Source organism: Thamnophis elegans, chromosome 9 (assembly GCF_009769535.1).
Source record: "Thamnophis elegans isolate rThaEle1 chromosome 9, rThaEle1.pri, whole genome shotgun sequence".
NCBI classification, from domain to species: Eukaryota; Metazoa; Chordata; class Lepidosauria; order Squamata; family Colubridae; genus Thamnophis; species Thamnophis elegans.
In genome coordinates, this window is record NC_045549.1 from 53,397,183 (window position 1) to 53,541,361 (window position 144,179).

The 144,179-nt window shown below is 38.0% G+C and overlaps 2 protein-coding genes across 5 annotated transcripts; one reads left to right on the forward strand and one right to left on the reverse strand.

Moving 5' to 3' along the window:
• Positions 1-16,528: 16,528 nt before the first annotated feature.
• On the reverse strand, positions 16,529-37,656 carry CEP44 (centrosomal protein 44). Of its 3 annotated transcripts, none has more exons than XM_032224749.1 (11): positions 37,375-37,656; positions 28,221-28,344; positions 26,475-26,622; positions 25,896-26,042; positions 25,129-25,236; positions 22,637-22,789; positions 20,954-21,163; positions 19,614-19,689; positions 18,591-18,715; positions 18,436-18,473; positions 16,529-16,716 (listed from the first exon to the last, which is right to left on the reverse strand). In XM_032224749.1, exons 2-11 carry the CDS (start codon positions 28,307-28,309, stop codon positions 16,662-16,664), a joined length of 1,149 nt encoding a protein of 382 aa, XP_032080640.1. In that variant the 5' UTR covers positions 28,310-28,344; positions 37,375-37,656; the 3' UTR covers positions 16,529-16,661. The 3 variants fall into 3 exon arrangements, with proteins under 3 accessions (XP_032080640.1, XP_032080641.1, XP_032080642.1); XM_032224750.1 differs by lacking the exon at positions 37,375-37,656 and adding an exon at positions 27,575-27,852 and having other exon boundaries at positions 28,221-28,312; XM_032224751.1 differs by lacking the exon at positions 37,375-37,656 and having other exon boundaries at positions 26,475-26,545; positions 28,221-28,324.
• Positions 37,657-37,806: 150 nt separating this feature from the next.
• Positions 37,807-74,362, forward strand: FBXO8 (F-box protein 8). Of its 2 annotated transcripts, XM_032224403.1 has the most exons (7): positions 37,807-38,061; positions 39,429-39,521; positions 46,582-46,918; positions 57,551-57,677; positions 70,684-70,802; positions 71,241-71,437; positions 71,986-74,362. In XM_032224403.1, exons 2-7 carry the CDS (start codon positions 39,449-39,451, stop codon positions 72,171-72,173), a joined length of 1,041 nt encoding a protein of 346 aa, XP_032080294.1. In that variant the 5' UTR covers positions 37,807-38,061; positions 39,429-39,448; the 3' UTR covers positions 72,174-74,362. The 2 variants fall into 2 exon arrangements, with proteins under 2 accessions (XP_032080294.1, XP_032080295.1); XM_032224404.1 differs by lacking the exon at positions 39,429-39,521.
• Positions 74,363-144,179: the final 69,817 nt, after the last annotated feature.

Genomic DNA, 144,179 nt, shown 5'->3' on the forward strand with positions numbered 1-144,179 from the left:
CAGTGATGGGTTTCAAAAATTTTTTGAACCTACTCTGTGGGTGTGGCCTCTTTTGTGGGAGTGGCTTGCCAGCCATGTGACCTGGTGGGAGTGGCTTGTCAGCCATGTGTTCTCTCTCTCTCTCTCTCTCTCCTTCCTTTTGTCTCTCTATCCCTTTTTCCTTTTTTTCTTTCATCTCTCTCTCACTTTTTCTTTCTTTTTTCTTTTTTCTTTCTTTCTTCCTTTCTTTCTCTTTCTCTTTCTTTCTCTGTGTGAGTCTGTGTGTGTGTGTGTGTGTGTGTGTGTGGTGGGTTTCAAAAAAATTTGGAACCTCTTCTGTAGGTGTGGCCTGCTTTCTGGTGGAACCTCTTCTAACCGGTTCGGTAGATTTGACGAACCGGTTCTACCGAACTGGTGCGAACTGGTGGGAACCCACCTCTGGTATCATCTGATCACTGGATTGGTTCATCTCAATAAATGATTAGGAACAGGTCTATTAGTCAGCAGCACTTTATTTGAGCAATCCTTAATTTTTCCTGAAAAATTATAAGCTAATCTCATACCAATTCATGTTTACTACTATTTAAAACATGTTTATGATGCACTCCTTTTTGCATTATAAATTAATGCTCATAATGTAATTACTATTTCAATTTTAGGCATCAGATTGGTTACTAAATGGAAATCAGGTGATACTATAGCATACTACACAGTATCTAATTATTATCATCTCTAGGGAGGGACCAGCTCTAGCCCTTCTATGGTGGAAATTTGTACTAGAAATAGATAAAGACCTGGGAAACAAAGTAAAAGCCAAATACTACAGAAAATGAACAAACTTGCTATTTCTTGATTTGCCCACCCATGGGAAAAATAGAGCAACTTTAAATCAGCTTTATCACAGATCAGGCAATGAATGGAAAAACTTAACCTAAAATCAATAAAATTAGAGAACATACATGAAAATTACTTTTCCCTATCTGCATACTTGTGTTGATCTCATGGAAAGAAAATGGCTAATGATTATATCACTACTAGGATTAGATGTAGTAAGTAACACACTGTGAAGAACCTTAAAAGATTGCATAGGAGACACTAGTATAGTTCCATCCTGGAATGAAATATTGAAACACCAGAGTGATTCAAACCATTAGTGATAATTGCATCTACTCCCAATACTTAACAGGCAAATTGAATGATGCTCTTCTATTAGTATCTGGCTAGTCAGAATTCTTGCTCAAATGCCTTAGTAACAGAAACTATCCCAATAGCTAATTTGTGAGCTGATTTTTCCCTTTCTGCCCCCTGTGTTGTTTTTCTCTGTCTCATTTATATTTGTGCATATATTGTGCATACAGATGTCACAGAGTAATCTATAATCATAACTGCTTTCTTTACAACTCATCCCAAAATGGGGAAAAAATTAACAGCATTATTATATATTCATAATGTCTATAGGATGTTACTGTATACCAAAGATGTGGAATGAGTTTTAAACCTTATAGCCTTCTGTAAATAGAATAGATTACCGTTCCTTAAAAATTCATTTCTCTACAATACATTAATGAAAAGAAATGCTTTCTGGGATTCCTAAGTAGCAAGTATTCTGCAAACTAAATAGGCTGGCATGCATCCAGCTAACAAAATGAAAAGAAATTGAGTTTGCGGTGTCACTTACAGAACAATCTGATAGTATCTCAAATTAAGTATATATTTAACATATCACACAATGAAGCCTTGACCTTTCCCTAAAATTCAAATGCTGCCTAAAACACTATAGACAAAATACTCTGTTGAGTTATAGAGCTACATTCTTTGAAAACAACAAAAAAGGGAGATAATTACAGACAGAAGCAGAAGACAACAATGTCAAAGGGATGGTATCAATCCACAATTCTTAAAAGAAAACCAATATTCCACTAACCGTACTGCAGATACATAATATTGTTGTTGGACATAACAGCTTTAATGTCAGGGTTCCAAGTAACACCCCCAACAAAAGAACACTCTGAGGCCTGAAGTTCCTCAAAGTTCCATTTTATTAGAGATGTCATGTTGGCACATCTGGGAAAATCCTAATCTGAAAGCTTCCAGGTTTTCCCCACCCAAATGAAAGCCCACGTCCCTGCCCAGCATGCACATGTCCATCATATAGACCAATCAGTCATCATCCCAACTGGAGATGCCTTCTAGTCACACCCTTCCAGGTGGAGGGCAAGATGTCCTTGACTATCTGAGAAAGGAATTTTATTTTGACTCTATACCTCCCTTACTCCATATAATCCCCCCTTCCACAGCAGTAAATGTAGCAGGCCGGAAGGCCCCAATGCAAAATAATGGCTTCCAGGCCTGACATTTATATTTCTCCAGTGTCACCACTATCATTCCGTAATCCCACATGTTAGTTATGGAATTGACTCCATTTTGTTGTGGAAAAGAATGTCTATTTCTAAAATAATAAAAATAACATGATTATTAATACTTATATTAATGCTCAGTTACCAATGTTTGGATCTCTCCTTTTTTTCCATGGCACACTCTATTTAAAAGGGAAAACCTTTTTAAAAAAGGTTGCAATGGGCATTATCAGGTCTATGGAAATTTAGTATGCCCAAGTCAATCCATCCAGTCCTCCATCACCTGTCACACTATAGAACAGTGTTTCTCAACTTTGACAACATAGGCAATTCATGGCTGGCTGCGGAATTCTAGGAATTGAAGTCCACACATCTTAAAGTTGCCAAGGTTGAGAAACATTGGTTTAGAACACGGTTGTCAAACTCATTGTGTCACGTCATTGTGCACATTGACGTGTGCTCATTGCAAAATATCATTTGTTTCACATGATGTTTTGCAATGTATTGCCTATTTGCAGAGCTGGGGTGGGCATGGCCTGTGCCTGATGCATCCAGCCCAAGGGCCCTTCACTTTGACACCCTTGGTTTAGAAGATCATTTAGACCCAGAGTAGGATGTGGAAACCAGGTATCTATTCTAAACTGCAGCACTGTGCCTTCATCTACAACTTTACATTAGTTTGAAATAATTGGTTTAAATCAGCTCATGAATTATAGCAGACCTTAATGTTTTTTCTATCTTTCATGCTAAACTCCAACTAGTCTCTGAAGTACCCAGAAAATATGACACTTCAAATTATCAGTGTTTAATGTTTAATGTTTAATTATTTTAAAATGAGATAAGGATTCTTTTGATCTACTTTACGCCAAATGTTTCTTCTACAACTTGTCCATTTATCAATGTTTTTCAAAATCAAAACATATTGAAACAGACATTTATTCAGTTTTAATTCTGAGAGATACATATGGATGCTCTTTTCTTTTTTTCTTGCAGATTCTCTCCTTGTGGCTCTCTTCTTCATAATCTTATTTAGACCACATTTAAAATAATGTGGAAACTTAGACTCACAGTTTTCTTTCCAATCATACCTATCATTTTTATCCATTTATTTGATATTTGTACCATCATTGAATTACTTCAACAGGTCATGAATTACTCAGAACAGAGGCTGCTCTATGTATGCAAAGCAAGCTTAGAATTTCTTTCTACTACCAACTAATGTTGCCCATCTAGTTTTATTTGGAAACTATATTTACAAATCCTTTATTTTGCGCAACAGTAGTATCCTGCATACAATGCATTGATTTCTAATAAATTAAAAACTTTCTAGCAGAATCCTGAAGCTTATATCAGGTTTATAAACCACCTGATGTGGACAACTTGGTCTAACTGCAAAAGATGCACAATTTTCCAGTCAACTTGTCATTATTTTCATTTTAATTTTGCAGTACTGTGGAAAATGGCGTGGTAGAAAATTCAATACAGTCATTTTTAAGTGGGGAAAAAATAATCCTACAAGTATTGAATTTGATTCTTATGTTGAATGAGTTGAATAAGTCCAGAAAGTCACATGACATTCTAAGAACAATTTGAGTATTTCAAGAGTTAATTATAATATAAATCTGTTGGGAGAGAACCAAGCATCTTTTCCCAGCTGCCTTTCATAATTTAGAAGTGCAATATAAGTTTTGTAATTCCATGGAAATCTTCTTAAGGTCAATTGACCCTTTGCCGGAAGATTAACTTGATCCTGAAATTAAACTTCAGTTTGTGTGTACCCAAATCTACTAAACCTAGACACGTTGCTGCAACAATGAACAGCATTTTTTTCTCAGTTTCCACAAAGTTCAAATAAGCAACATGGGCTCACCAACATGGGCTCACCCAGCCTTGTTGTAGTCTACTAAAATTTGATTTCTAATAATCTCTTGTGCATTTCCCAAACTGACTTTTTACATGCATATTTTGACAATTATAAATATTCACTTTGCAATTCAGATTAAAATATCTCATTTAAAAATAATTTACCATGCAACATAAACAGTGGTAATTTTGTTTTTGTTTGTTTGAGAAAGAGCAAGGGTTAATCTAGCTTGGCGTCATGGAACTGCTTCTGAATTCATTGGATCTTGGCCCACATTTCCTACTGATTTAACTTTCTGTTAAGTCTATTCATCAACAATTTAATACATAAGACGAAATCACATGCTGGCCATTGCCTGTTACAAAAAGCTGAACTTTGTTCTTTCCTGCTCTGTGTTTATCTTCCAAGCACAGAATGGAGACGGCTTTTCTCTCTCTAAAATCACTCAGGAAAATGAAGTAACTTGTATTTCACAAACAGGAAACTTACTTATCTTAATTGAATCTCCTGAGTATTTGGGTGTAAATGTCAGCTGGACATGCAGATTAAATGAATTCCAGAGCGATAGTTAATTCAATGAGTTGCAACAACCTTTTTTTTAAAGTCTCGTGCCATTTAAAAATACATTAGGCCTATTTAGTTGGAATTAAACCCATCAACTGAACTGCATCAACCGAGCTCTGTTGGTTGACTTCCTACATAAGAACAAGCTTTAGCAGATACACTATATCTGCAAATATTAGCAAATATTACGACCAAAATATCAAAATGTGCACCGTTAAAGTAAATAACATACATGAAAAGTATGTTGCATGAAAAGTAAACTACAGCAAATATATGTCAGTATCTAATGCCAATACCCCTTTTCCTTTCTAAGCATAATTCCTGCTACATCCTGTTAAAGACCAAGCAGAGTGATACCCTATCCTTTGTGGCCAGCTGATTCCCAGTTACAGACTAAGGAGGATGCCAGATCATTGTCCTTGTCCAATTAGTACTTACAAGAAAAAATAAAATTAGTGATTTATTTCCCCCCACAAGAACTGGATTGAATTGGCTAGATTATAACCTCTACTATAAAGAGTTTTATTGTGGGAAGTATCTGTAAATGAGCCAAGGTGGCGCAGTGGTTAGAGTGCAGCACTGCAGGCTACTTCAGCTGACTGCAGTTCAGCAGTTCAGCTGTTCAAATCTCACCGGCTCAAGGTTGACTTGGCCTTCCATCCTTCCGAGGTGGGTAAAATGAGGACCCGGATTGTTGGGGGCATTAAGCTGACTCTGTAAACCGCTTAGAGAGGGCTGAAAGCCCTATGAAGTGGTATATAAGTCTAACTGCTATTGCTATTGCTAATATACTAATCAAATAAGCGTAAACATACAGTAACATAATGTTTAGCACAGGTTTTGTATATACTACATATTGGTTTGCGCATTTTACTACTTATTTTTATTCTGTGGATGTTTTATTATACATCATCCTAATTATGGCAAGATATAATCTAGTAAACAAATAATCAATGTCTATAAATGGCTGTGCATAACCGTATTTAAGCAAGAAAGGAAAGAGAATTCATGAACATATGTTTATTGACTGCTTGATTTTATTTATTAAATATTTTTATGCTACCTTTATTATTTTTATAAATAATTCAAGGCAGAAACATACCTAATATTCCTTCTTCCTCCTACAGTTTTTAAAGATGTATGCATGACTGCACTGTGATTTGAGTAACATACTTTTTTATAAGGAAATGGGATTATCCATAGCTAGCTAGAAATCATCGTTTCTCAAGATTTTGAAATATTTCTCAAGACTAGTTTGAGTATGAATAAATCTTTTGTCATCTCTTTAATTTATCATACTTAAGTAAGGAATACATTTTGAAAGTAACTGTGCCCTTTCTCTGACAGGCAATTATTCCATTAGAACCAATTAAAACTCTTACAATACGAGTCATATAATACGTTACGTAGCAATGATACTTTGAAACAAGCGTAGTATGACTGTTGCTTCTGTTGAAAATGTGCCAATGTGGGAGCTATACATTTTATAGCTCTGGCTGATCATAGGATACAAAACTGGGTTTCACTGACTCATTGAGTTTCATAAATACGGTTTTAAAACTTTTTTAACAGCAAAGGTTTTTAACAAACCTTTAGTCTGACATGATTGATTCCATTTTTTTACCTTTTTACTTTATATTTAATGACTATTATAAATAATTTCACCAGCAAATCTGCATAAAATTCACAACTGCATTCATTCAGTAAAATATTTTTTTGTCTTTTTCTTAAAGTGGTGTAGATAATATGCAAAACTTACATGATATGTTGGACTAAAGTTTGCACAATCTGTTTTGCAGAATAAAATAATATAACACTCTGGATCCACCTCCCACAAATCTAACAAAAAGGTAGACCACTCTAAAGATTTTTATTTTTCCTGTTCAATAGTGTCCATTTCTCAGAGATTGTCTGAACAAGTTCTGGCAGGGTTTTTTGGCAAGGTTTTTCAGAAGTGCTTTACCATTTCCGCTTTCTTAGAGCTGAAAGAATTTGAGTAGCCCAAGATCATTCAGCTGGCTTTTTGCCTAAGAAGGAGACTAAACTTATGGACTCCCAGTTTCTAGCCTGATGTCTTAACCATTATACTAAACTGGCTCTCTTAAAGGCTATATGAGTAATGTTTTCTCCTGTTAATTGAACTTGTCTTTGTGCTTTTAATATTAGAAGCTTTCTTATATAAAACCTGAGTATATATTGCTCAGGTCTATCTATGCTAATTACAAAAGTTCTCCATATTTCAGAAAAAGTGTCACTAATTATGCCTGCATTATTTATATATGTTAGAAGTATAACACTGAACTAAGGTAAATATCAAAGTGCAAAAATTATGCAAATAAAAAGTTCCAATGTAAATTATGGGAAATTGTTAGGAAAAATATCACCTGTGACAGATATTGCATACTCTTAAATTCACTCTTGCTTAAAGCAAAATGCCACCAAAGATTAACTTGGGACCCTTGGAATCTTGCACTACAATCTGTGACATTGTTCCATCTCCTATACTGCTATGGAGCATGTGTTACTCTTTACTAACAAATCTGTTAATTATCTCAGATACTGCTCCAGGGGGTGGAAAAAAAAGAATATTTTCAGTATTTCTTCTGGTGCTACAGCGCAGGTAATTTTGTATGGGCAAAAATGCAGGGTTTATCTTGCTTTTCAGGCTTTTCTAACATCTTGCCATTGTAGCGCATTGATTTCAGTTTGATCGTAGGAACTACTCAAACTACTGAATTTGCTAAGTGGAGAAAAGAAAAAGTTCACCTTTAACTTACTACCAAGGAATAAATTGAGCAAGAGCTTTGTATTTAAATGATGTCCGTTTCACTTATCTTGGCCTCCAGAGTCTAATACTTTTAGCTGTTGTTGACTTTACTTCATTGCCACCTAGTGGGAGGTTTAGTATGTGCAGTCAGCATTATTCTTTTTATTACAATAGTAAAAGCAAAGGTGTGTCTTCCACAAAAACTGAATTGCTGTTCCAACAGGAAACCATTCAATTGAGCATTCTATATACTTCAAATCATCTTCAACTCCTACCAACCTCATAAGTAGATCATGGCCTGTTCTTTTAAGTTTCCCAACAATTCACTTTTAACCATGTTGCTGTCTGTCATCTTCTCTTTCCTTCCACCTTTTCCAGCATTAGAACCTTTTCTAGAGAATTTGGAGTTTGCATAATGTGTTTGAATCAGAACAATTTGAGCCTGGTCATTTGTATCTCAAGTGAAATCTCTTGGTTTATTTGTTTAATAATACCTCCTTCCCTCCATCCATCCATTCATCATCCAATTTGTTTTCTTGGCTGTCCACAGTATCTTCCTCCAATACCAAAGTTCAAAAGTGTTGATACTCTTCCTATCCTGCTTCTTTAAAGTCCAACTTTCACTTCCATAGTGTGTCACAGGAAATACTGTGGCTTTGATCTTTGTAGATATACACACATCACAGAATATGATCATTCTATTAAAGGCCATAATTTTATTTTTATGCCATCCCAGCATTCTATATTGACTGGAGTTACCCATTTTATTGACCTGCTTTGGGCTGTTTCCGCTAAAAAAGATTATCCCCAAATAATTTTATACCTCTCCTAATTTTGAAATTTCTACAATTCCAATGTTATATGTCTCTAGTGCATAGATATTATTCATTCACTCAATCTGTTTTTTGTTATGATTACTGGGACAACAACAATATTACATGGGGGGGTGGAAAGAAAAATTAGAATTGATATGAAAATTTTAAAAAACTATAAAATGTATGTTAGGGCATTGAGTTTACATGGAATCAATATTAAAATCTAGAGCTTAAATATTTCTTCTAGATTTAAAAGAAATCATAATAAAGATAAATAGCACTATGGCTATTAATAGCTGGAATCACAAAATCAAAAGAGATATTTTGATTACGTCTGCACAGAACTAACATTGGAACAGTTTCAATTACAATTGGTTCACACAAATCGAAACAATTATATCTTCCTCCCCCCAAATTCTTTCTATGCATATCTATATATGTGACATTAAGTAATACACACACACACATACACACACACACACACACACACACACTATGTGGTTTACTCATCAGTCCACTTCCTCCTTATAATTATATATTTCTATATTATTTTATGACACAAACCATTTGGAAAAGAAATTTATCAGTATTTATACAGTGTCATAAACAGAGGGTGATATATAGGTATAAATAAACAGTACATATAGTAGGGAAGAGTGGTGCCTAATAATATTTTTTTCCATCAAGTTTTTTATTTTATAATACATAACAATTTCATTTTCAATGTGTGTTGTTTGGGTACAAATATTTTTATTATTATTTTTAGGAAATAGTAATCAAAATATTTGCAACAGTGTTAATTACATTAGTATTGATTTTTAATAATAATAATAATAATAACAACAACTGCTACTACTACTTAACCATTTTAACATATATCCTTTATTTCATTGATCCTTTCCTTATATTTCCCTGCTTCTAACTCCTGTTTTATCATAAAATAAATCCCAGATCAAAAAGTATTCAGTTTCTTTCTTTTCTTTCTTTTCCTTAATTGTAAGTTTAAGTTTCAGCCTATCCATTTCTGCACATTCTAATATTTTAATCATATTTTCATCTGTTGGGATCTCTTCACTTTTCCATTATTGTGCAAATACAATTCTAGCTGCAGTCAATACATGTAAAATCAGATATGCCGCCCCTTTATTGTACTTATCCAGTAAAATGCCCAACAAAAATATTTTGTTGTTTTACCATTTTTTTCCATCCATGTATGTATTTTTGTCCAGTATTTTTTTGCTTTTGGGCATGTCCACCACATATGATAGTATGAACCAAGTTTTATCAGAACACAGCATAATACCACAATTAGGTTTGCATATGATATGATAGACTTGCAGGACCAGTGCAACGTGCAACATGTTCATATTAGTATAATATAATATAATGTTACATACATACTATATACTGTAGGTGTATGGGAAAGTGTGTTAGCTATTACTTATTTGGGTTTAGTGATTCTGTTTCTTTCATTTATTGAGTTATTGAGATGTATTTTATATTTGGTGGTGAGTCTGCACCAAGGGAGGCTCATTCCATTTCATTGTTCACATGTTGTGCATTGACAATAAAGATTTGATTTGACTTGATTAAAGAGCATGACCAAAATATCTCCCAAACTAATTTAATCTTTCTTTGCTTTAAAATACAAGCATAAAATCATTCAATTTCTTTTCCTTTCTTAGTAAATCACAAATATGTTTACTCTCAGTTTTTAGATTTATGTTAGTCTTTTAGTGTCCATTTTGTTCAGCAATGCATTAACTGTTACACTAACAAGTGCTAATGTAGATCCTGCCTTCTCTCCAAAGAGCTATAAAACTTCAGTACTTTCAGGATTTAAGCACTGATATAAATCTTGAAACCAGATGCTTCTAAATTACTATTTTTTTAGTTTGCAAATGATGCTAGCTTTTTCCAATCCTAGCAAAAAATTGAGTATTGCACATTTATAATAAATGAATGAAAATGTAAATAAGATAAAATAAACTTATTTACATTAGGGAAAGCATTTCAAATTACTTGAAGAATCAAAATGGAAAAACAGATATAAAAAAGAACAGTATGGAAGAATGATAAAATGAAATCCAAAAAGCCCATCCTATTCACAAATGACCTAACATAAAAAACCCTAGTCAGAACTGCTTCTTCAAATAGAAATTTGTGACTGTCAGAAGTCTTCAAAATCTGTCAATTTTGATAATTCATGTTTTAATTTCTCTTCTTGATTTCAAATGTTCTCAACTCTCCAATATTGAAAAGTAAAGAAGAATATTTTGAGCACTGCCTCTGAAAAGTAGGCTAGAATGTAAAAGTTGCAACACTGAACTGTTCACATTCATTATGCTGACTTCATTTATCATATTATTACATAACTAGCTTGATAAACTCTGTCCCAGGAAAGTCACATACAACAATACTAACTAGTTAATTAAGAAGAAATTCACAGATATAATGAACACAAGCAAAGGCTTTTCTATTATCAATAAAGCACATATTGACCTTTTGATTTTCTTTAGGTTCATCAATTATCAAGTGCACTTCAGCAATATCTGCTTTTCCTCAGCATGTAGAATTCTAATCTATGTTAATCATTTCCCTGCAAAATATTAAGAATTAAGGATATTGTACAATACTTTGCACATCATATTAACTATCCTTTATTTAATATTTGGATTGACCTCTTCTAGTCTTTTGGTCTCTATATTGTTCACCAGGTTTTCTAGCATGGAGTAATTTATTGGAATCTAGTGATTCTTCTTCTATTGTTTGTTATAATTCTCCAGATTTTGTTTCACAATTCCTCTATCAATGAGATTCAGCACTTCAAAACAATTCCTGTTATTGTTTTGGAAAATTGTGGGAATGAGCTCAAGATCATAATATAGAAATAGATTGACTTGGAACTTGGACAGCAGTTCATAATCTGCTCCAATATTCAGTCTCTGGCCATGTCTTTATAACTGATCTATTTCTTTAAACTCATAATACAGCAAGCTTGATATCATCTGGTGATGTGAAACAACATATGCAAGATTAAATTATTTTAGAACACTTGATTTCCAAACTATGGAGAAGGAAACTGTGATGTAACAATAGGAAGTCTTTCACTAATTGGCTTGCATCATGCAACATATTGAAGCATAGTATTGGTTGTTTCATTTAGATTTAAGGATATTGATTGAGTCAGATATTATGACTTTTGAAAACTATGATAACAAGTTGTGCAAATTCAGTTATATTTTTATGATAAAATTATGACTCAGACTGAAATGTGATTTAAATAAACTAAGTTTCAACTGCTGAAATAAAATATAAAAGTAGTTTTGTCTTGCAATTCAAATCTTATTTGCCTTACAAAAATGATATACAGGTGAAACTCAAAAAAAATTAGAATATCGTGCAAAAGTTCATTTAGTTCAGTAATACAACTTAAAAGGTGAAACTAATATATGAGATAGACACATTACATGCAGAGCAAGATAGTTCAAGCTGTGATTTGTCATAATTGTGATGCTTATGGCTTACAGCTCATGAAAACCCCAAATCCAAATCTCAGAAAATTAGAATATTACATGCAATCAATAAAACAAGGATTGTACATAGAACAATATCGGACCTCTGAAAAGTATAAGCATGCATAGTACTCAGTACTTGGCCCCTTTTGCAGCAATTACTGCCTCAATGCGGTGTGGCATGGAAGCTATCAGCCTGTGGCACTTGTGAGGTGTTATGGAAGACAAGGATGCTTCAATAGCAGCCTTCAGCTCTTCTGCATTGTTCGGTCTCATGTCTCTCATCTTTCTCTTGGCAATGCCCCATAAATTCTCGATGGGGTTCAAGTCAGGCGATTTTGCTGGCCAATCAAGTACAGTAATCCCATGGTCATTGAACAGGTTTTAGTGCTTTTCGCAGTGTGGGCAGGTGCCAGGTTCTGCTGGAAAATGAAGTCAGCATCCCCATAAAGCTCGTCTGCAGAAGGAAGCATGAAGTACTCCAAAATCCCCTGGTGGATGGCTGTGTTGACCCTGGACTTAATGAAGCACAGTGGACCAACACCAGCAGATAACATGGCTCCCCAAATCAACACAGACTGTGGAAACGTCGCATTGGACTTCAAGCATCTTGCAGTGTGTGCCTCTCCATTCTTCCCCCATCCTCTGGGTCATTGGTTTCCAAGTGAGATGCAAAAGTTGCTCTCATCAGAAAAGAGGACTTTGGACCGCTGAGCAACAGACCAGGTCTGTTTTTCTTTAGCCCAGGTAAGACACTTCTGACATTGTTTGTTGTTCAGGAGCAGCTTGACAAGAGGAATATGACATTTGAAGCCCATGTCCAAGATCCGTCTGTGTGTGGTGGCTCTTGATGCACTGACTCCAGCCTCAGTCCACTCCTTGTGAAAGTCCCCCATACTTTTGAATGGCCTTTTCCACCAATCCTGGCTGCGGTCATCCCTGCTGTTTGTGCACCTTTTTCTTCCACACTTTCCCCTTCCACATAACTTTCTATTAATGTGCTTTGATACAGCACTTTGGGAACATCCAACTTCTTTTGCAATTACCTTTTGAGGCTTTCCCTCCTTATGGAGGGTGTCAATGATGGTTTTCTGCACAACTGTCAGGTCAACACTCTTTCCCATGATTGTGATTCCTACTAAACCAAACTGAGAGACAATTTAAAGGCTCAGGAACCCTTTGCAGGGGTTATGGCTTAGTTAGCTGATTAGAGTGGGACACTTTGAGCCTAGAATATTGCACCTTTTCACAATATTCTAATTTTCTGAGATTGTGGATTTGGGGTTTTCATGAGCTGTAAGCCATAATCATCACAATTATGACAAATCACGGCTTAAACTATCTTGCTTTGCATGTAATGAGTCTATCTCATATATGAGTTTCACCTTTTAAGTTGCATTACTAAAATAAATGGACTTTTGCACAATATTCTAATTTTTCGAGTTTCACCTGTACATAATCTGCCTCATAAAGCTGTTTGCTGATGACCTTTAACATCATTATGCAGAGGGAATGATTTATACATTTAAGAGATATAAGATTTATGAACATGTAGAGAAATAAAAACAGTAACATTCCAGACCGTGTCATATCCTAGGCAGAGATTTTTGGGGGAGAAATTTTGATATGCACTTATAACTGCTTAGAGAGGTTATAAAGCACTGTGAAGTGGTATCTAAGTCTAAGTGCTATTGGTATTAAACATATTGTGCAAGACTGCCCACAATGTGCTTTCTCTGGTTCCCTAAAAGATCTGCATGAAGCAATGCCACAGGCGATTTCCTGAATAGCTGAATTGGATATGAGGCAACTGCTATACCCCCATAGTTTTACTTATAATTATGTGGACTGTGTATATATACATACTTCTCTTCTGTCATGTTCTCATGATATGCTAAATAATAAAACTACTTTCATGTACTTCTTTCCATGAAATGGAATTCATTTTTATTGGAAATGGTATTCTCAAAATGCAGAATTAATTCATGTTATAAAAGTGTTTTTAAACCATATCTTGGGATCATTAAATTGTTCTGCATTTTGTAATACTTATTATTTTTAATCAGAGTTTTGAGCAAATTTATTAGAAATGGAAATTATATTTTATGTAATTATCGGATTGATCTCTGAAAAATTTATTGCTGTAAATTGTACAATTATTCTATAGGTTTTGGCTAAGATCATTCTGTTCTAATTTTAATTAGACAATGATCTGAAGAACATTCCTCACTTTTTATTTTTGAATGAGCTACCACTAACATTTGGAGGACTATTCAAAAATTGGAAATTCTATACTGTTTTATATGCTTGCTTTCCTCTTTTCTTTTTCTTGCAAGTAAAATGATTTAATTCTATAGATCTCATTTAACAGCCAATTGTTTAGAGTCCATTCAATGCTTTTATTAAACTTCTATGCCCCCCACCTCACCAAGGCAATTCTAGGCAGCTTCTTTTTTTGTAGCATATTCCCACAAGTGCAGGGTGTGAATTTTGGATCATTGAATGCCACTTTGCACGGTCAGCTGCATCTCCAGGGCACAGGTCTGAGGCTTGCATATCTAGGCAGCTTACAGGAATTCAATTTCACAACAGAATCCCTCAGCTCCTTATGACCTGTTCCAGAATGTCAGCCTCTGTCTCGCATGCTTGCTATCGGCTGCCATAGTAACGAAGAGGGTGGGGGCTCATGGTATTTGGGAGGGGAAATGCTGGTGGAGACGTCTCAGAAAAGGGAGTTTTGTTTTCATCATCTTTTGCGCATGCTGATGGCTCGTTTTTGGGTTTGGTCAAGGCCAACTGTCTCTGGATACCAGCTGAATGAGTCCACCTGAAGATGCGCCTCACATGACACCTTTTGGAGTTGGAGATTGGACATTTGATCAGGGAAACTAGGGGGAGGGATTTGGGTAAACTTTTGATATGTATAAGTTTGCACTTTTTTGCTTCAGATCTTGTTTCACTTTTGCTGTTTTCATTTCATATCCAGTAAAAGTATCATTTCTCTAATTAAATGGAATTGGGGGTTTTCTTTCTTGGATGTTGAATGAGGCATGCCTGACATAGAATTCTGAGAGCCATCCACCTGTATCATGTGGTTACATGACTTATTTTCAGTGTATTTTTTGCTAGTTTCTGGCATTTATTTCCAGAAAAAAAATACCCATTTGAAGAATTAGTATTCAGAGGTTAACTTAATGATGATATTATTCATTAATGACTTCTGCAAAAACTATAAATCAAACAGAGCCACTCGATGACCCATTTAATGACCTATGACTTAGGATCAAAATTTCAGGATCAATTACTGCCATAATTCTTACCATTGAAAATTTGGTTCGGGAAAAATATTTCATGATCTTCTCAATTTGTTCTTACTTCCAACAGAAATAAAAAGAATATTAGCAATTCTATTACACATAGTTGAATAAATATAAAGAATGATGTAATTCCTGAGTTGTTCAATAATATCCCAGTATTATGAAAAGCAATTTGAATTATTTAAAACAGTATTTCAAATAATTACTGAAAGTATTACTTAATATAGTAGAATATATTATTAATTTAGTGTGATTAGCTAAATAGAAATATATTTACTTAGAAAGGTTATGCTTCCAGTTTACTTTTACAAACTGGAATATGATTAACTTTTGAGAAATTTCCTTTTAAGAAACAGCTAAGACACAGTATAAGCTAGCTTAAAGAGATAACTCAATATGTTTAAGTTGGTTTAACACAGGGGATATATGTCTCCATCCCCCCGCTCCCAATTTACTGTACAAAACCTGTTTTCTCACATTTTCAGATCCCACCATTAAAAAACAATCAATGATAAATGTGATATTTAAAGAGCTTTCCATATGAACATATGGAAGTATGATTAATAAAATTAAAAACTTCTCAATGTAACATATGATTATGAAACAATTTAAAGACATTTATTCCTTTCCCCAATTCCTTGGATATTTCTCCCCCTAATAAATCACATTTACGACTGTTTTACATCAACTTTAATCTTCAAAGCATCATTTATATGGCTTCAAATCATAAAAATGTGTGTTTTTATATACCAACTCAATGGTCTCCATCTGTTTTGCTGATCTTAAAATGTGTCAGGTTGTCTAGCACTAAAATATTCAACACATTTGCTAGTCAAAATCTCAAAATCTTATTTATTTGAATAACTTTTTATCATATCTTTTATTTTATCACGCACGATGAAAGCTGAAATATTGCTGCTCTTATCACATATAAATATTAAAATATATCTGCATGTATTTAAGATATGTTGAAGACAGTGCGTGCGTGTTTGTGTGTGTCTGTGTGTAAAAGGCTTGCACACTTTACTGATGGCATATACATATTTTTCTTAGGTACAATATGCAAGTTCCAGCTAAAATATTTCCAACAAAATATAAAATATAATCACTGAACCTGTTCTTTTAAAATTATATATCATTTAACCTAATACCAGCAAAGTTTATTACAAAAATAGACTGTGAGTACATTAATGTTGCCACATATTATTTGTAATAAAATGATACATATCAATGGCGCGCGCGCACACACACACACACACACGTATGTATGTGTGTGTGTGTGTGTGTGTATGTATGTATATATATATATATATATATATATATATATATATATATATATATATATATATATACACAAAATCTATATTTAGAAAAAGAAAGAATTTAAATAATTTCAATCCGAAACAGAACAAAAAAAGATCCAAATAGTTCTAAAAAAGTTCATGGACACACATAATCAGTTTCAGTTTTCTGGTTGAGTAGATTACTCTGAAGAGGTGTTACGTGAAATCTTCAACAATTCTGAAGTTTCCTCAACCCTTAAGATATAAAATACATAAGCAAAGTTAAATGACTTTTCCAAAATGTAAAAACAGTAGCAATTTTGTGTTTAAATTGGTAAATTTATAGAAATATGATTGAACAGACATTCCATTATGTTAAATGAGTTTTTAATTTTCCACATCAATAACACTTCAAATATTTCTCAGTAGAAAGTTAAAAATTATGAGTTTTTTTAAATAGACTTGCCAACAAAATATCACTGCTTTTTCAAACCAGATTACTACTTAATCCAAGATTACTTTTTTCAGTAAAGCACTACTAGTAAAAAAAGTTTTGCAAATAAATATTTTAAACATTATATTAAAACATCTCATATTATCTTCCAAAATAAAAAATATCTCATTACTTTAATAATAAAGAACTTTCGTTTGATTTATTGCCTAATACAATTTTAACAAAATACTACGTCATGGAAGTATGGGAAATGTATGTACAGTACACTCATAATTTGACAAGGAAGGAGTTTCAGTTAATGTGGAATGTCCACTAAGTCTGAGTGGTGTGCACAATTGAAATTGAAATGAGATTTACTTTGAGCATTTTTATGCATTTATGCATTTGTAAAATAGGAAATAGAAGTTTTTTCATGCACATAATGAAATATTCTGTTCACATCATGATTGTCAGCCCCTGGGTTCCCAGCCAACCCGGGGCTGGCATTTGGGCAGGGAAGGAGAGCTGCCATACGGACGGGTGTACAAGCCTGATGACAACCATACTCGTCGAACGCCGGCATACCATCTAACTGAGTCGCGCAGAGGACATACATGCCTTGGGCCCCCTGCTGAGCTGCGGAGAGGGAAGGCACATCCATGAGCAGCCTGCCGCATCTACAGAGCCCTCAGATGGCCAGCTAAGCTGTGGGCTTTGCAAACAGATGATGCGCGACAGAACAGATGGGCGGTGGAGCACGCACAGGCGAGGAAGCCTGGCATGCCAGAAAAGAGCATGATGTGTCCGATGAAAAGCTCAGACGTTGCAAAGACCCAGAAAATTGGTGGCACATGAGGCATGGGAAGTATATGGAGCAGAGTCTAGGGGGTGGAAATGTGGGGCGGAGTAGAGAGCATTTAAGGGGTGAAGGGTTAAATCACAATAGCACTGACTTTGTTTTCTTCATTATTTATACCTACGGGACCGCCTCCTGCCACATACCTCCTAACGACCTATAAGATCACACAGATTGGGCCTCCTCCGGGTACCATCGACCGGGCAATGCTGGTCGGCGACTACTCGGAGGAGGTCTTTCTCTGTAGCTGCTCCGGCCCTGTGGAATTATCTCCCCGCAGAGATCCGGACCCTTCACACTCTCTCGACCTTCCGTAAGGCCACTAAAACCTGGCTGTTCCGGCAGGCCTGGGGCTGTTGACCCCAAAATATGGTCCAGCCCCACCTCGAATGGAGTGCATGGCCTGTTTTTAAATCTATCTTTTCTTTCCTCTATTCTTTTGTATTGTTAGCCACCCGGAGTCCCACGGGATTGGGCGGCATACAAATGCTATTAAACTTTGAAACATTTGTCTGGATTTCCAGCTTGCAAGATAAAAAGTGCTCAATTAACTTTGTCTTCTACTTTTCTTGTCTGATAAACGCCGGAATGTGACAGTTATTTAAGGTCCATTAAATTGTTTTCTGTATTCTGTATCTACATTTCAAATCTTATTTGCTAAAAAATAATACTGTATCTTACTTACATTTTGCTTATTCTTTCCATTTTTTGAATTGCTGTTTCCTACAATTTAAAAGCAAGAGTTTTAACTTTGTATACTTGCATTACCAAAGACAAATAAAATCACAAACTTTCTATAGCTCTGCCAGAATATATATGTATGTGTCAGTTTTAACTTACCTTTGAAACCTCTGACACAACATCATCATTAATAGCCAGGGCTTTGGGAGATGGATCTGCTGATACAGATGAACTATATCCAGATGACTGTTGAGGACTGTCTGGCAATTCTACTTTCTCTTTATCTGTGAATAAACTCACTTTTTAAAGATCAGCTTTGCCTTTACACATTTTAATCATATAGTCTGATTTACCAAATATATTCATAAAAGAAACTGGTAAGAAATTGTAAAGCAATATTCTCAGGTGAATTCAGATGTGAATATTATAATGTAAATTATTATAGTATCAATGCAACATGATAAATTACTTTACTCCCAACCTAAACCTTTTCTAGAGTTCAAAGATGTGAATCTGTAATTTGTCTGCCTATGTTAAGAAAGTGTTGTTTTTAAAAAACAACAAAATCCTATATGGAAATGCCAAACTTTTTATATTGAGAAAATAATCGTTAGTTCTGTGGAAAGGGAGAAAGCATATGAAACTTTCTGACTGATCTCAGAGGTCAGAAACAGCATCTGTATTTTATTATACTTCAAAACTTTCTAAATTTATAGGTTGATACTTCTACAGAAGCTTACTATGTAGCTTACTATCAAAATATAATGCTTTAGAAAAAAGGAAAATTCAATGTTCAATAAAAATACTAAACAATATAGTTGAAACCACAGAAACAGATTAAATTTGTTCCTGATTCAGACTCTATCTGAAAGAATGCAACAGAACATATTTGTCAGAAAATTTAATTTTTCTTCTCTGAAAATCTTATTAAAAATATTGAAATAACTAAAATCTAAACAGCAAGTTAACTTGCTAAATAACAATAAGACAGTATTTAAAAAGTGACTACACTATATGCCAAAATAACTAAAATTCAGTTTGACTAAATTTCCATGCAATATAACATATTTAAGGAGATAGCATTTTAGCGAGAGAGAGAGAGAGAGAGAGAGAGAGAGACCGACAGCGAGAGAGAGAGAGAGAAGGAGAACAAGACTGAGAAAAGTTGCAAGAAGTACTTACCAAAAGAAGATGGAGTTGTGTTTCTGCTAGAATAATCTTCTTCACTCACATTGTTTAATTCTGTAGATAAATCAGCCTGAAATTGAAAAATATTTTACTATTAATAACTCATGAATTATTCTGTAAAACAACTAGTTATTTTGAAATTTTCAGTCCTCTTTGTGCAATAACTAAGTTATATTTAAATCATTTTATACATAGTAGTAGCATACCCAATAGCCTTAACTATTATCATTAATTCAGGAATCAAATTTTAGGTATATAAATCAAAGCTTCCTATTTTACTGCAGTTTCACATCACAATACGTGAATTGGCATTATGTGATTAACATAACCTTCAAATCCTGAACTGAAACACTATCTAACCTGAGATAAAGTGATATTTTTGTAGATCATGTTTCAAATCGGAGTATATTAAAATAATAACTGCATTGCTTACTGCTTATCTCATAAAAAATTCAGTACTATACTATTGACATTTGATATTATAATATTCATGGATTAGATCTACTGCTTTTTTCCTATGGTACAAAAGAGCCATTGGGATAATTTTGATATGAATTCAAAAGCCTTGCATTAAAAAAACAAAGTAATTAAATCCCCAATGTACTTTCAAACACTAAGAGAGCCAGGTTAAGGTGGTAGACTATGAGCCAGGAGACACAGCTTCTAATTCTTCCTTAGGCACAGAACCCATCTGAGGGTCACTCTCTTTTAATGGTATCATACTCTTGTGACCAACCGACTGATAAACAAACTATCTCTTGCAAAACCAATCACTTCCTGAAACCATGCAGGGCAAACACTAAGAAAAGCAACAATGATCCTATCTTGAACACGAAAATAATGCCTCTTGTTATACATTCTCTGGTTCAAATTTACTATTTTAAAATAATGCTTTGACAAGCAGAAACCTTGATGTCATTTTAGCATAGCATTAGAAATGTATTAAAAATCAAATACATTACTTAAAATAGAGAAATTTCAAACAATACAGGAAAGGGATAATAGCCAACACAGCAGTATTCCAAACATTAACAACTATGTTCATTAATATGAAGTAATAATAAATGTACAAATAAGCAGCAGTTGGAATAGAGTTACTATTTTCATTAGTTTCTATAGGCTTTCCATTATAATTGAAAAAATAAAATTTTAGAAAGTTGTCTTTGAAAAAGAAAGAACATTCTTTAATTTTGATAATCTCATGCAGTATAAAATAGGGCGAGTTTGTGCTATATTAATTAATAGCTAAGACAGATAACCCTTAAAAATAAAAATGTAATATTAAATAGTAGATTACTGTATTTCTAACTTTTAACACAGAGGAAAGTACATACTGTTTTGGAATGAAGCAACAATTGTGTTTCAAGGAGGAGGACGCGGCTCAAAAGATTATTCCACTCATTCTCTTCTATAACAATTTTCCCTTGCAGTTTCTTCTCTAAAGTCTGTAATTTTTCATCCACACTGCTCAATGAATGAAACTTTTGCTGCAGTTCAGCAAGTTGACTTTTCAAGTCTTCTAATTCATTGTCCTGCTTTACAACCTGAAAATAACATAATTTTCATTCAGTATAGTCATAGCACAAGTTTAGATTTTTACTAATTACATGAAACATGTAAAGACCTCCCACATGAAATCAGAAAGCATAACCACAGTGCTGGTTCATTCACTAAAAACCCTGTGCAAAAGGAATCAAACCACAAAACCTATAAGTAACAAGAAAACTGGTGAAAGTTCTAATAATTCACATATAACCTGTTACCAGTTCAGATTTGATTGTAGATCTGCTCTGTAGAAGAAGGATAGTTAGCAAAACATTCAGTACCTAACATGCATTGCCTGAAAGACATAAATGATAGAAAATATTATCTTTTCATTGATCCCATGGCTGAGTTACATTTGAGTACAGCTGGACTTCCACAAGACAAAAGTGGAGCGAGGGAGAAAAGGTCATTATTTTTGTCATATTTCATGCTTTCCTGCACCATAAGATTGCTTATTGAACTATAGAACCAATTCTTTATATTTATTCATTGGACATAATCAATTTGTTCAGTTCTATATTGTAATGCGAAAACTTTTATCTAAATAGATTTATTCAAATTAATGTTTATTCAATTATGATTTGTCTCCTAGTACTACTACAAACATTGGTTATCAAATGTCACTTTAACAAGCAGAATTGGCCTAAGAAAATTAATGTACGGTGTGTGTGTGTGTGTGTGTGTGTGTGTGTGTGTGTGTGTGTGTATGTATGTATGTATATATTTATATTTATATTTTAAATTTACGGTCACAGACCAAAACACGAGTACTACAAAAGAGACATAAGAGAATTGATCATAGAATCATAGCAATCAGTCACCAAAAGCTTAACTAAGGGAAGTTACAGCGTTCTCCTCTAATGGTTACAGTTCTTAAGAAAAATTTGGAAACCTGAGAGGTGATGTATGAGGAGCCATCTCCAAGGCAATATACAAACAAATTACAGCCATTAGATCTAGAAGGGACGATTTCAAGAAGAAACAATAACTTAGATCTATCAACGTTATACATGGGGCAAACTAGAAGGACGTGCTCCACAGTTTCAACCTCGGCTCTGTCACAGGGGCATAGCCGCTCGTTAATCGAGAGCTTCTTAAAACAACCATCCAAAAGTGCTGATGGCAAGACATTAAAGCTAGCTAAGGAAAAAGCTCTTCTATACTTGGGAATGGTTAAAGTATAAAAATAGGAAGCCATCCTCAATCCATAATTATTAAGTTGGTTGAGAGTCAGGGAGGAGCAAGTTTTGTTGGCTCTGCCTCATAGATATTGTAAATCAATGTCCACAAGCCGTTGGACTACACTAAGTTGGGCGTCCTCTGTAAAATCTAGCAGATGTAGTTTCCTCAGCAGCTCTTTCTCCCAACGAGAAATATGGGAGTCCACAAACGCCAGGGAGAGGTAGCTGCCAGGAACTGCCAGAAAAAGCACACGAAACCACCATGGCCTAAGAAAATAAGAATGATCTTACCTTTACATCTATATTATCCAAGACATCAGTGTCACAGTCCAAAACTTCAACCTTATTTACAACACAATCTTTCACTTCCTGCAGTGTTTCACTGATGAAATCTTCAGGGATATGCTTGTTAGTCACACTTTTATGACGTTCTATTTGAGGTTTCTGTGCATGTAAAAGACCCCACCCAAAGTAATAGTAAAGGATGTATTAAACAAAATTGATTCAATTAAAAAGCATTTTGATTTAATGTATCTGTGGAATATATTTGCACTGATATTCACTACAAATACTTGCTTTCCTTATATTACATAGACAGGTAATCTCAAGCCTCAAGGGCAACATAGGCCATTTCCTCTTTTTGATTGAACATCAGTCCCATTTGTATAGTTGTGAGAATCAGTTTAAGTTTCAAGTTCATAAATTTATAAATCTTACAGAAAATGTGGTTCATTATTTCACAGAGTACTGTATATACTCGAGTATAAGCCTAGTTTTTCAGCCCACTTTTTGGGCTGAAAAAAGCCGCCTCGGCTTATACTCGAGTCAGTGAAAAATTTGCCCGAAATGGAGGAGAAAAAGGGGCGGGGCCATGCCGCTGGGTGACACTCGTGAATGGCCCAGTGCCCCTGTAGTTTCCCCTCCCTCTGTGTCAGTTTGCCGCGCAGCGCGCACTGCACCATCCCCCCTCCTCACGTTCTAATGTAATGCAGGGCTGTCTTACGATTCCCCTTCCTCCCCCTCCTGCCGCTCTGCAACGATGTCCCACCTCCTCCTTGTTATGGCAAGCAGCCACATAGCGATGTCCCACCTCCTCTGGTACAGTGATCCAATGATAGGAATCACTGTGCCGTGTGTCATAGGAGGCGGGACATCGCTCCCGCGGCTGCACGGGACATCATCATCACAGCGGGACATCAGCATCATGAGGTGAGTGAAGTATTTCATTGAATACACCGCTAGTTTACTGTTTTTCTTTGAAATAAATATTCAAAAACATTATTGATATCTATTTTTATTTTTGAAATTTACCGGTAGTTGCTGCATTTCCCACCCTAGGCTTATACTCGAGTCAATAACTTTTCCATTTTTTTGTGGTAAAATTAGGTGCCTCGGCTTATATTCGGGTCGGCCTATACTCGAGTATATACGGTATGTGGTTATGGGTATGATTTCTTAATATGTTTTCTTAAGAAAATTTATTTTTATTTTAAAAAACTCATTTATAATTGAGAAATTTACTACAACCAAATATTTTATCCTGCTCATATTAGGGATTAAAAAACAGCCAACAATCAATAAACTAATAAAATAGAGTCCATTTTTAAAATATAAATTGTAGTTTTTCTTTTTAATCTCTGTTTCTGCTGTATATTAATCAGAATAGAGTGGAATAGAAATGTCAATTCTCCTAGGCAGCATTCTTTGTATGAGTGTCCTCATTTAGTGAAAAATAATCCATTAGCAGATTGTTAATCTAAGATAAGAGATGACAGAATAGTCAGAATTATTGGTTTTTTTGGGGGGGGGAGGGAATAGATCAATAGATCTTCATTCTATCACCTCAATCATTGATTGATATAGTCTTTTCATAGACTGATTAAGATGCAAGGTAGAACAGATCTACAGCTCCCTGTTGAGATCCGGATCCTTACTACCCTCCCGGCCTTCCGCAAAGCCACCAAGTCCTGGCTGTTCCAGCAGGCTGTGGGGACCTGAGAAGCATCTACCACCACAGAAATTGTGAATGTTGGTTTTGTTTTTAATATGTTGTCTTTGTCTCATTCCCCCCTTTCCCTTGTCTTTTGTGAGCTGCCCGGAGTCCTCCGGGAGTGGGCGGCATACAAGACAAATAAATAAATAAATAAATAATTATGAATAGCCACTGATAATCCACAACTAATCATAATATATTATTTTGTCTGTTTTTTGAGCCATGCTGGAGCAGTGGTTAGAGTGCATTATTGCAGGCTACCTTCTGCTGACTGTCAGCTGCCTGCAATTTGGCAGTTCAAATCTCATCAGGCTCAAGGTTGATTCAGCCTTCTATCCATCTGAGATGGGTAAAATGAGCACCCAAATTGTTGGGGCAATATGCCTATTCTGTAAACTGCTTTAAAAGGCCTAAAGCACTGTAAAACAGTATAAAAGTCTAAGTGCTATTGCTATTGTTATCATTATTGTTTTTAATGCTTTTATTTGTAATTCTGGCCTGTGACTGTAATAAAAAATTATTGATTATATTATGAACATTTGAAAGTCATCTTACAGTATGAGGATGCAAAATTAAACAAAGAAATTATATAATCAGTTCAGTAAGGTAGCATAAAGCAGTTAACATACTCCCTGAACATTATTATTAACAACAAAGCTACTTATGCTGAAAATAGATAAAGCATCTAAAAATAGTATATGGGAACACCAAAATATCCATTAGGACAAATATTTAAAAATGAAATGAAAAATACTTAACTCTTATACTAAAGAATATTGAAAATTCCTACCTGCTGCAAATCCATAGTACTGTTAGCTACAGTAACAGACTGATTAGAAAAACTTGTGTGGGATAGAGATTTAATCAAATGGGTTCTCTTTTCTGTTTGGGTTTTTATCTATAAGATATAGAAATATCCAGAGTTATGGTAAGAACTGTATTTTATGCAAAACAGAGTATGTGTATTACATCAGTCTACTGAAATTCAGGATCTTAAAAGTACATGATGGAAGATACATAATTCATATCAATCATATCAATATACTAATGGGATAGCACTGGTCAGCAGATAATATGGTAAGAAGGACAACTATCTCTCCAAAAACTGTTCTGAGAAAAATAAGACATTCTGAGAATTTGGGGATAGGGAATTTTTTTAGGAAACTATAATATACACGTGGAAACTTTCACACACAAAGCTATTAGTCCAATAAACCTTTCTCATACATTTGAATAAAATTACAAATAATTCAGTAATTATTAAAACTATTGCAATTTTAACTGCAAGACAGATGTAGGAAAAGAAAGAATTTAAATGAAAGAATGAAATAAATAAAATTATAATGTTCCAAATATCAGAAAGGAAAAAACTCTGTGTTTAGTAAGTGGCATATAAATTAAAAGATAGGCAATGATTTAATTAATAAAATATTAATAAATGAAAATATGAGTTATTAAACAATACTTTAACAACTAGCTTTTTCTTTAAAATGCTAACATTTTTTAATATTAACTCATTTTTTTCTTTAAAATGCTAATAAAACTAATTTTCAATACCTTATTCATGTTACTGAATTCTTTGTGCCTTTTATAAATGTAACTAATAATATCACAAACAATCTGTATTTTTCTTTCTGCAAAGCCATATTGAAGGAACTGCTGTTTTGACAGGACTGGTTTGTACTGAAATTGATCACGAAGAAGCTGCAGAGAATAGATTTTAAAAAAGGAATTTATTTTCATAATACCAGTACTTGCATGTCTGCTCAGCTGCAGTTGGTATGGGGAAGCGCTTTTTCATAAAATTCCAGAGGCCTGCTTCTTTCTATGATCCTTTCTCTTGGTACCGAGGAATTGCTCTAACTCTCACTTTTTCTAAACAAAAAATGAGCACTTTTCTTTGAGCATAAAGAATAAATAACCAAATATTCTAGGTCACACTACTAAAACATCCTCTGCAGAGAGATGTTAGCTAGAGGACAGCATAGAGAAATTCAAAGTTAGTGATCTTATAAACACTATGCCATAATGCAGTAAAATTTAAACAATGTTTAAATTTCAAGATATAATGACACTTTTACTTCTTTATTACTATTAATGGTAACATTGCAACATTAGCATATTTAAAATATATACCTTATACATAGCATCAACAAAACGTGAATCATTCTTTGCTGTAAGTTCCAGCCCAGATTCCATTACAAGCTCTGCAATATATGTTGAGAATGATGTGAAACAGTAGCTAATGATTGGTAAAAATACAGATGGATCACCCTTTGCCAACCTGTAATGGTGGGAAAAAAATAAAGAACTGATAACTGATCATTCGAAACCTTTATATTGCCCTTTATCACATAAGTTTTATTTCTATATTTCTGAAACACTATCAGGAGACCATGGCTACATTTAATTAAGACTATTTTATATTCTGTTTTCAGAATCATTAATCTGCATTTTTGGGAATCATTACTTTTTAACATGTAAAAATAACAAAAATTGAAACAGAGTAGGTTCTTAAGTCTTTCCCAAAAGAGGACTGGATTTATTTTTAACTTTAGACAAAACATTCACTGCCTATGTAAAAATACTAAGTTTTATTAAAAGGATACAAAAAGTAATATTTATATGGAGAGAGATGTTGCAACAACAAATCACTTTGCACTTGATATCTGCTGTCATCTATTTTAAATACTGTATTCTGAATTTCATTGAAGTTTAGTATTTAATAAAATTGTGGGAAACCGTTTAAACAACAAAAATAATCACCAGTTTAAAATCATCTAGCAGTTAATGTAATATTAGCTAAATACTTATTGAAAAATAAATGCTATGGCATGGAAACAAATTATTTATTATGATTCATTTATAAGTGACTAGGATGACAAATCTGTTAGAACATTTTTTCCACTTTATAACAACACAGAGATCAAAGGAACAGACAAAAGTCCAACTCTCCTTAGACTCAATTTTAACACACTGCTTTTATTTCTCAATTATTTAATTTTATTTCTTATTTAATTTTCTAATTATAAGCCACCAGAGCAGACATAAAAAATGCTTAATGGTAAAATTATTTTTGTTAAAAGAATACAGACTTTCTTCTGTGCCGGAATGGGACAACTCGGTGCGGCAAACTTGGCATAGCCAGCTTGCCACCAAGTCTCTTCTGCCAACTCATTGCCTCTAATTCATCGTAGCATAACTCAACACGGCCAATTCATGCGAGGACAACTCACCAGGGCAGACACACCAGGTGAGTGAACAAGCAGGTGGGCAGAGTGCAGAGAAGCAGCGGTTGGGGGCTTCCATTTTTCATACAGCTCCAACTGTTCAGAGTTTGGCCTATTCAGGGGCAGCAGGGAGGTGGCAGACTGGATCCATCCCGTTTTCACATCCCTGCTACCACTGTGAAACATTTGGCAGTGGTGATGGTGGTGTTTAGGCTGTTTGGGATGGTGGTAATGGGCAGGGCGGGCAATTTTTCTTGCACAAAGCTTCCATTAAATCAGATTCTCTGGAAACCAATTAAAACAAAGAGCAATACAGATGATATAATAATTTATCATTTAACAATGAATGTATCCAAAAACTCATTTTCCTGTCCATAGAATGATGCAGCAAAACATCTTTCCATCATTTAGTTTTAGATCAATGCCACATAAATAATGTTACTTCTTTCATCCAGAAAATTCCAGAGAAAAATCTTAAACAAATCATGTTCCCATTCTAGTTTGTTTTGATCAGAAAAGACTGCTTTGCTACATTCAGATAATACTATACATTATTTAAAAACAATGAATAGAATGGTTGTTTGCTGAGCAATAGGCAATTCACCAACAAGCCACATTTATACCAAGAATTGACTAATATGCTTCCACTTACCCCATATAATCCACATCACTAGGATAATTTATAACTCGAAGTTTTTGTTCTATCTTATGCAAGTTTCCTTTCAGGTCTCCTGTAGCCATGGTATAATTATTCTTTTAATTATAATATATGTAGCCTAGAAAGCAGAATAATTTTGTTTTACAAACTTTATTTACTCATTCATTCATCTATCATCTATCAGGTTCAACTAACTCTAAGTACAAGACATTCATAAAATCAACATAATTAAAATAACAATAGAGAACAGAATTCTGGAAAACACTTTTCCATGACATGTGGGACATTAAAAAAAGGAAGATTCCCATTTCTTTTATTTCACAACTTCATAAACTTTCACATAAGGGACAATCAAATCAGACAGGATAGTTCTATCTAGAGAAGGTAGTTCTGAAGTCAAGCCATGTAGGGATTTAAAAATTAAAGGCATCACTTTTAATTTCACCCAGAAGTCTACTGAGAATCACTTCAGTGTCTCCAATACTGGAATTGAATAACTTTTAGCTATTTGAAGGCTATTTAATAGGGCATTAAATGGGCTTTGAGTTGTCTTCAAAGGCATCTCTTTGTAAAGTGAATACTCCCAGTAACTGACAAGGCAAGCCACTAATAAATAAACAGAGAGCAAACCCCACTCCCTGCTGACATTGATGATGTTACCTAGTTTGCTAACTAGTTTTAAGAAATTAAAAGACACTTGCTTCTGGGAAGGAAAGCTATGGCAAATCTAGACAGCATACTAAAAAGCAAAGACATCACCCTGCCAACAAAAGTGTGTATAGTCAAGGCTATGGTTTTTCCAGTTGCAACGTATGGCTGTGAAGGTGGGACCATAAGAAAGGCTGAGCGGCAAAGAATTGACGCCTTTGAACTGTGGTGCTGGAGAAGACTCCTGCAAGTCCCTTGGACTGCAAAGCGATCAAACTGGTCAGTCCTAGAGATCAACCCTGACTGCTCTTTAGAAGGCCTGATCCTGAAGATGAAGCTCAAATACTAATTAGAAGAAAGGACTCACTGGAGAAGAGCCTAATGCCAAAGAAGGAAGAAGAATGCCAAAGAAGAAAGAGACAACAGAGAAAGAGCATTGGTACCTACCTCATACGCTTCTTCTAATAGAGTGGAGATAGCATCCATGCATGGGTTGATACTGTCTGTGCTCTGATTGGACTGAGTCTGAATATTAATTAGCCAACGTACTATATAATCTGTCCTTGTGAGTGTTACCCCCCCCCCCCCCGTTTCCGGTGAGGTAAATGAAGACACAGACTCCACGTGTTGTCCCCAAAAAAACAGTATTTAGTGATACAGGTAAACAGAACAAAACCTTATGCAATCATCAACCACAAAAATACTCCAATGGCAGGTAAAAGAGGTCGCCTCCAAAAAAGGTAAGGGATGAGGCTGCATGCTATCTCCACCCTATTAGAAGAAGCGTATCAGGTAGTTACCAACCATCTTTCTCAATAAGGGTGCAGATAGCATCCATGCATGGGACATACCCAAGCTAGGTGTCCCTAAGGGAGGGAAGGTGACCGTTTCGGCAGTTGAGCCTCAGATCTTACCGCCTGCAACACCCTGCGGCCGAAAGTGGCCTCTGCCAATGCAAACTTGTCCAACTTATAGTTTCTGATAAATGGTGACGAGGATGCCCAAGCTGCCACCCTACAGATCTCGTCCAGAGAAGCCTAAGTGGCCGACGCTGCGGTGATGGCAGCATTCCGCATAGAGTGAGTGGTAATACTCCCTGGAACATCCAGCTCCTGGGCTGTGTAGGCTATCGCAATACAACGCCTCACCCATCTGCCAATCACTGTCGTGGAGACCTTTTTACCCAAGGACGAAGACTGAAAAGATACAAAAAGCGCCTCTGACCGTCTAATCTCAGATGTGCATGCGATATAAATTTTCAGTGCCCGACGGGACATCAAGATTGTGCTATTGCTTCTCGAGCTGGTGAGTCAGGGTGGGGCAGAAATTAGGGAGCACCACCTCCTAGGACCTATGGAACTGACCCCACCTTCGGCACAAAAGAAGGGTCAAGCCGAAGGACCACTCTATCATCGTGAAACTTGCACAGGTCCTCCCTAAAAGAGAGAGCGTATAGTTCCAAAATCCTCCTGGCGGAAGTTATCGCCACCAGGAAGGCAACTTTCCAAGTAAGTAATTCCATGGAAATTTCTTTTAAAGGCTTGAATGGCGGCTTGGTAAGGGCCCCAAGGAACCTGGTAAGATCCCAGGTTGGGTAACAGTGTACAGCCAGTGGCTGCAGGTTGGTAGCCCCCCTTAAGAACTTTTTTACCGTGGGGTACTGTGAAATAGCTTGGCCGCCCTCCCAAGTGAGAACAGTGCCCAAGGCCGCCACCTGCCGTCTGATGGTGTTGGGAGATAACCCTTTATCAAGGCTGTCCTGTAAAAATTCCAGGATCTGAGGGATGGAGGAGCCCTCTGGATTAATTTGTTTAAGCAGGCACCACTTACAAAAGATTCTCCAGGTGGCATCATAAATGCGCACAGTCGAGGGCCTCTTGGAGGCCTGTATAGTATCAATAACTCTGGCCGAGAACTGATCCCCCCTTAACCTGAGCCGCTCAACTGCCAGGTGGCCAGCTGGAGCCACTGGGGCTCCGGGTGCTTTAGAGCTCCCTGGCAGAGGACAATTCTGTCCACTGGAATCGTCCAGAGACTCTCCACCGACGTCTGAAGGTCGGCAAACCAAGGACGCCTCGGCCAGTGAGGGGCCAAGAATATGACCTCTGCTCTGTTCTCGATGATCCTGCGGACAACCCTGAGGAGGAGAGGCACTGGGGGAAAAGCATAAAGGGGACCCCTGGGCCACGGACAGCGAAGAGCATCTGTTCCCTCTTCTCCCGGTGTTCGAAATCTCATGAAAAACCTGGGGACCTGAGCATTGGTGGGGCTGGCGAACAGATCCGCCTTCAGGACTCCGAACTGGTGTGTTATCTCCTGAAAAAGAGTAGGATGTAATTGCCATTCGGCCTGGTCTACTGTAGCTCTACTGAGCCAGTCAGCCTGCACATTAGCCTTCCCTGAAATGTGCTTGGCCACGAGGGAAAGGAGATTATTCTCTGCCCACATCCCTAGGACATTAGCCTCTAGCATGAGATCCCGTGATCTGATGCCCCCTTGTCTGTTGATGTGGGCCTTGGCTGTGATGTTGTCTGTGAGGACCAGCACGTGCCGGCCTTCGATATACGGGTGAAATTCCTGTTGAGCCAATCTAATGACTCTGAGCTCTAGCCGGTTAATGCTCTTGCTTGCCTCGTCCTGCGTCCACCAACCCTGGGCCATATGAGCATCCACGTGTGCCCTCCAGCCACATAGACTGGCATCAGTGGTGATGGTGATTCGATGCCTGACCCTGAAATGACATCCTTTATCTGTGGCTGGGGTGTGCCACCAATTAAGGCACTGTCGGACCTCCCTGGTGAGGTGTACCCATTTCAAAGACATGCTGACCCTTTTCTTCTGTAAAGGCAGCAAGAATCATTGGAGTCCCTCATGTGGAGCCTGGCCCAGGGTACTATGGAAATGGTCAAGACCATCTTCCCGAGAAGTTTAGCAAAGGTCACCAATGAAACTTCCCGACTGCGAATCACCTCCGCTACCAGTTGTCTAACGCTGGTAGCCCACTCCTCAGATAGGAAAACCTGCCCAGCCCTGGAAGCTATCCAAGTTCCAAGATGGAGAAGTTTAAGTTTAAGTTTATTTATAGGCCGCCCAATCCCAGAGGACTCCGGGAGGCTTACAACAAGGGGAAAAAAAGAAAAAGAAAATAAGAAATAAAAATAGACAAGTTAAAAACAACACAGATACATTCGCTCCGGTCGGGGCTGGACCTCAGCAATGAGGTCAACAGCCCCAGGCCTGCCAGAATAGCCAGGTCTTGACAGCTTTTCTGAAGGCCATGAGAATGGGTGAGGTCCGGATTTCTGGGGGTAGTTCGTTCCAAAGGGTCGGAGCAGCCACAGAGAAGGCTCTCCTCCGGGGAGCCGCCAGCCAACATTGTCTGGCTGACGGCATCTGAAGGAGGCCCACCCTGTGGGATCTTACCGGCCGTTGGGAGGACTGTGGCAGTATGCTAGTCCTAAGCCATGCAGGGCTTTAAAGGTAATAACCAACACCTTGAATTGCGTCCGGAGACCAATAGGTAGCCAGTGCAGCTCGCGGAGGATAGGTGTAATATGGGTGTACCTAGGTACACCCAGTATCACTCGTGCGGCTGCATTCTGGACTAGTTGCAGTCTCCTAGTGGTAGGTGTGAAATGGCTTTTAGCCTCGTTAATGGAAAACCCATGGGCCTGCAACACCTGTGTCATGATGTGGAGGTCTGCTCTGGCCCTGTCTGGAGAAGTGGACTGTACCAATATGTCATCAAGGTATAGTTGAACTCTTGACAGGCACTGTACGTAAGTGCGCCGCCAAGGCCGCCAAAACCTTAGTAAAGACACGGGGAGCAGAAGAAAGGCCAAATGGCAAAGCCGTGTATTGGTAATGATAAGAACCATAACAAAAATGTAAAAACTGGCGATGCTCCTGCAGGATGGGTATATGCCTCCATGAGGTCAATAGAAGTAAGGTAATCATCCTCCCTCACATCCTCCAAGATGGTCTGCAAGGAGTGCATCTTAAAATTTATATGCAATAAACCTATTCAACTGCTAAGAGCCAAGGTGGCGCAGTGGTTAAATGCAGCACTGCAGGCTACTGCTAGATCAGCAGTTCAGCGGTTCAAATCTCACCGGCTCAGGGTTGACTCAGCCTTCCATCCTTCCGAGGTGGGTAAAATGAGGACCCAGATTGTTGGGGGCAATATGCTGACTCTCTGTAAACCGCTTAGAGAGGCCTGAAAGGCCTATGAAGTGGTATATAAGTCTACTGCTATTGCTATTGCTTCAAGTCAAGGATGGCCCTCCACCCTCCAGAGGCCTTGGGAATGACAAATAACAAGGAATAAAACCCCTGGCAGACCTAGTCGGTGGGTTCCCTCTGGATGGCTTCAATATCAAGGTGGTGTTGAATAGCCTCCGCCATCAATAACCGTTTTTGGGGGTTAGCAGAAATAGGGCACTGGAGGAAGGACCTGGGAGGGTGGGAGACAAACTCCAGGATCAGACCAAACCTGACCATGGCTCTAACCCAGGCATCAGAGGTCATGGCCTCCCACTGGTCGGTGAAGTGCCATAGCCGCCTCCCCCAATGGGAGCCCAATCCTGTGACTAGTTAGGATCTGTGGTAGTATCAGTTACCGCCTCCACGAAAGGGACGTTTGGACTGTCCCCTCCATTGGTGCCGATACTGCTACTGTCTAGGGCACTGGGAGAAGCTGCCCTGCTGGTGGAACCCTGACGAGGAATAATCATTATTCCTAAAGGACACCTCCCCCCCCGTACTCCTGTCTAAAGGGTTTTCTCCTGGGGTATGGGGCAGCTCGGGCGAACCCTTTCTTAGGGTTAGAGGGCAGGATCTTACGCTTGCCCTTTCCCTCGATCAATAGGGGTGTCAAGGAATCCCTGAAGAGTCCCCCCTTGGTACAGCTCTGATGCCATGTGCCACTTATGTCTCGTCAGATTGCCATTGTTGGAGCCACAGGAGTCTGCGTAAGGCCACTGACGAGGCCATGGCCCTGGAAGCAAACCGGGTTGCACTCAGCGTGGTGTCAGCTGAAAACTGGACTGCAGTGATAAGTTATTAAGGTCCTGGTGGGCCCTAGAATCCCTTTGGGGATATGTTCCTGCAGTTGCTGCAGCCAGAAAAGGCTTGAGCGCGAGAAAAAGGAGGCCACTGCCGAGGCCCGCACGGCCCCCACTGATGGCTGATGCCCCCACTGTAGGACCTGATCGGTGCACCTATCTTCAGGTTTGAGGATGTCTTCCTGGGTGCCTGGGAGAGTGGTGTTAGTATGCAGCTCCGCTACAGGAGCGTCGACAGTCGGCCAGGTGAGGTTCTTATCCCGTTGTTCTGCAACATTGTAGAACCATCTCTCGTTGGCTAAGGGCGCCGGGCCTGATGTTGGTGTGGTCCACTGGCGTCTCACCATGTCAACGAAGAGCTGAGAAGTGGGTATGATGTCTGCTTCCACCTTGAGTTCCTTGAACAGCGCGCTTTCCGAAGGGCCCTGTTTCGGGGCCGCCGGGGCCTTGGCCTGGCCCTCGAGATCTGAGGAGGCCTTGGCCTTAGCCAGCAGCGGTTTGAACAAAGTTAGAGGGAAAAAGCCCACACAGGGAGGCTTGTCCAGTACAGCGCCTTCTTCCTCGAAGGTCGTCATCCCTGATCTCTCCTTCCTCTGAAGCGGGGGAGCATCTGCGCACAGGTTCGCCGGAGACAGGCGTTCCATTGGCTCTGGGGTTGACCCTGGTCATGGAGTGGAATGAGAGACCCCTGATGTCACCCCTTGGTTCTTCTCCTGGAGCCCTGCCGCAATGCCTTGTTTAATGGCCTCAGTTATTATGTCCTGGAATCCAGTAGCCATAGACTGTAGCGGCAACGCGGTGGGCAAGACAGGGAACTGATCCTCCTGGCGGAGTCCCGCCATAGTGGGGGTGAAAATGGCCTCTGCTGGCCTGCTGCCCCAAAGGCTGGATGTATCAACTGAGAGCACAGGACTAAGTGGGCCGTGGTAGTGGCTGGGCCTGGCCAGCACTACAGGAGTCTTTTCAGACCGTTGCCGGGAAGATCCCGGGTACTCTCGGCTCTTGTTCTTGGAGGCCTTGGAGGAAGAGGAGCCTTTGGTCGATGCCTTGTCTCCCGATTGTGTTTGGGAAGAAGGTTGCCCAATGGGGGACATGGGGCTCTGTCCTACCGCAAGCAATCTGCCGGCTTGACTGGAGGGCCTGCTGGTCTCTGGGCCCAGGTCAGACATGCTGCTGTCTGCCATGCCGCCGCTAACTGAAATGCTGATTCAAAATGACAACCGCGACACGCGGTTTGCCCACTGCCCAAAATGGCACTCCTGTTCTTTTGCTGGATGTAATACGGGCCCGATGACAGGAGGAGGCTTCTTGCCGCTGCGTGGTTCAACCTGGCCGTCTGGGCCGCCCACGCCTCATCCAGAGTACTCGATGTCATGTCGCGACTTTCCAAGGCAGGAGACTCCCGTTCGGTTTGTCTACAGTGCGCTTGGCTCTCTGTAACAGTGCGACGCACACATGCGCTCTGTCGTCCCAAGCCCAGCGAATGAAAAACTTTTTGGCTGCAAAAGACAAGCCTCACAGGCAAGCTGCTAAGCGGCTGTCAGACAGGGCTCTTTGATGCTGACTGCCTCCTTTCTCCTCTGAAGTGTGCAGACAGCCCTGAGAGGTTGTTGAGAACGCAGGCCTGTGGGCCAGAGCCCCACAGCCAGACAGAGATGAACCCCCAGATCAATCTTGAAATCCTCACGATCCCTCAAATAGATTGTTTTCCCTTCTGACAACGATGATGCAACTCGTCAAACCGGTAAGGTGAGGTAATTAAACTGCTAATGCATTCAAGGGATAACACGACTGTCCCAGAGTGGACTGAGTTGGAAACTGGGTGGTAACACTCACAAGGGCGGATTATATAGTACATTGGCTAATTAATATTCAAACTCAGTCCAATCAGTGCACGGACAGTGTCAACCCATGGATGGATGCTATGTCCATTCTTATTGAGAATGAGGTGGCTGGATGGAATCACCAAAGCAGTAGGCATGAGCTTAAATGGACTCCAGAAGATAGCAGAGAACAGAAACGCCTGGAGGAACATTATCCATGGGGTTGCGGTGGGTCGGACATGACTTCACAACTAACAACAAAATTTGGTAATGAAATGTCTGCAAGAAAGCATCAAAATTCTGAGAGCACTAAGGACCCCACAAAATGAAAGTGTTCTAACTAGGGCTTCCACTTGTGCATCTTTCAAATCATGACTCCAAGAGTATTCCAAGTCACGGATCTGCTTCTTCAGGGTAAATGCCATTCTATCCAAAGTTAAGAGAGAGGTAGAAGTCCAACTGTATTACCCGCCTAGCCAAGGATGAAGAGGTAAAATAGGGAAATCAGAAAACCAGCCCAAAACAAAAGGTACTTTTCAGGAGGCAACTGGACTTTCTTGTTTTTTTCTTTAAAGATATTTCACTTCTTATCCAAGAAGCTTCTTGGATGAGAAGCAAAATATCTTCAAAGAAAAAACAAGTTTAGTTGCCTCCTGAAAAAACACCTTTGGGACAACCATGACCTGGATGACTGAGAATCTCTACAGACTTTCAACCCAAAACCAGTATACATCTTCTCCCAAAAGGGCTTATATAAACAGAGAAAAGTAGGCTGAATCCTATGGCATCCAACAAGACACAGCCAACCAGTCTGACCTCTTATTTCTCACTAAGTCTACCAGAATCAACCAGTTAGGAAAGAGCAGAAAGATTGCAACAGTGTTGTTGATTCCAGTTCTTACAGTATAGCATCATTGTCCATACCACTACTGCTGTAAAGACCAAATGGATAAGAGAAGCACTTCTTTTCTCCCTTTCCAAGTCCTGACAGTTAACCACCAGGAAAACCCTCCAGCTACAGCATTGCTGTTTTAAACCCATGCTGGGTTGACTGTTTTCACTGCTTATTTTAAAAAGAGGAAAGCTTTGCATTCAGTCTCTGGTAGAGGAAAAAAAGACCAAAGTTGGATAACCAAATTCCAAATAGTTTGGTTCCCACAAAATTTCATGGAAGAGATCCGACACTAGGCAGGAAAAGGAAAGAGAGAGCGGGAGAAGTTAAGACTGAATCCCAGGGGTCCCCAAACTTGGCAATTTTAAGACTTGTGGACTTCAACTCCCCACAATTCCCAGCTATGCTGGCTGAAGAATTCTAGGAGTTGAAGTCCACAAGTCTTAAAGTTGCCAAGTTTGGGGACTCCTACAGTGTTTCCACTTCTTTCCATTTATTTGCCTGGGAAAAGCAACCAAGCACTTTTCATTCTCCCAACACTTTAATTTGCTGGGTCTCTGGTGCTCCCTGAACTCGATTGTTTTCTTGCAGACGTTTCATTACCCAAACTAAGGTTTGGGTAATGAAACCCCACTCCCTATTAACACTGACGTAACCTAATTTGGGTAATGAAACGTCTGCAAGAAAACAGCACCAAAATTCAACTCTTTATCGGCACTTACATTTGTACTTAGGATGCGAAGGTGGCGAACTTCTGAAGGACTGGCCAAAGAGAGCGTTGGAAAGGGCCCAGGCAAGGTAGATTTTCCCCGTTGGCACTCAGTCCGGCCGCTTCGATCTAAAGGCGGCTTTGACCCGCCTTTCCCTGGCGCGACGGGCTGCGCTTTCGGCTCCACGCTGAGCGGCAGTTTAAGCGCTCCCGCGGGCAGCCAAAACTAGCTTTTGTTTCAGGTCCGCAGACTCCTTACTCCTTTATTCCAGCCCCTTTAAAAAAAATGCTCGCCCCAGATGAGGCGCCTCCGGGGGCGTCTCAAAAAAGAAAAACAACGTCGCTTTCGTGATTGCTTCAGTCCCACTAACCGAAAGTGTCGAGGTGGATCCACAAATAGCTTTCCCGCGCCGCAAGATCCGATGCGTCACTTCCGGGAAAAACAGATGCGGCGGCTGTTGCTCTAGTAGCCGCCAGGAGATCGAAAGTGAGTCTGCGGGAGAGAGAGAGCGAACGAGCGAGCGTGCGTGGAGGAGGTGACGGCTCATGTTTGTGCGCATGGAACCGGAAGCCCGCTGGGAAGCTGGTTTGCTCCAACGGCTGCCAGAAGCTGATGACGCCTCGTTCCCTCGCTTCGAAGGCTCGCACCCGACTGGAAACTGAGTCGTCGCGGCGGCGGTTGGGATCTCAGCTCGTACAGGTAATGTGGGTCAACATCCAGACGAGAAGTGGCTCTGGGGGCTTTTTGTAACCGCCGACCTCGGCTAGATGGAATTTGAGACCAACCCTCAACTACAGGTGGCACCGTCTGTTCCTTTTTCTTCACTCCTGTAGGGAATTAAAGAGCATTTGGAAACAGGTGCAAGATGCTGTTGGTGCCTCAGCGCTAGTATGAATGTGTCAGTACTCTGGCAGAGTATTTTCTTAATCGTGAGATGATGTTGGCTTTTAAAGTAGTTTCCACATTACAGTTTTCACCTACGATATATGTCATTCAACTATGTGGACTTTGGCAATTGCAGCTTGGAATGTAAGAGGCATAAAGGATGGGAAGTAAAATGGAGGAAGTAAAAGAAAAACAGATGCATGTTTGGAAACGATGATTAAAAAGAAAAATCAAGTGTATCATGAATCAGTGTATAAATATGTTCAAAGCAAGGCTGGCTTGCAAGGATAGAAAGCAATGGCAATAGAGATAACGAAGTTGGTATAAGCAATGTTTAGTTAAGTTTCCTTTTATTTCATGCTAATAATTTGCTTTGTTTTTTATTTTAGTTATAATACAATTTTCTATTTATAATGCTTTAAAGTACTTGTAAATCTATAGTGTAGATCGGGGGTGTCAAACTCAAGGCCCGCAGGCCGGATCCGGCCCATAGGGTGCTTAGATCTGGCCCATGGGGCTGCCCTGGAAATAGTGAAAGAGTGGTCCACGTGGCTCTCCTGAGCTCCATTTTCATTGGCAGAGTGCTCCAGCCACCAGAGTGATGTCGAGCTGGTCACACCTACCCTGGCTACCTGCGGTCAAACACAACCCTGATATGGCCCTTAATGAAATCAAGGGTGGCACCCCTGATGTAGACGTATAATTATAGGTAGAAATATGTTGTTCTACAGCAGTATTCTCTTTATTTTAATGTATGGAGAAATTGTCATAGCTGCAATTTATACTGTTTCAAATATAAAACAATTGTTTCATGTTTGAAATTTCCTATTTGAACTATTTTGGAATGTTTCAAACTTCAAAACATTTCCAAAACGATTAAAACATTTTAAATAAAACATAACATTTCATACTTTAAAAGGGCCATTTTCCATTCAAAATGTTCTCCATGACATTAGTGAAAAGCTATTTCTTAGTTCACTTAGCAATTGTGATACGTGCAAAGTATATTATCAATCAAGAAATTTCATTAACATATGGCTCCACTCTTTCTTGAACAAAGATTACTTCAGCACTATACACTCTGCATGAGAATATTAGATGTAGAATTCACAAATTGTGTAACATGAAAAATATTAAAGGCAAAGACTTATTTTCTGTTTCATTAATGCATTGTATTTTAGCTGTTGAAGTCAGATTCCTCATGCTGTTTCTCAGTTATGTTGGTAATGACTGGACTGCTGTTCTAACTTCATTTTCTGATACTAAAAGTGCTTGTAAGTAAAGAATAACTTATAAATTATCCTGGATGCTGACATTCATGGAGTTTCAGTTTTGCATTTCCTTTTATGTCCTTTGAGTTGATTACTATCTGTGTAATGGTTACTTTAGCATATCAATTCAAGGTTAAACTTCTTTCTGAATTCAGAGATTGTTTGAAAGATGCTCCTTGTTTTTCATGTCTGTTTTCACGTTCAATTTCTTCACAGATGTTTTTGTAATACTGTTTCTTGTCTCTCCTGATAGCCACTAAAACAATTTGCTAAGTTCCTTTTTTTTGCCTTTCTTGGCCTTGGCTTGTCTCCTCTTTGCTGTTTATAGTTTGCTTTGTCCTTGTCCAACTCCTCTTCCTCCTCTTCCTCCTCCTCTTCCTCCTCCTCCTCCTCTCTCTTTTCATTTTTAGCAAACTCTTTTCACATCTATCCTTCTTTAAATCCATTCCATAGTTCCGTGTTTCTTCTCTCAACAAAGTTCAGGATTTCCAAGTGATTTCTGATGTTTTCTTTGAAACCAGTTGCTATATAGCAGCGGTTTTCAACCTGTGGGTCACGACCCCTTTGGGGGTCAAATGACCTTTTCACAGGGGTCGCTCAGACCATTGGAACTCTAAATTTTAAACTCCACCTTGCGTTCCTTGAAACCCTCCGTGGATGGGCTTTGGAGTCATCACTAGCCGCGCAGAGTGTCACCCCGGCTCCACCCCATAGGAAACATAGGTGCACGCACACACCCCATATAATTACAGCCTCGGAGACTTCGTTAATGGCGGGAAAGTGTTCTCTGACAAAGTGCTGCCTTGTCTTTCACAGCCACCTAGTTTCCAATTGGGGGGGGGAATCCTCTGCATAGATCCCCCCAGTTGGAAACGTGGCGGCTGTGAAAGATGTGTGGGGTCCGGAGCCCATCCGTGCTGCCGAGGCACTGGACGGGATGCCGGCAGTGCTGGGAGCCGGACTGCACACGGAGAAGCTGGTGGCCAGGGTGCCCTGAAACAGCGCCAGCCAGCATGTCCTGCAAGAAGAGCCCCAGAGGCAAGAGCAGCAGCGCCGCACCATCCTCCGCCCTGACCATCGCCCAGCAATGCACTGCCGCTGCTGCTTCATCAGGCGGGGCCTCATTTCCAATGGGGGAGGAAATCCTCTGCATGGATCCCCCCAATTGGAAATTAGACAGCTATGAAAAATGTGAGGGGTCTGGAACCCATCCACGGGGGGAGGGGTCCCCCTAGCGTTCCTTGTCTTCCCGGATGGGCTCCGGAGTCATCCCCAGCTGCGCAGAGCCTTGCCATGGCTTCACACCATTGAATATATAGGCGTGTGGCGTGTGCACACCCCATAAATTACAGCCTCGGACACTTTCTCCCAGGGAAAAATGCAGCTGCCAGGTACTTTTAACCTGTGACTAAAGGTGACCACAGTATGTGTGTCTGTGTGTGTGAGTGAGAGAGACAGACAGACAGACACACACACACAGTGACAGAGATGGGAGAGGGTGGGAAGAGACACACACACAGACAGAGAGGGGCCCAGAGAGAGAGAGTGAGAGAAAGACAGACACACACACACACAGAGTGACAGAGATGGAGGGAGGGAGAGACAGACAGACAGAGAGAGACACGTACACACAGAGAGACAGTGAGTGATCAAGTGAGTGAGTGAGACACACACACACACACACACAGTGACAGATGGGGGAGGGAGGAAAGAGAGAAACACAGACAGACAAAAAGGCACAGAGAGAGTGACACACACACAGAGTGAGAAACAGACACAACACACAGAGTGACAGGGAGGGAGGGAGAAACAGACACACAGTGAGTGATTAAGTGAGTGAGTGAGAGACAGAGAGAGACAGAGAGAGAGACAGACACACAAACATAGTGTTTGAGTGAGTGACAGACAGACAGACACAGAGAGAGACACACACACAGAGTGAGTGATTAAGTGAGTGAGATACAGACAGACACAGAGAGAGAGTGAGACACACACACAGAATGGCAGAGATGGGCAGGGAAGGAGGGAGAAACAGACAAAGGGGGACACACACACACACACAGAGTGAGTGATTAAGTGAGTGAGTGAGAGACAGACACAGAGAGAGCGAGTGAGTGAGAGAGACACACACATACACAGACAGTGGCAGAGATGGGGAGGAAGGGAGGGAGAAACAGACACAGAAAAACACACACAGAGAGTGAGTGATTGAGTGAGAGACAGACACACAGACACACAGAGAGTGACAGAGATAGGGGAGGGAGGAGAGAGAGAGATACAGAGATAGAATGACAGAGAGACAGAGAGAAAAAGAAAGATATATTCTCAATATATATATATATATATATTAAGAAATATTTCACAATATATAATTACATATTTTTGTGATTAATCACTATGCTTTAATTATTATCAGATATTTACATTACAATTCATTACAGTAGCAAAATTACAGTTATAGAGTAGCAACAAAAATAACACAACATGAGGAACTGTATTAAAGGGTCACAGCATTAGGAAGGTTGAGAACCACTGCTATAATAGTATATTCAAGATGATATCATGAAACTGACTGCTTTTCTTTTTCTTCTTGAGCTTAACTTGAAGGTTGTTCACAAGCAGTTTGTGATTGGTTCCACAGTCAGCACCTTGCCATGTTTTTGATACTATAATTAAACTTCTGTACCTCCTTTAGCAAAAATATAGTCAGTTTGATTTTTGTATGGCCCATCTATGAGCGATATAGCGATACAACATGAGTTGTTTGAATATATTATAAATATGAGTCAGAAGAATAGGTGAAGGTATGATGAAATGGACTAAAAACTTTGCCTAAAATATACAGAGGGACCAATGGGAAAATGTAGAAATGGAAAAGGATTAAATTTTTATTATGTTCTAGCTGTCAACATTCTGACTGATGAACTCAACCAAAGCAAGCACGGCTGAGACGGTCCAATCTCTCTATGCAAAACTTTATTGAGTACATCATATTGGCAAAGATGAGGGCAAAACCAGATCTAACCATTTCCTGCACAAACGCATATAATTAAAGTTCATGTCTTTCCTTTCCCCTGTTAGACTAGGTTACATTGTCCAATGGAGACTTCTGATATTGTTGTGAGAAAGTTTTTTGATTCTGGTAAACAGCTCCCAAAACAACCTTGGTTCTCATGGCTGGCATTTTCATATCTGGAGCTTGAGTTCTACCTTTCCCCTGGCCCTCATAATTCATTGCCACGCTAAAAAGTGATAATAGTTGCAATAGTCTTGTGAAGCTTGACACTACCACTGTTGTTGCTTTTGTATCCAGAGAAATTGTCTTAGAGTACTTAGGTACTTAGAATCTTAGCTGGAAATGTGAACAACATGAATGAACTTTTTAATGGCTTTGATGGACATGTAAAAAAAGAAACCAAAACAATTTAAATTCAAATACATGCATTAATTCAGAAGATTTTTAAAGGTAAAAGTACAACTCAAACTATATACTTTTCTTTTGGGATTAATGAACAAGCAACTAGAAAATAAGTCATGGAACTTTGTTTTCTATAAATGACTCTAGTAAGACTATTATATATTCCATAGTGGAATTGTTGGACATTATCCATAGGACTTTAGTTACATCCTCTTTGATTAAAGAAAAGCAATATTTTTATCGTTGAGTGGATAACCCTTACATACGTTTTGGTTTATTAAAACAGAAAAAGTGCACTTATGAATTTTGGTGTTGATGAATAGAAAAAACTGGAGAGAGTGAGATGTTTTTGTAATCATAAGAGTTATAGAATTTTGTAATTGTATTTATATTCATATTTGCTACAAAATAAAGTAGCTTATTTCCATTTTTTTATTATTTCTGTGCTTTTTTTCTTTACGGCTCTTTTTGTTTGTTTGCATTAATTTTTATGCGTTTTGTAAAACTTTTAATATTTTTTTTAAATCAATTATTGGAGTGCATAAGTTTATGTCAGTTTCCTTCTCCATTTCAGTTTCCTAAGCCATACAATGCAATTAAATTTTAGTCCTTCATGTTTCTAATTTTGACATTCCAGTCTTCAATCACAAGCAGCACTTGCTTGCATGTTCTGTCATTTTCAAATTGGACTTTATCATAAAACCCATCAACCTTCTCTTTTTCTGCATCAGTGTTTGCAACATAATCTTGAATATCTAATTAGTATTATTTGGTTATTGATTATATTTTAGCCAAGTATTGTTCTTGCTATGCCATTATAAAAGCAACACCTTTTTTTTGTTTTTCATGTCCTGAAATAATAAAACAGTATGATATTCTGAATGAAAATGTCCCATCCCAGGCCATCTCAATTCACTGATTGCTGTGATAGTAATTTGTAGTCATTTCATTTCATCTTTCATTGTGCTGAGCTTTTGTGTGTACATCCTTCTTATGTTCTATGTTCCTTTTGGAATTCTGTCTTTGCAGCTTTGGATTTTTCTGATGGCAACATCAGCTGTTAGACATCCCAAAGTATAATCTTTATTGTCATTGTACTTAAATACAACGAAATTGATTAAGGCTTAAATCTAACCGTGTCATAAACACCATTAGAACTCAGCTTTTCCTTAGTAGTAAATTGAATGCCATCTTACCTGAAGGACCCATTATCCGGCACTATATCATCAATCAATTTGTATTTTTTAGTCAGGTTTTCTCTGTAAAAATATAAGAGCTGTTTAACATTGCATTCTGTCATTAATGTTTTTATGATTGTGATGAAAGTGGTACTCTGCCTCTGACATCTTCCTATATCTCTGCTGCTCATCCACTACAGGGGCCTGTTTGCTTTAGTTGGGCATCTGGATATCCCTGCTAGGAATATATACCCTTGGCAGATACTCTTAATCTATTATAGATCGCACAATATAATATATTTATAACAAGGAATTGCCTAAGAATTTTTCTTTTAAAAAAATTAAAAGAAAAAATAACATGAAATTGTTTGATAATTTTTTACATTTAATATGTTGATAATGTATTTATTAATGAAATCTATGTGGTTGCCTAACTCACAGAAAGTGACTATATAGATGCAGATTTATAGTTATATAATTGTTACTGAAATAAGGTTTATAAATTATGTCAGGACTAAACAAGATGTATTGAAGGAAAAGGTAGGTAAAATAACTTCAGTAATTTCATTTGTTTGCCCCAATACAAAGACTTTGATAGAAAAATAAAAAAATCAGCAAAACATAAAAAACATAATTTTATCAAAGATAAAATTCAAGATCAGTGTCCACAACTTTAATCAGGGATGAAGGTTCATTGGAATAAAACTACTTTAACAAATTTGAAACATTAGACAAGTGATTGTTAATCTTTTCAGCACCAAGAGTTGGCCTTCTCAGGGTGCCGTCAGCCAGACAGTGTCAGCTAGCGATCCCCAGGAAGAGAGCCTTCTCTGTGGGAGCACCTTCCCTCTGGAATGAGCTGCCCCCGGAGCTTCGCATAATCCCGACCTCCGGTCCTTCCAACGCGCCCTAAAAAGTTGGCTTTCCAGCAAGCCGACCTGGCCTGAATAGAATAAAATACAGGATTAATTTGGTTGTTAATTTTAATTTAATTTTTAAAATTTTATTGTAAATATCAATTAGGCTTTTTTGGATACTTTATTTAATGTCCCTTTTAATTTTTTAATATGTGTTTTCTTTTATGTTGTACGCTGCCCTGAGTCCTTGGGAAAAGGGCGGCATATAAATCCAATAAACCTCAATCTCAACCAAGTGCTAAAACTGGAGTGTGCGCGCCAGAGCGTCAGAACCCAGAAGAGAGCAGCTGGCCAGTGCGCATGCACGCTGGACCAGCTGAATGGCACATATGCATGCAATGGAACCCGGAAGAGCAACTGGTGACGGCCCGTGTGCCATAGGTTTGCTATCACAGCATTAGACATTGAGATCCACCTGTACTTCTTGGACAGATACTTTTCTACACAATAAGGGCTATATATGGCTCATACCCTATTTACCATCCACTTTTAGCAGGTCTTCTGTCGATATTAAAAAAAAATTGACAAGGTTTGCCTGATATATCCAGTGCTGTGCTATGTAGGTCTTTAACAGTAATGACCAGTATGTTGAATTGGGCTCAGAAACCTACTGGTTTTTTATTTTAACATAGCTGTAATTCTATCTAGGTGAGATTACTCTTCTAAAAGTCTTGCTACTGTTAATTTATAAATAGTTTAAAACAAAAGCCCCACATAGAGCTAATCCATTTGGGTGGAGAGTAGGACATGGGTTACAGACATCAGGGAATCCATGTCTCGATGGGCCATGAACTGACCTGTTGGTTAAAACTGGGCAAAAACAGCAATGAGAACCGATAGTCAAAAGATCCACAAATTACAGAGGCCCACCTTTGTATTGAGTAACTACTGGGACTGCTATTATTGAAGTCCCCAAACATTTACTAATGATTAACAATTCCATCTTGATAGAAATTTATCTGATTTTGTTTTGCCTCATCCAGATTCCCATAGACACTGTCTAGTTTCATGGGATCTTTTCACTCAGAAGCTCATATTCTTTATGAACTTATATCCCAAAGATTTCTCTGAATTTTTTTATAGCCATATCTGTACTGGAGAGAAACCTGGCAACATTTCCTCCTAGTTCATGGATAGAAGAATTGTTTTATTGAGGAAATTGATGGAATCCAAAATGCACTTCTAGTGGATTTTGATAGCTTATGAACCTCTTCAAGTTGTTTAGGAACCAATGGATCATGTTTCTAAACCCTAGTTTACATTTAATTAATACTATGAAATGTTTTGTTTTTCTTTATCTTTAATGATATTTGCAGTTGGCCACAGCTATAGACAAAATATTAAATTTCTTAACCTCATATTTCTCTAGCTTTATAATACTTTGCATAGAATCACACAAATCCTGTCTATTAATATACTATATGTTTAATATAATTCAGTATAATTAAATGTATATCTGCAAATTATTTTAAGTTATAATTAAGAAATCCTGTTGTTCTTTTTAATGAAGTAATTTGTATGTTTCTTTCCCTTTTGTTTACAACCTACAGGCTTGCAGATGGGTCAAGGGTTGTGGAGAGTGGCAAGGAACCAGCAGTTACAACAACAGGAATTCGGAGGACAAAGTTGTCTTTCCAGGGAGAATGGTAGAAGGATGACTATTAATAATGTTTCAAATACTAATCACCGGAAACATGTTCAAGGAGGAATTGACATTTATCACCTGTTGAAAGCTCGGAAGTCAAAAGAACAAGAAGGATTCATCAACCTAGAAATGTTACCTCCTGAACTTAGTTTTACCATTTTGTCATACCTGAATGCAACAGACCTCTGTCTGGCATCATGCGTGTGGCAGGATCTTGCTAATGATGAGCTTCTGTGGCAGGGGTAAGGTAACAAGACAGAAAATCAAAATTTCTTGTGTGTGCTTTTTTTTAAAAAAATCAGAAAATTATATATATATAATTAATAAAATAAAAATATGAACTTGAATCATAAAGCAAATTATCTTATAATGTAGGGCTTTCCAAATACAATTTCTTGCATATCTTTTCCACTATTGAAAAGTTTTGTTTCCACTACTAAAAGTTTCATTTAAAATAATGTACGTAGTAGTTTGGGAATGACAAAAAGATGTTTATTCAAGGCCTTAATGCTTTCATTAGTATCCAATAGTGACTTCTTTCGAACCAGTTCAGTATAATAGTAACAAGTACCATTCAATTATTCAACAAAACCTAGGGAATAATCTTAGTGACTTTTAAGTAGTAAAAATATTGTGTAAATCAGCATTTCCGGGGGGGAAAAATGAAGAAAATTTGAATTCTAGTTAGAATGATACTGATTGATTATATAAATCAATGAGCGTTGAAATTTTTATGTTTTGTTTGATATTAGTAGGAAGAAATAGTAATTTCTCTAAATTCTTATTTTTCAATTTGATAATCAATTAGATTTCTTTGCATCGCTCAGTGTAAGATGTTTTAAAAAGTACTTTTAAAATCTATATACCATGATGTTGGAACTACTTATAATATACTTTTGTTCTATTGAATATATAGTACAGGTATATAATATACTTTGTATTTATTTATTTTATCCCACTTTTGTTGTTTTTATAAATAACTTCGGGTAGAAAATATATTTAATAATCCCTCACAACAACAACCCTGTCCAGGTGGGTTGGGCTGAAAAAGAGCAGCCAAAATTCAGCCAGCCAGCTTCTATGCCTAAGGCAAAAGTAGAGCTTACATTCTCCTGGTTTCTAGGCAAACACCTTAGTTTAATCAAATGTTAAATTTAGTTTTCCCTAATCAGAATTTGCTGAAAATGAAAGATGTTACAATAATTTTAAAAACAATATAAAAGTAACAAACTTTGGACAATTAATCAGCCTGTAAAACTCATGTTTGAAAGAAAAGCACAGATCCAGATAAAAGCACCTCTTAAACTCAATTAGGTTAGTGCGAAGAAGCTCTTACTGATAGTTATTAAAAAGAGTAAATATATAGAACTCAATGCCTAATATAATAAATAAATCAAAATCATAATCACTAATATATTCCTGCACATATCCACTATATGTGATACAATAATTTATTGACTTAATTTATTGTTATTACTAGGAAAATGTATGTTATACTTGTACCCTAAAACATTATATTCCATTTCTTTGTACCAATTTGGCTATAGAGTAAATGGTTTTTTTATTTGTAACCCTGTATTTCCCTCCCATGCAACACTTACTCAGAAACACACACTGGATCATATTCTTTCTCTGTGCAATGATTGATTTCCTGAAATAAAAGCTGCTTTCTAATGCCTGGTAGGTTTATTATTTTTACAAGTCAGATTAGGGTGAACTGATCTTTAGATTTACTTACTTAGATAATCTAAAATATTAATGCAATTGTTATATAAATACAAGCACTAGATAGTATCATTCATTTGACTTTATCTAGTACAGACTTTCCCAATGCTTATCTTCATATTTAGACTTCTGTATGTGAATTTAGTGTTATTGCATATTTGCGAGGCATTTTTGGCCAATACTGCATTTCTCGCTCACTGCCCAAAGTTTAGAACAGTTTTGGAGGATTACAACAGCACTGTCTAATCTGAATTTCAACATTTATAGTTCTGATTAGGGAAACTCTTTCTCTAAAGAAGTAAGACAGGAACAATAAAATCCTCTTAATTTTTTTTCTTATCTTTTTATGTTTTATATCTTCTGAAATACGTCTAAACTGCTTTGTTTCATTTTTAGAAAAGCAGCAAAATGTGATAGCTATATTGCTACAATATTTATGAGGTGGGAATATGGGAGATATATAATAGTAATTACATACTGCTAGTATACTATATGATATCACATTTCATTTTGAAATATATATATAACTTACCTTTTCTGACAATGGCACTAATAAATTTAAAACAGTGAAATAATATAAAAGAACTGATGGTGGTGTGGTGATGATGATGATAATGATACATGCATGTATTCATATTACAGAAGCATTATATGAGGAAGAGTTTCCCATAACATTTGTATTACAGGTTTTCCTGTAATACAGTATACAGTAGCATCTTATCCCCAATACTTCTTGATATCTGTTTGAAGCTTCTCTATAGGAGGGCCGAGTATAGTAGTATAAGGAAATCTGATTTAAGTGTTCTGTATCTGTATTTCTATTGCATCAGAATCAGATGAGGCTGTTTGTTCCTCGGTACTTTACATTCTACCTGCATGTTCTCCTGTGCGCTGCTTGGAGAGTCCAAGCATGAGTTAAATAAAGTCCATCTGCCCTAGGACTGAGTAGATTTTTCATTGTCTCAATAAGGGCAGTTTAAAAACTCAGTCTGCCCGTTAGGACTAAATTTGGGGAGTTCCTCGGTCCTTTCACAGATAGACTGGAACTCTCCAAGCAATTCACAGTAGATTTAGTATTTTTTATTTTCTTAAGAGTAGTCTGTTCAGTTAGAATAGGGTTAGAACCTTCCTTGAAGTTTATTTTCTTTAAAAAGCTTGCTGAGGTGAATATCGGAAATCCAACCTGCTGCTGGTTGTATGCAGTGGTTGGGATAGCAGAGACAACTTTTCCGGCGGAAAAGGCAGAAAGGTTTTATGTGCATTTTAAACCATTTGACAGCGTCAGGAGCCTCCAGAGTCCTGGTAATGCGATGGTGTCTCTGAGGCTCCGACGAGTGCGGTGGCCATTTTGGAAGTGACCTTTTCACATGCTTTTTAATGGCCACTCATTGAGGCAGGGACAAGCACGGGAACCCTCCTTTAGAGCACCAAATCGTCCTTCTTCAGTCTGCTCTCTAACGGCTGCTAACTGAGGCAGGGTGGACCATCGAAAGCTTCCCTTCAGCTGCGCCAAGCCGTGACCTTGTTTGATTCCGGCAGAAGCAGACTCTTGGGAATCGCGCCTTACCACCTCAGCACAGATCGCCACGGTGCTTGGTCCTCTCCAGGACGCCGGCAGAGCCTCCCTCCCTCTCCAGAAGACTCCTCTTGTAAGAAAATGGCATTGGAGTGTCCTGGCATTCTAGCCAGTCTCCAGCTCTTGAGTAGATCTGCAGATGCTGCAAAGCTGGCTGGCCAGCGTCAGGTGCCCTTCGCTACTGCAGCTTCGCCACGCAAACCGTGAATCTGAACACCAACACTGACCATGGCAGATAAAGGTTTGGGGCCACGGGAGGAGCTGGCAGGCCTCTCTTCAAAGCGTAGTAGACCAGATCCTCCAAAACAAAGGAGGAAGGGGCATAAGGGCACTGGGGGAAAATCAACCCATAGTTTCTCAGGGAGCAAGGGCCCCAAGAAACAGACGGCCAAGAGGCAGGAGGCCCCAAGGGAGAGATCTAATAGGCCCCAGGGTCAAATCTCTCAGGAATGTCCCGGCCTCTCCTCCTCCCAGATCTGAGGAAGGGGAAGTTGCCTCAAATCAAGGGGATCAGTCAAGTGGTAGGGAATCTCAAATTGGGTCTCCTGCAGCTTCCCTGGGGTACCCGGATTCCCCAAGCTCTTCCATGAGGGAGGAGCTAGAGCCCTTTCAGTGCTTCTTACCTGAGCAGGACTCCTCAGTCCGTGCTAGATGTGATCGCCACCTTGTCTCCTCCAGGTCCAGGCCTGCAGAAGACAAAGGCCCTGCTCTGTTATCTGAGATGAGGGAGGTTATATCTCAGGCTATCTCCCAGGGCGTTGTTGAAGCAATGTGGCAAAAGGAAGCCAGAGGTGGCAGGGGTCTTAAGACAGGTCACCACCTCGTTGAGTCCAGGGATCGCAACCCCAATTTTCCTGGTACTTCCATTACAACGGAGGTGTCGGCCTGGGAGGAGGAGGCTGCAGATGAGTTTGAATTATCGGAGGATGAGGATATGCCCCTGATAAGCCTGCTTTCACTGGCCTCTTCAAACCGTCTTCGTTTAAGGCTATTCTGCATAAGGCCAGGGCTTCCATGGAGCTAGGCCCAGCTAAACCTAAGGATAAGGCTGCCCCTTCTACTTCCCAGGACCCTAAGGAGGGACTATTTAAGGAGAACACTCCAGATCCAGAGCTCATTCCAGTCCCTGACCTGTTCATGAATGTCGTGCAGCGCCAGTGGGTGCAGCCAGGAACATTGGCCAATCCCAGTTGGGGGGGGGAATAAAAATTTATACTCCTTAGAATCTAAAATGGAGGACATTTTGAAATTGTCAGAGGTGGATGCCCCGGTGGTCTCCTTGACTTCCAACTCAGCCCTACCGGCAGACCTTTGAGATGGTCTTAAAGCGGAAGACAAAAAGGGCGGATAAAGCCTGTCATAAGACACATCAGGCGGCCGCCTGGGCCATTAAGGCATCAACTTCCACTTCCTTCTTCACAAGGGCATCACTCTGGTTACGGCAGTTGAGATCTAAGCCTCCCTCAGAGTGATCCAGTGGTGTCATGATCTCAATAAGATCATTACAGCTGTGGAATATTCTGCGGATGCCTCCTTGAATCTGGCGAAGTTCGCCTCTAGAGCGCTGTCTTCCAATGTGACCTCTTGCCGCCTGCTATGGCTCTACCACTGGCAGGCAGACATGAAAGCTAAGTGGAAGCTGGCCTCAGCCTCATTCAAAGGGGGGGGCATCTCTTCAGAGATTCCTTAGAAATTTTTTTGATAGAGACAAAGAATAAACGAAAAAACCTTCCCTCTACTCACAAAAAGAATGAGAGGACAGGCTCTGGTTCCTTCAGGAAACAGGCCTTTCGGGGCCAGGATAACGCTCAGGCTTCTACCTCTTTTTCCTATCAGGTCCTACAATCAACCTAGCTATAGAGGCCAAGATAGGAATGCCTTTGGGTCCCACGGCAGGTAACAACACCAGTGCTTTCCAACAACCGCCAGTTCAGGTGCGGCAAGTGACCACCAAAGCGATCCTTCCATGGGGGCCACCTGCAACTTTATGCAGACTGATGGGAGGAGATTACCACGGACACGTGGATCCTCAAAACCATCAGGAGAGTTCTGATCCTAGAGTTTCTGACGTTCCCTCCATGAATGTTCATTCGTTGCCCCCTGCCCAAAAAACCCCTCAAAAGTTCCCTCATGCAGGCAGAGATCCGTCATCTGCAAATAAACTGTGGCTAATAAATGCCATAGAGCCAGTTCCATCGGACCAGGAGGGGAAGGGATTCTATTCCATTCTCTTCATGGTCCCAAAGAGCTCAGGGGGGTGGAGGGCCATCTTAGATTTGAAGCGCCTGAATCAGCATCTGGCCTACAAGCGCTTCAAGATGCAGTCCCTCCAGTCCATCCTGGACTGCATAAGACAGGGGGACCTGCTCAGTCCATCGATCTGAAAGAAGCTTACCTGCATGTACACATCTATGCATCACACAGAAGATTCCTGCGGTTTCACTACGACGGGAGGCATTATCAGTACAGCGCTCTTCCCTTTTGCCTCTCATCTGCGCCCAGGATTTTCACCAAGCTTCTGGCGGCAGTGGCGGCTCACGTTCGTGCCCGGCCCATTCGCCTGGAATGTTACCTGGACGACATCATCATTCAGTTGTCGAGTTGTCATCAGGCCATAAGAGACATGCAAGTCACCATACGCAACATACAGAACCACGGCTTTTCGGTGAATCGACAGAAAAGTAATCTCGAACCGGTAACTCACATTCAGCATCTTGGCACCATAATAAATTCTTCCGTCCCCGGTGTTTCTGTCACCAGATCGGTTGTGCAATCTCAGGAGCAGGATCTGCCAGTGCCGCCGGGTCAGATTCCTGCCAATTGTCCAACTCTCGCAGCTCCTCGGCATCATGATATCTTGCCTAAAAATAGTTCCCTGGGTGTGGCTGCATGCCAGGGAAGTACAGTGGTTCTTACTTTCGATGCAGAGATCAAAGATCAGCAACTCGCCCAGAAAGGTTTGGCTTCCACTGAAGGTTGTTCGCTCCCTCAGATGGTGGCAGTCGACAGCAGTAGAGAAAGGTTGCCAGTTCAAGGAACCCGAAAAAGTTGTGGTCACCTCGGATGCCAGTCTCTACGGCTGGGGGCACATTGCCAGGATCAACTGACTCAAGGCAGATGGTCGTGGACAGAGGCAGCTCACAGCATAAATTGGCTAGAGCTGAGAGCAGCCAGGCTCGCCCTAAGACAGTTTTCAGCCCAACTGGTGGGTTGCCATGTACTGTTGCTCACAGACAACATTGCAACGAAGGCACACATAAACCAGCAGGGCAGCACCCACTCCAAGGGACTCATGGCAGAAGCAGAGTCTCTGGGCCGTTGGGCGGAATGTCACCTGGCATCAATCAGAGTGGATCACATATCCAGGGCCAGCAACATAAGGGCAGACTGGCTGAGCTGACAGACGATTGACAACTCTGAGTGGCATCTGCATCCAACTCTATTCCGGCAGATAAGGTGGCAGTTCGGTCAACCACAAGTCGACCTGTTCACAACTCAAGTCAACATGCAACTGCCGAGATTCTTTTCATGTTACCACTCACCCCAGGTGGAGGGGACGGATGCGCTGAGCTCCAAGTGGCCTCCAGACCTCCTCTATGCTTTTCCGCCCCTACCGCTCATTCCACAGGTAATCACCAAGCTCCTGGTGGAGGAGGCAGAGATTGTACTAGTGGCTCCGCATTGGCCCAGGAGGTCCTGGTACGTGGATCTGGTCGATCTTTCCATACAGGATTCCTCAGGAGCAGATCTCCCTCAGCCAGGGGGTCATCAGTCATCCGGACCCCCACTGGCTTCAACTAGCCATATGGCACTTGAGGGGGAGCTTCTGACGAAACAAAATCTTTCTGACAAGGTCATCCAGTCCTTTCAAGCATCCAGAAGACCAGCCACAACACACATATACGATGTGACCTGGGCCATGTTTTCCACCTGGTGCAAGGGGTGTGACATTGTAGACGTTTCAGCATCCATACCCCAACTTCTGGACTTCCTTCAAGAGGGGTTGGACAAAGGGTTGGCACCCAACACTCTCTGTCGCCAGGTAGCAACCTTATACACTATACTGTCTAGAGATACTTATCAGTCCCTGAGTCAACACCCTCAGGTCAGGAGTTTCCTGAAGGGTGCATCCAACATCTGCCCTCAGGCTATACACAGGTATCCTTCCTGGAACTTACCTTATTTCTGCAAGCCCTGACAAACGTGCCTTTCGAACTGATTCAAACTGTGAGTCTTCAACATTTGACCTTTAAAACTGCCTTCTTAGTAGCAATTACGTCTGCTAGGAAGGTATCAGAGAGATTGCAACGCATTCTGTCATGGAGGAACTTTGTATTATCCATCACGACTGGGTCATCCTGCAACTCGATTCTTCCTTCATACCAAAAGTGAACACTCACTTTCAAAGAGCCTAGGAGGTAATACTCCCGAACTTTTGCCCAAGACCTAAGGAACGTTCCTGGCACAAGCTAGATGTTCGACGAGCAGTGCGTATATATATTAAAAGGACTAAGGATTTTAGATGTTCAGAGTCATTCTTTGTATCATTTCAACCACGGTCGTTAGGCCATAAGGTCTCTTCCTCAACCATTGGACGTTGGCAGCAGGCCTGTATAAAAATGGTTTATGAACATCAAGGCAGGACAGTGCCAGGTCGAGTGACGGCACACTCTACAAGGAGTGCTGCCACTACAACAGCCTGGGCGACCCAAACGTCCATCATTGACATTTGCAGAGCGGCGACATGGGCGTCTCCCACCACATTCATCAGAAATTACAAAATTTACACCTTTTTCTCAGCCAAAGCCTCCTTTGGAAGATGTGTTTTACAGCAAGTTGCCTCGGTTCCGGACAATCCGGACATTTCCCGCCCTGGGACACAATAGCTTGGGTATGTCCCATGCTTGGCGTCTCCAAGCATCGCACAGGAGAATGACCATTGGCTTACCTGAATGGTCATTCTCTGGACGCTGCGGGAGAGTCCAAACCGCCCTGGGTTTATTGCAGTGTCCAAGATTATGCATCATGATCAAGATACCTGAAGGGCATCCTACAGCGGACAAGACTTTGTTTTTAAACTGCCCTCAATGAGGCAGTTTTATTTAATTATTGATCACTGTTAATTTTAATTCGAATTTTTTTTGAAAAAATGTAATTGTCAATTTTAATTGGGTTTGGGATATTCTATTGTTGTTGAGAATGCGGTAACACATCAGCTTCCCCAGTCCCTGGATGAAGCTGTCTACCTGGATCCGTTTCAGTCGGGTTTCAGGCCCAGATACAGCACGGAGACGGCATTGGTCGCGTTGGTCGATGATCTCTGGCGGGCCCAGGACAGGGGCTGCTCCTCTGTCCTCGTCCTATTAGACCTCTCAGCGGCTTTCAATATCATCGACCATGGTATCCTACTGCGACTACTCAAGGGGTTGGGAGTGGGGGGCATCGTTTTACGGTGGTTCTCCTACCTGTCGGATCGGTCGCAGTTTGTGTTGACTGGAGGGCAGGGATCGACCCCGAGGCGCATCACTTGTGGGGTGCCCCAGGGGTCGGTTCTCTCACCCCTCCTGTTCAACATATATATGAAACCACTGGGTGAGATCATCCGTGGTTTTGAGGTACAGTATCATCAATATGCTGATGATACCCAACTTTTCATCTCTACCTCAAATCACCCAAACGATGCCCTTGACGTAATGTCCCGATGCTTGGAGGCTGTGCGGATCTGGATGGGGAGGAACAGGCTCAAACTCAATCCCTCCAAGACGGAGTGGCTGTGGTTTCCGTCATCCCAATTTGTGCATCTTGTTCCATCTTTGATAATAGGGGGAGAAATTTTAGCCCCCTCAGAGAGGGCCCGCAATCTGGGCGTCCTCCTGCTTAGTTTAGAAGAACACCTGATGGCCGTGACCAGGGGGGTCTTTTACCAGGTTCGCCTGGTACGTCAGTTGTGCCCCTTCCTGGATTGGGATGCTCTGTGCACAGTCACTCATGCCCTCGTCCTTTCTCGCCTGGACTACTGTAACACTCTCTACATGGGGCTGCCCTTGAAGAACACCCGGAAGCTTCAACTGGTCCAGAATGTGGCTGTGCGGGTTATCATGGGGGGCACCTAGGTGCTCCCATGTTACACCCCTTTTAGGCTGCCTGCACTGGTTGCCGGTTGTCTTCCGGGTGCGATTCAAGATACTAATTATGACCTTTAAAGCACTCCATGGCTTAGGCACAGGGTACCTGCGAGAACACCTACTGCCACCGGTAGCCTCCCATCGTCCAGTGCGATCCCACATAGTTGGTCTCCTCAGGGTGCCGTTGGCCAGACAGTGTCGGCCAGTGACCCCCAGGGGGAGAGCCTTCTCTGTGAGAGCGCCTTCCCTCTGGAATGAGCTGCCCCCGGAGCTTCGTAAAATCCCCGACCTCCGTCCTTCTGACGCGCCCTAAAAAGTTGGCTTTTCCAACAAGCCAGCCTGGCCTGAACAAAACAAAATAAATTATTGATCACGGTTAATTTTAATTCAAATTTTTTTTAAAAAATGTCATTGTCAATTTTAATTGGGTTTGGGATATTCTATTTAATTTCTTTTTAACTTTTGTATTGTGTGTTTCTTTTAATGTTGTATGCTGCCCTGAGTCCTTGGGAGAAGGGCGGCATATAAATCTAATAAACCTAACCTAAACCTAAACCTACATATTATACTAACTTTGAAAAAGCTTGTAGTTTTATTTCTGCTTCTGTTCCCACTTTGTGCTGTGTGGTCAGGCTTTACAACAGGGGTCTGCATTAAATCACAACTCTGTGGGCACTTAACCCCATATTAAGCTCTTTGCCTGACTTGGCAGAAGATTCTTAGACACAACTCAGCTTCTTTATAAAACTTATGGCAGACAAACCTGAAGTGGTTGATTTTTCCATTGCCACACTTGTGTTTCTTTATAACTGTCTATCCATCCCACACAGTTTAAACTCTAGTCCTTTTCTTTGTAATTTAATGAATACTTGAAGACCCCGATAATAAAAAGAAATATCTTATAGAATATGTTAGTAATGAGATGAGATTGACATATATAATGAAACTGTTACAACTTCCTTATTCATTCAGGCATTTTATTTTGCAATGCATTTCTTAATTCTTGAATATTGAGCTGTTCGTTTTTTTTTCTATAATTGTAAATCTGGAATCTGAAAAAAATTCTTGAAATAAAACATCATAGTTTATACTTGTACAAATATAAGGTGTTGAAATTGTCTTGGTTTGTGTAAATCTTAATAGTTGTGTGCACAGCATTCCTCTCTATGTCATATAAACTACTGTAGAGACTCTCTCTTTTGGCTTGTGGAAGAATCATTATATATAATCCCATTGCTTGTCAGAGAAAAGAAAACTCAAACACATTCCTCAGAGTACTATCTTTAAAGTACTATTAAAATCTATTGGTTACATTGTTTGAGAATTTTTCACACTGCATTTTACAGTGTTTTGTAAGGCAGTTACTTGATAGTAATATTCAAGAAATGGATTGAATCCTAAAATCTTACATTACATTTTAATAGCTAACAGCCTTTTTTATATTGTAGACTGTGCAAATCCACTTGGGGTCACTGTTCCATATACAATAAGAATCCACCTCTTGGATTTTCTTTTAGAAAACTGTATATGCAACTAGATGAAGGCAGCCTCACTTTTAATGCCAATCCTGAAGAGGTAAGTAGAATTCATATATCATACTATTAACTATAGTTATGATGCTTTATTTCTTTTTCAACTGTTTTACAAACCTGAAATTATCCCAGAAGCGATAACCTAAGGGAAATACATCTCTTGAAAAGCAAAAATGGCATATAACTTTTAAAATAACTTTTGTTAAATCCAAACAAATATTTATAACTGAAATTTAGTGGGTTTATACCATGGATGCATAATGTATATATCTATTTTTATGGCATAAATTAGTAGCAGAATTTAAAACAGGATAGTTAGTTTATGCTTTATGCTGAAAAAAAATCATAGCTCCAGATCACTGTTAATAGTATTAACGAGCAACATTGATGCTTACAATATTTTTAGGAGTATAAGATGCACCAAGGTTTTGAAGAGGCAAATTAAAAAAAAAGTTTTTGCACTCTGCAAACGTCCCAAAAGTGGCCCATTTTTTTTCAAAAGAAAAAGGGCATGAATAGCCCTTAGGAGGTTTGTAGAGTGTTCCTGGCGGTGTGTGGGGACAAATTGAGTAAAAAATGGCCCATTTTTTGCTCATTTCTGCTCTCCCCAGCCCCCAGTTCGCGAAAACGGGCCTTTTTTGTCAAAAAAAGGGCATTAGGAAGCTTGTAGAGTGCTTCTGGTGGAGGGGGGGCAAAATTGAACATTTTCTTTTGCTCATTTCTGCCCTCCCCAGCCCCCAGGAGCTCTCTGAAAGCTTTCTACAAGCTATGCACAACCATTTTGGTGAAAGGGGGGGGGGTTTCAAGAAGCAAAGAAAATGCTGTATTCAGTGTATAAGATGCACCCAGATTTTCAGCCCCTTTTTTGAGGGAAAAAGGTGCTTCTTATAAGGTATTTTGAAATATAGAAGAAATATAAATAAAATATTTTCATGAATATAAATATATACAAATATTATATATATGTACATGTATATGTACATGTATGTGGCTGTGTATAAAATATCCCATGTTTTTTGTTTGTTATATTGACTAATTTTTAATCTTTTGGTATCACATAATGTAATTCTCTCTCCCTCCTTTCCTCCCTCCCTCCCGATGTCTGTGTATGTTTGTGTGTGTGTTCTAAAATTTGTTTAAGAAATTGTGAAATCTATAATGCTAATTTACTTCACTGAATGTTTCTTTTTTCATGTTTTATTTTATTTATATTCATTACAATATTGATAATATAATAACAATAATACTTAACATTAACATTCTTTAACAACTCTCTGACATATCCTCTTTTTATTCCCCTCATTTCTAACTTCTGTTTCTATTGTCTAGCCATTGATAAAATACGTCCCATATCAAAAAAATATTCAGTTTCTTCTTTATTCTTAATAGTAAGAGTTAATCTATCCATTTCTGCACATTATAATATTTTCTTCTTCTGTTTCAAATGTTTTATTCATTTTCATTTTTCAATTTTGTACATTCACTTATATGCTGAATATTTGCAATAATAATAATATAATAAAAAAAAACCCAACCTAAACACAACTCATCATAAACCCAACCTGTCGCTTTCATACACCCCTTCTCCTCCCCCTCCAACTTTCCTTTCTCCCTCCAACAATCACCCCTCCTACTTCCCTTTCCCCTCCTATCTTCCTTTCTCGCCTTCCTCACCCTCCTTCCCCTCTCATCCTCCTTACATTCCCCTCTTCCTCCCTCCTTACTTCTCCCTCTTCTTTTCCTCTACTTCTCACTTTGGTGCATTTCTCTATTCATTAATCTATTCAATTACTAAAAGTTGCGCTAAAAAGAAAAGAGAAGGAAAAAAAATAAAAAGAAAAAGAAAAAAAAAGAGAAAAATAAAAAGAAAAGATAAGGAACAACAGTATACAAGTGTATTCTTATTCTATATATTGAGACTATATCTCCACCCACCCACCCACCCCCAATGAACCCCCCTCCCTAATCCCCTCCGACTTCCCAGGTCCCACACCCGGCACAGTTCAGTACCATTCACCTTCTAGAATATCTTATTAACAATAATAATGAAAATAAAATAAAAAGAACACTCCGAAAAAGAAAAAAAACGAAAAAAAATAAAAAAAATAAAAATCTTTTGCATTATGCTCAGCCTCCCATCATTCTTAAAATTTAAACAGTATAGCTCATTCCATTTATATTTTAACTTCGTCCCTTGCTTCTTTGATATTTACCCCCATCTTCCTGTAGACTCTCCAGATAGCCTTTCTTAACCTTATATTCAAATAATAGTTTATACAAAAATCAATTTACCTTCAAATACAGAGCAGTCTAATCATACTTTCGCTACTCATCTTCCTACCTCTCGTTTCTCATCTCCATTCCTCCCAAGCCCAAATTCTAATTAGGATCTCGCTCTTCACTTTAAAATCCTGAGCTTTTTATGTTATACTTCAAGCATGTAAATCCGTAAAATGTGTGCCCAAAATCCATACCACTTCATTCAGTCCCAGGATCCCTTCATCGATGTCCCGCTCCACCTTCCCTTCTGCCCCACTCCTCCCAACTCCATTCATCCCAAACCGCAATTCAAATAAATCTTGGTCCCCGCTTTCCTCACACCAGAAAACAATTCATGCGCAGTTTGGATTAAAATTCAAATAAGTCTTATAAAGATCCCATACAATATCTGTCCAAAATAAGCAATGCTTCTTTCCATTCCTCATCGGTACACAGCTTTACCATTTCGTACCAAACAGGAATCCTAAAATTTTAATCAGTCCAAGAGCTTAAAAAGTATTTTAAAGACATCGTTGGATCTTTATTCTTTACTCTTCTGCCCTTCCGGAAAGAGAAGGCAACCCTCTGCCTTATAACCATGTGTCCCGCTGCTTTGAAAATATGGCTAAATCCTCAGTTTCCGCTCTTCTGCCTCTCCGGTAGGGGGAGAACAACTCCCTCCATCTTGTAACCAAGTGAATTGCTGCTTGTCTTTCCTTCACCTTGTCTTTCCGCTTTTCCGAGTGAGTCAAGAAGCCCCGCCTTCAGAGTTTTATAATAAAAGTCCCGAGCTTCCGAAACAGAATTGAGACGAAATCTTTGATTCTCGAGTGTAACTGTGATTCCAACTGGAGCTTCCCATTTATACTGTATTTGACGATTTTTAAGCTCTTGGGTTAAAAAAGTATAGTCTCTCCTTGCTTGCAGCATCTGGAGTGGTATTTCTTTAAAGACAAACAAATCTTGCCCATCGATTCGGAGCCTGTTGTTGTAAAACTTATGGATGATCGCATTTCTGGATTCTCTTGTGAAAAAGTATATAATTATGTCTCTTGGAAGCTGTCGCTGTTCTGCTACACACGAATTCTGGCGATAGATTTTTCGAATATTCCAATCAAAATTGAATCCCAGACTTCCCACCGCTTGACTGAAAGCCTCTACAAACGTCTGTTTCAAGTTCTCTCCTTTCTTTTCGGGCAGTCCTCTGACTCTTATTGCAAACGCCTTTCTGTTATAATTTATCATTATAAGTTGTGTTTGAGTATCTCTAATCTCTTGTTGTAATGCTTGGATGTTGGAAGTCAAATTAGAATTAGCCTCCTCCAAAGTTTCCAGTTTAGTCTCCATTTCTTCGATATAATCTGTCAAAGTAGACATAGCTTCAAACATATCCACCTTTATTAGGGCAATCTTAGTCTGTATTTTGTCGCATAAATCCAGCACAAATTCTTTGATTTCTTGTTTAAAATCATTGAGTATTTGAAAAAGAAGCTCCTGTGTTAAGGAATCTCCAGTAGGGGGTGTAGGAGGCGAGGGCAGCGATTTACTAACAAGTTCTTTAAGCACATGCGGGGGGGAGCGTTTTGCCTGCTTAGACCTGGGAGGCATTATAGATAAAAGCTGAGAATAAACAAATAAACAGTGTCTTCACCTGCTCAGTTCTCAATAAGTTATTTGTAGATTTTGCTTGTTAATGAGTAGCAGTCTCCGGGGAGATAAAGCCGGTTAATTACGTCATCAATCACCAACATAGTAAAAACGCCATTTTGCAGCACGATTGAAAAAAGAAGTTTCAAAGGAAGACGAAGCTGGTGTTTAGATAGTTATAAAAAAGGAACATCACAGGAGTAAAACCCGCTCGTGTTGGTCTTAAGTTGCTTTAAGCAATTTATCATTGTCCTGAGGGGGGGGGATCGCCTGTCTAGGGCTGCAAAAAAAAAAGCAGCTGAGAAGAACTGGCTGGAGATAAGAGCTCAGTTACGCTGGATCTTTTCTCCGTTCGCAGCCCAAAGAAAAAAGAAAAGGGGCTGTGAACTACGAATAAATCCTAGCACCTGAGCTTCTGCCTGCCCCTTTCTGCCAAAAAGGGGTGATATCTATTGATCTTAATTAGATATACAGACCAGAACTCTGAGAGGAGCTCCGTTGAGCTCCTTCGGCGATAGACTCCGCCCCCAGGAAGTCCTATAATATTTTCTTAATTACATTCTCATCTGATGGAATCCATCATGTTTCCATAGCTCTGCAAATACAATTCTGGCTGCAGTTAGTATTTGTTAAACCAGATATATAGTCCTTTTATCATATTTTTCCGGTAGCATGCCCAACAAAAATGTCCCTGGGTTCAAGTCTATATGTTGCTTTATCATTTTTTCTAACCAAGTGTATAGTCTTCGAAGTGGGGCATGGGAGGAGTCACATCTGGGTATTAACACAGCCCTTTTGCCCTGAGACAGGTAAATCTTGAGGCCACAGCTCCGCTCCTCCTCCTGACTTTCCCCGGATTAACCTCAGTCTTCGGCCCAGAAGGAGTACTTTCCTGACTCTCCCTTCACTTTGAAGATCTACCTTTCAGCAACTCAGCTATTTTATCGGATCACCTCTTCTCACTCATGCTTCGCCAGTCGCTAGTTCTCAAGCAGTGCTGCTGCACTAGCGCAAGCCTCCGAGTGGCTGGACGGTCACGGAGGGGGCACTTTTTCCTAACCGCGTGCTCCGAGGAGATCGAGTCAACAAAGGATCGCAGGAAGCCGAGAGTCAGCAAAAGACAGCCTTCCAGAGCTTCCCGAAGGATCGGAGAGGCAGATTCCGACCGCATGTTCGGCGGTCACCACCTTGGACCGTGGCCATCTTGAAGAAGTACATGAGTGGAGCGCGTGGTCGGTGTGCCTGGTTACGGACACTGCAGGCGCCCAGAATCCACCGCCAGAACTAGGAGGAAGTTACTGGGGCCAGTACTCCACCATTAATCCGGGGAGGGCCCAGCTGTTGGTGGTGGGCCAGCATTCGGCTGCGGATCAGTGGCAAGTTTGGGAGGCGCGTGGAGCCTTAAAGCGGCAGGACGCACAGTCGAGCCGAGGCCGGCACAACAGGAGGAGGTGGTGAATGTGACTACAGCATGGCTGAGGCCACGAGGAGTGGGGGAGCGGCCGGCCCTAGATCCCAGGGGAGTCGGCCCAAGGAGAGAACCTCCAGAGAGAACCTCCAGGGGGGTTCTCCCAGTCACCAGAGGGAGGTCCTCTGCCAAGAAGAGCACGTCCAAGACCGCTAGGAAGCAGATCCCCAACAAGGAAGTGCAGATCACCAGGACCTCCAAGAGGAGGACTAGGGATACCATCAGCCCATTCCCCTCTAGATCTCGCTCTCCTCACAGGCTTCCCACACTGGAGGAGGCCCAGCTTGATTCCCCGGGATCCCCAAGGGGCTCTAGCAGAGGGTACAGCTGCCTATCACCCGCTCTATCACCTGCTCATCCCTCGGGGGCATGGGGATATCCCTTCGGTCGCAGAGTCCCTAGCCCCACCAGGCGCTGGCTGGCTCCGCAATCACCAGCCTCAGGGGCCCCATTGCTACCTCCCGATCTCCCCCCCCCACCTCCCAGAGCTTCCTGAAAGCTTTCAGGAGGCTTTAGCCAGAGCCATCGCTAAGGGGATTGCCACTGGGATGAAGCACCAGTCCCAGGGCTACAGGAGAAGGCCTTCCCGGGGGAACCCTAGAGGACATCGAGACCAACCCAGATCGCCTGTTTCCAGAGAGCCCAGCTCATCCTCTCCCTCCACCGCCAGCGAGGGCTCAGATCCAGAAGAGGGAGAACTGAAGGACATTGGGTTTTCGGAACATGAGGACTCCCTGAGGCGCCCAATATCACCGGTCTGTTCCCTCCCTCCTTGTTTAGTTCCTTGTTACATAAGGCAAAGGCCACGGAAGACCTGGACAACCATCCAGAGCCCACCCAAGCTGCTCCCACTCCTGACATGAGCGGGGGGAACAAGAAGGGGCCCTTCCAGAGGCCCCAGGTTGTGAAGAGGAGATCCCCATCCCAGACCTCTTCCTAGAGGTGCTTAAATCCCAGTGGGTTAAACCAGGCTCCTTCCCCAACCCGGGGAGCAATGACCGCAGGTTTTACAACCTTAATGCTACCTTCGCCCATGCTTTACAGGTTCCTCCAGTGGACACTCCTATGGCTAACCTAGCTTCCTCTTCCGGGTTGGTGACTGGAGACATCTCTAACTGTCTCAAGGCGGAGGAGAAGAGGGCAGAGATGGTAATGTGCAAGACCTTACAGGCAATGACATCGGCAATTAGGGCGGCGGCGGCTGGAGCAGCTTCAGGACAGGACCAGCGATAGATGTGAGGATGCTGCAGGACATCACCAAGTAAATGGCAGCCACGCAATTCTTGGCTGACTCCACCCTCGATGTGGTAAAGTATTCATCTAGAGCCTTATCTTCCTCAGTAGCATCCAGGTGCTTACTGTGCTGCACCATTGGCAGGCCGAGTCCCGAGCAAAATGGCACCTGGCAGGAGCAGATTACACCAGGGACAAGCTCTTCGGCTCGTCACTGGACCCCATCCTCGTGGAAGACAAGAACAAACATAAGGTCTTCCCAGCCACAAACAGACATTCAGACCACTGACCGGCTCCTTACCTCAGGAGAACATCCTATCATCCTCCTGAGTCGGAGTTCCAACAACAGAGGTACCTTGAACCCAGATTCCCCAGGCAGGAGCGGCCATCCCTTTCGTAGGTTCAAGTGATCTGACCCTGGATCACCCCATTGGCAGCCGCCTCCCTCTTCGTGGATTCCTGGGAACGCATCACCATGGATAAGTGGGTCCTCCAGACTGTTAGGCTCAGGCTAAAGCTGGAGTTCCGCTCACAGCCCCCAAATAGGTTCCGAACCTTCACCTCCTCTAGGAATCCTGCCAAGTGCACTCTCCTGCGCAAGGCTATCCAACACCTGCTGGCTATGGGGGCAGTAGAGTTGGTTCCAGAGGGGGAGAAGGGATCAGGATTCTATTCAAAGCTGTTTCTAGTTTCCAAGAGTTCCGGGGGGGTGGAGGGCCATTTTAGACCACAAGTTACTCAACTCCAGACTTGTCTACCACAGGTTCAAGATGGCCTCAATTAAGTCCATCCTAGAGGGCATCCGACAGGGGGACTTCCTGGCTTCCATAGATCTCATGAAGACCTATTTACATATCATGATTGCCCCTGAGTACCGCAGGTTCCTCAGATTTTCCCACGAGGGTAACCACCTGGCTTAGAAATTCAATAAATGAAATGAAATTTCCAATACAGGGCCCTTCCCTTTGGGCTGGCATCCGCCCCTAGAACATTCACCAAGGTACTGGCCGCAGTGGCAGGACACCTCTGGTCCATTCTAGTCCGGCTTCATTGTTACCTTGATGATATCCTTGTCCTGGCCAGGTAGCAACCAGGGCCGAGAGGAATCTGGGTTTCACTATCGACACCCTGAGGTCCCTGGGGTTCTCGATTAACCTCGAGAAGAGCCATATGACCCTCTCCACGAGGCTCCAGCACCTAGGGACTATCATTGACTCTGTGGCCGGCGAGGTTTTCCTCTCACTGGAGCATAGGGACAGCATTGTTCAGCTGCTTCAGGAGATCCGTAAGACTCGTTCTGTCCCTGTAGTTCTTCTTTCCAGGCTTCTCAGGAAATTCATCTCCTGCATAGGAATCGTACCCTGGGCCCGCCTCCACGCCCGAGAGCTGCAGTGGTTCCTGCTTCCGCACAAGAGAAACGGGATGAGCAACAAGAACTTCAAGGTCCCCTTGACACCCCAGGTGGTCCTCTCGCTCCGTTGGTGGCTGTCGCCAGTTCTAGGCAGGGGGTCCCTATTCAGGGATCCAGAAAGGAGGGTCCTAATGACAGTCGCAAGTTCACCTGGGGAGCACACCTGGAGTCCCAGCTAGCCCAGGGCTGCTGGACCCCAACGGATCTGCGAAACAACATCAACTGGCTGGAGCTCAGAGCGATCCACCTGGCTCTTCAACACTTCAAGGCAACAGTGTCCGGTCAACATGTCCTGGTCCTGATGGACAACGTGGCAGCCAAGGCCCACATGAACAAACAGGAAGGCACACACTCCAAGGCACTCCAAGGCGCTGCGCAACAAGGCTCTCCGGCTGGGGAACTAGGCGGAACGGAACCTCCGATCAACAGGACCATTGGTTAATCTGGGGAAAGTCAGGAGGAGGAGCGGAGGTGTGGCCTCAAAATTTACCTCAGTCTCCGGGCAAAAGGGCTGTGTTAATGCCTAGATGTGACTACTCCCACGCCACCTTCGAGACATGCAGTTCAGGTAAGACCAACTGACATTTTCGTCCAATACTTTTTAGTTTTGGGACATGTTGACCCTATATGGTAATATGATTGATTACACTTCCAGCATTTAGCGGATCTATCTATCTATACATTTTTGTCAGTCTTGCTGGTGCAAAATGCCATCTTTAAATTTTACAAATTTTCTTTATATGCAGTTGACATAGTCAATGTAATATTTCTATCCCATAGTTTCTGTCATTTATCTAATTCTATTGCTTATCCAAAGTTTTTATCCAAGCAATCACTGTTCCCTTTATCTGCTCACTTTCAAATTTAATATTTAACAAATAACAATATAATTACTTTATCAGTTTTTCATCTGTTCCAGTTAATATCTGGTCTAATTTTTTTAATCTTTGTTAAAACCATATATTTTAGCAGCTTTTTGGTAACAAAATTGTATCTGCATGTGTGGCCACCATGCAATGTCCATCCCTTGACTACTAAGTTCCTGCTTAGTTATTAATTCACCTTTTTCATTCAAAATATCTTTGTATCTTAAATTTGTTCCATATTAATAACATTAGGATGTACTAGTGCTCCCATAGTGGAAAGTCAGACTGGTATTTTCAAATAATGTTGTTCTTTTATTTTAAACCAAACTAATAGTGCATTCCTGATCTAGTGTCTTTGAAAATAACTATGTATCTTATTCTTCCATACCATAAGAAAGTGTGCAGTTAATAATTTTGTATATCTCAAGCTGATCCATTCTTTCACCCATGTGAGTACTTAGGCTTGATAGTACAATTCCCAGTCTGGTAGCCCAAAGCCCTCTCTTTTTTTGGCATCCTGTAACATTTTCAAGCCTATTCTTGCTTACCCCCACCCCAACAAAATGTATCTTGATATTTTATTTAATTCTTCAAAATATTTTTTTCTCCAGTTTTATTGGAATTGTTTTGAATATCTTGGTAAGATATTCCTTTTTATAGTAGCTTTTCTTCCTGTTAATGACAGTTGCAGATCTTTCCATTTCTCCAGGTCTAGTTTAATTTACCTCATCAGTTTCATTTAACTATTCTCTTTAATTGTTGCACATTTTGCTGTTAGTTGTATTCTTAAGTACTTTTTATACTATCTGTACATTCATTCTTTCCATCAACACTCTTTTTTGTATATCTGTAAGATTCTTAACTAAAATCTTTGTCTTATCCTTATTTTCACTCCTGCTACTTCCCCATATTCTTCTATTTTTCTAATTAGCTTTGGTCCAGTTTCTAAGGAATTTTCCAGTATAAAGACCAAGTCATCTGCAAATGCCTATAGCTTGTATTTCTCTTTTTTTATTTCCATTTCTTTTATTTCTTCATCTTACCGAATGTTCCTGGTTAACACTTCCAAAGTCAGTATAAATAGCAGCTGGGACAGTGGACATCCCTGTCTAGTGCCTTTCTTGATATCAAAGTCTCTGTTGTGTCTCCATTTACTATCAATAATAGACCAAATACAATAGTACTCTACAATACCCAATTTACAAAATATATCTGATATAGTCCAATAATTTCCTTTCATGTTTCCAATTCTTTTCAAGCCTAATGTCACTTCCCTTTTTGGGGTGTTATATTTCACAAAACCAAAATATCCATAGTCCAAGTTCTCTTCAACAAAGGTTATTTTCTTTTTTCTTTTTAATGACTTGTACATTATAATCCATAAAGTTGTAGGTTATAATCCACAAAGTCTCACTAAATTGTAATCCACAATGGCCCACCAAAACCCCAAAATTATATCCAACAGATAATAATTCCCCAAGGAGAACGACTGAAAGCTGAAGTATAGATAAAGGTAAAGATTCCCCTCACAAATATGTGCTAGTCGTTCCTGACTCTAGGGGGTAGTGTTCATCTCCATTTCAAAGCTGAAGAGCCAGCCCTGTCCGAAGACATCTCCATGGTCATGTGGCTGGCATGACTAAATGCCGAAAGCGCACGGAACGCTGTTACCTTCCCACCAAAGATGGTTCCTATTTTTTCTACTTGCATTTTTACATGCTTTCAAACTGCTAGTTTGGCAGAAGCTGGGACAAGTAACGGGAGCTCACTCCATTACACAGTGCTAGGGATTTGAACTGCTGACCTTTCTGATCGACAAGCTCAGTGTCTTAGCCACTGAGCCCACGCTGAAGTATAAAATCTTCATTTATTTTATAAAAACCTCTATTATTTCACAGTTTCAGTTGCTCAGTTGTTAAGATCTACATCCAGTCAGGGAGCTACAGTGTTTAAGCTTACGCTTTTTCACACTCTTTCTCTGTAGTTCTCTCTATAAACAGTTCCCAGGTGCAGGCAGCTTATCTAAGTCTTGTAACTATGTTTTTCCAATAAGCTACCAACATTCAGTTATTCACACTTTTCTTCACTTTCTCTATAAGTTTTTTCTGACCAATAGGTGTCACTGTTGCTCTATTTGTCTTCTACTCCTCTCCTTTAACTCTCCTTTAACTTCCTTTAACCATTTTTTTCCCTTTAAGGGTTCCAGAGCCCAAGTTTTATAATCCCAAATAAAGTTTTAGTTCAATAGTATCGAATTAATATAATCCTTAGGTCAACCAATCTGATTTTCCTCTTTACCATTTATATATTCAAATAATTCAAATTTCTTATTTAGATCTGTTTCAGCTTTGTTCTTGTTAGCCGCTATTCTCGGGGTGGGAGATAAATCCATCCCCTTCTTTTACAGCCCCACTGTCACTCAGCCAATTTGAAAGGGGCAAATTTGACAGAAGTTAGAAAGTTCTCACCCAGCCACCACAGTTTTCTTCTTCCATCTTCCCTCATTTTCTCTTTTCGGGCTGTCACAGCCTTGGACAGTGTGCAATGGCCATGATTTCCTTCCTGCCGGATTGAGAGCTTCGCTTGGATCAAACAAGGAGTTAGCGATCTCCTTGTCATCTAATGGGGTCTCTTTTCTTCTTCTCTACTCCTCCAATGTGGCCTAGGTCTGTTGGGACCCTCTGGCAAGAGGAATTTGGCGAACTTCCATAGAGCCCTATGAAAGAATTGCCGTATCGCCTGAACGTCAGCTCCGCCTCTTCATTGAATGTTACTTGACCTGTATGGAAGATTACCTCTTTCCCTAGGGACAGATTGTCATTTTTATGTTTGTGCCAGTTGAGACTTTAAAATAATTAAAGTTATTTTGTGACAGATCATTATAGAAATACCTGCAGTGCATGAAATGCAAAGTCTGAGAATTTCTGGGTGATTATGATGCTAGAAAATGAAAAAGAGCACCTAAAAATCAAAAGAAAATGAAACAAAACCTCAAAATAATGCTTGAAGAATTGAATTGAATTGAATATATATTATATGACGTAAAGAATAAATATGGTTGAATTACACACACACACACACACATATCATATAATTTCCATATGGAACATAGCCAATAGGTTGTAAAACATTTGAAACATGAATCCCTTACTCTAGCTCAGGGACAGGAGTCATACAGAACAATCTTAATCTCTTAAATGATTACTAGGATAATACAGTACTCTTCTCAACATCACACAGTTATAATTATCTTGAATGTTAGAGGGAAAGGAAACTTTGATGTAACAGTACCAGTTATTTTTTTGAATTGAAGATATATTCCAATATATGAATATAAGATCTGCTCTTTTAAGGCTCAAAAATTGTAGAGATTATAAAAATATACAATACAGTAATGCAACAGTTACAAAAATTGAAAACAACAATAGAAAAAACATGAACATTTATTTGTATGATATTTATATTTCGAAATAAATATTTTTTTAAAAATCTAATTTTTATTGGAAAAATTACATAGCCATACCTTTTTAATGGAAGTATGAAGTTCATGGAAATTTAAAGGTTTTTTTGTTAATTGAAATAAACATGAATGTTTATAGAAAGTAAATATTTCTATAATAAGGAAATGATAAAAGAACTAGACAACATTGTATGACATTTTAATGTATGATTTCTATGCACATAGGTTTTACATTGGGAATAGGTTTTATAGCTTAAAGACATGGAAATGTAATAACAGAATTTGAACATATGCATGAAAAATCATCCATTTATTAGAGAATGGCTTTACACAACAAAACATTAAAATGGCTATCTTAAATTACATTGAAAAGATACATATTTTTGCAATTTCTTTTCCAGAAAACCAAATTAGAAATTATATATGGATCCATAGGCATCATAAATATGCAACATTGTGTCACAATTTAAAAGACTAGAATTATTTGTGGAAAGAGTCTTTTCCCCTGTTGCTTTAATATATATAAATCTTAACTATAACTATTCTAACACATGTTTTATTTACAGTACATGTGAATTAGATTCAACATGTTGAAATGTACCTCATAAGATAGAATTACTCTGTAATTGTTAAGATTTGTTCCATATGAAATACTCTGGGTGTTTAAAAATCTAATGTTCCATATAAAATCTCTCTTTCTCCTAGGGAGTTAACTACTTTATGTCCAAGGGAATATTGGATGATTCACCAAAGGAAATAGCTAAGTTTATCTTCTGTACAAGAACTTTAAATTGGAAGAAACTGAGAATATATCTTGATGAAAGGTAACTTGATTATAAAATGACAAACATCACATTCCCTTGTATTTATGTGGATTTCTTATTAAAACATTATGAAATAATTGGATACTGTTACTTATTTCTGTATTACTTCATCAGTACCTTTTCTAGCATTCATTAATCAAGAATTATGATACTCTCTGCATTGTGGATAAAATCTATAGTCTGTTAAATCCCCAAATGGAAGATAACCTGATTTTAAAAAGACAAGGATTATAGTACTGCTCTGGTGTTCATATGCTTATATTGTTGTATTAAATTGATGACTGATTACATACAATTTGTCTAGTTGAATAGTTTCTTTCATATATAACAATGAAAGCAAATATTTTGAGAAGCAAATCAGAAAAAACTGAATATTTTACAATGTATTTAAAATATGTGTACATAAGCAGCTTAAAGTATTTTTCTCTTTTAAATTAGGCGAGATGTTTTAGATGATCTTGTGACACTACACAACTTCAGAAATCAGTTCTTGCCAAATGCACTGAGAGAATTTTTCAAACACATTCATGCTCCTGAGGAACGTGGTGAATATCTTGAAACTCTCATTACAAAGTTTTCACACCGATTTTGTGCTTGTAACCCTGACCTTATGAGAGAGCTTGGCCTTAGCCCAGGTAAGAAGGAGGAGCATGTATCTATTTTAATTGATGGGTTGACATATCCTGTGGTATTGTAAAATTTAAAAGCTAACAAGTTTAGCATAAGTGATATTCATGTTTAAATCTGATCTTGTATAATAGCACTGAATTGAGCAAAAGCCTTAGGCATATACATTGTACATTCTTGTTGTAAAGCTTGAAATTATTATAAATTGACTTCTTTGTCTAATAGATACTTATTAAAAACCAGAGAAAATTGATTCAGTGTCCGTATTGCTAAAAAAGAGGGAAGATAGATAGGCAGACAGATCATATTTTAACATAATATACATGTGACTTTCCCAAGGAAATATGGCTAAAATTTATATACAGTTTAACCTTATCTTGTAATGCAGTTCTTTTGCTCTTATACAGTATTTTTTTTATTTTACAAAGAAAGAACATGGATTCCTATAATCTTGTCCTAAAGAATTTAAAATCCTTTTAGTCTAAAATGTTATGCAGGTTTCTTAAATTGTAAGCAGGCTTCACAAAATATTTTCTCGTTCTTTTTTTATGCTTAGATGCTGTTTATGTATTATGTTACTCTTTGATCCTGCTTTCCATTGATCTTACTAGCCCTCATGTGAAGAATAAAATGTCAAAGAGAGAATTTATCCGAAACACGCGTCGTGCTGCTCAGAATATTAGTGAAGATTTTGTTGGGCACCTATATGACAATATCTACCTTATAGGCCACGTGGCTGCCTAAAAAGCCCAATTTGTTAAGACTTACCATCTGTTGTTAGAAGAAGTCAGCAAATGAAGGAATTTTATCTGTTGTAGATACTGTATGGGGGTTAAATTAGTGCTGGTTATTCTAACCTCTTTCTGCAATCAAAATGTACACAAGCAACTTTTTTAGCAATTTACTATGGAAGCTGAAGAATTTTTTGCAATTTTTTTAAACTTTGCTTACAGTTTGCACAGAACTTTGCAATTAGTCTGACATATTACCATTTCTGAATGTTAAACTGACATTATAGTTTTAAACTGACAAGTTGGTGGACTTGTGCAGTTGATTTGCTTGAACACTTTAACCAATTCATTTTTTAAAAAAAAGTAATATGTACATATTGTATTTGACTAAAGAGATTTATAACCATAATTATTTTATTGTAAAATATTTTAAATAAAGTTGTTTTTCCTTTTTTTTTTCCTATTAGAAGATATATTGGATAATTTATTTCTTCACATAGTGAGACTGTGCATGTTCTTTAAAAGTTTACTTCACAGATGCATAATCAGTTATAAACTATATAATATTCTATGGGTTTGGGCACCTATGGTTCTTTGATGTTGCTGAACTATGATTCCCATAGTCTTCACCATTGGTCGAGTGGGATGTCAGGCATTATAGTACAGCAGCACTTAGAGAGTTACAGGTTCCCCAACCCGATTCATAACCACCAAACTGGAAGACAGGGTATCAGTCTATCCTTGTGCCTCAATATCTAGTGCCTAAAAATATTTAAAAAACAAGGTTGGATGCTTTTATAATTGTTGCCGTCTAGATATGCTTTCTAACAATCAAGGTTTTGCAAGATTTATTTACTTGCATTAGTCATACTCATTTTGTCATATCTGGAGCAGAAAATGTTCTTTGTGAATTAGATTAAGAGACTGGGATCCAAAGGATCTATCTGCACAAGCCTTCCCACCTCTTTTAGCCCTTCCTGCTCCCATGATATCCCCAATGTGCACTGTAGGTATAGTTTTCCCCTTTTTTCCCACTAGAATTTTCTCCTTCCAATCCTGTAATTTTTTTGTCTAATAGGCAGTGAAACTTGGCTATGCTCTAATTCAGCACTTGCAATACAAGAAGTGACCTGAACAGACATGGTTAAAGCGGAGCCTTTTGAATAAATAGTGGGAGAAATGTAGCACTGACCCCAACATTGTTCTCACTATTAGATATATTTGGGTCTGTTTCTATATACCCACAGGAGTAGTAATTTATAAGACCATGGAATGCCTTCTGATATTTTTTCTATATAAATGAAATAAATATTATCCTTGTTTAAATTTGCTGAATTGGTATATGATTGGGATTAAGGCACCTTTTATTTGAGGGAGGGAGTATTATTTAAAAGCTGGTAGGAGTGAAGTAATTGTGGACTATAGATGTTCTGCATTGGCTTCAACTATCTGTCAAAAAAATCTTGCAATCCAGATGCAAAAAGATGTATAATATAGCCGGTGTCCAAAGTGAAACAAAGTAAAGCTAGTGGTAGCAACCAGTGTTTGGCACCAGGATTTCTCTTTCTTCTGCACCTCCTCTCATAATATCAGCGGACTAACTAAAATTTTCTGTAAGCGTGAATCAAAGTTGAAGTGCACAATTGGATTCCAGCCATAGTTCCTAAGTCCAAATCTACTATATATATTTTTCCAAGCAAGTTGGATTTAATTATCAATAACAGTTTTAAAGAAGGTTGACTAGGACATTTGTCAAAGTTTAAGAAATAGTTAAGAAAATCTGATAACTGTAATATTTTGACTTGAAAGTGGTTAAGGATTTGTGCTCTAAATTATGGATTTGAAATGCTATGTAATAACAATGTTAACAGTGTTGATAATGTTACTTAATTATCACAATTATTTTTCCAATTACCAGAATGTCTATATTTTGTTTTCCAGTTTGAATTCTGCTTATTTGTTGACTGCTAACTTGACAAATCTGAAATTGGTATTACTCTTCAGCTGATGTAATTACATTTTTAAAAAAATCAAAATTGCACTGCAACTATTGGTTGGGGGATTGCGGGTTTCTTTGGTTACCATTCTTGTGAAATGCAAATGAAGGTTAAAATGTTGATTAGCAAATTATAACCCCTCATTTCTTATATATTATTGTTACTTTAAATAAATATTTCACTCAATAAAATTTAGAGTCAGTTATCACTTTTTTGTTTTTATACTGTCTTTTTACATTGTCTTTAAAAACCTGTTCTGAACCATTATTAATATGCATAGTGACTTGCTTTAGTCCCATATTACTGGTTTCATATATAGTTAGAATAATGAGGTGCTTGTTCTAAGATATTTATACACATTTGTGTTCTTGTATTTAAAGGATTTAATAAAATGCAGTGTTCCTCCTGCCCAAACATCTCCCAACTTCTGAAATACATTTGGGGCTATATTTCTGGGAGACAGCATTATTCTTTCTAAATATCATTAAGAAAGGCTGTAGTATTAGTACTTGTAAATAATCAACTACTGCCAATTATAACCCTAATTTTATAAATATCTACTCAAAAGTTAGTTTTTCCTAACCTTCTAGGTAAGTATTCGTAAAATTGCTTCATAAATGGATAGTTTTCAGTATGAAAATAAAGACATTTTTCAAGTTTGCAGATAAAAAAGTAGACACATCTTTTGAAAGGCATACAGTACCTATGTTGTGCATATGAGATAAAGCAAAGTCTCAACTGCTTGAATTTTTTTTCTGAAGCTGTAGAGCATGGATTGGCCATTTTGTAGATTTGAGTGACCCAGATTCTCAACACATGATTGCGAAATTTGCCTGTATCCCTTACAATTTATAATGAACCATTATATTTAAGTGGACATTATGACAACTGGAAAGAGCCACATTCATTTGAGTCCACTTACCCATCAGCTTTGTAGATGTAATGTGGCCCAAGTGAGAGCAGAGTGGCTGGGCAGTAGAAATAGGGAGGAGTGTGATTTGGTGAAAGGACCAATCTAGCTTACATCACCATACCTGATTGGGCACAGAGAAAGAGGTTCGGCTGCAACTTCAAAACAGAAGTGGGGAGCAGCTATTGTCATCCAGGAGTCTTGGTGCCTTTTGAGGCTCTGCTCCAACATGAGACAATGTGGTTGGAGTACAGGATAAGCTGGATCTGCTGCTTACCTACCTTCCTTCCTGAAGTGTAGTAGCATTCCTACCCAAGCTACTGAACTCTGTAGGAGCAGTGGAGTTTCACAGATTTAAGGTTCTTCAATCTGCCTTTAGACTCAAAATCAGTGGTGGCTTGGGTGTCCATGGCCACGGTGGCAATCATGGCCTGGTCCAAGAGCCACACTCATAATAGAAGTTGCACATTAGATCTATTTTTTTTAAAAAAAAATTGGAGTGGTGGCATTGCGATCTGGTTTGGAGGAAGTTACAGTTCCTTCCCATGGACAGGGAATGCTTTTTTAGCTCTGTAGTTCTCCATGATTTCTTTCAACTACAGGGGAGGTGAACCCTGCTCCTTTAGCCCACACCATGTAACTTATGAATTTCAATTGCAGCTCTTTTCCCCCTGAAGCTGTGGCATATGGTTCAGCCAAGGCCTTGGAATGGGCATACTGCAAGACCCTGGATATGTTTATGTCTTGTGAATGTTCTATCATTGTGGATTCCTTAGAGCAGGACTGTCAAACTCGCGGTCTGTGGGCTGCATGACTCACACACTGGCCACACCCTCACCCAGTTTAGTGAAGGGGGGAAGAGTCCGGTTCAGTCATGTGACAACACGAGTTTGATACCCCTACCTTAGAGCATTGGCTTAATTCTCTGTTCTTACTGCACCTGGCAATCCTGATTGATTATTAAAATTTATTGGCTACCCAACTCCACTAGATTTAAGTAGCATACAAAAGTAAGAAAATATAAAAACAGCAGATAAGTTTTATTAAATAAACTTTTGTCAATTTTATCCTAAAAATACTATCTCAATGTGGGAAAGAGCAACTTTCCCTTGGCCCATATTATATTCAAAATTCATGAAACAAGAATACATATAATATGTTCTTACAACTATGAAATTATTTCCCACTAGGAATCAGAATAATTTAAATTCTTAAGATCTGCAGCAGAATTATAGTCTTGCTCAATTAGCTCAGATTAAGCAAACATGAGTAATATAAAAACAGGGCAGTTAATATTTTCCTATGTTATTTTTTGTTTGTTTTTTCTCCTTCCTGATCACTTTGAGTGGAATATATTAAGGATACAAAATAATTAAATAAAATTTGACAGAGAATTCTAACTGGTGCGGTTAAAAATAACTATTTCCCCTCTATATGTGCTTTTCAGATCTGTTTATTTGGAAAGCCACAAGACTCATGCTAAATCTTTTTGCAAAAGAATTTTCATTTATAAAAGTTAGTCTCCCTTTGGCCTACTGAGTGAAGAATGTTGGGTTAATTTAAAATGATTAATGTGATTTTTTTGTCAGACTTCTGCCCTCTACTGCCACTGCAGTATGTCAGCCCAATAACCTGGGAAACCCGGACGCCATTCTGTCGCCCAGACAGCTTTTTCAAAAAGGAAAAGAGAGAGAGTTGAAGAGCTATTGCCAGGTACTTACCAAGGCTTGCTGACAGAGGCTCAATCATAATACTTATATGGTCAGAACAAGTAGACATACATTAGTGACTTAATTCATGTTTTGGACTGATGATCAGTACTGAGTAATTTTTAAAATGTATTAAAGTAGTATTTTATATCTGTTTATTTTAACAAATTTTATATTTCTGCAAAAATAAGATTCTTGTGGTTCCCAGTTTTAAATTAATGATGCAGAAGAAGATAACAACCAGTGGCTGAGGTGAGCTTTGTACAACTTTTCAGATGATAAATGAGTCTGTGATCTAGTTTTAGGCTAGAATATAAATCTAAGTATGAGACTTTGATTGTCTCTGTATCATTCAGAAGTGATATTCTGATCAAGGGAATGTTCTATAGAAGCAATGGCATCTTCAACAGCAGAGCACCAGGTTGGGAAGGCATCTTTTGTATTTATAGATAATCCTTTCTTCCTCCTTCAAATTCTTTCCGGTTTCCCTCATTTCATTTGCTTGTTGAACACTTGCAAGGAGAAAGCCAGTGGATAGCCAGAAAGAAGTTACAGATCCAAGGCAACCAGGCAAGTAAGTATGTGCTGCTGAATGGGGAAGGAAATGAGGGGATGTACTGGGGTGTGGATCAGGAATTTTGTGCATGATAATATGCAAAAGCCGTTACATTGGGTTGGGAAGAGTGCATGGGTGTGAATAAGAGATGTCATGTGAGTTGAGTATGACCTGGAGGCAGCATAGCTCAAGAAGGGTAGTGGGGTATGGAGGTTTATGTGACAGCTGCCACACAAGTCAGGCAGGACATATGGGGGTACCATGGATCAGATAGGGTGCATGGGGGGTGAGGAACCAAGAGACGCTGCATGGCTCAGGGACGGCATGGGAGAAATGCATGGGGTGCCCAAGTGTCATCTGATTTATGGAAGGAGCATGATGTTGTGCTGCATATCAATGTGGGTGTGGGTATGCAAGAAATGTCAACTGAGTGAAGGAAAGCTCGCAGGTAGCATGAATCAAGAAGTGTGGGGGAGAGGAGCATGTGCCAGGAAATATGCAACGTTTCCTTTCTCTGTTCTTCCTTCAGTTTGTGCCTTTCTTTCCTCACTTCTTTCCTTTCCAGCAGGCAGATAAGTGGCTGCTGCTGGATATAGAAGGGAGTGGGGGATTGCAAGATTGGCTGGGAAACTCACAGAATGTTGCAAATAAAGTTAAAGTGACTTCCCTGGCATCCAGTAGCACTGAAGAGCTACATCTTGAAATGTTATTCCCTTGGGAATTGTGTGTCCTAGATTTTGCACACATTCTGAAAGTTAACCCAGTTGAAGACCCTTGCTTCAAACATTGTTGCCCTATGATGCACCATTTTACCCAGTTAAAGGTTGTGACAATCAGGGTTTAACAGTCCAAAGATGGACTGTTCAGTAAGAATTTTAAATATAGTTCATTTAATGTTATGATTTAAGTGCAAGGCGTTGGAATTATTAACAGCATTTGGATTGACTATCATGAAAGTAAAATAAAAGGAAGTGTACTTTGAACCTTATTAATTATATTATTCGATCCCAATCATAATTTAAGCTGTATTTGAAAAAGAATTTACGTAGTTTCATTCAGTCATCAGGAGGTGAACAGCTACTAGGATAGTAGCTTCTTCCATTTTAGTTGGCAACCCCTTCAATTGGGGGCTGTTGGCAGATACCTGACACTTATTGTGCTTTTCTGGGAACCATTCCAGGAAGACTGTAGGACAAATAGGAAGCAAGGATAATAATTCCAGAAGAAATGAAATATGATTTCCCATAATGTGGTCATATATTGCAGAATTGTTGCATACATACTGGATTATGTTTTACTATTCTGTTTTTATAATGTCTATCCCACTTTCTCATAATTACTGATAATTGTAATTTAAATTGTTTTTTTTCTCCTCAAACACTAGTTCAGTTTTTAAAAAATTCACAAGATAACTAGAGCTGCAATTTTCATACAAACAAAAATCTGCAGTCCTGATTTTATTGATGGTATTTACTGTATAAATATAAGTACTGGAGGAATATAACTAAGGAAATAGTGGGGTGCATTTATTGGATTAAGAGTTGAAAACATAATCCTTGTTTAAACATGCATTCATACATGGGCATAAGGCCAAGACAATGTCTTTAATAATTTATCAAGGCATTTGGGAAGTGTTTTATCCCAGGTTCTTGTTCTGTTCTGATATTAATCTTGCTGTCTTTTCTTAAAAGAACAAACATAACTTCTTGTAAATTAAAAGGTCAGTTCTTACCTCACTACTGCATGTATTCATCTGAATTTGTGCAGTCATATCCATATACCTCCTAATATATTTTGATTCAATGAAAAACAAAAAAGCCTTGGAAATTTGAGGTAGGTGACTTAAAGGTCTAGCTATTAGACTAAGAAGTAGACAACTTGATTTTCTGTGGCTATTTATTTTGCCTTAAAGGAGTGTTGGGTATATTGAATTTAATTGTAGCTCGTTTTGGCTCCAAACAAACCCTTGTGCACATATTTTCTGCAGCAGGAAAAAACTTTCCATCTGCTCCAATGAGAAACTAGTGTCTCTTTTCCATGCTTGCCACCCCGAAAATATCAGCTGTAGGGACCTGATTTAGAGCACAAAGAAATTAACTCTCTTGTCCTGCAGTGTGTTGTTCTAGCTAAGGAGGAAGATCTGTTTTTCCCCCAGTCAATACAGAAATTGAGAAATGGAAGCATTGCAAGGAGGAGAAGTTAAAAAGTTATCCTGCAACATAGTTGCAAATCCCTGCAGCCATTTCCAGCAAACAACCTGGACAGTCTGTATTTTTTGTGTTCAATGAAATAAATGAATACAGGTAGTCCTCGATTTACAATCATTTGTTCAGTTACAATGCTCAGTTACAATGGCACTGTAAAAACTGACTTAATCTTCCTCTCATTTATGACCATCACAGCATACCCATGGTCATATGATCAAAAATTGGGTGCTTTCCAACCAGCCTGTCTTTACAACAGTTGTAGTATCCTGGGGTCATGTGATCACCATTTGCGACCTTTCCTGCAATGATTTTGACAGGCAAAGTCAATGCGGGAAAACAGATTCTCTTAATGACTCAATGGTTCACCTAATAATTGCATAAAATTGGGCATGACTCAATAACTGCCTTGCTTAGCAATCAAAATTTTGGGCTCAATTGTGGTTGTAAGCTGAGAACTCTCTGTACTTGACAACAGTGAACTAATGTAATCATAATTATAATATATATAATTTCCCCCCAGAATTTTAAAATAGTGTAGACAAACAATATGCCTACATGCATTAATTTTCTTCTTTCATAGTTTCCCTCAACCCTCTTTGAAAATAGATTAATTTCATAACTTCCAAATTGGCCATGTTCCTTCCAAGTTGCTCCCTAAAGCACTATGAATCTTTAATTGGCTTCATGTTATTCTTCTAAAACAATACATGTAAACAAATAAATGTGTATTTTAACACACAAGAATGCATATTGAACTTGGTAAAATTGATTTCCTCAGAGTTCTATTACACCATCATTTCCTATGCAATCTGGGCATAAGCTCTCAGAAGAAGAATTGTCAAATTTTGTCATAATATTAATGCCAGTAAAAATGTTTTACTGCTTAGCTGGATATGCTTAAGGCCCATATATAGAAAAAGCAAGCTGTGGAAAGCTTGGTTTAATCAGGATCCAGCACAGGTTTAGTCTATTCCAGTGGTGAGTTTCAAAAATTTTTGGAACCTCTTCTGTAGGTGTGGCCTGCTTTCCGGGTCCACTGGTGGAACCTCTTCTAATCTGTTCGGTAGATTTGACGAACCGGTTCTACCGAACTGGTAGGAACCCACCTCTGGTCTATTCCATATTTTAGCACCTTGCATCTTTAACACCCCTATGTAGACATTCTTGCCTATAACAAAGCACAGAACATATAGTTGGTATTATCAATTAATTAACTCAATGACTTGAAAATCAGCCAGTCTCTAATACATGACATAATAAGCAAATGAATAGCAAGCAGGCAGAACAGTATTTTTATATAATTTATATAAAAATAACTACTGTTATTTTTAAACATAATCTTTAAGACATATCTTGAAATGTTATAGATTCATATGGACACTTAAATATAAATGCACTGCATTGCTAATTTTCACACATTGTTTAGTATCTGCAACATGACAGTATTCTTTATTATTATTTGAATTATTTGTATGGGTGGCCAACTTGCAACATACAATGGAGAAAGTAGTAGTGATCCAATTCACAAACATGATGTGATATAAAAGTGTGGACTATAAATTACTTTACACTAAGACTGAAATCAGGTGTACATTTCATAACAACAACATATTTGAACTAAGTAAAAATGCACAGATTGTAAGGCAAAGATAAATGTGAAAGATGAAACTTTTATATTTCATAATAAATATCAGTTTACAAGTCTATATATTCCAATGGAGTGAAATTATTTATGTTCTAGACTAGAGTCTAATAAAATTAATTTGTTTATTTATCAAACTTACATGGCCATTCATCTCACAAAAAGTTATAGTGTTATAGTTTACAGGAAAAAAAAACACATTTATAAATAATCATAAAAATGTAAAAATAGTATTAAAAGTTAAATATTTATAAGAATAAAATATACAAATCCCAGACAGAGAGAATGAGCATATTCACTTCCATAGGTTCCCTGGGATCTCCTGATGACAGGCCTGGTGACAGCCAGATCTTGAGAAACTTCCAAACTTGTCCCATCCTAAATAAGTTAGCCTTTATTAGATGTGATGCAAGGCTTTGTTGCATGACTGTTGGCCTTTTCATACCCTTGTACACCTGCAATTTCAAGGTGGAGAGACTTCAGCACAGAGCTAGTGCTGGGATAGATGAAGCATTGCCTGTGGCATGTCATCCTGAAATTCAAAATCTCTGTGGCTCCATAGGAATCAATGCCATTTTCTTAAGCCTTATGAGTCTGCCATGTTGTGAAGAGTATGCTGGATTTATTCATTTATAATTATTAAATTATTTATCCAGTTTTCCTTATCTGCCTACCTCCTCATGTGGTTTAAATGCTTGGTCTTTGGACTGATCTTTTGCCCTGAAGTCTCCATTAAAAAAAGAAAGAAGTGGTAAGGAGCATTTGTCTGCTTCCCTTTCTCAGAGTGCTGGCAGTTATCTCTAGGAGCATCAGGGGCATGACTTACTGCCATAAAACAGAGTTAAGCAATGCAGCCTCTAGGGATTGCAACTCTGCCCCAAGAAAAATTAATCATAGATTAATGTAGAACAGACTCTAAGCCTGGGAAGGGCGTTATGAGTTAAGAAGCTCCCTAGTGAAGAAAGGAAAACTCCTTATCTGGAGACCAGTAGGAAGGAGCAGATACTTTAAAGCTTTGATCAGTCCAACACACAGAGGAAGCCTTTGGCCCCCAGAACAATTAGGAATGATTCATACAACCATCAAGCATGCATTGGCCATAGGAAATCTAATCCAAATTAGATTACATTTAGTTCATTCCCTACCTGTGGTATGTACAATTTAGAACCTAGTCAGGATGTGTATGTGCTGTATGCCAACATAGTTATGTCAGAGGAAAATGGGCAAAATTAACCAGTTGTCTGTGACTTTTCTAGAAAGAAAAACTTTTTTCTTTTCTCTTTCTTTTCTAGTAGTTACTTAGAATTCTAAATTATCCAATTGTTTTAGGTTTCCCCACAAGTACATCTATAACATTTGAAGTGGTTCTGAACATGCCAATCTTGGTCTCTTATATAGTGATATTTTTAAGTGCATACAGAAAAAAATATGTAACTACTTAAGAGTTGATCAACTGGTATATTCATATTTTGGAAACCCTTCTAATTGTATTCAATTGTGTGCTATATTTGTGTGAACATGAGTCAGTTGGCAAATGTCTGAATTTCAATCATGGCGATGCTGAAACAAGTGAAATAGGTCACTATTTTCAGTGCCATTGTAACTTTGAATGGTCACCAAATAAACAATTGTAAGTTGAGGACTACTTGTAATGGTTATGTGATATAGATGGATGGATGGATGGATGGATGAATGAATGGATAAAATTCCTACTCCTAGACGCTTACAGTTTCATAGGCAGCCAAGAAAAGTCTTTATGTGCGCAATTTATATTATCCATATTCTGTGTACGTTCTGAAAATCATTTCTTATTTATATCTTTCAAGTACTATTTGTGTGTGAATTATAACTATGTTTGCCCAATTTGAATAATAAATGTGATTTGGTTATCCAGCAGTGATGGGTTCCGGATTCCGTTGCAACCAGTATGGTGCAACGAGACCGGGTGTCCACCACATGCATGTGCGCAGCACGCAAACAGCACGCACATGCATACTTACCGCCTGTGATGCTCCACAACACTCCAGCTACTCGGCGGGTGTCGCGCAGGCGCCGTATGCTCCGTGCACATAAGCCCCGATTGGCTCAAATACAGGTAAGGAGGGTGGGTGGGGGGGTGGACTCTCCAGAGCACCGTACTGGAATGGCTCCTGGTGCTTCCAGCAGGCACTGGTATGCCCGTGCCAGGGCATACCAGTCATATCCCACCACTGTTATCCAGAATCCTGTGCACCAGAAGAATATAATACATGGGTTTGCAATCTCTCTCGCTCTCTGTCTCTGTCTCACTGTTTCTGTGTTTGTGTGTGTGTGTGCATTATCTTGTAATTCAAATATGAGTCATACATTAACTTGGTTAAATTATATCAGGATTATAATGGCCTTTTTTCTACCCTGCATTAGGCTTTTCTGGAAATAATGATTTATCATTTCTGGAAGCAGAATTATTATTTCCATTATATTTCTAATCATTTTTTATATTTGTCTCAGTAAAGAACATAATTTTACAAGGACTGCTGCCTCTGAATAAACTCTCAACAACTGAGCACTCATGTTAATGATTTTAAGTGACAGTTATACCAAAGTATGCTATTAGCAAGAGAGAGAAAAGATTCTACATTACTTCTCCCACTCCAAATCTAGTTTCCGCTAGATAGCAATGAAGCTTAACTCTTGGGCAATCTTACAGAAAAGCCTAATGCCATTGACCTATACTTAGATATACATTAGAGACATTGCTAAACACAGTGATACCACTCAATTAAAACCAGAAGGAAGGACAGCAGGCAGCTCCCTATAGATTTAAAACCAACCTTTCCTAAAACACCCCATGTGTTCTTTAGAATAGCTGTGGGTTATGAAATTTATTCTTCAAAAACAGCAGATGGGGAATAATGTTCTAAATTATTGCTGGCTAGAACAAAAGTCTGTTTAGCAATATTTTTCAACAATCCACAATAATTTTTTAGAGAGAGCTTTTCTATATTGTTTGTCTCTAGTATCTGGTGAGATATTTCAGTCATCCAACAGATTTACAATGTTAAAACCCATCATCATGTCATCAACTTGCAATATAAGATTGACAGTATGAAAATGTCACGTGTCCTATGATATGACTGGCATATTTTAATCTATACTATAAAACTGTTCCTTAATATGAATTAGCCTTCATGGATTTTAAATGCACTAATATTGATAAGTGAGAGTGGATTCCTCAGGCACTGAGCATTGATTGGATTAAATTATATCTCAGATGTCATATCCAACCTTTACAGTGTGTTATAAATATAAATTTGTAATAAATCCTACACTTTAATACCATATATGACTTAAAAAGAAAGGTTAGTTTAGCCCATAAGTTGCAAACTAAAGTCTGTTTCTTCACTTACAGGGAGCACAAAGCCTAGTCAAAGAGCTGAGCCTAACAACTGGGACCATGAAACACGGGATGCTAAACAGGCCAGTGCAAGGAAACAACAATCTATTTGTAGCAGAAGCCATTATATCAATAATATTTGCAATAATAACAATCATTTTACTAAAGAACTGAATTTTCCCAATTACCATGACCAATTAGATTGGTTCAGAATTAGATTGGCTAGTGCAGGGGTCAGCCAAATGTGGCTCTGGAGCATCGTGTGGCTCTTTCATCCCTCTGTTATAGCTCCCTGTCGCTCAAAATATAAATATCAGCATCAATAGGTGATACCCGCCAGCACATGATTTATTGAGCTTTTCAACCCTCAGTAGGACAACCATTGATAAATCCAAGAAAATAAAAGTTTCAGAATAAAACAGAACATTTAATTCAACTGCATATGCTAGTTTGTTGCTGCTCAGGAAATAGGCAGGCATGGGAAGGGTTTTGTCGGTCCTGGTGTTTTCTTTTCTGTGGGAAATGGGTCCAAATGGCTCTTTGAATGTTTAAGGTTGCCGTGAGCTAGTGACTTTCAAAGAAAGAAAGGATTGCTGAAACAGATCAGAGTAGAAATCTCTTAAATTCCCCAGGTGGATATCTATACAAATAGGGCTCCTTTTTGTCTTTAGGTATGTATTGCCACCATTTCAAGTCTTTTTTTTTTCTAGCAAGCTTGATCACTTAGTCACAACAATTAGATCTTTGCCTGACCCATATTAGTTATTTGAAGCAGACTGAGTTATTTGTTTAAATGGGCACATACAGCTCTTTAAACATCCCCTCAAGAAACAGAGGTGCTGTTCTAATTTCTAAAATAAATTTCCTAAAGACTCAATGTAGTCTCTCCAATAGGAATTCAAGATTTTTGGATTCTTTGAAAGCCCAGAGGGATTTTTAAGAGAGTGAATAATTGTCCATTCATATAACTTCACATATGAATGTATGTAATAACTATATTCAATATTTGAAAATATCAGATATTCAAAAATTAAAGCAGTAGAATTATCCTAGTGTACAGTATCACATATTTCATCTTTCCATACATATTTTGCAGTGGATTTCAATAATCTTTTATTTAAAAGACAACAGAGTAAAATGAATCAAAGTGATTTGACTTAAAATGCGGCTCAAAAACAATAAAGGAGGACAGGTGACTGTTCAAATAAGCCTTTATCCTTCTGGGCCTTTCAACATTTTAAAATAAACTTAGTTTGACTTTGTAACCAATTAAACAGCTCAGGCGGCATTTTCAAACAATCCAGAAACTCATTTTCGCGTTCACAGAAGTGCTTTGTTAGCTTTAAATGGTGCAAGAAGAGCCTTGGGGGATGTGGTGGTTAGGTTGAACGGCAAGTTTTCTTAGCAGTTTATCTCTATTCAATCAGAAAATTTTGGTTTTTTCCCAAAATATAGGTTGGATCTCGATCTTCAATCCCAAAATAGGTTTGCCCGGGAATAAGACTCATAGGACTCAGTGAGATTTCTTTCGACCAAACCTTCGCTGTTTCGCTTCCAAGTCTTTCGTACCAGCCTCAGGCCCATTGAAAAGAGGCCACGCGGCGAACCCCCCACCCGACCCAAATTGAAGAAGCGCCGCCCGGGATGTCGCCAGATCGCCCAAATTGTAGAAGCAGGTCTCGCGGAGGTTGCCCTCTTTTCCTTAAAGGGACTCCCTTCGCTTGTGCGTTCAGGTGTGGGTCGGCTGCTATTTAGGATACGGGTGTAAAGATGCCGGCTAGGCAGCTTAAAGAGAATGAATTTAAATAGCTAGAAACAAAAGTGCGGCGGGCAGGCTTATCGGCTTCATTAAAAAAAAACAAGGGACGGAGCTGGAACAGGCAGGCGGAGGAACAGTCGTGCTCTCCTTTTACATCCTAACTAACCTACTGCTTCGTTGTTGTAAAAACGGCGAAACAAACGTGTAACGCACAAATAGCATCCTTGGCCCCGGGAGATCCCGACTCTTCCCTTTTGACGTCCGGCGTTGTGCTAGGAGAGATCAAGAGCTTGGAGAAGGCGGCTTTGCCTGAAAAGAATCGGCTCAGATTACAGTACTCTGGGCAACATTCATGTCTGGATTGGGATTGACAGCCGATGTGTGCGCGTCTGTGTGGGTGTTCACGGGAGGGGGGGGGGGCTTCAGCACACACGTGGAAGGCATCCTTCGAGTTTTTAATGCCCCGCGCCGAGGACAGAAGGAGATCTGTGAAATAAAGCTGATTCTCTCGGGGGTCTCGTTCTTAATTAAACTCTCGGAGCTGAGAGGGAGGACAGCTTTGACTTGAAAGGAGCCAGCCCACCGCTACCAGATTAAAAATTTGCCGTGACGGGCACCGGTCTTCCATATTCACTGGCGGAAAGCAGAATCTCCGGAAGTCAGTCAATTTGACTGAGAGGCTCCATTCCATTTCCAAGACGCCTTACAGTTTGCAGGGGCGAGCGGCAGGGCAACAGCAGCCGAGACGATGTCTAACTTGACTTGCCCGACGGAACTCGGGCTGGAGTAAGCGCCTGAGCGCCCTTTCATTTGGGGGAAGTAGGTGGGGGTGGGGGGTGAGGAGGGAAGCGATTTATTTCAATGTTTTGAATCCCTTCTGAATAAAACACGGCTAAACATTCTGGCTGAATGCAGGGGAGGTATTTGTACTCCTGGGCTTCGTGATCTTTGAGGGAAGGGAGAGCTTGTTATTTGGATGGCCAGATGCGTTCTTTGTGGCTAAATGTGATTTGACTGTAAAGAAGAAGAGAAGGAGGTAAATGCGGTAGTAGGTAGCGTCACTTTTAATGGTTCCTAGTATGCATGCTAGCTCAGGTGTTCCCGATGAGTCAGGGTGTCTTATCTGTTGCTGCTTTCTGGAAAATCATTTTTATCAACCAGATTGCCATTTCTTGATTATATACTGGATCCCCCCCCCCTACTCTGATCGAATTGCAGAGCCTCATTCCTTTAAATCCAGAGGTCTTTTAATTCGAATGTGCAACTGATAGTGTATTTCCATCAAAACTCTGACTATCACTGGCTACCTTATATTTAAATGTCCATGCAACCGTCAGCAAAGTTTATTGTGGTTACAAGCACACAATCTTTCTAGAATTTAAGTTTTTATTTATTGTCTTGCTTAGAGGGAAAGCTAAGTAATTTTGTTTAGACCATGTGAATTATAGCTTGCAGATTGCATGATTTTTTTAATGTTAAAATTTGTCTTAAAAGGCGCTTCCAGATTCCTTCTGATTTGGGGCACATAGATTAACATAACTCTTTTTCACTTTGGTTCCACTAAGATTTTCTTTGTTGCATGTAGAATTCAGAGCTGAGCCTGAACTTTGTTGCAGACGTGGGTGGGGTATGTGCCGAAAAAAAATCAAAGCTATGGTATGCAGGGGTCAAGCAAAGCTTCAGTAAGTATGAATAATCTACAGGCTCTTCACAACACATTGGCTGGCAATAAGTACAATCTTTACTGTTGCTTGTAAGACACCAGCATCTGCACGTTACACATTAAACAGGATTAAACTGTAGAATCCAGTTATTTCTAAATGCACTGTTTGCAGCAAGACTGACTTTAATGACTCTAGACTACCTCTGTTTTCAGAATTTTCAGAACAGATCTCATGGCCAGTTACGGTTTGTGCCAGTTATGCTCTGACAATGATTATCTTTCCCCTTGATTCAATGATTTTATATTTCTCCATTCCCTAAAATGGGTTTAAAACATTAAAACATGGAAATATAAGAGAAGGACTAATGTTATAAAGAAGGTTTGATAAAACGAATAAGCAAATATTATTATCATATGACTAATACCAATGTAATCAACATTATTGTAAGCTTTATGATTATTACTACCTAAAATTATTTGTACCCAGACAACACACTGTTTATTTAGAAATGGAATTTGTATATGTAATTAAAAACTTTATTGTATCAGTAAAAGTCCCCACCCACTTTATCCCAACCCCATCCAAAGATAGCCTCAATGTTATAAAATATGTTAAGCTATGCCATGCCATTCATGACTTTGACAGCAAGTTAGGAAGAGAAATGATAGACACAGGACAGGAAACAGCAGTGAAGATAGCAAATATTATGCCATTGTGGATGGATTTGTTTGGGATTTTTTACTAAACAAATATGGGTAGATACCACTTTAAATCACTAATAGGGAAGTGCTCTTGCGTGAAATTTAATGGCAGCTATTTTTATGGAAATGAACATTTATTTATGTAATCTATAAGTAAATAAAATTTAAGATGGAATACCTTGAGAGAAAGTAACCAACTCAAAGTCAACCATTGCTGATGCTTAGTGGGGATATGAATGTTCAACTCTCTGAAAGATTAAGGCCAATATTATAAACTAACCACAGGATAATTTGTCTCATATGTATTTTGGAAGCTGAGAAATTATTAGTTTGGAACTTGATTAAAAATGCTTATCATTTTTATAAACTATCAAAATAAGATGGGGGAAGAACCGAATTTGTCTTTCCCACTCAGTTTTGGGCACACAGCATATAACTCAGTTATTGTATCTCAGCTACAACAACTGTGCTAGAGTTGTTATGAGAATAAAAAAGGTTTAACGGAATCCCTTTTACTATGTTTTAGCTATGGGGAGGGCATAACTGTAATAAATAAACATCCTTGCTATTTAATTTGCAATGTACTGCATTTGTCTGAAGAAAAGGCTAGTTTTTCATCAAATAAATTATTTTTTTTAATTATTTTTTCAAATGGAGCAAAAACACCTACTGTCTGAAAATATTGAAAACAGATAATTCTTTTCCTGATTATTATTATTATTATGAGGTGGTTAATCTTTGGTGAGATTCACAGCCTTCGGGGCTGGTTGGTAGCTCAACAGCTCGAGTCCTAACCAAGGACCTAGGAACTGTTAAGGTTACGTTGGAGGATATAAGCTGTTCCTAGTAGGATGGTTTTGTTATTGTTATTGTTATTTACATCCAGAGATATTCCTTTTGCAAGTATAACATGCATTGGTGTGACCCTAGGTTGTTCAACACCCATACAGCCAATATTCGCAGAGATGCCATGGCGCCGAGGAATAATTCTACACTAATAGGTACCCTCCCTCTTCCGACTTCGAATGCCAATGTACGTGACCACATTTTCTTGAAATATACGAAGCCGGTATTACTAAAACGGCGGAGATAGCCGTTTCCCATGAGGTGAGGTGACAAGCCTTAAAGAGCCTAGCAGACGATTCAATCCGGGAAAAAACAACCAACAGACTATGCCGCGGAGCTTCCTTCCCTCTTCGCCCTGTTGCCAAGACTTCCAGAGCAAGGGACAAAGGGATTTCAACAAAAGACTCGCTTCTGCTACTCCCTTCCCTGCTCCCTGTAGCAGGAAATCCATACTGGAGGATTTTTTTTTCACCCGAGGAACGTCTTTCCTCGATTTTCCCGACTGTATTTCTGCACAAAACAGAATGGATCTGAATTACGGTACCAGGATCGCGAACTGGGGATCGTGCCTGTCTTTGTTTGAAAAATCAATCCATCATGTAGTGCATTAATGCCCCGTAGAGCGAGATTTTGGATGGTTCTGGGTGGAAAAAGGCTATCGTGTGTTTTCCACATGCATTCCTTGCTGCTCTCTGAAAGCCAGAGATCGATCCAAGGAACAGAAAATGCCTCATCTGAAGAGAGAAACCAGGAGGGCTGGATGAAAGAGAAGCATACACTGCGGCCCTTAACTTACAAACAATAAAAAATTACTTCAACCATCCATTAAGAGAGAGAGAGAGAGAGAGAGAGAGAGAGAGAGAGAGTGACCCAGTTTGCTTTTGGAAGATTAGTCTTCTCTCTCTATCCCTTATAAAATACTATTACTATTGTTAAATCTGCACATCTAGTAAAATTTAAGTATACTATTTTAAAATATTTATTTTGCTATTCTCTGTACTCTAGCTGTTTTAGATGACAAATTCATTATGATTTAGATCACTTTTGTAAATAGTGATTTCTGCAAAAGGGTCTGCAATACAAAAAAAGGGAGATTTATATTCTGGATTCTTTCATTGCATTTTAATTTCACTTCCTTCCTCTGCTCCCTATCTTGACCATCAAGAATTCCAATATATTTTGTTCATTACAATCCAGATGAAATAATTGTGGCTAAGAGATTAAGGTGATGTACACGTAATCAGAATTAAATCCCATTGAGTTGATTCCCTGATACAGAATGGTAATAGAGTCATCACACCTCATAGGAGATAAAATAAATCTTCCTTCAAGTCAACCTTATTCACACATTTGTTTAGGCTTCTCAGCAAGGACTAGGAAATGGCTTGCCAATGTCATTTTCCCCCACTAGCCTAGCATACAATTCTGAGATTTCCTTGTAATCTTCTATTCATATCCAAGTACTAAACAGACCTACTTATATTTTCAGGTTCAGTTAAGGGTGACTAGATGCTACCTACTTAGATTTAATATAACTTCTAGATTAATATATTTGGAGTTGGATTTGGCACTAAGTCTTTAGTTCGTTAGACATACTCTTCTTTGAGGGCAGATGACAGTTAGCCTTAGCAGGAGAAACCAGTTTTAGCTTTCTATGCTAATGAAACCAAGTAGTAGCTTTTCTTTTTCACTTTTTCTTTGCCCAGTTGTGAATTCCCAAGTAGGGTTTTCAAATATTAGTTTGAAAGAAATCATATTAAGATAAGCTTTTTATCATGCTGACATCCTGCTTCGATGATAATTATCAAGATATGATGCCAGCTTCTCCCAATGTATATGTATCTATATTTTGTCAGAGTGCGTTCTGCCTTTTTCTTTCCATACAATGTTAGATTTATTTGTCCCAATCACAACAAGGTTTATTTGGTTTTGGATTAAGATGCCCTTTGAATCCAAATATTGTGTTTATAAAACTTAGTTCATGGCTTTGAGTCAGAATACTATAGTTTGCCTACTGAACCGTGTTTAGAAGTAGTGGGGTTTTGTGTTAATTGAATTTACCCCCATTGATATTGGGAGTATCTTCAACACTAGTTGAAATACAAAGCATGTATTCTTGAAGTGAAGTAAGTCCATTTGAAATAAAGTATTTTTATATGCACTTCTGTATAACTTATTTTGGAGAGAATATGAAAAGAAAGAATGTATTTATTTCTTGCATTTTTTCATATTTATTTTATGGCCATTCTTTCATAGATATAATGTAATAAAACAGATACTATAACAATGTTACTTTTTCATATTTATAATTTATATTCACCTTCCATCTTAAAACCCAGAACACTGGAAAAGGTTCATTTAATCATTCCTGTGAAATAAATAGGCAAGCTTCAACAACAGATCCAGAATGTAGCAGTGATGGCTTGCCCCAATGTGTATGCACAATACCTCATTTATATAATTTAAATACAACATTAAATTTAGAGAATAGTAAATTATGACATAACATCAAAACCTGAAGGTACAATACAGCTGCTTCAAGCAGCCCGATGTTTGTGGGATGCTGCTAGAGAAAAGTCCTTCTCTCAGGCATCTTCTCTTGTGGAATGGAATTACAATGATAGATTACACTTGGTCTCTAATGAAAAAAAGATGACTTTTCATATAAACTAACCCAAACTTAAGGACCTCTTATTCTAAATGTCTATATTTGGTCTTTAAGATGGTAGGATATCAAAACTGACAATTGTACTCAAAGACTACTTAAGCAGCTGCAGCCTTTAAAAGATAATTATACAAATTAATAACATGACTTAAAAATAATTTGTAAATGCTCTTTGGCTATTCATGTACCATGTTCCATTGATATGCAGCAATTATTATTTACGTCAGAACTTTTCTATGCAACTAGCAGTTATTTGGTGTGAAATAGAAGATCTCTATATTTCAACAACATTTAATCAAACTCCAATTTGATGATGATGCTCTAGATTACATACAAGTTCTGTATGTTATCCTCCATCATGATACTGAAAGCTTGCTCCATCAGAAATAAAAATAAATAGCAAACATGACCGCAGACTGACATGAGCTGCAGCTTAAAATGCTGTCTGTGGATGATAGAACCACAAAAGTAAATAAATCTTCAGTACCTAATTGAAAGGAAGAAGAAAGCTGTTTGTATAAATAGACCTTCAGACGGAGGAAAAACAGAACCCAACGCCATGAGACGATTGGCGGTCCATAGGCACATGTGCAGCTACAGGATGTCTGGGTGCACTGGACCACTTGCTCAGCCAGCTGGGATGAGCTCGGCCTGTTCAAAGGGAGCAGAGCAGCCCTGCTTTTCCTCATATATTGACAGCACTGTCATAAGAACCTACAATGGCTTTTCCATCAGGGACTGAGGTTCCATGAATAATTAGCCCAATGCTGGCTTGCACTTCTTCAAATGTTGGCATGGAGGCGTGTTTGGACAAAAGTGGTATTCCCAGGCTTGATTTCTCAAGGTTCCCAACAAGGTACAACAGAGATGTTTCTGGAAAAATGTCCATCAGAAATGTCTATAAGATTTCAGCTCTTGCTGAAGTCCACTGGTCCAGTGGACTACTAGCGTGTGACTGCAATAAACCTTACATTTCAGGCAAATAAGCAAGAATCTGTCTCCACTGAGTTTACTTTTGTTTTTAGGAGCAGGAGAAGGAGGACATATCCTCATACCAAGATTTTTCAAATAAAGGTCTTCATCATATATAACACTAAATCAGTGGTCTTTTCATACATAAGGTAAGCTAAAAACAAATAAACCACATTTTTGCTTTATACAATCCTTCAAATTATATTCACACAATATGGAAAACATTGTTTAGCTGCTTTGCAGTTCGCAAAGCTTTATTTTTAAGTATGAATCTCTTTATTCAAGCTGTTCTAAAGATGTTCATATGTGCCAAATGTTTTCATCTTTCAGTTTCACAAACACAGCAGGGGAGGAAACTAAAGTTGCTTTGAAGGACTCAGGAATATATAAGAAAACCAGCCTCATTGTCATGTCTTCCTCAATCTGGACATACCGTATATACTCGAGTATAGGCCGACCCGAATATAAGCCGAGGCACCTAATTTTACCACAAAAAACTGGAAAAGTTATTGACTCGAGTATAAGCCTAGGGTGGGAAATGCAGCAGCTACCGGTAAATTTCAAAAATAAAAATAGATACCAATAATGTTTTTGAATATTTATTTCAAAGAAAAACAGTAAACTAGCGGTGTATTCAATGAAATACTTCACTCACCTCATGATGCTGATGTCCCGCTGTGATGATGATGTCCCGTGCAGCCGCGGGAGCGATGTCCCGCCTCCTATGACACACGGCACAGTGATTCCTATCATTGGATCACTGTACCAGAGGAGGTGGGACATCGCTATGTGGCTGCTTGCCATAACAAGGAGGAGGTGGGACATCGTTGCAGAGCGGCAGGAGGGGGAGGAAGGGGAATCGTAAGACAGCCCTGCATTACATTAGAACGTGAGGAGGGGGGATGGTGCGGTGCGCGCTGCGCGGAAAACTGACACAGAGGGAGGGGAAACTCACAGGGGCACTGGGCCATTCACGAGTGTCACCCAGCGGCATGGCCCCGCCCCTTTTTCTCCTCCATTTCGGGCAAATTTTTCACTGACTCGAGTATAAGCCGAGGCGGCTTTTTTCAGCCCAAAAAGTGGGCTGAAAAACTAGGCTTATACTCGAGTATATACAGTACTACAAATGTAGAGATTTCAACTCTTCAAAGGACATGCCTTTTAATAGCAGTTCAAAAATGTGTATGAAAAATCATGGAACCAATGTATTGAAAACTCTAAAAATATATAACGTGCCTCAATCATATAGACCAAATTTACAGGAAATTTTCTATTTTGTTACAATGATAATCAGATTCCTTTATACTTGACAAGCAAAGAAAAGAATAATTAAATGCAGGAACTCAGTTCAATTTTGAAATACTTCAAGCTTATTTATTTATTTAATTATACTGAAGAAGGATATTAAGTTGGTTTTGTTCTAATAACATTTAATTTGTACAGAGGCCATTTCTAATCTATTTATTTTGACTCAGGAATTGAATAATAATATCTGATCAATCACCAGATCTTCTCTCGCGTTACGTCACTGCATTTTTATAGTTATGGCTATTTGTATATTTTTTTCAATTTATATGGCCACCCATCACAGATAAGGGAAAATATTCTAGACCGTGCCCCCCCCCCAATCATTTGGGAAACAAGGATCCATTCTGCAGAGAGAGGGTTTTTGTGGACTGGAGTAGGGCTGGTCTCGTATGCATCCCACAGATGGGATTTTGCTTGTTTGTGTGGCCTGGTTTCTTCATGCCGTGGACTGGTGCTGGCCCATGGACTGGGGGTTGGGTCCTGGTATGACAGCACACATTACAGCAGAAAAGGCACAGTTCCTAGTCCCTGCCAGGGGGGAGGCAACTATTCCTCGTCAGAGGGGAACTGTTGTCTGTCATCACCACTGCTCGTTTGCAGCCAATCTTTCCATGCATTTATGAAGGTAAGTGGCTCCCTGTCTGGTCAACACTTCCCCGAATGATGAAGAGCCCTGAGTCAGCATCGTTTTCAGTACCTGGACTCTACATACATTCCAGGGGAAATGTGCCATTCCTTTCAGATGGTCCTGGTTCTTTCTCCTCCTACAAACTGGAATCTGACAGCCATGACAACAGCATCCATTTTTAAAAATAAGTCTTCTAAACCTTTTTTTTTTTCTTGTCTCCCATATATAGAAACCTACTTAATTTAATATAATATAATAGTACATGCGTGAGGAATCTGATTATATAGATTGACCTGATATGGATAAATTGCCTAGCCACTTATGAGAAGTTATATGTTTTTCAATAACGATTTGCATTGGTGATCAACTGATGCAATGAAAAATTCACTGCCCGCACATTTGATTCATATAAAGAGCTATAAGGATTGTGAGGCTAAAAAGAGTTTCAAGATGGTTGTTATTGATCTCAGAATTACCTGATATCTGAGTACTGTATTGTGTAAGCAAATCAATTTCCATTGTAGGACAGAGTGATTCAGGTTTCTGAAAACAGCTGCAGAAACAATTAAAATTTGTAAACCTGAAGTGAAAGGCAGAATGCCAGATGGCAACCAACCAATTACATATAAAATAAATGCTACAAAGGAACAAGAGAGAATCCTATAGGGAGAGCCATATTTCATCCCATGGTTGCTGAGATCCATTTTGAATCTTGTAGAAGACTGCAGAATAGTCTGTACTTATATTTGACCAAAAGAAGGCCATTAATCCAGTGCAATGCCATTTTCAAGTCTGAGATGCTACTTAGCCACCGCTATCATTTTTCTTGTCTCTTTTCATAATCTCTATGTAATCCAGAAACAACAGTTAGAAAGAGACAAAATTCTATTTGTTTAATTGCTTCCTTATAATTTGACAGTTAGTATTTCAGTTTCAATGGTTAATCTATATTTAAGTAACCCTACTTGTCAAAGGTAGCATAATTGTTTGACTGTATTGATTTCCAAGCCATATATCATCCCTCTCAAAATGAAATGTTTCCAACAGACTCAGAAGTAGCAATTTCCTTTCATTTACTACAAAACAACACCGCCAAGGCGAGTACAACTATTTCAAATTGATCAATTTGAGTTTATAAAATTGCTTTATTAATAATTGTATTATTAAATCAAAAGAATGGGCCCTGTTTATTTCATTTATTGTCCTTTTCTCAACATTTAATTTAATTCAACATTGCTAAAAAAGGTGGGTAGCTTTCTTTACAGTTTGAAAAATATGTATATAAAATCATTATTTTAGCCATTGTCTATCCATTGTAAGATGAAAGCCTCTTCCGCATGTTTTCAACCAATATCATTTCAAGAACAATCTCCCCTCTATGCCTGAAGAGAAAATCTGATCAGTATGTGTTACCTGCTCTAACATATGACAGTAAAACATGGACACTAACCTCCCAATCAATACAAAAACTACAAGTGGTGCAAAGAGCTATGCTCTGCATTACAGGACAAGATAGAAAGACCTGCATATGGATGAGACAATAAACAAAAATATACAATATCATCAAGAGAGTAAAAGAATTGAAATGGAAATGGCTGGTCATATAACAGCAAGAAGAACTGATGGCAGCTGGACCAAGCACTCATAGAATGGGGCCCACTTGATAAAAAGTGTCCACAAAAGAGAGCTAAAACAAGATAGATCAACATCAGCAACTATTGCAGGCCCAATTGGCAAAAGAAAGCTCAGGACTCTTGGTTTTGGAAGATGCCTTCATCCTGTATAGGCAATGGCTAAAATGATGATAATTACATCTATAATCCCAAAGGTTTTGTGCACTATTCATTGCAACTTAGATTTATAAACCACATCCACTCGATCTAGTCTTGTTTACCAATTATTCCTTAAAAAAAAAAACCTAGTTCACTACAATCTTCTAGGATTTGAATGCCAAATTAAATGACAGAATAGAGTTTTGGAGTATATGATGGCAAGCATGTGATAATTGTCTGCAACTCTTTAAAGCAGCTGTATCTTACTCCAGGATCATACAGCAATTGTAGAAGGTAGTTATATGATCCCAAGAAAAGATGTAGCTGAAGGTTAAATGTTCAAACTAGATAAAATAATGTTTGCTTAATGCAGCTGTACATAAATTTTAAAGACACTTAAAAAATAGTGTGATCCAAGCAGTAAAGATGATACGTATTGGAATTTTATATGGATCTCTCTTGCTATGTAGCCTGGAAGAAATAATACATTTTGCTAAATTCTATGGATTCCATTGTAATGTGAATATAAATTCATTTACATTTCTTCTGGGTTAAGGAAAACTCCCAAATTTTTAATTGAATTCCCTGTATAAGAGGAGTTGGACAACTTCCTCACACATCTCAACAGCCTACACCCCAAAATACAATTCATTATGGAAATAGAAGCAAACAACCAACTTCCTTTTCTGGATGTCCTAATCTACAAAAAACCCAATGGTTCCCTAGGAAATACTATCTACTGGAAAAAAAAACACCAACCACTATTTAAATGCATAATCCCATCACCACCCTGCACAGATCAACTCTGTAGCCAAGACCCTCATCTCCAGAACCACCTGTAAACTGAATTACTCACTCTCATAAACGTATTAATCTCCAACAGATTCCATAGAAAAACAATTAACAACCTAATCCAAAGGGAGACTCCCCCCAAGAACCGAGACACAGAACAGGACAACGGCATCGCCTTCCTCCCTTACATCAAAGGCACCACAGATAATATTAGCAAAATTCTCCACAAGCAAAATATCAAGACAGCCTTCAGCACTGACCAAAAAATAGCCAACATCTTAAGAAACCTCAAAGACAATATCCAGCTAGAAAACCAAGGAGTCTATGAAATACCATGCAAAATCTGCCCTGCCACATACATTGGACTAACTAATAGGAGAATAAATGCACGCATCGCAGAATACAGAAAACAGTCAGAAAAACAGAAAAAACTTCCTCCCTTTTCCAGCACCTTAAAGCAACAGGACATGAAATTGATTTTGAAGGAACCAAATTAATCTCCAAAACACTTTAACAAGAGAATAATTATGGAAGCCATCGAAATAGAGAAACACCCCCACAACATGAATAAACGTGACATCTGGTAACCAGCCCTAGTCAACAAATGAACCCCCCCCCCCAGGTCGTTAGAACACAAAAGAACAATGGACACACAGCCAGCACCTCAGCCACACTGGATGGTACGAAACAGCCGACCAATCTACAAACATCAACTTCATCTACCAATCAGGATTTAACTACACAGCCAATCAACCCACTTACAGCAACAAAGCCAGCACTACACACCCACCCACCAAGATTTATAGAAAGATGACAGCTCCGACCACGCCTTACTCGCAGAAGCACGAAAACGAAAACACCAGCCTGAAGATGGTGAATGGCACCTCGCCGAAACATTGCCAAGACAATCTCAATCTTACATGGGAAAAGACCCGAATACAACAAGGCCAGCATATATATACATACCTGTCTGTCTGTCTGTCTGTCTGCCTGCCTGCCTCCCTGCCTCCCTGCCTGCCTACACACACACACACACACACACACACACACACACACACACATTTTAATGATATATTGATTAATGAATATAAAATAGATTATTTAATAAATAATGAATTAGGCTTCCAGACTTAACATGTTTGGGTAAGTCACATATGGTATTTCTAAATAAATAAATCAAATTGTCCTTTTCTTGATGATTGTACTTGGCGAAAGTATAACTACAGTATTAAATAAATAAAAAGATAACAACAAACAGATAATTAACTGTAACAGTATTCTGGTTGTAGAATGTATGATGCACTAAGAAACATGAGTAGGTGATCATGGCAAGAATTGTCCCTTTATGCTTATTTTATTTACACAAATATATTTCCACATGCCAGTTTAATTATTTGTCCACCTCTAAGAAGAAGGTATAGTTGGCACCTTGATATTGAGTCTTCAGCTTCAAAAAGGAAGATTCTTTTCTAAGATATTAATGATGGAATAAGATTAACAGCCTTCATTTAGAGGACATTTTAATTACACCTTTCATCAGATAAGCTAAATGTCAAAAGCTATATATATTAATTTTTCTTTAAAAATGCTTGTTGGGATTAAAATCCCAAATAAAATATAGGAAGAAGGAAGGTGAAGAGAGGTTATATAGTGTTATATGATAAAAGAAGACAGCAATATTTAAAATGAGGTAAGTGTTGGATCGATTTATGATGTATTTTATCTTCTGAAGGAACCCAAGTTTATCGTACTTTCATTAAGCTTGAACCATCGGCTGTATATCTTTCTATCTCTCACTGCACTTCTGGGTTGAAAAGAAAATCTTTGCTAAACTAAGATGTATGAACTGGATCAAATGCTTGATGTAATTTTGCCCTTGGTCCTGACATAAATTTTCTTTGTAACACCTTCTTTTAGCAAACATTAATCTTGATGAATTGAATTGTGCCAATTAGTCATCTTTTTTAATATATCTTTCAAATGAGAAATTAAAAACATGTTTTATGAAGAAACTCTCTTAATCTTCCAGGCATGTATTGTACAAAAACTGCATCACGTTCTTTAGATTTTAACTTTCCCAAATTTCTATGCAAGAAGAAGTTATACCAACACTTCCTTCACAATAAAACCAAAGAGGGAAAAAAACTGAACCCAAAAGTGTATTATTATACAGACCTCTATATCACTGTGGCTTTTTTTTTCTTTTACTTCATCTTTGCACACTTCTACCATTAGGGGTAACACCCAAGAGGTACAACAAGGCCAACTAGTAATTGATTTCATATGACCATGGATGATATGTGCAGTTCAAGGAGTTGACACAAGAAGTTAACTCAGATGAAAGAAGTCTGCAGGTCAGAGGTACGCTTTGAAAAGATCATCACTCTCTTTTGCTGCCCTAAATGAATGCTATATTGAACAAGCAGGGATATAGAAGGTTCACCAAAGCTTTAGATGTCCACCCAATATTTCTGAATATTGCCATTCCATGGAGAATAGTGAAATTATTAGATAAATAATCATATTACATTTAATTTTAGATACTATGTTCAATTATAACTTTACATTCCAATTTAGTTTTACTTGGTTACACACTCTTTGGAAAGGACAATTTTCATATGCTGGTCAAAATTCAAGGGTGTTTACAAAGAATGTAAAAAAATCATATGATCTTCTCACCAGTTTGGAATAAATATGGAAAGTAGCTTTTTAAAAAATCCTCAGATGATTGATTAATAGCTAAAACTTTGACAGCAGAAGTGAGTGCAAGCAGTTAAGGAAGTGACCCACAAAGTATTATAAGCATGTAGATGGCCATTGGCTGCCTAGAGTACTGAAAAATGGATTAGGGCTCTTCAGGGATCTTAGGTTATTAGCCTACTAGCTGCCTACTGCTACCTGGTCAACAGAGGAAAAGATAGTAATGTAATGCCAGTGGTTTTCTGTAGAAGCTGATGAAATTCCAGACATACTAATGTTTTTGAGGACACAGGGACATTTGGGGAATCCTGTTAGCTATCATAATAAGTATGTATGACACAAATGACTTAAACACTTGTCACTGTTTAATTTTTAACCTTGATACTTGTTTTTTATGACTTTAGTTAATTCAAGAAACACATTGAAACAAGACCTGGAAAATTCATAAGGGTTTTCATCATCAGCTAATCACCAGGACAAGATGTTTGGTAGGTATATTTATTTCTATTTAAATTCACATTTCATAAAATCACAGTGCAAATGAGAACAGTAAAACAATCAGCAATAAAATATAATAAAGTCAATGGTCAGCAGAAACCTTTCCTTTCCTCTTTCCTTTCCTCTTTCTTTTCCTCCTTCCTTTCCTGAAAAGAATTATAAATATTGTTTATTTAATCAGAGAATAATTTTGGAAATTGCTGCCAAAAAGTTCTCCAACTGTTCATCTCTGAAGCAATGCTGGTTAGGCTATACTTTGAAAGGATGTGTTCGCTCTGCCCTTATGATTAACCTTGTAATACTCTGTGGCTCCAGTCCAAAGCCTGGTTAATACATCTGTCCAGAACACATGGTTACTTGGTCATAACATTTCCCCGGCCATCAGCCAACAAACCAATCAGTATTTCTTTCCCAAAATCATGAATACTTTTGCTGTGTCAAGCTATTTGAACTTTAGTCAAGTATATGAATATACACACAGACCACTAGGAGATTTTAATGTAACTTATTCTTTTCTGCTGACTGCCGGCTGCCAGCAGTTTGACAGTTTGATTCTCACCGGCTCAATGTTGAATCAGCCTTCCTTTCTTCCGAGGTTGATAAATGAGGATTCAGATTGTTGGGAGCAATATGTTGACTTTGTAAACTGCTTAGAGAGGCCTGTAAAGCACTGTGAAGGGGTATATAAGTGCAATTGCTATTGCTTTCTCATGCAAATTATGCTTGAAAACATTTTTTTAAAATGAGATTGGTGAAGCTAAAACTCTTCCTTATGTTTTTAGCAATTATTGTTTACTGTAGATTCTGTGAAATCGTGTTTGGAGCTACTGTCCAAAACTTTACACTGTATTGATCTGAGCTATTTAAATCAGGGCAATTGTATGCAAGTCTGCCTGGGAGAAAATACAGTGGTTTTCCAGGGTCTCATTTCCATGGAAGTTAAAATTGACTTTTAAGTGTCTTTAACTCACTCTAATGAAATACAGAGTATTGTAACAGTTTATGAGTTAATGGCTATTTTCAGCATTTTCTACACTAGTTTATTATATTAAAATTGATGCTGGTGAAAAATGTATAGTTGCATTATTATTTCAGAATTTATCACATGCCATTTGTCTGGTTAAGGGAAGAATATCTGAAATAAAAGATGGAAATAATCTGGATTTTTAGTACAAAATGTGAAGTTTTTTAAAAAAATCTCTCCCATTTGGTGTCATATGGTTAATTTAATTAATGGATGAATTATCATATTAAGTTGTTCATAATTTACATTTAAATTAAATTAAACAATTACATTAAATTAAATTCTGGCCATCTTCTTTGTCTTGAACCTGCATATTTTGGGGAATGCACAGTCCCTATATCTGTTTCAAAAGACAATGCTCTTTAGCTTTTGGAATTCCTATTGTTCTGAATGCTCTGAAATCCCACTTTCTTAGAAAATCTGATCAAGCAGGGCAGAAGGTAAAGCAATATGTGTTGTGCCTAATCTTTATCTTACCTTGAATATTTTCAGTTGTTTATATGCTTAAGAATGTACAGTATAATTTTCTCTTAGTAGTGTTTTTGAAATTATTTCAGTATGGGACATGACTAAAGGTGATGCTGCCAGTGAGGTTTTCTCTTATTACCACAGTTTTAAATCATTCTACATATTCCTTTTGTCCTGTAAAAACTGAATAGAAGTTCCCATGCAATATTTTCTCTTTGGAGTTGATTGAATGTTTGGAACAATATGAACCGTTCTGAAGAAGATTATACAGTAAAAAACAGGACATTCATACCAATCCCTTTATTTAATAAGTGCAAGTATTCACAGTCCACCATTAAAAATGTTATGATCATTATGGATTGTTGTACAGGTGTTCAGATTGTATTTGAAATTTTTATCCATCTATTAAATCATTGGAAAGAATCTGGGATAGGTAGATATGGATATTCAATGGTGTTACAGATATATCATTGCAGGATATAAGCTATTCCATGTAAAGATGCCTTTTGCAATTGACTGATGGTGAATTTGTCAATGTCAATGGTGTTCAAGTGGTGCCATCCCCAAACGTGATGGTGTTTTGCGATAGCAGATGAAACTCAGTATTATACAATTGAAAGGAATGATATTTACTTAGAACACAATCTTACCTGCGGCAATATGGGTAGCAAATAAATTTAATAAAAAATAAAATAAAATAATTATATGTCTAAGATCCAGCTATAAAATTGATGACCACTAAGCAGCAAAAAAACACAAAAATGTATAATTCTTCTACACAACAATTTCTAACTCTTAGTTTCTATGAAGTTTTTTTCAGATTTTGTAGCCCAAATCTAGGATTCCTAATAAAGAAACTTTCCTTTCAACCTGCTGAAAGTTCTAGTGTTCCTTTTCCAAAAGGTCAGACAGATCTATCAAATGTATGTTAGTTAAAGCTCGATGTAGTAAAGAGGAATATTTATTACCCAATATGTTTTATCTTTATGCAGTATTGGATTTTACCTACCAAATTTTTGGATTATAAGACGCACTGGAGTATAAGACACAACAAGGTTTTGAAAAAGCAAATTTTTAAAAAAGTTTTTGTACTCTGCAAACTTCCTAAAAACGGCCAATTGTTCGGGTTTTTCCCCCCCAAAAAGGGCATGAATAGCCCTTAGGAGGTTTGTAGAGTATTCCTGGAGGAGACGCAAAAATGAGAAAAAAATGGTCCATTTTTCATCAAAAAAGGGCATTAGGAAATTTATAGAGTGCTCCTGGGGGCTGGGGAGGCAAAATTGAACAAAAAATAGGCTGTTTTTTCTCATTTCTGCCCTCCGCAGCCCTCAGAAGCTCTCTGAAAGCCTTCTACAAGCTATGCATGGGCATTTTGGTGAAGAGGACGGGGTTTCAGGAGGCAAAAAATGCTGCATTCAGTGTATAAGACACACTCAGATTTTTCAGCCTCTTTTTTGAAGGAAAAAGGTGCATCTTATAATCTGAAAAATACGGTAATATAAATCAAAACAGCAAATAGCAAAATATAAGATATGTCTAATCATCAGATGCATATTGGGTGTGCATGAATTAAATAACTAATTTTTCCATTGATATGCATCACAAGAACTGAAGACAGGAACTGGTTTCAGCTGAGGATAAAAGTTTAGTGAAACTAATCAGACATTGAATTGCTCTATTATCTAACAGTAGATATCCCTGAGTCAGAATAGAGTCATTTTGGAGGTTGTAAATAAACAGATACATAATATTTATAGCAGAGATGGCATTCTATTTTCTTCACTACTGGTTCGGAAGCGGGACCATGCATGTCTGTGCATGCACAGAACCTTCTGTGCATGTGCAGAAGGTCCTTGATGACATCAGGGTTGGAGAGTGGGCCTTGTGCCACCGCCACTACCGGTTTGCCTGAACTGGTGCAAACCAGCAGCATACCACCTCTGGTGTATAGACATAACATGTACTATCTATAAGCTTTTCATCAAACACTTTCCAGAAATGAGGACATGAAATAATCACCTTGTGTTACAGAAAGGCTGATTTCAGTTGCATGTTGGGGGGGGGGGGGTCCAGAAAAAACAGTGGAATCAATTAACTAGGGAGAGGATAAGATTCTGTTGTTTAAATGGATTCAAGGAGACTTTAATTTGGGATCCCTACATTAGCTGTGGGATGAATTTGGTGATTCTTATAAACATCCCTAGAACAGCTTTTATTGTGAGCAATGATGAATGAAGTGTGTGATTATGAAGTGTCTGAGAATCAGTCTGTCTGTCTGTCTGTCTGTCTGTCTGTCTGTCTGTCTGTCTGTCTATCTATCTATCTATCTATCTATCTATCTATCTATCTATCTATCTATCTATCTATCTATCTATCTATCTATCTATTGGCTATCATCTATCATCTATCATCTATCATCTTAGAGATCTTCCAGTCTAATCTCTTGATCAAGCAGGAGACCCTACACCAGTGATAGTAAACCAAAAGGTTTACCAGTGCCCGAACTGCACGTGCACATGACCAAACTGATGTGCATGCACGAACATGGGCATTTGCAGATATGTGTGCATGTGCAGCAGAGACCTGAAGACCAGGTGGCCAGAAGGAGGTGGGGCATCCCAACACCAGTAGTGTGGCAAAAGGTAAGATCTTTTTCTTTCATGAGCTTCTGTTTCATTGTTTGCAGGGAAACAGAAGATCTCGAAAGAAACGCCACAGAGATCTGATCTGGGGCAGAAAAGGCTCTGTGTGCCACCTCTGGCACAGGTGCTATAGTTTCACCATCACTGCCCTACACCATTCTAGACAAGTGACCAGTAAAGTCTTTTCTTAAAGGCGTCTGGTGATGGAGCACTCACAACTTCTGAAGGCAAGCCATCCCACTGATTAATTGTTCTCACTGTAAGGAAATGTTTCCTTAGTTCTAGATTGCTTCTTTCCTCGAATCAGCTTCTATATTTATTTATTTATTGCTTTCTGGTATTTTGAAAAATAGGTTGACCTCCTCTTCTTTGTGGCAGCCCCTCAAATATTGGAACACTCCTATTATGTTTCCCCCTAGTCCTTCTTTTCACTAGACTAGATAAATCCAATTCCTGCAATCATTCTTCATATATATTAGCACCCTGCTCCCTAATCATCTTGGTTGCTCTTTTCTGGGTTTCACCACAAATGTGCGAACAACAAAAGCACGCCTGACTAAACCGCGGTGACTAAACAGTGGTGACAAAACCGCGCGACGAATGAGCGACGAATTAGCCCTAAAGCGCGCCGACAGAAGTGCGCTGTAACGTAACCCTAAACCTAACCCTAAACCTAACCCTAAACCTAACCCTAAACCTAACCCTAAACCTTACCTTAACTTAAATCGTGCTTCTGTCGGCGCGCTGTTGTCGGCGCACTGTTGTCGGCGCGCTGTTGTCGGCGCGCTTTTGACATCGCGGTTTTAGCGCCGCGGTTTTGTCGGCGCGCTTATGACGTTCGCGCTTTTGTCGGGTCACGCTTTTCTGTACTCTTTCCAGAGACTCTTCATCTTTTTTAATAATACAGTATATTGACCAAAATTGGATGCAATATTCTAAGTGCGGTCTTACCAAGGCATCGTAAAGAAGTACTAATACTTCATGTGATCTTGTTTCTATCCCTCTGTTAATACAACCTAGGATTGTGTTGGCTTTTTTGGCTGCTCCTGCACAGTGCTGGCTCATATTTAAGTGATCATCCACTAAGACTCCAATATTCTTCTCACAGTTACTGCTATTGAACCAGGTTTACTTAATATATACCGTACATTTGGATTTTCTTGCCTGTGTAAAATTTTGCTTTTCTCTACATTGAATTTCATTTTGTTAGATAGGACTATTGAGATCCATCTAGATATTGAGCCTATCTTCTGCAGTGTTGGCTATTCCTGCCAGTTTAGTGTCATCTGTCAATTTGATGAGTTCCCCTTCTATCTCATGAGTTAAATTGTTTATGAACATGTTGAAGAGTACTGAGCCTAAAATAAAACCTTGAGGTACCCCACTGCTTCCTTCCTTCCATGTAGATGTAGTTCAATTGAGAATCACATATTGAATGCAATTTGTCAGCCAATTAAAAATCTATCTGGTAGTGATGCTGTCTATCTCACTTTTTTTTAGCTCACCAAGACGTAGGTTGTGGTCTACTTTGTCAAGTGCCTTACTGAAATCTAAGTGCTCTATGTCCATTACATTTTACTGGTCCACTAATTTAGTCATTTTATAAATTTGTAATATAAAATTTGGCATGATCTGTTTTTGATATACTTGGGTTGGCTTCTGGTTATAACTTTGCTTGCTTCTAGGTGTTCACAAACCTGTTGACTGGTTATGTTTTCCAGGACCTTCCCAGGTATTGATGTTAAGCTGATTTGGTCTATAATTTTCTGTACCTGGGGTTGGGGTTTTTTTTGTACTTTATTTTAAATGAGAACAACAACATCTCTTTTTCCAATCCTCTGGTAGTTCCTCAGTGCTCCAGGATCTTTGAAAGATATAGTTCACTGGTTGCAAAATCACATCTGCTATGTCCTTCAGAACTCTGGGATGTATTTTGTCAGTCCTGGTGATTTGAACTCATCTAGAGCAGACATGTTTTCTCTTACTATTTTTTTTGCTTATTTTAATTTGTATTCCTAGTCTGTCTGTTATGGTTATGTTTTTGACTGCATTATCCTTTTGCAAGAAGACAGATACAAAGAATTAATTAAGTACCTCTGCTTTCTCTCTACTGCCTGTTACTTCCTTGCCATCTTCTCTCATTAAAAAAATCAGCTTAGACTACTAGTTTGATTACGTTCTATCATCTGTAAATTGAGAGCTGCGAGCTGTGATTTTACACACACACACACACACACACACACACACACACACATGCATGATGTAATAACAGTTTTATCTTGCAGTCAGAAATCTAGAAACATGCATCTGTTTTGGGATATTTGTTATCATTCACAATATAAAAGAAAATAATATCTTAAATCTGTTGAAATGCACTTTTAGCCAAATGTGAGCCACAAACCTATGAGTGAGCTTTGCATTTTGGATGAACTTTAAGCATTGTTTTTGATGCTCCACTTATTCAGCCTTTCATGTGGGAAATCCACTGAACCACAGGAAATATACATTGCACCATTCCTTGCAATCTAGGCATCTGCATCTACATATTATTACTTTTTAGTGTAACAGGAAAAATAATAAAAAGATATAAATAATATGGATTAAATAGAACCACCAGAACTAGGAAATTATGCACTTATGGAAATTTCTGCCTTTTTTCCCCTTTAGTGGGAATTTCTACAAGATTCCCTTTCAAAAATGTGGCACTAGAATTTCAAAATTAAATGGAAATTCTGGAATTGTAAGCCTAAAATTTATGAAGATGTCAGATCGAATGTTGTTTTAAAGAGAGATTATTCAACTTTACAGAATTAAGTGTGGAGATTCACTGAGTTGATGGAATTACTCCAGGGATTTTAACTTCATTTTTGTGCATGTGTGTATGTAGAGAAATTCCACTACTTTGCCTCCAACCTATTTTCTGGCGTAAGATTTATGTAGCACTTGCAAAATTATCATGAAAAACATGTGATTTTCAGGATTAATCAAAAGCCTCCTGTATTAAGTCCTTGATTCATGATTTAGTGCTTGGCCTTGTTTAATGCATTGATGTTGATCAGCTGGTGTTTTCTTCTGTAGTCACGGAAGTCTGCTCTTACTCATACTTTTGTTATGAAAAAAATATTATTTAGATTTAGACGGACTCTATTATAAAGCTGTGAGAATACTCATGCATGACTTATGCTTGTCTATGATCAGGGCAAGCAATTTTTCAATTGAATATTTTTATCCTGACCTTTAAAAATGTCTTAACAGTAACCTTTGAATGAGGGATTTATCCAACTGTACATGTTGGGAATGTCTTTCTGGTGGGATCTAACCTTTTTATGTCTGGATTTCTCTTTCCAAACAAATATATTTCAGTAAGTGGCCCATTAGCACTACACAGAGGAACTATCCAGTTTTCTTTTTTCTTTTTCATTGCTTCCCCTTTTGTCTTCTTTTTAAAAAAAAACCTCCTCAGCATTTGCTAGATAACACTAGTGTTTAGACTGATGTTACAACCACTTCACTAAATTGGAGCTCTTCAGCCAATCTTTGCTCCACATCAGTGCCAGCTCCAACTGAGGTAAATGCTCCACACTGTTTACATCACAGTAATCAACAAGGCCAATTTGGAATGCAACTAGAATAAATTGTGATAAATTTCCTGCCTTAGGATAAAGATAAACCAGTGGCTAAAGTCATGGTTATCTCTCAAAGAACAGGAAATTGATGAACATACATTTTTCCTCTCCAGGCTATCATTGAAAATAATAATAATATCTGGCATTTGCGGGAAAATGATAGGCTGTAAGGGTCCCATGAACTTAAATGGTAAAAAGATATGCTTTCAAATGATACTTATCTGAATGCTTCATTTAGAACTTCTTGAAATTAGGAATCTTTTAAAAGTGGCTTATATTATGAGTTTACTTTACAGCTAGCTTTATCCTAATAATTTCCTGTGTTTAAGAGGATGCAGAACTCTGAACTGTATCATAATTAGAAATGATTTAATTAATCTTCCCTAGTCATAAAAATCAGCTTTAGTTTTTTGGATCTCAAGGTAACACTAGATAAATTTCTCCAAAAATCCTGTCAATTTTCATAATATTGAGCCAAATGAAATAGTATAAAAATAATATACTTTCACATGGTATATATATTGAATTCTAAATTATGGACAAATCACAAATTCAGTAGAACTTGAAATAATTGTTTTAGGCATATTTGGTTTGTGGTGTTAATTTTTGCTTTGAAGTACATTAAATAATAGTAATCAAAGTTTTTATGACAATAATACATTATTCATCTTTTCTCTTTCTCTAGATTCTTGTGATTTTCCTAACCTCATTGAAAGAAATCTAATTGAAATCTCATTGATGAATAAGGAATCAACCTTTTTATGAGAAGAAATGGTTCAACCGTTACTTTTAAGATCCATTTTTAGCATTCTTTTGAGTATAAATTCTAGATGATTACCTAGACCCATTTGAGTCAAGATGTAGGGCCAGTTGTGGAGCTAAAATTATAATGAAGGTCTTAATTTCCAGCCATCCACACAACTAGAGAGTACCCCTTGAAGGTGTCCACCTTCCAGCACATCAAGAGCCTGCTGGTGAGTGATGTTGTGTAGCAGCCCTAACTTCTGCAACAGCTTGCCAGATGGTTCTTTCATAGAAACTTTGAACATTGAGAATTATCATGGAATTACTTCTTAATTTTAATTATTTTTAGTTTTTGTTGTAATTTAGTTTTGATTCATATGTCCATTTTGATACTTAATTATTGTACGTTATCTAAAGTCTAGAAGGTTTTAAGGATTAATTAAAACTTATACATACATACTGTACATACATACATACATACATACATACATACATACATACATACATACATACACACACTTCTGATGGGAAAATTGGATGCAATCTTATTTGCTTCTCTGTGAACTATGAACAACAATTGATACGGTTCTTTCTCTACAGATCTATTTAAGTAAGCTACTTCCCAGAATTTTTTGTCAAGGAAATATGATAAGATTCAGAGTTATTGATTGAGCACGATGGCTATAGAAGCTGAATAAATAAATGAAATAAATAAAATTGTAATGCCCTATGCGAAGATAATTTTGTCATCTTTGGATGGATTTCCAGAGCCAGGGAGTGTGCAGCAATGTTCCTGGTTTCAAAATGTTGGATATGACTAGGGAATCAAAATCTTACCTCTTTTAAACAGGCATGGGGTGGGGCGAGGAGGATTCTTTGATTAATTAGTTGCATCCACCATGTTGAACTCAGCATCCATCAGCATAAATGCCCTGACAGGGTATTTTGATGGAATGATTATACTGATTTATCTAGCTACCCATCTTTCTCTTGCAATGGTAGATAAAGAAATTAATAATATTTTTAAATTAAATGTCTAGTCCTCAATGGAACTGCATCTACATGGAGGAAGGTATGCAGTGGGGTACCCCAGGGGTCTGTTTTAGGTCCAGTACTCTTCAACATATTCATCAATGATTTGGACAAGAAGATAGATGATGAACTCATCAAATTTGCAGATGACACCAAGCTGGCAGGAATTGCCAACACTCCAGAAGACAGGCTTAAGATATAGAAGGATCTTGACAGACTTGAACATTGGGCGCTATCTAACAAAATGAATTTCAATGGTGAAAAAAGTGGGATTCTACCTTTAGGCATGAAAAGCAAAATGCACAGGTATAATATAGGTGGTACCTTGCTCAGTAGTGGTGACTTTGAGAGGAATCACTTAAATATGAGCCAGCAGTGTGCAGCAGCTGCAGCAGCTGCCAAAAAACCCAACACATAAACAGAGGGATAGACTCAAGATCATGTGAAGTTAATACCGCTTTATGTCTTGATAAGGCCACACTTGGAATACAGCATCCAATTTTGGTCCCCATGATGTAAAAAAGATGTTGAGGCTCTAGAAAGAGTGCAGAGAAGAACAATAAATATAATTAAGGGACTCGAGGATAAAACATGGTGGAACTGGATATGTCTAGTCTTATGAAAAGAAAGACTAGGTCAGCCATGGCTAACCTTTTTTGGCTCGTGTGCCATAAGGGGGGGGGGTAGGGGGTCATGCATGTGAATGCCGCATCCATAATATAGCGTGCGACCCCCCCCCAGTGTGCATGCGCGCATGAGAGGTGCTCCCCCCATTTTTTGCATGCTTTTTTGCCCTCCCCAGGCTCCAGAGGCTTTATAGGAGCCTGGGGAAGGCTAAAACAGTCTCTTCCACCCATCAGAGGTCCTCAGGAGGCTTCAGGGACCTTCAAGAGGCTTCCCTGAAGCCTCCGGAGGGCTTAAACTGACCCTACGAGTAAACTGGAAGTGATTTCCAGTTTGCTCATAGGGTCCTTTTTAGTCCTCCAAACGCTTCAGGGAAGCCTCATGAAGGTCTCTCAAGCCTCCGGAATGCTTAAACCGACCCTACGAGCAAACCAGAAGTCTGTTCTTGAACAACATAATATACAGGATTTGAAATCACTGCCCAATTTAGGGATGAGAGAAAAAATACACTAGCAAATCATTTTATTACTAATGTTTGGACATATCCATGGGGACATCAAGAATTGAGTTTAGAACTGGTTAATCTGTTCTTTTTTAAGCTTTGCTTTTATAACGCAATATCTCCTGAACCACCTATTTCCACTAGAACCAAACCATTCAATTTTGTTCCTTTCAGAGGACAAGGCTGAGATTGCCACCCAGTGAAATCACACAAAAGGGAGCAAAAGTCATGTATTTTTCTGTACATGCTGTCTTATCATATAGTAGTTTATCACCATATATTGCATCTGGATTACGTTCTAAGAGTATTTTGGAAAGCAGTCAACATTATTTTTCCACAAAGTCGATCAGGTTTTGCTTGATGGTTTTCATGGATTCCCTTGTAAAGAGCCAAGGGTTCTTGTGAACACAGTGATGTGCACATGGTGTTAATAAATAACCATTTCACCTTTTACTCAGGAGTCACCTAGTAAGATCCATGTTCTAGACAGAAACTTGAGCTTGGAACTTCTTAGATTCAACCATCCACTATACAACAGTACTATTTTCAAGGCTCATACTGCAATTATCTTAGGGGTACTTAAAGGCTTTAAAAGGGGATAAATGTATTAGTTCCGTATTACTTCAGTAATTGAGTTGGCTTTTTTTAAAAAAATGTAGTCTGTTTCATAAAAATAGTAAGGATGAACCAGCCACAGGTTTAAAAAAAGTTTTGTTTTAAGGGTGTGAACTTTCATTGATGAAAAGAATCTACTTTCTTTGAAGCAACAATTTAGAAAATAGAATGAGCACTAGGTGGCAGTAGAAACCCCTGGAATAGGACTGGAAATGCTAACCTAAAAAACCCCATAGAATTTAAACTAAATTTAAAAGAGAAACTTTAATTCAACCAATAGTTATGATTTGATTGTATGAATGTTTGTCTCCTCACCTAAGAGAAGCCCCTTCCGCAGGAACAGGCAATAGATGGACTGTAATGTGCTTGCAAGTCCCTAATATTTTCTACACTTTGCTTTAACTCTGAAAGTATGAAGTCTTTACAAACATTCTGTAATGGGCGTGGATGGATAGATGTGTGCAACTGCAGAGAATGGGAGAAATTAGCCTGAAAGATATCATGCATATGAAAACATTTCTTTTTTCTTTTCCATCCTGCTTCATGGGGATAATCTCTTCTCTTTCATTTTGAAAGGATATTAAGACATTCCATTACAACTTTATGTTTCCTCAAAGTAGTAAGTAACAATCTTGTTATGGAAATTTGATGTCATGGTCAGAGGTGGATGTCCAAGATGCAAGGAAGGGGTTTAGGGACTAGAGGGGACTTGACCTCACTCTGCATGAATGCCTTTTGTATTAACTCACAGTTGAACTCAATCTGTTATGTTTTCCATGTAGTAGTAAATAAAGAATTTGGTATGTATCCTCAATGGAGCAAGAACAAAATGTTTGTTTTTGAACAAAATGGACATAAAACAAAATGTTTCAGAGGATATAAACAAAGTCAGATTTTTAAAAGTAGTAAATACTTATGGGTATCACCAGGAAAAATTTAAAAAATCATGTCATCTTGACACCTCATCTAAACATCTCCTAGCTAGTTAATTTTTTTAATTTTTCAATTTTTCCCCAATGTCCTGATTTTGTATTCTCTCACACAATGAAGAGTTTTGTCTCTTGCATGGCATTTTTATAGATCTAATAAAGGTATTTCTTTCGATTGCAGATGTTATTTTTTTAATTGGTTCACTATATCTTCTTATAAATGTATGCATGCTTTCATCTGCATACATGCAGAACTACTTTTGCCATTTATAGCACTTATTTTTGATTTTTTAAAAAGCAGGATGGTACCTATTTTCTTGTCCAATTGGGGGCACATTAAACCCTCAATTAATATGTGGGATTATGTGAACCTATGAGATATTGATTTATCAATTCTTTGCTTTTAATCTGTTTATGTTAGCGTTACATTTAAAAATGCTGAAATCATCAAAAAATTATTAAAAGTTGTTTTCCCTAGCTCAGAGATAATAGTAGCAAACTCTAACCACCTCAGTAACTGTTGAAAGGTGAAAAATCAATATATCCTATTAGCAGAAGAAAATATTTCAGAGGACAAAAAAACTGTTCTCTTGTGAATAATACCATGTCTCACATTATCTGACTTTTCTAAGTAGTAAATATTTATGGATATCAACATCATAATTCTGTGTGAGAAGCATAAATTACAAGACTGATTCCTGAAGTTGCTCCCCTCCCACATGGAGAAAAGAGAGACATAGCTGGCTGTCTTTCCTTGTCTGTTAAAAGGAGGAGTATGTGTTTTTTACTGAGATGTAATAAAAACATAGGAAGCCAAGTACACTGCAGAAGATATGACTATAGGATGAAATAGACTCTTACACAACTTTCAGCCTCCTCTTGTTATATAAGAACTCACAGTATACCAATGAAAATTTCAGCCATTCCCCCCCCCCCCAATCAAATATGAACAAGAGTTTTGAGAAAATGGAGAGGAAATTTTAGAAACAGCATTAATTTCTGATCATTTCCATTTTTCATTTTAAAAAGATATTTATTAGAAGTAGGTTTCAGAATATAAAGAGAATTTTGGAATGTATTTTTAATAGTTTCTTCAAAGATATACCCTTTCATTTTTCCTTTGTCCTTTTCCTGGCTTACTATATGATTCATTTGAAGCACACCAACATCCAAGGAAGTCAAATGTGTATCTGTCTGTTCTGGCTGTCAAGTACAGCTTTTTCACTTCCTCTGGTGTTGATTGAGAGTTTATTAAAAAAAAAAGTGGTGAGTACAGTGTTATTTCTAAATACAACGGGAACAAATTGAACAAAAACTGGTAAACTGAAGATCTATTTAAAGATTCTGTTTAAGCTTGAGATTTCTTCCTAAAATGAGATCAAGAAGAACTGAATTAGCACAGCTGGTTCAGGGAAGTGGTTGAACAACTGCCAGAGGTTTATGCTCAGTTCTGATTGTTGGCTTTGTATTTTCTTGAAGAAAAATGTTGTTGGAAAGATTCCTACTACAGCTTTGCTATGAAAACTGAAATGATGACATTCAGTATAAATTGAGGTAACACCTCAGCTCTACTAGAAAAAAGTCTGTGAGGTTCAAAGTCTGAAGTAAATAATGTTTAAAGATGAGTTAACATAAAAATAAGTTAGTGTTTTGAAAGGTAATAGTCACTTTATAAACAATGGTGAAGAGAACCAGTCTATTGGAATTTAACTGTTAATTCTATGTAATAGGTTTAGTAGAATGGGGGGTGGTGGTTATCAGGGTGCAGTTGTCAATGGTTACAAAGAAGCTGTTATGATATTAAGGTGCATAGTCATGCTTGTCTGGTTATATATATCAGACAAAAGAACAGAAGAGGTTCATTGGTGAGCATTGTATTGACGGTCATTGGCTTATATTTTTATTTGTTGGCTATTGCTACAAAGGTTCTTTGTAAAATTCTGACTGGAGGGAAAGGTACAAGAAAAACTGGGAGTTCCAGAAGCAGAAGATATAAAAGTCAGTGATACAAGCAAGGATTTTTGTGATTGTCAAGAAACAGAAAAACTTTCCAAGGTAAGTATTCTACTTTGTTAAGTCCCATGTGGGGCTTAGGGATAACCTAAAATATACTGACTAAAGAGGGGGGATAAAAAAACTTCAGGAAGATAAAACTCATTGACACCGACCAATGAGAGGCCATTTAATTTTTCTCTGGGCATAGAACCAGAAAAAGGTTTTAAAATCTCAGGGTCATTCTAGAGATCCAAGTGGGGTGGAAAAGAAAATTATTATATTAGTTCCACAATAGAATAATTAAAAATGCATATTATAAATAATAATATTACCCGAAGATAACAGAATAAAAGAGAAGGAATGGAGAAACTCACAAAATGCAAATAGAACAATCCTGGCAAAGGAAGACAAAGGTGGTACTAGTAATAGACACCTTGGGTACAGTCCCAAAACACCTGAAGCACCACTTCCAAATCATCAGCATTGACTGAATCAACAACAGTCGATTGTAAAAGGCAGCTTTACTTGGAACAGCTTACATCCTGCAAGGATGTCTTTAACATCATCAAACATCCACATCGGTCTATCCCAGGTCTTTGGGAAGACTCAAAAGACTCAAAAGGTAAATAAAAATGTCTAGTCTAAACATCTGGCTGACTGTGGGACAAACCATAATAATAATGGGCAAGTGCTCTTAATTGAGGAAAGAAATTCACCATTAAGATGAAATGATTACTGAATTAAATAATTCATTTAATTATTTTTCCTTCCATTTTTCTTTTGTTCATTCCATCTTTAAAATTAATGCTACACTGCAGTCTTCCTGAAATTGCATTATGAAGATGTTTTCCTTACACTGTTATGAAACAGCAGAAGCTAAAGATGTAACATCCCACAGAGACATAAACAGCTTATTTGCTCCATTTTATGACTGTTCTTGCCACAGTTGTACACTGTAGTTTTAAGTTAGTAACTCAGTTGTTAAGTCAGACAGGTTTCACTAATGACTTTGCTTGTCAGAAAGGCTCAAAAGATGATGCAACTGTCATAAATACATGCTGGTTGCCAAACGTTCAAATTTTGATCATATGGCTATGGAAATGTTAAGTGTGAAAAGTTCTCATAAGTTGCCCTGGTGGTACAGTGGTTAGAATGCAGTATTGCAGGCTAACTCTGCCCACAGGCTGGAGTTCAATTCTGATGGGGCTCAATATGATTCAGGCTTTCATCCTTCTGAGAACGGTAAAATGAGGACCCAAATTATTGGGGGCACTATGCTGACATTGTAAACCACTCAGAGGGCACTCTGAGTAAAGCACTGTGGAGCTGTATATAAGTGTAAGTGCTATTGTTATAAGTCACTTTTTTCAGTGCCATTGTAAATTCAAATGGTCACTAAATGAATGAATGTAAGTCATGGACTACCTTTACTATTCAGTAAATTCTGTCAATAACAACCTTAACATTTTGGGATGAAGGTAAAATGATTTCAATATTTAAGTCATCTTTGGGGTTTAGTGAATACAATTTCATAAGTGGCCAGGAGCAGTATTTTAATTTTTTGCCTTTAGGTAATGACATTTGTATTTTTTTAGGTATTTGGGAATCTAGAATTTACAGGAAAAAATAGTAGTGCTAAAATAGATGGGTTCCAAAGTTTAATTTATATGCAGTTTATCACTGCTGAGTTTTATCATATTTTTACTTTGTATGTAATTTGTTTATTTGTGTTAATTAAATATAAAAAGCAAAGAAAAAATATACCACATTGTAAAAAGACAGGGGAATCTTAAAAAAGAAATGAAAATATAGAAGGCTTTTATTTACAAAAATGCATATATCAAGAAATTGAAGCCATGATTTATTAATAGTGATCCCTCATTGGTCTTCTTTAATCCATTCTGGAAAGTACTGAATACTTAAAGCCATATGTTTGTTGCGGGTTAAAGAATAAATCTTTGAAGGTTCTTTTTTTTTGTCCAGAACCCCAACATGACAGAAATAGATTATAAAGATCTATATACAACAGTGACGTGCAGTCAGGGGAGGCAGGGGAGGCACAGCCTCACCACTGTCAATCATGAAAAGGAAAAAGATGTAAATGGGAAAAGGCGAGTGCTGAGGTTAGGCTAGCTAGCTGCTGCCTTACCGTGAATGACTGCATGTTTAAAAAAGCCTCTAAAAACGCGCCTTCTACTATGAGGCAGGAGAACTGCATGCTTCATCTAGTCTGACTTTTTAGGCGCTTGAGCAGAGTTAAGCGAGGGTTAAAAGCCAAAAAATCCTGAGGCAGTTGAGGCACGCAGTTCTCCTGCCTCATAGTTGAGGGCACATTTTTTAGAGGCTTCAACTCTGTCATTCTGTTTAAAGCTGCAGCGTCACACTCACTCTTCCTCCTCTCTTTCTCCGTTTCTGATGCCCCCCCAACCCCACCCCACGCTCCCTCTTTTCCTTCAAATTTCCTTTTTTTCTTTTCTCTTTAATAAATGCAATGCTCAGGCATTTGCTCCTCTCCCGCAACACCCCACTGACTAAAGGACTTTCTTTCGCCCACCTGTGGTTGTGGCAGCCCGCCAGCACAGGCGGGCGAAAGAGACTTTACTCAGTGGGGTGTCAGGAGAGAGGACTACCTCACCAGCCATAAACCTCACCGCACGTCACTGATCTACAAACATATTAGATCTCAAAGTTGAATTAATATAAATCATTGCTTCTTATTGACATGAAACAATATATTTCAATAGAACATTATTTTCATTCCATCTCCAATGACATAAATGCAGTAAGGTCATTTCTATTTTTGTTGTTGTTGAAAGGGATATAAGTTAAAAAATCTATTGATTTTTTTTCTTTTTGTTAGTGAAGTAAATCATGCAAAAATGTATATATGCTTAAAAGATTTTGATAAAAAATTAAAAGAAAACCAAATATTATATATATATTCATTTTTGTCAATATGACATTTTCCCATTTTTGTTTCCTGCCTCCATCTATTAATTGCTAATTTGAATATTTTTATAGTTTACTTTGGACATTGTTAGTCTTTTCTGTGTCTTTTAATTCTGATTGCTATTAAAACAGTTTTTTATTCAAAAATATGTTTACTTTGATGTGTAATATGCTTGAATTTGGTTACACTTTATGCAAATATGCAGTCAGTTTTTCCATTGCTGCATAGTCTTCAATTTTAGGCTCCCAAGTCTGTATTGATGACAAGATATTTCTTTCCCACTGCTGTTTCAGGTTGATTCTTGCCACTGTGATATATCCTATATTTTGACATAGTTTGATTGTATTGTTTTATTATTATTATTATTGCATTATTATCTGCCCAGGTAACATTTGCTATTCGATGCAGTCAATATATGATCGAATGTCCTGTCTGCTCTACCTGACAAACAGATCAGGTATCCTGGTCTCTCAAAGATAGCCAATCTTTGAACACTGGCAGGAATGGTACCTTCTTTCATGGTGCCTTCTTTCTTCTTATTCGTTCACCAGAGTGCTCAACAATTGCTCTTTTTTATAATCTGTATGGAAAAACAGGGAGAAATGACATAATATGCAATATGCCACTTTTTGGCATGAAGGCATCAAAAAAGATACCCTAAAACTCCATTGATGATACATCATCAATATATCTAGTATTTAATGACCCAAACAAAGAAAACTTATGTTTTTACACTATAAGGAAAATAACCCTAAAAAGAAAAGACCACATTTTAAGTTGCTGGACAGCATAATTCCAGTTCCTGATGCAGGATGTATTACAGAGTTTAAATTCGTTCTAGTTTCTGGTCTTTATGTTTCAGTTAAATTAAATAATCTATTTTTAGTTTGGTGAGATAATCATTTTATCATTTTGAGTATCCATAATTATTTTATTGTATTTTTTTTTGGACACCTTCAACTACCTTGAGTGTTATTTTATAGTCAAAACCATATGTTATTTTATAGTCAACAATATGTTAATCTAATAAATAAAATACTTGTAGAAGTGTTGATCATTATTTCTCTCTTTGTATGGCATTAAAATGTCTGGTAATAGTATTTGTATGAGTCAACTGAATTAATTGTTTATGGCAGACAATTACCATCTCTGTGTTTTCCAAAACTGTGGGCTATTATTATAGAGGTAGGGAAATCATGCTTGTAAAGCATACACAGTTTCTGAGCATTTTTGGGTGGCCTTTACAAGATCATGCTACAATCCCTGAAACAATCACAGCATAATTTAGTGCCACTTTGATCTGGAAGCTACAAAAAATAAGTACACTGAAGCTCTGTTAGGCTTAAATACTACAGCAGCCTGTGGACTCTGTCCAGATATGTAACTTCAAGAACATGTAAAAAAAATCTACAATCTGTATGAGTATTGTTGAGGATTTTGAGAATTAAAATCAACACATCTAGGTAATAGCCAGCTTGGAAAGCAGAGATGGGTTCCAGCTTCGTCTACTGCCGGTTCGCACAGGGCCGCGCTTTGGGCGCGCGGGCACAGTAGGTTAAAAAAATGCTTCTGCGCATGCACAGAAGCAAAAAACAAGATTCTGTCGCTGTAGGCGCCGCCAATAGAACTGGTTCGGGAGCATGGCCGGCCAAGTTACTACCTACTCAGCCGAACCAGTCCAAACCAGGAGGAATCCACCTCTATTGGAAAGTGATATAACAAAAACAGTACACACACACACATACATAACACACCCAACAAAAATAAAAGGCCCAGCCCTAGCTTTCCGGGGAAATCATTACAATAACTGTGTCAACATGTGCAGCCTTGACCATGTCCAAGAAATAATAAAAAAAAATCTGGCGTAAAATAATTGGCCTCCTATTTAATTAATAATGAATAAGTCATATGGATTCTTCTGTCATCTTTGCCTGCTTTTCTCCTTTCTCTATATAAAGATGGCTTACACATGGTCAGTGAAGACAGTAAAGTGAACACTTGCATATGCATATTGAATGAAACACAGAATGTTACCAGTCTCAGGATTCCAAGCAAGAGTGTCTGTATTATCTATCATCTCTGACTGAGCAAGATGACTTTCCAGAAAATATGTACATAGGAAAAAGTATAAGCCTGAAGAGAAGCAAGTAGCTAGTGTTGATTTTCCTTCTGAGTGGAGAACATCTTGATGGAGAGAGCTGGCTTAAGAATCTATAAACTCTTCAGTTTTATTTCTTATACTTCCATCCCATCTTCTTTTTCAAACCTTTTGATTTAATAGGAAAAAAATTGAATGTGTGGAGTGTATTGTGGGTGAACAGGAAGGGACAATAGGTGTTGTGGATGGCCTTACTTTCATTGTTCATCTCTTCAACAGGTTGCAACCTTTCCATGTGCTTCCACCATCGCATCAGTTTCCTTAAGATACTGTTTTTGTTATGTTTATTACCTTAAGGAAGAAAGAAAAAGAAGTAGATTCAGCAATGGAGGCTAATGAGAGTAACATTAATGATCAGTAATATTGATTAGGAGAATCAATATTAACTATAAGGAAATGGAATATATTAGGAATATATTGCTACAAAGAAGTCTTCCTCTGTGTATGTGTGTGTATGAAGGGGCTACCTTGATACATCTTAAGCATGTTTGAACTATGGGTGGACTTGCTTAATTATGCACTCCTGCTTTGAAATTTTACCCCACCCACGATGTGCCATTTTCAGACTCCTTACATGGATAATATTGATTGAAGTCATATGATCAATCACACATGTTTTAAACTTCTTCTCTTTTGATTGTATTCCTGTTGCTTTTTTCTCTCCTTTGTTCTTTATTTTAATGCATTGCAGAACTCTAAACAAAGTCAAACTTAGAGCATTGAAATGGGAGAGAGCGGCTTTTGTCTATATAGAAGGAGTTTATAGACTTCTTCAATCACCTGCCTTCTGATTCTGAAGATACTCTACAAATCATTCACTTTTAACACGTACAGTAGTATAGTACTTGGCAGGCTTCTGACTATGCTATAGCTACTGTAAAGCCAGAAAACAAATATTTTTCTGCAGAAAAACAATTTGCTAAGATGAGCATTGACTCTAGATTTAGTCTACGCTGAATATTTGGCAATGCTCCTCTCATGTTGAGTATCTGGTAAGCTAGGCCTGACAACTCAGGACACTGATGTTTTGATGAGCCCCATCAAATCCATCTACAATAAGAAAACAGGAAACATTTATATTTCTCAAAGCTACAAGATGTTATTATTGGACAAGAAACTGTTTAAAAATGCAAGTTCTCAAAATAGTCTCCAAAGTAAAGTGTGAGCTGATATTTAGAGATGAATGAGAGTTGTATTTGGCAAAGAAATCATATTCTTTCATAAACTGGATACGTTAAGCTTTGGAATTTTTCTGACAAATGGTTAGTTTTGCACCCTCTGTCTACAGAGGAAAACCATCACTTCCTAGTGACATATTTCTATACAAGCCAGCTCAGACTATGATCACCAATTCACCTCCCTTAAACCACCAACAATCTAAGTCAACAATTTATATTATAGTAAAAAACTATAATGAATGTGGCTTCAGTAGATCTTTTTGATGAGTTGCCTTTGAAAGAAACAGATGGAATGGTTCAAGTTGGAGGAGTTAGATTATGCAAGTGAGCATATGTTTAAGTATAAGATTCATAAAGGTAAAGGTAAAAGTTTCCCATGTACAGTTGTGTCTGACCCTAGGGGGTGCTCATTTCTTAACTGAGGGAGACAGCATTGTCCCAAAACATTTCCATGATCACATGGCCTGCATGCCAAGGAGCACGGAACCTTGTTACTTTCCAACTGAAGTGGTACCTATTTATCTACTTGCATTTGCATGCTTTCAGACTGCTAGGTTAGCAGAAGTGAGGGCAAGGGAAGGGTCTTAAACCTGAGCTGTTTGCTTTCCAGTTGACAAACTCAGCATCTTTAATTGATGAGCTATCGCACCCATCATAACCTCATAGTCAGATCTCTTCATTCTATCATGATGAATGAAAAAAGGTGTCTTCCCTGATCTACTATGCCATTTGGCATTGTTCGTCAAAATTATATACTTTGGTATGCAATTCATTCATAAATACTACACATAGAAGCCCAAAGCTTCTGGTGGAGAGAAGTTCCCTGAGAATGGGCTCCACCACAAGTCTGAAAGTTTGGAAGACTAAACTTCTGATTCCAGTAACCAACCCAGAGTGGGCCCTGCAACAATTCATTGGGTTTTTTTTTTAGTGTGAGTAGGAATAGTGTTCATAAGTTCTAACTGATCATCTTTGTATATATGTATAAAATCTAGAGGAAAAATTGGCTAGAGGATTAATAATGAAATACATGAAAGAAGGAGAAGCAGAATGATGAAACATTATGATCTTTTTACTTGCTGCAAAGTGCTATAAAATGTGATTTTATACAGCCGGTGCCACTGGACTTTTTTTTTTACATTTTTTAAAAATGTGACTTCACTTTTTTAAACTATAGGATTTGAAATCTTCTGCAGCCAAGAATCACAATGTAGAAAGTGCAATAATCTTGAATCTCAACTGGTTCAACTGGAGATTTTTTTCTGAAAAAACCCCATCTGTTTCTATGGGCCTTTTCTGTTTTTGAACCTAACCTTTTAGAATATTTCCAGTATACATGAAGTATGGTCAAGGAAAAATATTTATTCAAAGTAGGAGATGGTTGTATATCAAGAAGAGATTGGGAACAATTGCAAAGCCCACCAAGAATGGCTAAATTCAGAACTTCTCTCCTCCTCCCAAGAGCTAAACTTACTAATACAGTGGTTCCCAAACTTGGCAACTTTAAGACTTGTGGACTTCAACTCCCAGAATTCTCCAGCCAGCTCTGCAGAGCTGGCTGGAGAATTCTGGGAGTTGAAGTCCACAAGTCTTAAAGTTGCCAAGTTTGGGAACCACTGTACTAATAGAATGCTATGTTCTTTGGTCTTATTCATAGTTAATTCAAGGATGTAGTCACTGAGCAGAATATTTTGTAATATCCAAAAAAATAAATCTGGTAATGTTGCAATTCTTTCTTTTCAATAATAAATAGAAGAGAATATGAAAAATTCAAGTCAGCAGATAGCAGTACTATATCTCTGTTATATCAAGTCCATGGGAATAACAAAACATGGCTACAAGCTCCTAGTTACTATTGGTCAAAACCAGGTGTCTTAGCATTTTAGGCATACCTTTTTGCAATTGCATCTAAATTCAAAATGTAAGTACTTTTTCCTTAATTGGAAAGTCATTGCCCTTAGCTAAATTCATATAATGCTTTGAGTTCAAATCTAATACATGTTTTAGGTGAATGGAATAAGGGAATTAATCAAAGTTTACAGAGTTGGATGAAGTGGATTGAGAATTGCAGCCTCCAACCATTCCCAGTTTTTCAAGGAGACATAGTAACCTATCTTCACAAATGATTAAGTCGGAAATAGTAGCAAAGTCTGCTGAATGTGCTGAACTTCTGAATGCAGTTCTTGGATAAGCTTTATCCATTAGACTGACAAGATGATATTGAAAAGTATTTCATTTTAATAGCCAAAGAAATATGTGTAAGATCCTGAAAAACACTGGGAATATATAACTTACTGGGTGAATTACTAGTTAAACTAATTAAGTGCCTTAAAGAAAACCCAACACACGAGCATTCTAGTAGGGAAATGAACCATAATCTGTTTTAAAACAAATAGATTGTGTACAGCTGTCCCCATATGCAAGGGAAAATGATGATTTAATGTTGATTAAGACTGAAGGCCTTTGAAGTGAGCAAAGCAGGAGTCCACAGAATGTCTTTCACGATCATTATCAGTCTTTCACCGAAGGCAGACTTGGTGCCAAAAGCTCTTTCCTTAAACTGGTTAAGGTAGATTTGGGAGCAAAGGCTTTGTGGGCTTGAAGAGAGCTTCTCATTCACAGGCCTCTGATGTCTTATTCTTTTAGCAGTGCTGATGCTTGAGAATAAACAGATCCAGTTTTTTCACTGGTTAACTACAGAAAGGGGGAAAGGTCCACTGTTATTTGCCTTTTGGCATGAGTCAGCCTAGCAACTGAGTATGCATTCTGCAATAAAGTAAAATCAAAGCTTGTTTTGGAGCAGATGTTTTAGTAGTAGGAATAATATTTGACCGACCTTCCTTCCTTTCTTTCTTTCTTCCTCCCTCCCTTCCTTCCTGTAAGAGGTATGACATATTTCTAATAAAATCACTTAAGACACCCTAGAAATATGCAAATGCCTTCAAGAAATTCATATTTGTATATATACATAATTGTCAAGATAATAATAGACCACAGCAAGTGAATAGTAAGTATAACTCCTTTTGGATAATTAGAGATATGTGGGATAGGAAAAATACTGTATGAATTTATAATAAAAACTATATAGATATTCCTTGTAGGCGTTTTATATGTTATCCAATAGTATTCTGGTCATAGAGGAGAAAATAACAAAATTGTCAACAGATCTTTACCACAGTTTGAAAAAAAAATATTTTCAGCCATTGAAAGCTATTCAGTATCTACTAAGAGCTGCACTCAGTTCAGTGATTTGGAAAAAAATCTGATTAATTCTAGACTAGTTTGTGCACTTGCAAGATAAATTTTAATCCTGATCTAGAAACTCAACTGTCCTATTGGCATATACTAGAAAACAATAAACAGCAATGCATTTTAATTTTTTTAAAATAGTTCTATTTAATTAGATGATACCTACAGGAAAAACTGTTATCACTTGTACTTTTGTTTTTTATGCATTTTTAAATTTTGGTTTTATTTCTTATAGGAAATTGTCAGTGATTTAATAATTTAACAATATTTAATTACTTGGTGGTAAAAAAGGCAAAATGAATCTTTAGTGGAAAAGAAAATTAGATTTAAGATAAGAAGTTCTTTAAGAACAGCAATTGTTTTTGGATGCAAATGCTCTGGAAAAAAACATGTATATATCTATTTTTGCCTGCTTGTTTCATTCACTGATAATTGTTATGAAAATAAGTGGCCCCATTTTACTTGAGAAAGTGGAGATTTCACATTTCTGGGAAGGTCAATTTATATAAAATGGTGCATGTATGTATGTGTGTGTCCATGAATATATGTGTGTGTGTGTGTGTGTGTGTGTGCGTGCGCGCGCGCATGCATACATACATATATATGTTATATTTATGCTGATAAATAAATAAAGGGAGACTAGTATAGATCTATTTCAAGCTATTTAGCTCTCATCAGCTAGCCACACCCTTGTTGGGAATCGAACCTGTGCTCTATTGCCTCGTAGGCAGATGTGTTAACCATTGAGCTACAGAGCTCGACTCCTTATCAGCCAGCCAGGGTGAGAGGTATATATTTAAAGTCATAACCCCTGGTATGCCCAAATATGGGAGGAAGGTCACACTTCCACAATATAACAAATGTAACAAAAAGGCAACAGTAAAAAATATTGGGTTTCTGTCTGGATGGTCTCTTGTGACGAGCCGAAGACAGAGAGTGGAAGTGTGACCTTCCTCCCATATTTGGGCATACCAGGGGTTGTGACTTTAAATATATACATACATACATACATACATACATACATACATACATACATACATACATATATATATATATATATATATATATATATATATATATATATTTGCCATTTTTCTATAAATATAGGTGTGTGTGTGGAATGTTGGCTTTGTTGCTTTAAACGGATTGGTTGGCTGTGTTGTCACATCTTGATAGCTTGATGGAATTGATGTTTGGTGAGGGTGATTGGTGATGTTGGCCTGTGTTGTTCTGGGTCCTCTGTTTGGTTTTTTGTGGCTGGGACTCGTTTATTGAGTAGGGCTGGTTTCCAGATGTCTGGTAGGTGGGAGGTATCATCATGTTTATTCATGTTGTGGGGGTGTTTCTCTATTTCGATAGCTTACATAATTATTCTCTTGTTGAAGTGTTCAGTTTTGGAGAGTAATTTGGTTCCTTCAAAATCAATTTCATGTCCTGGGAAGGAGGAGCCAACGTCACAACAACACAACGTGCTGTCCGAGACCGCCGTTGACACTTTTGCCACTGGATAGTCCAGCAGGACCTAAACCATCCCATAGAGATGGTGAACAGGAAGACAAAGCCTTGCTGGTCTCAGGGACATCGCAAAGTCCCTGGGAAGCGCTTCAAGCCGGCAGCATACAGGCAGCCCCCAGACTGAAGAAGTCGAGATGGCTCTGGAAGGAAGGAAGTGAAAGTGAGTCCATCAAGTGAGGGGGTTTTTTATTCTGAGAAAGATTGGCCAAAGAAACTTTTTTTAAAAGATAAATTACTCCTTTAAGTAAAAGAATAAAGCGGCGAATTTAATTCTTATTGGACTGCCTTGGAAAGTCCTCTTCCTACCATTTTTTATTAAATTCCACCAAAGACAATTAAAGATTTTTGTTTTCCATAAGCTTGAGACAAGTATGAATCTGCCATTCAGAAGCCAGAGTCTTGAGTCCTTTTTTGAAACAATGCATCATTTGTTCATTCCTCTTTGATCTTACTAACTTTGTAACTTGCTTGCAGAATCTGATAAAGAGTCAAGGGCAAGAATTGTTTTTTGCAGGTGCTCTTGGAAAATATTTTGGTAAGAGAAGGAAAAGGAAAGAAAAAGATAAAAAACCTTCTCCTTTGAAGAGTATAAAAGAACTTGTGCTTAAATTAACTCACTCTCTCTCTCTCTCTCACTATCTATCTATCTATCTATCTATCTATCTATCTATCTATCTATCTATCTATCTATACACATACATACATACACACACACATACACACACACACAAAAGAGGCGTGGAAGGCTAGAGTGGCAGTGGCTATCAGACTCTTTTTTTCTTTTTTTTCTCCTTCATTTTTTTTGCGGGGGGGGGGGGGAATGGATCAATATCCAGATGAGGAAACCTTAAAATTTCAAAATATCCTGGCTGGAATTCAAAATATTCTGGAAGGATTTGGGAAATTTGAGAAGAAGTTGGATAGACTATTATTTCTCACAGCAAAAGATGATGGGGTAGAGTCCCAAAAATTAAAGAATAGAATGAAAATATAGAAGATAAAGACAAGACAATAGATGAACTTATTAATGGAGCAAATATGGCTGAAAGTGGAAAGAAGGGAATATGGAAAAGTGAATCTGACAATTTGGAGCCTTATCCCAGATTTCAAGATACAGAAGGGTGATAATGATGCAGTTAAGAAGAGAAACCTTTTCGGAAATAAATTTGACGACCAAAGGCAAGCTAATATTAATAACAATTCAAGGGCAATGAGACTATTTGAGAGAGCTTTTAAGCAATAAAGTGCGGAGAGAAGTTTATAAAAACTTTATAAAGGAGCTGAAAAGAGAATTGACACAACAACTGGCAAGAGAGATAAGATTGTTTTGTCACTGGAAAGATACAGGTTGATAATGAAAGTTGATGATAAAAAGTTAGTTAATTTTTGGTGTTTAATAAGTAGGAATTTCAGTATTTTGTAGATTGTTTTAGATTATCATTGAATATTTATTCGTTAACATATAATTAACTACAACAACAATAATGAAATGATAACCTCAATTAGTATAAGTAACTTGGTTATAAATTGTAAATTGGGACTTGGCGAAAAGACCTAAAAATTATTAATAAATTTTTGTTTAGATCTTGTTATAAAGGTATAATTCCTTTGGATCTGAAGAGTGGAGATGTGATATAAATAGTAAATAATTTTTCGTTAACCACAATAATAACAAGGAAATGTTAATGGATATTTTTGGTGATTAATAAGTAGGAATGTTAGTATTTTGTAGATTTTTTTAGATTGTTATTAAATGTACATTTGTTAACATATAATTAACTATGATAATAATAATGAAATGATAACCTTAATTAGTAAAAATAACTTGGATATAAATTGTAAATTGGGATTTAGGGAAAAGACCTATAAATTTTATTAATGAATTCTTGTTTAAATCTTGCTATAAAGGTATAATTTCGTTTGGGCCTGATGAGAGGAGAAGTGATATAAATAGTAAATAATTTTTAGTTAACTACAATAATAACAAGGAAATGTTAATGGATAATATTTAATGATATATATGTTTGTGTGTTGTATTACTAAAAGCAAATTGGATATAAGCTTTAAATTGTGAGTTGGGGGGAAGGGAAGGGAATGTTTAGATATCTTAATAACTGATTTTGTTTCAGAATATCTTATAAAGGTGTAAAGTTATTGGAGGTTTATTGAAATTGCAAATGAATGCCAGTAGGTGGTTGTGTCTTTAAATACAAATGATTTCAGATAAAAGCACATTTAAATAATTGTAATTAAATGAGAATTGAGGTACAGTGATACTAAAATATATTAAAAAATTTGATTTAAAATGTACAATTCAGTTTGAATGAAGTATATGTAATGATTGTGAAAGAAACACACGAAATGTATTTGTAACCTATCAACATGCTTTCTACAAGATGTAACGAAGGATGATTCTTTTTTTGTGTTTTTGTTTAATTAAAACAATCAAACTTTTTTTAAAAAATCAATTTCATGTTCTGTTGCTTTAAGGTACTGGAAAAGGGAGGAAAGTTTTTCTTCTTTTCTGACTGCGTTCTTGTGTTCTGCAATGCGTGCATTTATTCTCCTATTAGTTTGTCCAATGTATGTTGGTGGGAAGATTTGCATGGTATTTCATAGACTCCTTGGTTTTCTAGTTGGATCTTGTCTTTGGGGTTTCTTAAGATGTTGGCTATTTTTTTGGGGGGAGGGTTCCTTGGGGGATGCTTCTGGGGCTGCTGGCGGTCCTTGGTAGCTTTTGGAGGCAGCTGGAGCAGCTGCAACATGAAGGGGGTGCATAGCCCAGCAGAGGTAGCAGTGCAGAGCGGGGCCTCCAAAGGCCATTGCCACGAGGCGCTGTTTGCCGGAGAACCCTCTGCCGGCAAGCTCCAGAGACAAAAGCCTCAAAAATCTCTTCCAATAGCCCCAGGCTAGTTGAGAGACTTAGCTTTAAAGAGCTATCCTGATTTCTTCCAATTTAGATGAAATTTAGGACAAAATCCAATTATTACGATTTAAATAACTTTTAAAGTTGAGAAGAAAGCAGTTAGCACAACCAGTTCGATCGAACTGAGTCTAGAAAAAGCAGGAGGACACTCTCCCGAAGTGATGACATCACTTTGGTAGACTCAGTTCTATTGGTTACTGACTGAGTTAACCCATGCATGACCGCTGTCTCCACCAACGTTGGAGAAAGAAAATCTCATCCATGTTCTCATGCCATGTCCTTTCTATGATCCCCCAAGAAGTGTTCTAATCATCTCCAATATGATGCCGATTGAGATAATTATTTTGTTTATTATTGTAATGCTAACCATACACTCACATATTAGGTGGCTAAATATCTTTACGAAGTTATACAACTGTGCAGCTATAACATTCTCTGCCATACGTGCTGCTTCACAGAGGCTTAACAAAAGACCATGTAATAGTATTTGGGTGTTTTGGGTTAAATAGAGAATAAAATGTTGATTTAAATTTAGGCCTAAATAGATTGAAGATATTTTTAGTTTACATTTGCTGCCTATTTCTTCAGGACATATTCTCAGTTGTTCATGCAAATATGACCTTAAGCTGCCATAAATCATTAGTACATATATGTACTGTTGAAATGACTATTAAAATTGGAAAACTGAGCTACACGATATTGATAAACACCGATCTGTTAACGTTAGTAGAAATTAATATAGAAAAGGCCAGAGATCTGATTGAAATTCTCTCCCTTCCTCCCCCCATCTCTTTTCTAAACACTCTTCCTTTCTATTGAAATTAAGGTCATTATTAAGAGTTCATGGCACATTCTATAAATATATGTACATTCATTTGTTTCTTTGTTACAGGTTGCATGAGTTGATCGATACATAAGAATTTTATTGACCTGGCATCATAAATAAAATAAATATAAATATATATACAGTAGGAATTACTGTAATTACAGCTAGCAGCTTTTGCACAATAAATCAGGATCAGGAAAGGTATTTTACAGCTTAAGAGATGGCATTTGTATCGATTCCAACTTGCAAACTGCTGGGTATATGATACGTCATTCAGCAGGCAAACAATACTACTAAACAGAGCATGACAATAATCATATACTATTTTTTGAAAATCTATCTAATTGCAAGTCATTATTATCAATGTTTACCGTAATTATTTTTTCTAGAAAAAATGTTTGGAGGATTTTTCTGCATAGGGTGCCAAATTCCTTTACCAGTGTTATGTGCATTTTTTTATTGGAGTAAAGGGACTGAAATGATATTTGTTATCCTGTAACTCAATTCAATATGCACCATTTTTTTAAAAAGTGATCCCTTCATTGGGTGGGATAAAACAGTTGTAAGGTGATTTAATGACCAAAAACATTGAAAGGGAAAACTATTTCATCAACTTTCACCCCCTCTTTAGAATGACTGTTAGCATGCTTGCTGATGGAGGGTGAACATTATATTGTCAACTAGTTAGTCAACAATTACTAAGGTCTCTAGAAAAACCTCCGAGCAGAGAAATGACTCCAATACAAAGGTGGCTGAGAAAATGCACTCCATTGACCTGGTAAGCTTACAACACATTTTAGCAAAATAACCCTGACACAAATAGCTCCTTTGAACTATAAACCATTCCATTTTACACTTTTTGTGCCACACACCAGAATATTTCTCACTTGATTGCTACTAATAAAAATCAATGATCCATTCAAAGGCCTTTATATCTCCCATATTAGACTTGAAGGAAACTAGTTTCTTCCAGTTTGGCAGAGAAGAAGGAACATCCTCTTTCCTTTGAAGTTGATAATTAGGATGTTTACAAGATAAAAGAATTCAGAAATTTATCTGTTTAATTTCACTGCTGTCAGGCTTTAAAATTTCCCCCTCCTTATTTCACCTCCTACCCAATGTCTTTTCACAAATTCAGCCTCTCCTGCCCTTTAGAACTCTTTTGAAATACTGATTATTTTCAGTTGTCAGTGTGTAGAAAGACTGTGGTGTTTGTGTGTGCATGTATGTATAGGAGCCAGAAGGAAAGAAGAGAGGGAGGAATAGGTTGGGGAATATTGCAAAAAATATATAATGAAACATTACATAGATTTAATTCGCATCCAACTAGGCAAGCAAATAAAAAACCAACCTGAATCAAAAGTTCTGCAGTTTTAAATTCTTTTTTAAAACTTTAATCTCTAGCATAAAGTCTTTAATTCTATATATTTTATATACAGTGTATACACATAGATAAATACATACACACCAGTAGTGGGATTCAAAAAAGTTTTACTACCGGTTCTGTGGGCGTGGCTTTGTGGGCATGGCAGGGGAACGATACTGCAAAATCTCCATTCCCTCCCCAATCTCAAAATTTCGCTACGGTTCTCCAGAACCTGTCACCTCTAATACACACACACACACACACACACAAACACACACACACACACACGCACACACTTTGTTACACTTAGAAATAAGGCACACAGTTTTACATAATTTTCTTACTTATTGTGGTTTTCTGAATGCCATCCACACTGTTCAAAAGTTGTTTTATAACTGCAGGACTAGTTTTTCAGGAAAGGTAGACAGGCTGAAATGGATAGCAGATTTATCAGTTAAATATGTGTCCTGTTCCTCGGAATCAAGGTATTATCTGTTATTTAATTTTTTTTTTAGATGGGATTGTATATGACTACAGAAATTTTCAGACAACCAACATTTCTATCACTAAAATTGTTTTCCTTCACAATTAAAATGAAGGAAAGCTTGAGAAGATGGTTCTGAGCATCTATAAATGACAGTTTTGTTTGTATATGAGTTTACACTGCTTTCAAGAACAAAATAAAACAGAAATAGTTAATGAAGAGTTTCTTTTCCTAGAAGTAGATGAGCAGAGATGTATTCTCTCTGTTCAGTTGCTTCCACCTTTCTCCCTTAGTATTCAGACTCCAGGAACTAAAAGTTGGGACATACATACCTCTTCTTCTATGGCTGCAGAGATACCTGTAAAAAAGCAACATTATGAATTACACTTGCTTCTGCAACAACAATTTCTCCTTGAACATGAAAGTTTCTCATAAGCTCAAGGCAAAAGGAGAGATGTAGGGTCAAGAAAAATTGGAAAGTGATTAACCACTAATCAGCATGACATCAAATCCACTTCGCAAACAGATTGGAAGCAATATCTGGATATGTTCCATGATGCTACTGTTATAATTACCTTCTCTTGCATGAACCATTACCATATCTCAACAATGTCTGATAAGTACAGTGCTAAAACAAATCACAGGCTTGTGTTAAATGTCCTTCGTAATCTTTGATTCAGAAGGAACACTGAGTTCACATTGCCAACCAGAGACTTGTGGGTAACAGGCCTCTCTGAAGTGTTTTTGATTTGCTTTGATTATGCAGTTTGCATAATAGAGACAAAGCAAAGCAACTGTAAGGCAAAAAGGAAGTGGAATTTGTCCAGTGAAACATTTTGTATTTCTTCATATCTTTCTCTGGCTTTAGCTCATACTAGGCATGCACTACATGCGGACATTGCAAAATAAAATGTAACACTGTGACCTTTGTGTTTTGTTTTAAGAAGCAGGTTGGGCTGCATGACTTTCTGCATGAAAAATGTTGAGAAAATGTTTCTATAAATTATTTGGAGAAGTGAAGCACCCTCCAACTTTGAAGTACTGCCCTAATTATATAAAATTCCCCTAGAAACAAAGATACATAATGATCGGAACTGTTCCTCTGTGCAGTTAGAACTAGAAAACTCAGTAATTGTTCGTCAGCTGAATTATCTTATAAAATTATGAGGAGAGCCATCATTTTTGACAGAACAAAATTAAAAAATGTGAGGTTACAAATGTCATTTTATTGGCACTTCTTGTAAAAGAGTGCTGGGGAAAAAAACATTCCACAACTTTTCTTTAACTTAAATCTAAACTTATTTATCAAACATGGCCTTATGAAATGTAAAATGTGGGCTTGTTTTTATCAGAGAAATACTCTGGCTCTCTTCTATTTTTTCATATTCTTTTAAAAAATGATTGCAGGGAAGTGAAAGGAAAGAGCCGAGGTGGCGCAGTGGTTAAATGCAGCACTGCAGGCTACTTCAGCTGACTGCAGTTCTGCAGTTCGGCTGTTCAAATCTCACCGGCTCAAGGTTGACTCAGCCTTCCATCCTTCCGAGGTAGGTAAAATGAGGACCCGGATTGTTGTTGGGGGCAATATGCTGACTCTGTAAACCGCTTAGAGAGGGCTGAAAGCCCTATGAAGCGGTATATAAGTCTAACTGCTAACTGCTAGGAAAAGAAAGGGAAGGGAAGGAAAGAAAAAGAAAGGGAAGGAAAGGAAAGGAAAGGAAAAGAAAGGGAAGAGAAGGGAAGTGAAAGGAAAGGAAAAGAAAGGGAAGAGAAGGGAAGGAAAGGACAGGAAAAGAAAGAGAAGGGAAGGAGAGAAAAAGAAAGGGAAGGAAAGGAAAGGAAAGGAAAAGAAAGGGAAGAGAAGGGAAGTGAAAGGAAAGGAAAAGAAAGGGAAGAGAAGGGAAGGAAAGGGAAGGAAAAGAAAGGGAAGTGAAAGGAAAGGAAAAGAAAGGGAAGGGAAGGAAAGAAAAAGAAAGGGAAGGAAAGGAAAGGAAAAGAAAGGTAGTGGGAGTGTCTACCTTTAATTACCAAAGGGGGTCCACCAACTGTCTGTGCGTTATTCCATAAACTGTTTATCTTAACAGCCCTTTGTTGTAGAGTTTAAATCTTCAAAGTTGGCAGCTTTTGGCGATCAGACTTGCCAGCCGGCAGATAGAGAATTGCTTGTTCTCTGGTCAATTGAGGTAATTAACAGCATAAATTGTCGAAAGGTGAAAGAAAGAAGAAAGTTCCTGGTTTCAGGTTCTAGTTGTATTCTACCAGTTAAGTCTCTGATTTGCCAGTCAAACTAATAAGGCAATAAATATTTTTTGTATTAAATTATTAAATGAAAAAAGTAAAATAAAAACCTTTCATTTGCCTTATTGAGAGATAACAAATTGTAGTGTTTTAAATAGTATTTTGTAACAGGAAAATTAAAATCTACCTCTAAGACAAAAAGGATTGCATCTTTGAGTATAAAGATAATTTTTATTTAAAAGTGACAGCATATTGAGAGCTAATGTTCTGGATATTAAAGTGTTCCACTAAGCCTTAAATAGGCTCAGGTTCACATCCTCACTCCATTATAGAATCCACTGGATATCTTTTGTGTAACTTTTTTTTTAAAAAAAGATCCTATATTATGCACATTAATACTAAGAACACTATATCTAACTCAGTTATGCACAAAAGATTAACTCATTAACTCAGTCAATGATTATGGGGAGATGAGGAGAATAAATGGGTAAGTGAAAAAGCTGAAAACCATAGGCTAGCCATGTATAGTTCAAACAAATAGATAGAACATTAGTTTGGCAAAAAGTGAAAGACTACATAAGACGAAGCAAACCAATTTTAAAAAACAGTAGCAAGAATACACCTGAGCCTCTCTTTCCTCTTCCAAGTTAATCTGATTGAAGAAGAGTGATAGAAAACAACACACCAGCATTCATCCATGTGCTCTGACAGTCAGGATTTATGGAAATGATAAAAGTCTGGCTGACTATCTTAATATGAAAGAGTTCATATTAAGGTGCTCACCTCTTTCCCCAGCTTGTTTCATATATGGAAAGAAAATTGCAATAATATTTGAGAATAGTCCATCCTGAAGTTTACCTTAAAATCTTTCCAAAGCATTTTTAGGACATTGATTTACTTCTATATATTGAAGTTAGTCAAACTTTCAGTAGGAAGATTTGATTCAAAGGCATGATTTAGTCAAATTTGCTTTCAACTGATTCATCCTGCAATCAGTATATACAATCTTAATGGTTCACAGAGTTAAATGTATCTTTAAAAATACGTGGGGAAGCTGACATTTACTATATATTTGGCATGTACAGTTAGTCCTCAGCTTACAACAGTTTGTTTAGTGACTGTTCAAAGTTACAATGGCGCGAAAAAATGTCACTTATAACAATTTTTTCATAGTTACGACCTTTGCAGCATCCCCATGATCAATAGCAATAGCAATAGCATTTAGACTTATATACCGCTTCATAGGGCTTTCAGCCCTCTCTAAGCGGTTTACAGAGTCAGCATGTTGCCCTCAACAATCCGGGTCCTCATTTTACCCACCTCAGAAGGATGGAAGGCTGAGTCAACCTTGAGCTGGTGAGATTTGAACAGCTGAACTGCAGAACTGCAGTCAGCTGAAGTAGCCTGCAGTGCTGCATTTAACCACTGTGCCACCTCGGCTCCTCAATTTTGATCACATGATCAAAATTCAGATGCATGACAATTAGTTCATATTTATGACCTTTGTTGTGCCCCAGGGATCACCTTTTGCAACCTTCTGACAAGCAAAGTCAATGGGGAACCCAGATTTACTTAACAGCCAGTTTACTAACTTATCAACTGCAGATAAGTTAACAACTTAACAGCTGTGGCAAGAAAAGTCATATGGGGCAAAACTCACTTAACAAATTTCCCACTTAACAACAAAAAAATTGGGCTCAATTGTACGTTAAGAACTATCTGTAGTTCCCATCATATTGAAGAATTAGCTTAATAATATAATTTATTCAAGTAGAAGTCCTTCTGTAGATGTATTCAAATCTAAGAGGAACTTATAGAAACTCTCAAGATTTGGAAAATTGCTTAAAAGGAAAAGGATTATTTTCCAAACCTGTAAACAGCAAGAATAAACCAGCTAAATATATTTAGTTAGTACAGAATGCAGAGAGTGTTCGAAAGAAAAACATCCAGAAAATTGAGGGACAAAAAGAATAAAATGGGAATTTTAAAATAGAATCTGTTTTTGGTTTAACATTCTGTTGTAGGTTCCACAAGTATCACACTTCTAAAATATTTTCCAGTTATAGAAATATCAATAAAATCTTACTATGCTAGTCAATTAACAGTGACAGAAATGTTCATGTGCTACTTAATTTAGTAGCTAAAACTGCTTTTTGACTTTTCTAAAGCAAATGTAAGTCCAGTTAAACTTTTTAAAATTGTCAATAGCACATTGTTATAAAAGTGATATACCAAAAAGAGCAGTTCTATACATTATAACTGGAAATTATTACTATTATGGTTATTCACAAAGCCAAATGTTTAGACTAGATTTGACACTTTTATCTACTATTGAGTCCTTTCCAAAAATCTAGGATAGACTGTTGTTTGATGATATTAAAGGTATCATTGCAGGATGTGAGCTTTCCATGCAAACCTGCCTTTTGCAATTTTATAATAGCAATTTGATCAATGCCGATAGTGCCCAAGTGGTGTTCCAGATGTTTTGGTATGTCACCCAAGGTACCTGTTATTATTGATATAATCTTTGCTTTCATTTGCCATAGTCATTTTACTTCTATTTGCAGGTCTTTTTTATTATGTGTATTTCTCTAGTTCTTTCTCTTTTCTTTTGTTGGTATTACCATGTCTACTAACCAGACTTTTTTCTTTTCTATCAACATATGTTATGTCTGGGATGTTACAGCAGGTTTTTATCTATTTGAATTTTGAAGTCCCAGACCAGCCTAGTTTCTTCATGTTCTATTACCTTGTCTATTTTGTGGCCCCACACCAGTTCCTTTTGCAGGGAAATGGTATTTCTTGCCAATATTTCAATGCATTATTTTTTGCTATGTTGCTATGCTCTAGTTTGCAGTTAGTCTGTGCAATCTTCTTACAGCAGCTAGCCAGACAGTCCACTGTTTCTTCAGCCTCTTTGCGGAGTGGGACTTGCTGTCTGTTGCTGCCTTCTCAATTCTAGCTTTATATATGTTGTTCTTAAGGCTTTGTCTTCTGCAGCCAGAATAAGCTTCTGTCACTTGCTTCAACTTTTATGCTCTTAGCCATTCCCAGTTCTTGTTGTTTTCTGCTTTACTACTAGGTTTTTTTTTAAAAAAAAAATTATTATTATTATTGTTGTTGTTGTTGTACAATTGTATCACAGCGGCCAGTTGTTTCGCCGGATTTGTCATTGGTTACTAGTCGGGCCCCACCCAGGGGCCTAGGACGTCGTAACGTATTTTCGTAATATGCGTGCAGATCCAAGCAGTGCGGCTTTTTGCATTTGACTGATGGTGATTTTGTCAATTTTTAACTGTTTTAAATGTAATTCCAGTGCTTTTGGAATAGCACCCAGTGTGCCAATTACCACTGGAATTACCACTGCTGGTTTGTGCCATAGTCGTTGAATTTCGATTTTTAAGTCCTGGTATCTTGCGATTTTTTCATGTTCCTTCTCGGCGACCCTGCTATCACCTGGTATTGCGATGTCTATGATTGTGACCTTATTTTTCTCAACCAGTGTGATGTCTGGTGTATTATGCGCCAGTATTTTGTCGGTTTGTATACGGAAATCCCACAAGATCTTGACCATCTGATTTTCGGTGACTTTTTCAGGCTGATGTTCCCACCAGTTTGTTGCTGTTTTAATATTATAATTTTTGCACAAATTCCAATGGATCATTTGTGCTACTGAATTGTGCCACAATTTATAATCAGTCTGCGCGATTTTTTTACAGCAGCTGAGTATGTGATCAACAGTTTCATCAGCTTCTTTGCAAAGTCTGCAATTGGCATCATCAGAGGATTTTTCGATTTTGGCCTTAATGGCATTTGTGCGGATAGCTTGTTCTTGCGCAGCCAGGATTAGTGACTCTGTTTCTTTCTTTAATGTACCTGTTTTTAACCATAACCAAGTTTGTTCACTGTCCACTTTATCTTTTATTTTTTCCAGAAATTGACCATGCAGTGCTTTGTTCTGCCAACTCTCCATTCTTGATTTTATCACATCTTTTCTGTATTCTTGTTTTGTCTGTTGGGCCTTCAGTAGATTTTTGTTCTTTACTTCGATTAATAGATGTTCTTGGGTGTCTTTTAAATAATCAGCCAGTGCATGTTTTTCTTCTTCAACTGTTTGCTTCACTTGTAATAATCCTCTGCCACCTGATTTTCGGGGCAGATATAGTCTATCAGTATCACCACGTGGATGTAAACTGTAGTGCATTGTCATTAGTTTCCTGGTTTTTCGGTCCAAAAGGTCCAAATCAGCTTGTGTCCAGTTAACTATGCCAGCTGTGTATCTTATAACTGGTATTGCCCAGGTATTTATGGCCTTGATTGTATTTCCACCATTCAATTTAGATTTCAAAATTTTCCTAACTCTGTTGGTGTACTCTCGCCTGACAATAGTTTTTACTTCTCCATGCTTGATGTTATCCAACTGCAGAATGCCTAAGTATTTGTAGGCTTCATTTTCTTTGCATTTAATTAGTTGGCCATTGGGCATTTCAATTCCCTCAGATGCAGTGATTTTGCCCCTTTTTATGGATACAGTGGCGCATTTTTCCATGCCAAACTGCATTGAAATATCGGTGCTGAATACTCGGACTGTATTTGTCAATGATTGGATTTCTATTTCTGACTTTCCATAGAGTTTCAAATCATCCATATATAGTAAATGCGAAATTTTTTCAGCTTTTTTGGCTGTTTGGTAGCCTAATTTCATTTTTTTTAAGATTACTGATAGTGGGATCATTGCGATGATGAAGAGAAGAGGTGAAAGTGAATCACCCTGGAAAATTCCTCGCTTGATATTAACCATTCCGTAGCTCTCATTCCCTACTGCCAACTCAGTTCTCCATTGTTTCATTGCCTTTTCAGTAAAGGATGTAATATTTTTGCTAATGCCAGTTGTTTCTAAGCATTTTATGATCCAACTATGTGGCAGTGAGTCAAATGCCTTTTTGTAATCAATCCAGACCATATTCAAGTTCGTTTTTCTGTTCTTACAATTTTCTAATATCATTTTATCAATTAGAAGCTGATCTTTTGTGCCCCTGCTCCTTCTTTTGTTGCCTTTTTGCTCTACTGGCAAGATGTTGTTTGTTTCCAAATAATCCATCATGTTATCTGCAATAATGCCTGTGAGTAATTTGAAGGTTGTTGGTAAGCATGTTATTGGTCTATAGTTTTCTGGTGTTGTTCCTTTAGTTGGATCTTTCTGAATCAAGTATGTTTTTCCAGTTGTCAACCATTCATCAATTTGGCCCTTTTGTAAAATTTCATTCAGTTGCCTGGCCAATATTGCATGTAAACTGGTCAGATATTTGAGCCAGAAACCATGTAATTGGTCCTTTCCAGGTGATGTCCAATTCTTTACCTTTTTAACTCGATTTTTGATCATCTCAGTTGTTATTTCTAATACTTGCATTTGTTTGTTGCCAATGCTTTTCTCAAAGTCATGTATCCACTTTGCTTCCTTGTTGTAGTCCTTTGCATTTTCCCACAATTCTTTCCAGAATTCAACTGTGGCCTGCTTTTCTGGTTTTTCACTTTTGGTGTCACCATTCACATTAAGACTTTGATAAAAACGCCGTTGGTCTGATCGAAATTGCTGATTTTGTTTATATTGGATGATTCGTGCCTCATATCTTTCAATTTTTCTATCTGTTGCTGTTATCTGCTGTTTTACAATCTCTACAGCTTCATTGATGTTTCTTGTATCCAATCTATATCTTCTGATTAGCCGATCTATGATTTTGTTGTTTTTAAGCCGTTGCTCATGCATGTTCTTTAAGTTACTAGCATCTGCCCTTAATTTTTTGATTTTTTGTTCTAGACGGATTTTCCACTTTGGCTTTGATGCTTTTTCTGTTGTGTGACTAGGTATTTTAATTTTAATGCCTAGTTCATTAGTGACTATTACAGCTGCGCTGTACATTAACTGGTTTGTTTCCAAGATGGATCCCGGTTCAATTGTTGAAAACACTGCATTAACCATTTTCATGATAGGGGCCAAAATTTTCTTAGGCACAGTTTTTAGTGATGGTAAACGTTGCCTTTCCTCATTAAGCAGAAAATGCTCCATGATCTTATCTTTCAATTCTTTTTGTTTTTGAGTTAGTTCATCAGTTGGTTCAGTGATAACTGGTTCTAGTGGTGGTGATGTTATTTCCTCCCTGAGAGCTTCTTCTGGGAGTTCTACTATAGTGTCTTTAGTTGTGTCTTGAATATCAGTTATTTCCGCTTGTGATATTGTTTTTTGGGTTTTGCAATTTGCCTGAATTTCCTCATGTTCAACTTCACTAAACACTTTATTCCGTATAATAAATCGCCTTTGATCTGCTAGTCGTTGTTCACTAACATTTGAATCTGGATATTGTTGTTTCCATAATTCATACATTCGCTTTAAATATCCTCTTTTTTCTGGCTCTGAGTTGTAGTAACAGGCCATTATGGCACGGTTTTCATCTGCACTATATTTTTGTCGTTTTGTTGGCTGGTCCACTTGTAGCCCACTTGTCGACGGATGTCCAGGGACCCCAACATCCGCCGCGGCCCTTGTTAACCCGCGCGACGACCGATGCGGTATGGAATTCTTATTCGTTTTTTCCACCATATTGTATGGGTTGGCGGGGGGTTTTTTATGGGACCAGATGCCAACCTGATCCCAACCTTCCTCCTTTCTCATCCGGGCTTGGGACCGGCAACGGCGGAGTTATTATTATTATTATTATTGTACAATTGTATCACAGCGGCCAGTTGTTTCGCCGGATTTGGCATTGGTTACTAGTCGGGCCCCACCCAGGGGCCTAGGACGTCGTAACGTATTTTCGTAATATGCGTGCAGATCCAAGCAGTGCGGCTTTTTGCATTTGACTGATGGTGATTTTGTCAATTTTTAACTGTTTTAAATGTAATTCCAGTGCTTTTGGAATAGCACCCAGTGTGCCAATTACCACTGGAATTACCACTGCTGGTTTGTGCCATAGTCGTTGAATTTCGATTTTTAAGTCCTGGTATCTTGCGATTTTTTCATGTTCCTTCTCGGCGACCCTGCTATCACCTGGTATTGCGATGTCTATGATTGTGACCTTATTTTTCTCAACCAGTGTGATGTCTGGTGTATTATGCGCCAGTATTTTGTCGGTTTGTATACGGAAATCCCACAAGATTTCCGTATACAATTTATTATTATTTATTATTATTATTATTATTATTATTATTATTATTATTTGGTTAATTCACAGCCTTTGGGGCTGATTGTTACCTCGACAGCTCGAGTCGTAACAAAGGACCTAGGAACTGTTAAGGTAACGTCAGAGGATATAAGCTGTTCCAAGTAGGGTGGTTTTTTGTATAATTAGAATGTTCAAGTCTGATAAATTTAAAATTTCCAAATAGCAAGGTAGCCCTTTGGATATTGTTCCAAGGGCTCCAATTACAATCGGGACAACACACGATTTCTTTTTCCACAGTCGCTTAACTTCAATTTGCAAGTCCTGGTACTTTGTGATTTTTCTTGCTGCTAACCTTCAATTCGTGCATCTCGAGGTATTGCAATGTCAATGAACCATACTTTTTTCTTTTCAACTATTGTTATGTCAGGTGTGTTGTAGGCCAAGTGCCTGTCAGTCTGAATTCTGAAGTCCCACAAAATCTTGACTTTCTCATTCTCTAAAACCTTCTCAACCTGTGGTCCCAGTGGTTTTTGCTGTACTCAAATCCAAACTTTTGGCACAATTTCCAGTGAATGATCTTAGCAACTTGGTCATGGCGTTGTAGGTAGTCAGTTTGTGAAATTTTGCTGCACTCACTGATAAGTGGTCGACTGTCTTGTCTTTCTGATTACAGAGGAATTATAATAATTCCTATTAGAATAATTACATTATTATTATACAATTGTATCACAACGGCCAGTTGTTTCGCCGGATTTGGCATTGTTTACTAGTCGGGCCCCACCCAGGGGCCTAGGATGTCATAACGTATTTTCGTAATATGCATGCAGATCCAAGCAGTGCGGCTTTTTGCTTTTGACTGATGATGATTTTGTCAATTTTTAACTGTTTTAAATGTAATTCTAGTGCTTTTGGAATAGCATCCAGTGTGCCAATTACCACTGGAATTATCACTGCTGGTTTGTGCCAGCAGTTGAATTTCGATTTTTAAGTCCTAGTATTTTGCGATTTTTTCATGTTCCTTCTCAGCGACCCTGCTATCACCTGGTATTGCGATGTCTATGATAGTGACCTTATTTTTCCCACAAAAAAACATTTTTGCACAAAATGTTCCATGTGCTCTTTCTTTTTCACCAGGCATTGGTGAAGGTCTTCTATTTAATTTTTGGAAATATTCTTTTATTTAATTTTGTTTAAATTATTACATCAAATGTTTGACAGAGATATGGCTATATGTTAACAACAAAAATATGACTTCAGTATTAATAAAAACATGAAAAAGCTGACTTCCTCTCCAGTCTATTTTCATTATATTAAGGATTTTTGGTCTTTATAAAAACATTTCAGAAGTGCGGAAATAGTGCCAACAAGCTATTAGCAATAGCCATTTCCTAACAGTGGTGGGAAGCATCCTGCATGTTTAAATAAATATTGTTAACTATGACTTTGTGATTTTACTGGGAACTGATAAGCCAAGTGTTTGACCTATATGAAATACATATAGTAAGCATGGGCTAAGTGCAGCAGGAAAACAGGAAACAATAAATCAGAAATTAGAACACTGATTGTTGTAGCTAATTACATCAGACTTCTGCTTAATTTCTTGCTCTGTCATTCTAACCTGATTTGCTTGCCAATGGGCTTTGCAAATTGCTGTTGTCACGTATATAGAGCAAATAATAATCTTTAGTTCCTATGACTGGCAAACAAATGAGTGAGGAGAAGATAGTTTATTATAAAAGAAGAAATCAAGACACACACCAGATACCTGCTCAGATGTTCTTTTAATTCATTTATCCTAATGGGTTGTCTGGTATATATGAATTTGGGTTTGCTTTTGTTTGCTTTTTGCCAAGGGCATAGAGATTTGGAAAATCATGACTTATTACATTTGATCTGGACATATTTGATAAGTCTTGAATCAAATCAAGATGAAGGATTCATAAAGGGAAAATATGGTAGAAGAGGTCATAAAATCTAAATGGACAATAGTTTAGATTTTTTTTTCTGAGTAGGATAATAATGACTTTGGCAGGTCAAGGGAATCAAATAATATTTGAAAATATAAACATTTGGGGAAGTACAGTTTATTGGCATAATTTGTGTGTGGGAAACCTAAGAATAGGGACTTTATTGAAATAAGTGGATATGAGTAGATAAGAATTAGGGGAAAGTAGAATTGATTTGAAAAATCTGTGGATTAGATTTTAGATTGGGAAAATAGATCTAGATGAAAAGAAAGCAAAGAAAGTTATGCATGGAAAGAGGAGGAGAAGGGGAGGGAGACAGGGAGGAAGAGATGTGGTGGTGGTGGTGGTGGAATAAAAAGAATGGAAGAATTAAATGGGATAATCTTACAACTCCTGACACGTAATTTCCACAGTTGTTAATAAAGCCATAAAACTAAAGAGAAGCAGAGAGAAAAGAATGATTCCCTACCAAAATGGTTTTTTAAATAGTGCACATAATAAATTGTTAAACTATTTGCCTTCTTCTGTATCTTTCTTTCTAAGCACATTCATTGAAATGACAGTCTAAACAGATTATTTTATTTAGGAAACTGCACTGAAATAATACATATGCATTTCATGCTTTTCATGTTCAAATAAAGATCCTAGGTTCCTTCAGCTGAGAAATCTATGATTAACTGCCAGTTAAAGAAAGCATACCAGCCTAAGTGGATGATTTGTCCATTGTTCTATATTTTTCATGATGAGAATATAACTATTTAATCTACTATTGGAGTAAAATCTAATGATTGTGTGTGCTTAATTAGTACAGTATTGGCTGATGATCACAATAATAGCAGTAAAAACAGAAGCAGCAAAGCAGTACAATACAATACTGGAATAAAGATGTCTGAGAAAACAATCAATCAAACAACGATTTCAAAGAATGGTATGCTTTTTATAGGGATGATGTATCAGGAAACTGCCATAGTTCAGTAAATATTCAAATCACATATTTAATCCCTGGCATCTCCAAAATGTTTTTTTAATGCAAACTTGTAATCCTGGTGCTGATCAGTCGAAGCCAGACTTCTGAAACCTGTTTGCTTTCCAATATGGGATT

Bases quoted from the DNA above. Each gene is read 5' to 3' on its own strand.
- CEP44 (XM_032224749.1), bottom strand. From the start codon at position 28,309: ATGGCTACAGGAGACCTGAAAGGAAACTTGCATAAGATAGAACAAAAA. The intron at 26,043-26,474 runs GTATATATTTTA...TATTCTCTGCAG, and splicing joins TTGTTGATGCTATGTATAAG to CTTCTTCGTGATCAATTTCA. The intron at 25,237-25,895 runs GTATTGAAAATT...TATATCTTATAG, and splicing joins AATTCAGTAACATGAATAAG to ATAAAAACCCAAACAGAAAA.
- FBXO8 (XM_032224403.1), top strand. From the start codon at position 39,449: ATGCTGTTTCTCAGTTATGTTGGTAATGACTGGACTGCTGTTCTAACT. The intron at 39,522-46,581 runs GTAAGTAAAGAA...TACAACCTACAG, and splicing joins TTCTGATACTAAAAGTGCTT to GCTTGCAGATGGGTCAAGGG. The intron at 46,919-57,550 runs GTAAGGTAACAA...TTTATATTGTAG, and splicing joins GATGAGCTTCTGTGGCAGGG to ACTGTGCAAATCCACTTGGG.